At 42.5% G+C, this 119,244-nt stretch overlaps 1 protein-coding gene across 3 annotated transcripts; it reads right to left on the bottom strand.

Annotated features, from left to right (window-relative positions):
- Nucleotides 1-13,752: 13,752 nt before the first annotated feature.
- On the bottom strand, nucleotides 13,753-113,875 carry LOC110526175 (tetraspanin-4). Of its 3 annotated transcripts, XM_021606851.2 has the most exons (8): nucleotides 113,589-113,875; nucleotides 96,046-96,125; nucleotides 39,728-39,919; nucleotides 32,797-32,871; nucleotides 25,368-25,469; nucleotides 22,753-22,884; nucleotides 16,205-16,288; nucleotides 13,753-14,369 (listed from the first exon to the last, which is right to left on the bottom strand). In XM_021606851.2, exons 2-8 carry the CDS (start codon nucleotides 96,106-96,108, stop codon nucleotides 14,301-14,303), a joined length of 717 nt encoding a protein of 238 aa, XP_021462526.2. In that variant the 5' UTR covers nucleotides 96,109-96,125; nucleotides 113,589-113,875; the 3' UTR covers nucleotides 13,753-14,300. The 3 variants fall into 3 exon arrangements, with proteins under 3 accessions (XP_021462526.2, XP_021462525.2, XP_036836360.1); XM_021606850.2 differs by lacking the exon at nucleotides 113,589-113,875 and having other exon boundaries at nucleotides 96,046-97,808; XM_036980465.1 differs by lacking the exons at nucleotides 32,797-32,871; nucleotides 113,589-113,875 and having other exon boundaries at nucleotides 96,046-97,821.
- Between the last annotated feature and the right edge of the window lie 5,369 nt (nucleotides 113,876-119,244).

The following is a 119,244-nucleotide window of genomic DNA, read 5'->3' as shown; positions in this document are numbered from 1 at the left end:
TTTCTGCTCTTTTGCACACCAGTATCTCTACCTGCACATGACCATCTGATCATTTATCACTCCAGTGTTAATCTGCTAAATTGTAATTACAGTGCCTTGCGAAAGTATTCGGCCCCCTTGAACTTTGCGACCTTTTGCCACATTTCAGGCTTCAAACATAAAGATATAAAACTGTATTGTTTTGTGAAGAATCAACAACAAGTGGGACACAATCATGAAGTGGAACGACATTTATTGGATATTTCAAACTTTTTTAACAAATCAAAAACTGAAAAATTGGGCGTGCAAAATTATTCAGCCCCTTTACTTTCAGTGCAGCAAACTCTCTCCAGAAGTTCAGTGAGGATCTCTGAATGATCCAATGTTGACCTAAATGACTAATGATGATAAATACAATCCACCTGTGTGTAATCAAGTCTCCGTATAAATGCACCTGCACTGTGATAGTCTCAGAGGTCCGTCAAAAGCGCAGAGAGCATCATGAAGAACAAGGAACACACCAGGCAGGTCCGAGATACTGTTGTGAAGAAGTTTAAAGCCGGATTTGGATACAAAAAGATTTCCCAAGCTTTAAACATCCCAAGGAGCACTGTGCAAGCGATAATATTGAAATGGAAGGAGTATCAGACCACTGCAAATCTACCAAGACCTGGCCGTCCCTCTAAACTTTCAGCTCATACAAGGAGAAGACTGATCAGAGATGCAGCCAAGAGGCCCATGATCACTCTGGATGAACTGCAGAGATCTACAGCTGAGGTGGGAGACTCTGTCCATAGGACAACAATCAGTCGTATATTGCACAAATCTGGCCTTTATGGAAGAGTGGCAAGAAGAAAGCCATTTCTTAAAGATATCCATAAAAAGTGTCTTTTAAAGTTTGCCACAAGCCACCTGGGAGACACAGGTGTGGGCGACACATGTGGAAGAAGGTGCTCTGGTCAGATGAAACCAAAATTGAACTTTTTGGCAACAATGCAAAACGTTATGTTTGGCGTAAAAGCAACACAGCTCATCACCTTGAACACACCATCCCCACTGTCAAACATGGTGGTGGCAGCATCATGGTTTGGGCCTGCTTTTCTTCAGCAGGGACAGGGAAGATGGTTAAAATTGATGGGAAGATGGATGGAGCCAAATACAGGACCATTCTGGAAGAAAACCTGATGGAGTCTGCAAAAGACCTGAGACTGGGACGGAGATTTGTCTTCCAACAAGACAATGATCCAAAACATAAAGCAAAATCTACAATGGAATGGTTCAAAAATAAACATATCCAGGTGTTAGAATGGCCAAGTCAAAGTCCAGACCTGAATCCAATCGAGAATCTGTGGAAAGAACTGAAAACTGCTGTTCACAAATGCTCTCCATCCAACCTCACTGAGCTCGAGCTGTTTTGCAAGGAGGAATGGGAAAAAATGTCAGTCTCTCGATGTGCAAAACTGATAGAGACATACCCCAAGCGACTTACAGCTGTAATCGCAGCAAAAGGTGGCGCTACAAAGTATTAACTTAAGGGGGCTGAATAATTTTGCACGCCCAAGTTTTCAGTTTTTGATTTGTTAAAAAAGTTTGAAATATCCAATAAATGTCGTTCCACTTCATGATTGTGTCCCACTTGTTGTTGATTCTTCACAAAAAAATACAGTTTTATATCTTTATGTTTGAAGCCTGAAATGTGGCAAAAGGTCGCAAAGTTCAAGGGGGCCGAATACTTTCGCAAGGCACTGTATTCGCCTACCTCCTCATGCCTTTTGCACACAATGTATATAGACTATTTTTTTTTTAAATTTCTACTGTGTTATTGACTTGTTTATTGTTTACTCCATGTGTAACTCTGTGTTGTTGTCTGTTCACACTGCTATGCTTTATCCTGGCCAGGTCGCAGTTGTAAATGAGAACTTGTTCTCAACTAGCCTACCTGGTTAAATAAAGGTGAAATAATTATTTATTTATTTTAAACATAAGTGAATTTGTCCAAATACTTTGGCTTCCCTAAAATGTCCAAAAAGTTATGTAATTTCTAAAAGGTTCACCCGATATCGATGAATGTTGTAATTTTAAATACTTTTGGACCTCTGTATAATAGGCATATTTTCAGAATTTACCATGGTTTTATCAACAAACAAAACATTCAAAACATCCTCAATGACATCCATAATTCTAGTTTGATTAAGATATATCTAATCTATTTGACGTATGTAGGGTTTTTTGCGTATGTTTTTTGAACCCACCCAACATCAGACTATCCATAATGCTTTAGAGATTTGAGAGATATTATTATGGGAATTCTGGTGCAATCCCAGAAAGGCAGAGAAGGTTGGGACGTGACTGTGATACATGATGATGATCCATCTCATTTGGAGTCTGGAAGATTCCCTTGGGGCTGGTTAGAATTTTTTAAATGTTTTTTAATCTAAGAATGTTTAAGAATAATATAACGAGAGAACATGCAGCTCATATCAAAATTATCAACTTCAGCCATTACCTAGAGATAATTCACAATACAAATATGACCTTATATTGAACAATGTGAGCTGTGTTGAGGTCTTTCGTTCTAAGAAATGAACTCAATGTTAATTAAGGCTGTGTTGTATTGTTCAGCTGCCAGTAGATGTTAGTCTAACGGTTGATGTTTGCAAATGCTACACGCACTGTTCTGAGAGTTGAGTTGCACTCAGCAAATATCGAATGTGACGACAAGTCATTGTCATAATTAGCTTGGATGTTTTGTGAATATCCACATGAAATATTCAGTGATAGTGGCCTATTTTGTCATTTGCTGTAAATGTTACATTTGGTGGCATTTTTATTTTAGTTCACCTTTACTTAACCAGGTAGGCTAGTTGAGAACAAGTTCTCATTTACAACTGCGACCTGGCCAGGATAATGCATAGCAGTGTGAACAGACAACAACACAGAGTTACACATGGAGTAAACAATTAACAAGTCAATAACACAGTAGAAAAAAAGAAAAAAAGAGTCTATATACATTGTGTGCAAAAGGCATGAGGAGGTAGGTGAATAATTACAATTTAGCAGATTAACACTGGAGTGATAAATGATCAGATGGTCATGTGCAGGTAGAGATACTGGTGTGCAAAAGAGCAGAAAAGTAAATAAATAAAAACAGTATGGGGATGAGGTAGGTCAATTTGGTGGGCTATTTACCGATGGACTATGTACAGCTACAGCGATCGGTTAGCTGCTCAGATAGCAGATGTTTAAAGTTGGTGAGGGAGATAAAAGTCTCCAACTTCAGCGATTTTTGCAATTCATTCAAGTCACAGGCAGCAGAGAACTGGAAGGAAAGGCGGCCAAATGAGGTGTTGGCTTTAGGGATGATCAGTGAGATACACCTGCTGGAGCGCGTGCTACCGGTGGGTGTTGCCATCGTGACCAGTGAACTGAGATAAGGCGGAGCTTTACTTAGCATGGACTTGTAGATGACCTGGAGCCAGTGGGTCTGGCGACGAATATGTAGCGAGGACCAGCCGACTAGAGCATACAGGTCCCAGTGGTGGGTGGTATAAGGTGCTTTAGTCACAAAACGGATGGCAGTGATAAACTGCATCCAGTTTGCTGAGTAGAGTATTGGAAGCTATTTTGTAGATGACCGCCAAAGTCGAGGATCGGTAGGATAGTCAGTTTTACTAGGGTAAGTTTGGCGGTGTGAGTGAAGGAGGCTTTGTTGCGGAATAGAAAGCAGACTCTAGATTTGATTTTAGATTGGAGATGTTTGATATGAGTCTGGAAGGAGAGTTTACAATCTAGCCAGACACCTAGGTACTTATAGATATCCACATATTCTAGGTCGGAACCATCCAGGGTGGTGACGCTAGTCGGGCGTGCGGGTGCAGCAGCGAAAGGTTGAAAAGCATGCATTTGGTTTTACTAGCGTTTAAGAGCAGTTGGAGGCCATTGAAGCTCGTTTGGAGGTTAGGTAGCACAGTGTCCAAGGAAGGGCCAGAAGTATACAGAATGGAGTCGTCTGCGTAGAAGTGGATCAGGGAATCGTCCACAACAAGAGCAACATCATTATTATATACAGAGAAAAGAGCCGGCCCGAGAATTGAACCCTGTGGCACCCCCATAGAGACTGCCAGAGGACAGGACAACATGCCCTCCTATTTGACACACTGAACTCTGTCTGCAAAGTAGTTGGTGAACCAGGCAAGGCAGTCATTAGAAAAACCGAGGCTACTGAGTCTGTCGATAAGAATATGGTGATTGACAGAGTCGAAAGCCTTGGCCAGGTCGATGAAGACGGCTGCACAGTACTGTTTTTTATCGATGGCGGTTATGATATCGATTAGTACCTTGAGCGTGGCTGAGGTGCACCCGTGACCGGCTTGGAAACCAGATTGCACAGCGGAGAAGGTACGGTGGGATTTGAGATGGTCAGTGATCTGTTTGTTGACTAGGCTTTCGAAGACCTTAGATAGGCAGGGCAGGATGGATATAGGTCTGTAACAGTTTGGGTCCAGGGTGTCTCCCCCTTTGAAGAGGGGGATGACTGCAGCAGCTTTCCAATCCTTGGGGATCTCAGACGATATGAAAGAGAGGTTGAACAGGCTGGTAATAGGGGTTGTGACAATGGCGGCGGATAGTTTCAGAAATAGAGGGTCCAGATTGTCAAGACCAGCTGATTTGTACGGGTCCAGGTTTTGCAGCTCTTTCAGAACATCTGCTATCTGGATTTGGGTAAAGGAGAAGCTGGGGAGGCTTGGGTGAGTAGCTGCTGGGGGGCGGAGCTGTTGGCCGAGGTTGGAGTAGCCAGGAGGAAGGCATGGCCAGCCGTTGAGAAATGCTTGTTGAAGTTTTCAATTATCATGGATTTATCAGTGGTGACTGTGTTACCTGACCTCAGTGCAGTGGGCAGCTGGGAGGAGGTGCTCTTGTTCTCCATGGACTTCACAGTGTCCCAGAACTGTTTGGAGTTAGAGCTACAGGATGCAAATTTCTGATTGAAAAAGATGGTCTTTGCTTTCCTGACTTCCCTGAACAGTTGCATATCGCGGGGACTATTCGATGCTATTGCAGTCCACCACAGGATGTTTTTGTGCTAGTCGAGGGCAGTCAGGTCTGGAGTGAACCATATCTATATATCTATATAACAGAACTATATCTGTTCTTAGTTCTGCATTTTTTGAACGGAGCATGCTTATCTAAGATGGTGAGGAAGTTACTTTTAAAGAATGACCAGGCATCCTCAACTGACGGGATGAGGTCAATATCCTTCCAGGATACCGGGGCCAGGTCGATTAGAAAGGCCTGCTCGCAGAAGTGTTTTAGGGAGCGTTTGACAGTGATAAGGGGTGGTCGTTTGACTGCGGACCCGTAGCGGATACAGGCAATGAGGCAGTGATCGCTGAGATCCTTATTGAAGACAGCGGAGGTGTATTTGGAGGGCCAGTTGGTCAGGATAACGTCTATGAGGGTGCCCTTGATAACAGATTTAGGGTTGTACCTGGTGGGTTCCTTGATGATTTGTGTGAGATTGAGGGCATCTAGCTTAGATTGTAGGACTGCCGGGGTGTTAAGCATATCCCAGTTTAGGTCACCTAACAGAACAAACTCTGAAGCGAGATGGGGGGCGATCAATTCACAAATGGTGTCATGGGTACAGCTTGGAGCTAAGGGGGGTCGGTAGCAGGCGGCAACAGTGAGAAACTTATTTCTGGAGAGAGTAATTATTTTAATTAGTAGTTCGAACTGTTTGGGTATGGACCTGGAAAGTATGACATTACTTTGCAGGCTATCTCTGCAGTAGATTGCAACTCCGCCCCCTTTGGCAGTTCTATCTTGACGGAAAATGTTATAGTTATAGTCTCAGAATTTTTGGTGGCCTTCCTAAGCCAGGATTCAGACACGGCAAGGACATCAGGGTTGGCAGAGTGTGCTAAAGCAGTGAGTAAAACAAACTTAGGGAGGAGGCTTCTGATGTTGACATGCATGAAACCAAGGATTTTTCCATCACAGAAGTCAACAAATGAGGGTGCCTGGGGACATGCAGGGCCTGGGTTTAACCTCCACATCACCCGCGTGAGTGAGAACTACTGATGGAATAAGCTTGTCCAAATAGTCAGGTTGAGTTATATGGTCTGACAGTTATCACACATGATCATATAACAAAACGTGGATGGAAATGTAACCTTGATAACTTTGAAGCATAACTATGATAATGCTGCATAATACATGCTAATGCACTCGCTAATTACTGTTCTATGTAATACACTGAGATAGAAACACACATAAAGGGAACACTTAAACAACACAATGTAACTCCAAGTCTGTTGTGCTTACAGCCCAACACCGCGCAGGACATTTGGCATTTGCCAGAGAACACCAACATTGGCAAATTCGCCACTGGCGCCCTGTGCTCTTCACAGATGAAAGCAGGTTCACACTGACCACGTGACAGACGTGACAGAGTCTGGAGACGCCGTGGAGAACGTTCTGCTGCATGCAACATCCTCCAGCATGACCGGTTTGGCGGCGGGTCAGTCATGGTGTGGGGTGGCATTTCTTTGGGGGGCCGCACAGCCCTCCATGTGTTCACCAGAGGTAGCCTGACTGCCATTAGGTACCGAGATGAGATCCTCAGACCCCTTGTGAGACCATATGCTGGTGTGGTTGGCCCTGGGTTCCTCCTAATGCAAGACAATGCTAGACCTCATGTGGCTGGAGTGTGTCAGCAGTTCCTGCAAGAGGAAGCCATTGATGCTATGGACTGGCCCGCCCGTTCCCCAGACCTGAATCCAATTGAGCACATCTGGGACATCATGTCTCGCTCCATCCACCAACAGTCTGTGTTGCACCACAGACTGTCCAGGAGTTGGCGGATGCTTTAGTCCAGGTCTGGGAGGAGATCCCTTAGGAGACCATCCGCCACCTCATCAGGAGCATGCCCAGGTGTTGTAGGGAGGTCATACAGGCACGTGGAGGCCACACACACTACTGAGCCTCATTTTGACTTGTTTTAAGGACATTACATCAAAGTTGGATCAGGCTGTAGTGTGGTTTTCCACTTTAATTTTGAGTGTGACTCCAAATCCAGACCTCCATGGGTTGATACATTTGATTTCCATTGATAATTTGTGTGTGATGTGTGTGATTTTGTTGTCAGCACATTCAACTATGTAAAGAAAAAAGTATTGAATAAGAATATTTCATTCATTCAGATTTAGGATGTGTTATTTTAGTGTTCCCTTTATCTTTTGAGCAGTGTTTTCACGGTGGGAACCACACATGCGGAGATAATCCCTTCACCTACTATGCGTCTCACAAAGACACGGCAGTTGGAACCAAAAATCTCACATTTGGGACTCATCAGGGCAGAGGACAGATTTCCATTGCTCGTGTGTCTTGAACCAAGCAAGTTTCTTATTATTATTGGTGTCCTTTAGTAGTGGTTTCTTTGTAGCAATTCGACCATGAAGGCCTGATTCACGCAATCTCCTCTGAACAGTTGATTTTGAGATGTGTCTTTTAATTGAACTCTGTGAAGCCTTTATTTGGGCTGCAATTTCTGAGGCTGTAAGTTATCCTCTGTGGCAGAGGTAACTCTGTGTATTCCTTTCCTGTGGCGGTCCTCATGAGAGCTAGTTTCATCATAGTGCTTGATGGTTTTTGTGACTGCACTTGAAGAAACTGTAATGGGAATTTTAATGTTTGTGCTTTTCTTCTAATTAATTTCTGTCTTCTATTAATGTGCTGTTCTAATAACCAATTTCTGTGTTCATGCACAAATCCTCACTATCAGTAGCTGCAATTTGGCAGTACGCCCAGACCGCGTTTTGAGAATGAACTAAAGATATCTCAGTTTCAAGGTCTAAGTTTAGAGAGAAGGAAGCCTCGTGATGTATTGGTCTGTCACATGTTATGAACCCGTATAGGCCTGTCACATGGATGAAACAAAATGGTAATGATTAATTCATTATGCTAAATCATGCAAATACAGTGCCTTGTGAAAGTATTCCCCCCCTTGGCGTTTTTCCTATTTTGTTCCATTACAACCTGTAATTTAATACATTTTTATTTGGATACCATGGAATGGACATAAAATGGTAAAAATGAGTGAAGTGAAAAAAAGAAATACAAATATTTTAAAAAGTAATGAATCCCCAAAATAATATCTGGTGCAACCAATTACCTTCAGAAGTCACATAATTAGTTTTAAAAAGTTCAACTGTGAGCAATCTAAGTGTCACATGACCTGTCACATGATCTCAGTATATATGCACCTGTTCTGAAAGGCCCCAGAGTCAGCAAACACCACTAAGCAAGAGGCACAACCAAGCAAGCGGCACAACCAAGCAAGCGGCACTATGAAGACCAGGAGCTCTCCAAACAGGTCAGGGACAAAGTTGTGGAGAAGTACAGATCAGGGTTGGATTATAAAAACATATCCGAAACTTTGAACATCCCACAGAGCCCCATTAAATCTATTATTAAAACAGAAAGAATACGGCACCACAACAAACCTGCCAAGAGAGGGCCGCCCACCAAAACTCACAGACTAGGTAAGGAGAGCATTAATCAGAGAGGCAACAAAGAGACCAAAGATAACCCTGAAGGAGCTGCAAAGCTCCACAGCGGAGATTGGAATATCTGTCAATAGGACCACTTTAAGCCGTACACTCCACAGAACTGGGCTTTACGGAAGAGTGGCCAGAAAAAAGACACTGCTGGAAGGTGAAACACCAGTCTCAACATCAACAGTGACGAGGCGACTCCGGGATGCTGGCCTTCTGGGCAGTGTTGGAAAGAAAAAGCCTTATCTCAGAATGGCCAATAATCGGAAAAGATTTAGATGGGCAAAAGAACACAGACACTGGACAGAGGAACTCTGCCTAGAAGGCCAGCATCCTAGAGTCGCCTCGTCACTGTTGATGTTGAGACTGATGTTTTGCAGGTGCTATTTAATGAAGCTGCCAGTTGAGAACTTGTGAGGTGTCTGTTTCTCAAACTAGACATTCTAGTGTACTTGTCCTCTTGCTCAGTTGTGCACCAGGGCCGCCCATTCCTCTTTCTATTCTGGTTAGAGCCAGTTTGCGCTGTTCTGTGAAGGGAGCAGTACACAGCGTTGTACGAGATCTTCAGTTTCTTGGCAATTTCTCACATGGAATAGCCTTCATTTCTCAGAACAAGAATAGACTGATGAAAAGTGTTAACTTAAGGGGGCTGAATAATTTTGCACGCCCAATTTTTCAGTTTTTGATTTGTTAAAAAAGTTTGAAATATCCAATAAATGTCGTTCCACTTCATGATTGTGTCCCACTTGTTGTTGATTCTTCACAAAACAAAATACAGTTTTATATCTTTATGTTTGAAGCCTGAAATGTGGCAAAAGGTCGCAAAGTTCAAGGGGGCCGAATACTTTCGCAAGGCACTGTATCTCCATACTTAGCCAGTGGAGGTGGAAGAATATTGTCTAAACAAATGTATGAAATGCTAGTACCTGGTAATACAATTTAACGTTTGCTATGAATAGTCCTACGTCTTTGCCTCTTTGCAAGTTTGTTAATTTTATCTGGGCTCGCTTACCTTGCCATATTTATTTTTAGACTGCAATATGGATTTTTAGCCCAATAGCCAGAAGGGGGGAGACAATGGAAGCATTGAACTACAGAAATTCACCCGTGGTAATATATTAATTTTGACAATAAGATATTATGCCGGTTAAAGCAAGTGGGATATTTGTTGAGGTAAAATAATTCTGACGTAGGTACCATTTTCAGTCAAAACCATTTTGCCTTCAGTTGGAAATGTGGAAATGTCATCATTCTATAGCAGGGTTGCACAACTCAGGCCCTCAAGTCCACAAGGGCTGCATCACGTTCAGTTGCCAAACGTTGACGAACGTTGCAGAAAGCCATAGAGCCGACATGATTCCTTGTTCTATATAACATATTTCCATTTTCCAAAATCACGAGTCCTGCTGAACGCGCAACTGATTCTAGTTTCTACCTGGTACTTTATTGTGACTGGCTGGAGAGTGTGCACACCTGTTTCAAAGTAGAAATCAGTCCCAATAAAAAAGCTACAATGAAAATCTGCATGCAGCACTCAAGGAACAGAGCTGTGCACAATGTAGCCTTGGGCTATACCTACCTTTAGACACCTTTTTACAAATTAAGTGGTTGTAATGAACAAACACTGACATTTTATTTAATAGAAAAGATATTAGAAGACTTCAGACTTCAGGACAATACAGGGGATGTACAGTCGTGGCCAACATTTTTGAGAATGACGCAAATATTAATTTTCACAAGGTCTGCTGCCTCAGTGTCTTTAGATATGTTTGTCAGATGCTACTATGGAATATTGAAGTATAATTACAAGCATTTCATAAGTGTCAAAGGCTTTTATTGACAATTACATGAAATTGATGCAAAGAGTCAATATTTGAAGTGTTGACCCTTCTTTTTCAAGACCTCTGAATCCGCCCTGGCATGCTGTCAATTAACTTCTGGCAGCCCATTCTTGCAAAATCAATGCTTGGAGTTTGTCAGAATTTGTGGGTTTTTCTTTGTCCACCCCTCTCTTGAGGATTGACCACAAGTTCTCAATGGGATTAAGGTCTGGGGAGTTTCCTGGCCATGGACCTAAAATATCGATGTTTTGTTCCCCGAGCCACTTATCACTTTTGCCTTATGGCAAGGTGCTCCATCATGCTGGAAAAGGCTTTGTTCGTCACCAAACTGTTCCTGGATGGTTGGGAGAAGTTGCTCTCGGAGGATGTGTTGGTACTATTCTTTATTCATGGCTGTGTTCTTAGACAAAATTGTGATTGAGCCCACTCCCTTGGCTGAGAAGCAACCCCACACATGAATGGTCTCAGGATGCTTTACTGTTGGCATGACACAGGACTGATGATAGCGCTCACCTTGTCTTCTCCGGACAAGCTTTTTTCCGGATGCCCAAAACAATCGGAAAGGGGATCAGAGAAAATGACTTTACTCCAGTCCTCAGCAGTCCAATCCCTGTACCTCTTGCAGAATATCAGTCGGTCCCTGATGTTTTTCCTGGAGAGAAGTGGCTTCTTTGCTGCCCTTCTTGACACCAGGCCATCCTCCAAAAGTCTTCGCCTCACTGTACGTGCAGATGCAACCTGCCTGTTGCCATTCCTGAGCAAGCTCTGTACTGGTGGTGCCCTTCTTCACAACAGTTGAACCGCTCTCCTTGAAGTTCTTGATGATCTGATAAATGGTTGCTTTAGGTGAAATCTTACTGGCAGCAATATCCTTGCCTGTGAAGTCCTTTTTGTGCAAAGCAATGATGATAGCACGTGTTTCCTTGCAGGTAACCATGGTTGACAGAGGAAGAACAATCATTCCAAGCACCACCCACCTTTTGAAGCTTGCAGTCTGTTATTCGAACTCAATCAGCATGACAGAGTGATCTCCAGCCTTGTCCAAGTCAACACTCACACCTATGTTAACGAGAGAATCACTGACATAATGTCAGCTGGTCCTTTTGTGGCAAGGCTGAAATGCAGTGGAAATGTTTTTTGGGGATCCAGTTCATTTGCATGGCAAAGAGGGACTTTGCAATTAATTGCAATTAATCTGATCACTCTTCACAACATTCTGGAGTATATGCAAATTGCCATCATACAAACTGAGGCAGCAGACTTTGTGAAAATGTATATTTGTGTCATTCTCAAAACTTTTGGCCACGACTGTACTCCTAGGACAAGCAGACTGTGAAATATCTCCAGTTCAACCATTGTCATGTTTGCAGCTCTCCGTCAGCTCTCTGTCTTTGCTGTTTCATCAACTCAGTCAGCGGCTTCAGAGAGACGAGGGAGTGGAGAGGTGAAAGAGAGCGACCGCGAGCGCATGTTTTATTGATCAAGCGCAGGAAGGGAGAAAGCAAGCGAACATGGGAATGAAGTATGGCTCCGCTGAGTGGAGGGAGAGGCATGCAGAAAGTAGGCCTATGATGAACTCGAGGCGCAATTGCAGAGGTCTCAACAAGGTGGCGAGAGTAGGGGGGAGAAAAGCATGTGCGGACATTTGTTCAATGCTCAAAGGAAATAACATATAGCCCTTTGATATGTGAAACATTTTAGTATAACCTTTAGGGTGCCTGTAGTGACTGGGGGAGGTTTAGGCATATTGCAGTTTGGTGGTCATGCAATGGGTTTTGAGGCCCTAAAGTAAATATATACTGAACAAAATGTAAGCAAAATGTAAAGTGTTGGTATCATAAGCAATGCTAATTTCTATGCACAGAGATACCGTAACGAGATCCTGAGGCCCATTGTCGTGCCATCCAAAAATATAGTCTAACTTAAGGAAGTGAAATGTAAACACCAAAGCGTGTTTTAACCCTATACACCCTAAATGATAAGATATTTGTAAATATGTATGCATGTAGGCTATGTATTATAGGTACTTATGTTTAATAGTTTGTAGTTTAGCAGTTTTTATTCATTTTAGGCCTATTAGTAGTTGTACAAAATGTTTTTATGCTGTTAAGGTAAGTTTTTATTATTATTTCATTATTATTAACCAGTAGTTGCCATATTATTATTGTTATTAAGTATTGTTTGTTTTTTGTTTTTCTCATTTGGACACTTGAAAACAAGATGGTGCATCTCAAGAGATTTCATCCCGCAAAATGTTAAATAAATAAAGACTGTAGAAAAACGAAGAGAAAAAAGTCAAATTCATACTTAAATGCTAATAGAAAATAGGCTAAATGAATTTGTCTATTTTGCGTTTTTGGTCAATATTACATATTTGTCAATTTGGTGTATTTTCAACCAAGTATCAGTTTCAAATCATTTTTGTTTTATTACCACAAAGTCGGCTATTGAAGACTGTGTAATAGTTAACCCCACAGCCTGTTAAGTCCTAGAAACGTAGATATATATGGTGATGTAAAAAAAAAAAAGAATCTTACTTTGTTCTCCACCCTGGTCTCCTCTACCTCGGTGTGACTGCGTGTGTGTGTGTGTGTGTGTGTGTGTGTGTGTGTGTGTGTGTGTGTTGCTTGCACGCCTGTCCAGTCATAGATGTTGTGGTGTACAGGAAATACACCTGTTACCTACCACTCACTGGCTAGTGTTTAACTGTAGCATCTGAAGATGTAGGTGGTTTTCCCAGTGTTTTTGTAAGGGGGTAGATCAGCTTTAATATTGCAGATAGATTATAGCTTCCATCAATGTAATTGTCTTTATCATTTCCAATCCCCCATACAATGTTTTTTGTAAATATATATATTTTCCCAGTGTTAATTGTGTAAACAGAAATGCACAGCTGCTACCAAGACTCCACTGACACTGACAATCAAAGTACATGTCAAGCTACCAAGAGAGATTGTGAACCCACACAAACATTTCTAATCAAAGGTTGTTTTGCAGATTTTTCTGATGTTCTCATGCATTTGGTATGGGAGACTGTGTGTTCTACCTAGCTGGGACACAGGGAATGGTTATTCATGGGGTTACACAGAAGTTGGCTCAATGTGAATGAAACAATATTGATGAGAACTGTGGGAAAGAAATGCCCCTAGGCCACAGCAGGGAGACGTTGTCGAGGATCTTGACAGATTCTGTGACAGCCAGATCTCAAGAGACATTTAGTAGCCTAGGATGACTCATGTTGGTTTTGTTGATCTGTGCAACTCGAGATGGGGTCTAGGGACCATCTTCTATTTTCAGGATATTTTGTGAACATCCAGACATTCTTAGTATTGAAGTTGCCATACTGATTTATATTATTATATTATATACATAGTAAATCCCTACAGATGAACTCGTTTATTAAATAAGTATCATTATGAATTCACTGTTACAATGCACTATAATTTACAGTATTTCTTGACGTTAGAATAAAAAAAGAAACTCAAGGAAAAGTTGATTTGGATGAGCCAAACATTTACTAACACCATTATAAGAGCCATGCACTTTACTACTCATATGGCCTGTCTTAATAAATGCACTCTTGACCTGCATTCCTTAGCTCTCCTCTCCTTTCAAAAACATTTACGGTTATAGAATGATTCAAAATCATTGAAAACATATCTTTAAAAAAGGATTACTCCTATATATTACATATATATGTTGACCACAAAATGAGCGAATAACATTTAATTCAGCAAAAAAACTATCCACTGGCTCCCGATAGTACATTGTGCTTGTTTTACAGTACAGGTCGTTGTGAAGATGTTACATGAGGATTGGTCGGCGAGTCGTTGGTGAGAAAGGTCCGTCACAGAGTAGAGAGAGAGAGAGAGAGGTGTGTGCCTCACTCATTCACAGAGTCCTTTGGGGCAAAGAGGGGACGCTGCTAGGCGTAGAAGGTCTCCACTTTGACTGCTTGGCAGAACATCGTCATAGAGAAGACCAAACCCAGAATCTACACAAAGGGAACACATACACAACCAAAACCAATGTGACACAACTACATCATCAATAAAGTGGTCGTGTCTGAATACCCATACTTGTGTCCTAAATATAGTATGGGACATTTAGAAAATCAGGTATACTTTAATAGCCCGTATTTCATAGTAATGTCGGCTTTGACAACAGTTGATAATCGGATATGGGGATTTGCTACCGAAATTAACCAATAACGCGAAACAACGCAAACGTGCAAGATGCATTCTCAGTATGAGAAAATATGTTTTCTAGTACGTGATTTTTTTCAATCTAGTAGGGTTTAAATGCCAGGATGTTATACTCATTTCGGCTCTTCATCCAGTAGAATTCAATGCACACTTTTCCACAAAGTTGGGAAGAGGTGGGCTGTGAGTGATTGGCCCCAGTTCTCTTCAAGTAGCCAAACGACAAAACTAGGCTACTTAATTGGGAAGATGCCGAATAGCGAAGCTTCTGCGGTGGTGTTCAAATGTAGGCTAAGTGGTTTTTGTTCTCCTTAAAATTCGAACGAGTATTGCATTGTAAGCAACGTCTAAATTGGCCATGGATGGAGATAGTGATTTGGACTTGTGGTTTAACTTAATTATCTGTACTGGCCAATGATTATAACTGCGATTCTGATCCAACCATTAATTTATACATTGTTGTTCCCCTGGCCTGAAAGGATGAAAGTTCAATATGTAGCTAGATGTAAAAGTCTAATGTTAACTAGCTAACGTTGCCCATGAACGGACGTTAGGCTAGCAAGCACTTTAGCCAGGTAGCTGAGGACAACAAAAAATAAAAACGTGTACTGTATGACAGAGTGATAGAACGTTTTGTCAACATGAAAGAGAGGAGGATGGCATTAGTGTTTCTCTACAAGTAGGGTGGGTAAACAGGTTTTTCTACACACACACACACACACAGAAATCAGAACCATGGACAGCCACATCATATTTAGCTTACGTTGATTGGACTAAATTGTTTTTGGCATATTTTCGTTGTCACTATTAGACTAAGCGTAGGTGGTGTTGATGTTAAAATGTTGAAGTTAAAGTGGTGCTGGAACAGTGCAGGCAGATCCTGTTTTCTTTGCGACAGTTAAGTGGTCCAAAAATGTCTGAAACATGAACTTGTTTTACCATGCTGTAGGTCATGTAACTAACTGTACATGCAATATGCTTTGTGGACTTCACTGGACAGAGGTTGCTATATTTTGTGATCAAACAAAGGTGTGGTTGAATTTATTTTGATTGTTTAGCCCTGTATATCACGGTTGCAAGGCACATGAATAAACAGGTTATAGAGCAAACAACGAAATTATCACAACGCAGGTTGCAGTTGTGGCATACTGTATACTTTGTATGTGCTAAATAGTATGCAGTTTAAGCTAGAATGGGTATTTGGACAAGACCCGTGTCTCCATTGAGAATAAAAGGAACAACTTCATGAATTTGAATTGGGTTTCACTATAGTTGTTAATTGAGGCCTACTTTCAAATCATCTAATTTCTTATCAAGTATTAGGGATATTAGCCTGGTTCCAGATCTGTTCAATATGTGCTTTAACCAACTCCTCTGACTTTTGTTGTCCTGCCATTCAGTCTGACCCCTAATGCAAGCTACAGTAAATGTTCATATGCACAGATATTTAGAATGGAGTCTGTATAGCAAAGTTGGAAAAGCAGATACCGATCTACTGGTGCCAAGCTAAGATGTTATGGTTCCCTGTCAATAGACATCACTATAAAATGCTACCCACTGAAGCATAAGCATTCAAAGCACTTTCAACGTGCACTGAAGAGCACAATTGTGCCACCAGTGTCTGTACCTGTGTGAGTGCCGTACACAAGGCAAATATCCACAGGGCCACCAGATTCTGTTGTATCCAATCCTTCACCCGCTCGTAACATGGCTGTGGAGACACACAGGAATGGAAACAAAAGTTTTACAGCACATTATACAAAAAAACATCACATTAATTTATAGCATGGGGTGCCTAAGTGTAGCCTACAGCAGGGTTGGGGTACATTTCATTTTCCTTCTGTCGCTAGTCTTGGTAGACTTACAAGAGTATCGGGCCCACAGGCCCTTCTCTACACCGCCCAACACAAAGTGACACATCCTCGCATACATGCCTTTTACTCTGCAAATCATCTCCTTATCATGTTAGCTAAGTGGGTCCCATATGGTTGCCTTCATCCCTATCTATCACTAGGGGTGGAAGGTTGGGAGTAACTTGCAGATGGTACCATTGCTCTGTGCTGGGACAACATTTAGACGAGCGAACGAGCTGAATTTTTCATGGCCAACACAAGCAGGTTAGACACTTAGGCGACAACTTTTGAACATTCAAGAGACATTACGTGAAACACAGTGTCACTGAAAAGGATGACGTAATATACCACGAGACAAATACAAGTCTTCACGTATAGAATTGTGAATAGTTTATATATCCTTAAAGCAGCTAAAGGGGTTGTTGTAATAATGAAAGATAGTGGCATAGACAACGTCAGACAGCGTTGGGACTGGCACAGAGTACATGAGCCTAGCATGGTATACGGCAGAAAGAATTTATGCCTCACAGTCTTTAGCACTGCTGGTTTTCAGTCTTCCCCTATAAATCAGGGATTTAGACCTGTGACACCAGTTGAGTGGATTCTTTCACCAAACAAGGGTATTAATTAAGGAATTATATATGAATTAACTACCAGGGGCAAAAGAAAGAAAATCAGCAATGCTGCTGCAGACCTCAAGGCACAGATTTAAAAACCCCATAGAGTTGATTAACATAATTAAAAAAATCCCCATAAAAATCTGTCTAAGCTAGAGATATGTTTTTTTGTTCTGTATGGGCTCAATCCACCACATACGCCCATGTTGGCCTTCCGCGTTTGCGGTGAAAAGTGACAGGGATACAGAGCTGTTTGTCAGACCAGGAGACGAAAATGTCTGTAACACTACAGAGGTTTTCTTGAGAAGACTGATTTTTGGAAATTGTTTGGTCAACAAACTATGACCCCAGTATCGAAAGCAGAGACTCTCATGAACACCAACGGTGTTCTCCGTTTTGTTCTACGACCCTCACAAGTGTCACAGGACTCGTCTAAACGTAACCCGGTACCGGTTTTAAAAAAGTTTTGTGCCCCCAAAAAGGGGTAAAATGTGTAAAATAATATATAAACTCAGCAAAAAAAATAAACATCCTTTCACTGTCAACTACGTTTATTTTCAGCAAACTTTCAGCAAACTCGCGCACTAGCGACTTCTGTGGTGGGCCGGGCGCAGTGCACGCTGACACGGTCGCCAGGTGTATGGTGTTTCCTCTGACACATTGGTGCGGCTGGCTTCTGGGTTGGATGGGCTTCGTATCAACTTACCGTGTAAATATTTCAACAACTGAGACATAAACTGAACAAGTTCCACAGACATGTGACTAACAGAAATTGAATAATGTGTCCCTGAACAAAGGGGTTTCAAAATCAAAAGTAACAGTCAGTATCTGGTGTGGCCACCAGCTGCATTAAGTACTGCAGTGCTTCTCTTCCTCATGGACTGCACCAGATTTTCCAGTTCTTGCTGTGAGATGTTACCCCACTCTTCCACCAAGGCACCTGCAAGTTTCCGGACATTTCTGTGGGGGAATGGCCCTAGCCCTCACCCTCCGATCCAACAGGTCCCAGTCGGGCTCAGTGGGATTGAGATCCGGGCTCTTTGCTGGTGATGGCAGAACACTGTCATTCCTGTGTTGCAGGAAATCACGCACAGAACGAGCAATGGTGGTGGCATTGGTGGCAATGTCATGCTGGAGGGTCATGTCTGGATGAGCCTGAAGGAAGGGTACCACATGAGGGATGAGGATGTATTCCCTGTAACGCACAGCGTTGAGATTGCCTGCAATGACAACAAGCTCAGTCCGATGATGCTGTGACACACCGCCCCAGACCATGACAGACCATTTACCTCCAAATCGATCCCGCTTCAGAGTACAGGCTTCGGTGTAACGCTCATTCCTTCGACGATAAACGCAAATCTGACCATCACCCCTGGTGAGACAAAACCGCGACTCGTCAGTGAAGAGCACTTTTTGCCAGTCCTATCTGGTCCAGCAACGGTGGGTTTGTACCCATAGGCGACGTTGTTGCCGGTGATGTCTTGTGAGGACCTGCCTTACAACAGGCCTACAAGCCCCCAGTCCAGCCTCTCTCAGCCTATTGCGGACAGTCTGAGCACTGATGGAGGGATTGTGCGTTCCTGGTTTAACTTGGGAAGTTGTTGTTGCCATCCTGTACCTGTCCCGCAGGTGTGATGTTCGGATGTACCAATCATGTGCAGGTGTTGTTACAGGTGGTCTGCCACTGCAAGGACGATCAAATGTCCGTCCCGTCTCCCTGTAGCGCTGTCTTAGGCGTCTCACAGTACGGACATTACAATTTATTGCCCTGGCTACATCTGCAGTCCTCATACCTCCTTGCAGCATGCCTAGGGCCCATTCACGCAGATGAGCAGGGACCCTGGGCATCTTACTTTTGGTATTTTTCAGGGTCAGTAGAAAGGCCTCTTTAGTGTCCTAAGTTTTCATAACTGTGACCTTAATTGCCTACCGTCTGTAAGCTGTTAGTATCATAACGACCGTTCCACAGGTGCATGTTCATTAATTGTTTATGGTTCATAGAACAATATGGGAAACAGTGTTTAAACCCTTTACAATGAAGATATGTGAAGTTATTTGGATTTTTACGAATTATCTTTGAAAGACCTGAAAAGGGTCCTGAAAAGGGGACGTTTTTTTTTTGTTGTTGCTGAGTTTATATTATTTCATTCTGTGAGACATATATACACTGCTCAAAAAAATTAAGGGAACACTAAAATAACACATCCTAGATCTGAATGAATGAAATATTCTTATTAAATACTTTTTTCTTTACATAGTTGAATGTGCTGACAACAAAAACAACACTACAGGCTGATCCAACTTTGATGTAATGTCCTTAAAACAAGTCAAAATGAGGCTCAGTAGTGTGTGTGGCCTCCACGTGCCTGTATGACCTCCCTACAATGCCTGGGCATGCTTCTGATGAGATGGCGGATGGTCTCCTGAGGGATCTCCTCCCAGACCTGGACTAAAGCGTCCGCCAACTCCTGGAAAGTCTGTGGTGCAACGTGGTGTTGGTGGATGGAGCGAGACATGATATCCCAGATGTGCTCAATTAGATTCAGGTCTGTGGAACGGGCGGGCCAGTCCATAGCATCAATGCCTAACTCTTGCAGGAACTGCTGACACACTCCAGCCCCATGAGGTCTAGCATTGTCTTGCATTAGGAGGAACCCAGGGCCAACCGCACCAGCATATGGTCTTACAAGGGGTCTGAGGATCTCATCTCGGTACCTAATGGCAGTCAGGCTACCTCTGGCGAGCACATGGAGGGCTGTGCGGCCCCCCAAAGAAATGCCACCCCACACCATGACTGACCCACCGCCAAACCGGTCATGCTGGAGGATGTTGCAGGCAGCAGAACGTTCTCCATAGCGCCTCCAGACTCTGTCACGTCTGTCACATGTGCTCAGTGTGAACCTGCTTTCATCTGTGAAGAGCACAGGGCGCCAGTGGTGAATTTGCCAATCTTGGTGTACTCTGGCAAATGAAAAACGTCCTGCACGGTGTTGGGCTGTAAGCACAACCCCCACCTGTGGACGTCGGGCCCTCATACCACCCTCATGGAGTCTGTTTCTGACCGTTTGAGCAGACACATGCACATTTGTGGCCTGCTGGAGGTCATTTTGCAGGGCTCTGGCAGTGCGCCTCCTGCTCCTCCTTGCACAAAGGCGGAGGTAGCGGTCCTGCTGCTGGGTTGTTGCCCTCCTACGGCCTCCTCCACGTCTCCTGATGCACTGGCCTGTCTCCTGGTAGCGTCTCCATGCTCTCGACACTACGCTGACAAACAGAGCAAACCTTCTTGCCACAGCTCGCATTGATGTGCCATCCTGGATGAGCTGCACTACCTGAGCCACTTGTGTGGGTTGTAGACTCCGTCTCATGCTACCACTAGAGTGAAAGCACCGCCAGCATTCAAAAGTGACCAAAACATCAGCCAGGAAGCATAGGAACTGAGAAGTGGTCTGTGGTCCCCACCTGCAGAACCACTCCTTTATTGGGGGTGTCTTGCTAATTGCCTATAATTTCCACCTGTTGTCTATTCCATTTGCACAACAGCATGTGAAATTTATTGTCAATCAGTGTTGCTTCCTAAGTGGACAGTTTGATTTCACAGAAGTGTGATTGACTTGGAGTTACATTGTGTTGTTTAAGTGTTCCCTTTATTTTTTTGAGCAGTGTATATATATATATATATATATATATATATATATATATATATATATATATTCCTGAGCTTTCTTATATCTCCTAGATATAGGATAGATACTTAAAAACCTTATTCCTTATGATACATCTGTTTTGCCATTTAGAATGTGTTATTCACTGGGTTTCTATGGGCTATAGCCCATAGGGTTAAATACCCCTTATATTTGAATATGCCTTATACCCCAAATATAAGGCATATGAGAACAGGTAGTTATCCACAGCAGAGCAGTGTTTCCCAAATGGTGGGTTGGGTTTTAGCAAAAGCTCAGTGGACTGTGGGTGGATTGTCTGAGATTTATCACAGTATACTGTAATGTTTTGTTTACCTGGTAGGTCACAAGGAAGGTTTTTGGACCAAACAATTACAGTGCCTTGCGAAAGTATTCTGCACCCTTGAACTTTGCGACCTTTTGCCACATTTCAGGCTTCAAACATAAAGATATAAAACTGTATTTTTTTGTGAAGAATCAACAACAAGTGGGACACAATCATGAAGTGGAACGACATTTATTGGATATTTCAAACTTTTTTAACAAATCAAAAACTGAAAAATTGGGCGTGCAAAATTATTCAGCCCCCTTAAGTAAATACTTTGTAGCGCCACCTTTTGCTGCGATTACAGCTGTAAGTCGCTTGGGGTATGTCTCTATCAGTTTTGCACATCGAGAGACTGACATTTTTTCCCATTCCTCCTTGCAAAACAGCTCGAGCTCAGTGAGGTTGGATGGAGAGCATTTGTGAACAGCAGTTTTCAGTTCTTTCCACAGATTCTCGATTGGATTCAGGTCTGAACTTTGACTTGGCCATTCTAACACCTGGATATGTTTATTTTTGAACCATTCCATTGTAGATTTTGCTTTATGTTTTGGATCATTGTCTTGTTAGAAGACAAATCTCCGTCCCAGTCTTTAGCAGACTCCATCAGGTTTTCTTCCAGAATGGTCCTGTATTTGGCTCCATCCATCTTCCCATCAATTTTAACCATCTTCCCTGTCCCTGCTGAAGAAAAGCTGGTTTAAAAGTTTAAAAAGTTTAAAAAGTTCAATTTTGGTTTCATCTGACCAGAGCACCTTCTTCCACATGTTTGGTGTGTCTCCCAGGTGGCTTGTGGCAAACTTTAAACAACACTTTTTATGGATATCTTTAAGAAATGGCTTTCTTCTTGCCACTCTTCCATAAAGGCCAGATTTGTGCAATATACGACTGATTGTTGTCCTATGGACAGAGTCTCCCACCTCAGCTGTAGATCTCTGCAGTTCATCCAGAGTGATCATGGGCCTCTTGGCTGCATCTCTGATCAGTCTTCTCCTTGTATGAGCTGAAAGTTTAGAGGGACGGCCAGGTCTTGGTAGATTTGCAGTGGTCTGATACTCCTTCCATTTCAATATTATCGCTTGCACAGTGCTCCTTGGGATGTTTAAAGCTTGGGAAATCTTTTTGTATCCAAATCCGGCTTTAAACTTCTTCACAACAGTATCTCGGACCTGCCTGGTGTGTTCCTTGTTCTTCATGATGCTCTCTGCGCTTTTAACGGACCTCTGAGACTATCACAGTGCAGGTGCATTTATACGGAGACTTGATTACACACAGGTGGATTGTATTTATCATCATTAGTCATTTAGGTCAACATTGGATCATTCAGAGATCCTCACTGAACTTCTGGAGAGAGTTTGCTGCACTGAAAGTAAAGGGGCTGAATAATTTTGCACGCCCAATTTTTCAGTTTTTGATTTGTTAAAAAAGTTTGAAATATCCAATAAATGTTGTTCCACTTCATGACTGTGTCCCACTTGTTGTTGATTCTTCACAAAAAAATACAGTTTTATATCTTTATGTTTGAAGCCTGAAATGTGGCAAAAGGTCGCAAAGTTCAAGGGGGCCGAATACTTTCGCAAGGCACTGTACATTTGGGCAACAAAAACAACCGCGTGTGCGTATGTGTGTCGGAGAGAGGGAGAGTGTATGTGTGGGTACATGTGTGTTTGTTTGTGTATGTGTGATTCTGTGCATCTTACCGCGGTCCACCAGGTCCCTGGGTTCACGAGGCCACAGTTGTCGCTGTACTCCAGACAGCAGGAATCGGGCACACGGCTGGCATTGTACACCTCAAACCAGTCCGTATGGTTGGTCACGCCACAGCAGCGGAACTACACCAGACAAGGACACTGAACGTTAATGACTGAACAGAGAGGAACACCAAAAATGCTACACACTAAAACCATTCTGCATGATTCATGAACAGAGATCGTTCTCTGGCATTTCCATATGTACGGTACCAGTCAAAAGTTTGGACACACCTACTCATTCAAGGGTTTTTCTTTATTTATACTATTTTCTACATTGTAGAATAATAATGAAGACATCACAACTATGAAATAACACATATGGAATCATGTAGTAACCCAATTTGTTTTAAACAAATCTAAATATATTTTATATTCTTCAAAGTAGCCACCCTTTACCTTGATGACAGCTTTGCACACTCTTGGCATTCTCTCAACCAGCTTCACCTGGAATGCTTTTCCAACAGTCTTGAAGAAGTTCCCACATATGCTGAGCACTTGTTGGCTGCTTTGCGGCCTAACTCATCCCAAACCATCTCAATTGGGTTGAGGTCGGGTGATTGTGAAGGCCAGGTCATCTGATGCAGCACTCCATCACTCTCCTTCTTGGTCAATTAGCCCTTTCACAGCCTGGAGGTGTGTTGGGTCATTGTCCTGTTGAAAAACAAATGATAATCCCACTAAGCACAAACCAGATGCGATGGCGTATCGCTGCAGAATGCTGTGGTAGCCATGCTGGTTAAGTGTGCCTTGAATTCTAAATAAATCACAGACAGCGTTACCAGTCTCTTCTTCTTATTGGTGTCCTTTTGTAGTGGTTTCTTTGCAGCAGTCTCCTCTGAACAGTTGGTGTTGAGATGTGTCTGTTACTTGAACTCTGTGAAACATTTATGTGGACTGCAATTTCTGAGGCTGATAACTCTAATGAACTCTAGGTCTTCCTTTCCTGTGGCAGTCCTCATGAGAGCCAGTTTCATCATAGCGCTTGATGGTTTATGTGACTGCACTTGAAGAAACTTTCAAAGTTCTTGAAATTGTCTATTGACTGACCTTCATGTCTTAAAGTAATGATGGACTGTCATTTCTCTTTGCTTATTTGAGCTGTTCTTGCCATAATATGGACTTGGTATTTTACCAAATAGTGCTATCTTCTGTATGCCACCCCTACCTTGTCACAACACAACTGATTGGCTCAAACGCATTAAGGAAAGAAATTCCACAAATGTACTTTTAACATGGCACACCTGTTAATTGAAATGCATTCCAGGTGACTACCTCATGAAGCTGGTTGAGAGAATGCCAAGAATGTGAAAAGCTGCCATCAAAGCAAAGTGTGGCTACTTTGAAGAATCTGAAATAGAAAATATATATCTTGATTTGTTTAAAACTTTTTGGGTTAATACATGATTCCATAAGTGTCATTTCATAGTTTTGATGCCTTCACTATTATTCTACAATGTAGAAAATAGTAAAAATAAAGAAAAACCCTTGAATAAGTACTGTATGTTAAACATATCTCTGTCACATCTTTTACTTGGATAGTTCTCCCTCATCACTCCAAAATGGTCATTACTGAATTTAAACTAGATTAACTTTGCCTGGGTGCATTTTGCAGTGTGGTAATGTATTCAATGGGGGAGGGTGGAGAGGGTTAACTTAGTCTTATGGAATGAGAACACTTGCTGCGGTTTTGACATGTGACTCAATCTAGAATTGAATCTTGAACACATGGTCTCACTCACTCACTCACTCACTCACTCACTCACTCACTCACGATGTGCAGTCAGTCACACAACTTCACTAATGCACACTATTCACTAATGCACACTATTCACTAATGCACACTACAAACAATCAAACTGGACTTTATAATGTAAAAAAGGGTCATTCTGTGATCAAATAGCCCAAAGTTTGATATCTTGAATCTGGTATCTTTTGACATCTCTCGGCAGCTTTCACCAGCAGTGCCTGCTGCATTTTTATCGGCTCCTTTTATTCAATCTTTTCTCTACTATCTTTCCTCACCGTGTGTTTCCTACTTTTCTTTTGCCCATGATTTGAGCTGTGGATTTTAGTCATGAATAATACAAAGCCAAGCACATCAAAGTGAGTGTGGAAACAAACAGTGTTGTTCTTCGGGGAGCCGTGCGGTCCAATTTGCATTTCTCTTACTGTTTGGCAGCCTATTTAAAGAATCCAAGGCTATTCTTATTGGTTGGAATCAGGTTAGATTGCATAATCCCTTGTCCCTATGAAGTGTCCCTATGATCATGTAATTAGCCTGCAGTACTGTATTTCTAAAAACTTGGCCTCTTTTAACACTATCCTGGTCCCAGATCTGATTGTGCTGTCTTGCTAACCCCTATGGTCATTGTCATGCATTGGTATAAACAGATCTGGGACCAGGCCAATTTAAGACAAGTGTACTGTTCTACTGCTGACCACCAGGGGGCAGTCTAAGCAGGACACATTGACTTACATTTTACATTTACATTTTAGTCACTTAGCATACGCTCTTATCCAGAGCGACTTGCAAGTAGGGTTAAGTGCCTTGCGTATGGACTTACATCAGTTTGTACGATCATCCAGGCGTTGGTCAAGCCTACGTTGCCTTCGGTGCCAAAGAGCTGGAGTCCCCTCTTCAAATCCCTCTGGGCATAGTGATCAACCTGGATACAAGACACACAAAGACATCAAGGTGAAGACATGGACATCCTTACTCATGCAAAACACACACACACAAACACTCTCTGTCTCTGTGTCTCCGAAACACAACTGATTTACGCATTCAGACAGTCAACAAACAATACATCAATCTGATATATTGCCATTGATCCAGAGCCTTTGCTCTCTCAAAAACTGTGCCAGTAGGGTAATGCAGTCTTTTGGCATGTTTGTGTAGAGGGCAACAGGCTGACACCATCAGTGGTCTGTTCAACCCACTGTCAAAAGGGCTCTCCCAACTTTGCTAAAATCACATTTGTTTACAGCCGTTTCAACACAGCCGCAATGTAGCATGAATAATAGACTCTATACCTGATATTTTTCTGAGCAAAATAATATATGGGTACAATGTAGAACACAAAGGTAACACAAAGGATAAAAGAGCATGAGGGGAAGTGTTACTAAAATACAATTTCATGATTTTAGCATTTGTTCTTGTCTTGTATTCCCTTCTGAAAATAACAGGAGCAAAATTTGCTCTGCTGAAAGCACAACGGGCCTTATTCTGACTTGAGATGCACGCTTAACTCTGACTTTCGTGTCATTCATTGACGTCAATGGGAGACAAATTCGAGTTTAGTGCTATCTCAAGTCAGAATACGGCCCTTAGGAAATATTTCTCCTTGTATCTTTCCAGCAGATACTGGCTCATACTTCCAATCATAACTTTGCTGACACTGCTGTAACTTAAAAAATGCATGATCAAATCTGTCTGGAAAAGATCAATCCACTCTGATCATTTTTGGGGGGAAATGTGAGGGGGATCTTGGAGGCCTGGTGGCCTGGCGATTAGGAGCTTGGGCCGGTGGCTGATGGATCGCTGGTTCGGGTCCCCGTTTTTGACCTTGTGGGAGATCTGTCGACGTGCCCTTGAGCAGGGCGTTGACCCTGGTTGCTTCTGTGTGTCGCTCTGAATGGGAGTCCGTTAGATGACCAATGTGATGTAGTTGTTGAGCGGCTTCACTGCAAGTATATTGTATGTTTTAAATATTCAATAAAAAATAAATAATAATATACTTTTAAAAATTATTCTAATAATAATAATAATAATAATTTAAAAAAGCATATCCCGTGTATCGCCTTGGAACACACTGACTCATATTATGCCAGATCACCACAAGACAGCTAAACCTGCCATATTAGATTAGAGATTCAAAGAAGGATTTTGCATCATTTTTCAGCAAATGGCAATTGCTGCGGCCTCACAGTCTTTAAAGTCATTGCTTTGAGGGATTCTAATCAACTTGACACTGCTTAAAGAAGCTACTGTTGTTTTATACACACTGTTATGGATTAGCCTGAATCATGTTGTCATCAAATGTGCAATTTAGAAACAGTGTGAAAACTCACCAAACACTCTCTTCCCAAAGCATCTCATTATACAGCACAAGAGCTATTCAAATCTTTCTCTAGGCCTCAAGGTTTGCTTCCTCAAGGTTTGCTTCTCATTCTTCTCTGCAGATCCTCTCAAGCTCTGTCAGGTTGGATGGGGAGCTTCGCTGCACAGCTATTTTCAGGTCTCTCCGGAGATGTTCGATCGGGTTCAAGTCTGAGCTCTGGCTGGGCCACTCAAGGACATTCAGAGACTTGTCCCGAAGCCACTCCTGCGTCTTGGCTGTGTGCTTAGGGTCGTTGTCCTGTTGGAAGGTGAACCTTTGCCCCAGTCTGAGGTCCTAAGCGCTCTGGATTTTCATCAAGGATCTCTCTGTACTTTGCTCCGTTCATCTTTCCCTCGATCCTGACTAGTCTCCCAGTCCCTGCCGCGGAGAAACATCCCCACAGCATGATGCTACCACCACCATGCTTCACCGAAGGGATGCCAGGTTTCCACCAGACGTGACGCTTGGCATTCAGGCCAAAGAGTTCAATCTTGGTTTCATCAGACCAGAGAATCTTGTTTCTCATGGTTCCTTTTAGTAAACTCCAAGCAGTCTGTCATGTGCCTTTTACTGAGGGGTGGTTTCCGTCTGGCACCTCTACCATAAACGCTTGATTAGTGAAGTACAGTAGAGATAGCACTTCACTAATCAAGGCCCTTCTCCCCCAATTGCTCAGTTTGGCCGGGCGGCCAGGTCTAGAAAGAGTCTTGGTGGTTCCAAACATCTTCTATTTAAGAATGATGGAGTCCACTGTGTTCCTTGGGACCTTCAATGCTGCAGACATTTTTTGGTACCCTTCCCAAGATCTGTGCCTCGACACAATTCTGTCTTGGAGCTCTACAGACAATTCCTTCGACCTCATGGCTTGGTTTTTGCTCTGACATGCACTGTCAACTTTGGGACCTTATATAGACAGGTGTGTGTCTTTCCAAATCATGTCCAATCAATTGAATTTGTTCTACAACTCCAAGTTGTAGAAACATCTCAAGGATGATCAATGGAAACAGGATGCACTTGAGCTCAATTTTGAGTCTCATAGCAAAGGGTCTAAATACTTATGTAAATAAGGTATTTCTAAAAACCTGTTTTCGCTTCGTCATTATGGGATATTGTGGGTAGATTGATGGGGGGGGGACGGGACAATTTAATCAATTTCAGAATAAGGCTGGAATGTAACACATTTTGGAAAAATCTGTGGATCTGAATACTTTCTGTATTTTTTACATTGCACTGTGTTAAATGTTTATTGGACGAGGAATCAGGAAATGTGAAGAGAAGGCGAAGGCTCTATGCATCGTCCCATTAACTAGGCAAGTCAGTTAAGAACAAATTCTTATTTACAATGACGGCCTACCCCGGCCAAACCCTAACCCGCACAACGCTGGGCCAATTGTGCGCCACCCTATGGGATTCTCAATCACGGCCGGTTGTGATACAGCCTGGAATCGAACCAGGGTCTGTAGTGACACCTCTAGCTAGATGCAGTGCCTTAGACCACCCGCTCGGGAGCCCTAACTGGTAAAATGGCAAACTGTTTATCTATGTTGGTCTGTGATAGCTCCCAGCAAGGATAGAATACTGTCAAAATGGGGAATTTTTGTGCTTCTATTCTCTCTGTAGGTATTCCTTTTAATGTGGTATGTTTATTCAAATGCATTCATATATATTCATATTTATTCATAGGGAAACATTGACAGGAGCTGTTCACGTTTTGTTTTCCAGTCTATTTTCCTCAATGCTTCTTTGCTCCAATTCTACTTATTGTATTATTGTTTTATCTCAACCTGATTGCAATATTGAATTCTATGAAGTTTAAATCAACAGATACTTTTACCAGACGTGGGTTCAAATAGTTTAGTATTTGTACTTTGAGCGATTGGTTGAGCCTGCCTGTAACGGCTGTCCTCTTCGTCTGAGGAGGAGTAGGAAGGATCGAACCAATATGTGTCCATGTTCATATTTATTTAAACTCAGAACACTAAGACCAAAATAACAAAAATAGACCAACACAAAACAGTTCTGGCTGGTACAGATACGAAACAGAAAACAACTACCCACAACTCAAGGGCAAAACCAGGCTGCCTAAGAATGGTTCTCAATCAGAGACAACGCCTCTGATTGGGAACCATACCAGGCCAAACCCATAGAAATACAAACATAGAACAAAACATAGAATACCCACCCACATCACACCCTGACCAAACTAAAAATAGAAACAATCTACAAAAGCAATCTACGGTCAGGGCGTGACACTGCCTGAGTGCCAGTTGATCCTGCCTGGAGTGCCTAAAGTCCAGCTAAAGTGTTTGAAGCAAAACAAATACTATTTGAACCCAGGTGTTTTTTGTTTTTTTACTGTCAACACCCCTACAGGATTTCAACAATGGGTTTCTCCTTTTCACACAAAGAACAGAACATTTTATGTCTTGTAGGTAGTCCAATGAATTAGTAATTTCATGTCGCCATTAATTTAATGGGTGAATCACTATGATTAGTAGTGTGTTTTACCAATCAAACGTTTCTCTCAGCACGAAATGAAACTTCTCCATGCTTGAAATGTATTCAGGAAGTGGTTACATGACTCAATTTCAAATTGCTTCATTGAACCTCAGTCCCATGCTGCTGAGGTTGAAATGTGCACCTTGTTTATGTAAGAAATATGATCCTTACTATTATATACAACAAACTGAGTTGTGCCACACATTGGAGAAAATGTCACTGTCTTTCATTTGAGTCACATTCTAATGCTTTCATCATTGACGTTTTTACAATTATTAATGAATTAATCATATTGTAAACTAATAAATGATTTAAAAAAACACATTATATAATGTGTATACCAACTGAAAGTGACTAACACCAACTCCAGGTGACTCTGACAACTTCCATGGACATGTGAGTCTGTCCTAATATGGACAACGTACGGATCACCATTTTCCTACAGTAATTGGTTTGACCGACACGGTTTCCTAGTTGGAAAGGAACCCCCGCCTGGCTGCTGTAACTTTTTTAATGACCCTATTTGATTAGGTGGTGATGAGACTAGGTCAGCGTTTCCCAATCCTGGTCTTGGGGAACCCGAGCGGAGCACATTTTAGTTTAGCTATTGAAGTCAGTCAAAGATGGCAAGGTTGGCAGCTGTAGGCTGGCATTAGGTGCCACGCGCTGATGTGTTGAAGGAACAGATGGGAGTGTTCAAGGCCATCAGTGGAGTAGCGGTGTTGTGGGAATGAGACCCGGCAACAGAATACTGATGAAGGATCAGAAATCAGCTCTCTGGGTAAAGTTTCCTCATTATTTCGTACTTTCTCATTTATGTTGAATCAACGTGGCTGGTAGGTTGAATATTTCTGAAATAGGGCAGCAACAGACTGTACACTGTTTTTGTAACTCAGATTTCCAGCGGTAACTGATACATTTTGCGATAACGCAAGTTGACATAACCATTAACGTCATGCGCCAACTCATTTGACCACTATGACCTTGCTGAATTGTGTGTTTAGTGCAGGGCTGAAATAAATGCCAGCACACACATCTGCCTTCCAGTACCCGTAATGGAAAACAATGTTTTAAAAAAGAACATATCCTTCCCAACAATAACATTAACATGTAACTCTCTTATGTACATATGGAATGGCCCTGCGGTTGAAGAACATCGTAGAGTCCATTTAAACTAGCCGCTGGAGGACCATTCCCTTTCTTTCCTAATTTCTTTCTTAAGTCCTACAGTACATCTACAGTACGCCTGGCTTTTACAGTGCTCCGGTCTTTTACCCAGTTTCTCATTGCACTGCTTTGTGTAGAACAGTTAAGAAATTAAACTGAATCATTCAGATCCGGAATGGAGGATAGGGATTCAGACATAGGGACTAGGGTGGGGACTGACATCCATAGCGGAAGGGATATAATGGCTGAAAGCCCAGGAAGATGCTACCAATCCAGGAACTCTTCTAGAATTACACACCAAGTGAGACAAACCAAAGGATGGCTGTGGGGCAGAGGATTCAGATTTAACAGAGCCTGTATGGGTTTTATTACATAACCACAGATAAAAAGCTATACACAGTACGAGAGTGGGAAAAATCAAATACACTCAAAGGAAATAAAGAGGGAGGAGAAAAATATCAAAGGGTAGGATCATTATTTACTAAAAGGTACAGGCGGAGACTGTAGACACCAACGGCCTTGGCCCTGGCCCTCGGGTAGCGAGGATGCCACAAGTCATGCATAATGGATTAGCCGTGGCCGAGATTGGAGGGCGTACCGTTATTGGCGCACCGCTTTTTCAGCTGGATTGAAATGCTGTGAATTGTACTATTGTGTCTGTGCATGCCAGTGTACTGGTGTGTATGTAGGAGCAGGATGTATGTGTGTGTGTGTGTGTGTGTGCGAATTTTATTATTAATCCCTTCCCAAGTTGGAAATGCTCTGATGTGTAGAGATGTATTTATGTTGAAAAGCCAATGCTCCTCTACTTTTCAATCCAGTTCCACAGACATGTGACATAAATGGAATAATGTGTCCCTGAACAAAGGGATAGTCATTATCTGGTGTGGCCACCAGCTTCATTAAGAACTGCAGTGCATCTCCTCCTCATGGACTGCACCAGATTTGCCAGTTCTTGCTGTGAGATGTTACCATCTCCACCAAGGCACCTGCAAGTTCCCGGACATTTCTGGGGGGAATGGCCCTAGCCCTCACCCTCCGATCCAACAGGTCCCAGTCGTGCTCAATAGGATTGAGATCCGGGCTCTTCGCTGGCCATGGCAGAACACTGTCATTCCTGTCTTGCAGGAAATCACGCACACAGAACGAGCAGTATGGCTGGTGGCATTGTCATGCTGGAGGGTCATGTCAGGATGAGCCTGCAGGAAGGGTACCACATGAGGGATGAGGATGTATTCCCTGTAACGCACAGCGTTGAGATTGCCTGCAATGACAACAAGCTCAGTCCGATGATGCTGTGACACACCATGACAGACCCTCTACCTCCAAATCGATCCCGTTCCAGAGTAGAGGCCTCGGTGTAACGCTCATTCCTTTGATGATAAATGCGGATCCGCCCATCACCCCTGGTGAGACAAAACCGCGACTCGTCAATGAAGAGCACTTTTTGCCAGTCCTGTTCTGTCCAGCAAAGGTGGGTTTGTGCCCATAGGTGACGTTGTTGCCGGTGATGTCTGGTGAGGACCTACCTTACAACAGGCCTACAAGCCCTCAGTCCAGCCTCTCTCAGTCTATTGCGGACAGTCTGAGCACTGATGGAAGGATTGTGCATTCCTGGTGTAACTCAGGCAGTTGTTGTTGCCATCCTGTACCTGTCCCGCAGGTGTGATGTTCGGATGTACTGATCCTGTGCAGGTGTTGTTACACGTGGTCTGCCACTGCGAGGACGATCAGCTGTCCGTCCTGTCTCCCTGAAGTGCTGTCTTAGGTGTCTCACAGTACGGACATTGCAATGTATTGCCCTGGCCACATCTGCAGTCCTCATGCAGCATGCCTAAGGCACATTCACGCAGATGAGCAGGGACCCTGGGCATATTTCTTTTGGTGTTTTTCAGAGTCAGTAGAAAGGCCTCTTTAGTGTCCTAAGTTTTCATAACTGTGACCTTAATTGCCTAAGCTGTTTGTGACTTAACGACCGTTCCACAGGTGCATGTTCATTAATTGTTTATGGTTAATTGAACAAGCATGGGAAACAGTGTTTAAACCCTTTACAATGAAGATCTGTGGAGTTATTTGGGTTTTTACGAATGATCGTTTAAAGACAGGGTCCTGAAAAGGTGACTTTTCTTTTTTTGCTGAGTTTATATTATTACATTCTGTGAGACTTAAACGCTACTGGAATCAACCACAATAAAAATAAATATATAAGAGTGAGACGTCGCCTTACCTGGTCTTGGTAAACAAAGAAGAGCATGATGGACAGAATCTCCAAGAAGAAGATCAGCAGAAGGAGGATGAAGAACTGTGGAGAGAGAGAGGCGAGAGGGAGAGGAGAGAGAGGGACAGGAGAGAGAGAGAGGAGAGAGAGGGACAGGAGAGAGAGAGGGGAGAGAGAGGGAGAGGAGAGAGAGGGAGAAAGCGGGGAGAGAGAGAGAGAGAGGAGAGATTTTTACGAGTTGACCCATCAGGCCCAGGAAACGCTCGCCAGAGACATATTACATGCCTGTGTATTATGAGATTTAACTTGAGAAAGGAAGAGCAGGGAGACAGGGGAGCAGGCCAGACAAAGTGTCAGGAAGAGTGAGTTGAGGAGACATGGAAGATCGAACGCCTTTAGATCATTCTGCCTTATATATATTTAAGACTGACAAGAGAAGAAGTGGAGGAGTGGGACAGTAATACTCAGAGAGACAGGTTGGGCCGTGATACAGTGAGCTACAAAAATATTGGGACAGTGACACATGTATTTGGCTCTGTACTCCAGCACTTTGGATTTTAATTGATACAATGACTAAGAGGTTAAAGTGCAGAATGTTAGCTTTCATTTGAGGGCATTTTTATCCATTATCATTTTGAACAGTTTAGAAATTAAAGCACTTTTTGTACATAGTACCCCCATTTTAGGGGACCAAAAGTATTAGGAGGAATTCACTTATGTCTATTAAAGTACTAAAAAGTAAAGTATTTGGTCCCATATTCATAACACGCAATGATTACATCATGTGACTCTACAAATATCACACCCCCTGTTATTGTAATGGTGAGAGGTTAACATGTCTTTGGGGTATTTTTTGCATCTGAAACTTTCCCACTCATCATTATTCACGATTCATTTAGGATTATCCATAATCATGTTAGCGCCCACATTCATGTAGAAGTGGTTAGAAACATATTCTATTCTTATTTACAATTTACAATAACAGAGACTCCAAAATGACACAATACATTATTTACCATTCATTTCTATTGTGCACAAAATAATCTGAATCACAACCAAAACAAACAGCAAATGCATCCAACAAATTTGTCGAGTCACAAGCTCGACGTAGTCAGTGCGTGATTTATTTTATTTTCTCACCAGCCAAAAGGTTTCTGCCCTAGTGCACTTCATCTCTCTCTCGCTGACTCTCTCTCTCTCCCTCCCTCTCTCCTCCTGAACTCATACAAACCAAATGGAATTTGTAGCCGGCATCAGACAAAAAAGTACTCTTGCAATATACCGAAGTCGAAACCAAAAACAATTCATCAATTAAGGAAATTAGAAACAGAGAAACTGAGTTACTTCAATTAAGATGGAAGTTAGAAAACCAATTGGCTGTCAGTTAAAGAGGATGTCAGGGAGTCGGTAATTGAATGGTAATCATATCTACTGCCAGAACCTCCTTCCCTCTAAAACGTCTCAGTCTGACATGATATTGGTTGTAATGTGATAGCAGGCAATCCATCAATCAAGTTGATAGTTGACTCATTCCCATGCCACAGTTCGAATGAGAACCACATGCTGCTGAGTGAACTAACAAGCAACATTGAGCTTGGCCAATGTTAGGGCGGCAGGTAGCCTAGCGATTAAGAGCGGTGGGCCAGTAACTGAAAGGTTGCTGGTCCAAATCCCCAAGGTGGAAAAATGGGCTGTTCTGCCCTTGAGCATGGCAGTTGACCAACAACAACTGCTCCCTGGGTGTGGATAACATGGATGTCAATTAAGGCAGCCACCCGCACCTCTCTGATTCAGAGGGGTTGGGTTAAACGTGGAAGACGCATTCAGTTGTGCAACTGACTAGGTATTGCAAAGCCTTTGTCATCCACTTAATGCCTCACAACTGCTGGCGACTTTATGTGAAAACAACAAAAGTATGTGGCTGTGAGGGTAGCCCCCACTACAGTAGCCAAACCAGCCCTGTTATTTATGCCATGACTTGTTTCTCCTCTCGTCAGGCTTTGATGATATCCTAGTTTAGTGGAGATCAATGCCTTGGCAGTGAGAGCGATGAGGAGAACTATAATGAAACTGCTGGTTGACCATTGATCTCGGGCGGTTTATCGACTCTCTGTGATTCACATTCAGCATGAAAGCTACCGAGGGTCTTTGTTGATAGACGGAAGAGGGAGAAACTGAAGGCATGCCACTGTCAGACGGTGCCTCCCAAATCAATACCTTTAGGAATCCAGCTACGTCGGACCGATAACTAACTTAGGGTGGTGGGAAGGTTACAACTGTGCCAGGTCCCAAATTACTCTCGACTGGCGGCCCTTTTGCTTTGTTGTGTAGCCACTGATCTGAAAGGATGGGTTACGCGAAAGCAATGCTGTGGTGTTTTTAAAGATTGCACCAATGTCAGATTCCGGCCCACTAACTAAAACCCAACCTTCCGCTCTTCACCTTTGACCTGGGGCTAGTCTTGCACGTCTCATTTCACACCCACAGAGATTTAGTAGAGATTTAACTCCTGGACTGTGACTTAATGCAGTGAGTCTGTGGTGGAGGTAGAAGCTTCCAGAGAGGCTGTTATTAGCCGCAGACAGGGCTCTAAAGTGCAACCAATTGGTTCGTATGCGACCAGGAGTGTTATTTTGGGAGCACTGTGCGACTCTGCGAGTGCAGAGTCAATGGCGTCATGGTTGCACCATTAATACAGCGGAAACGGCTTGCTTATAGCCCAACCAGGTCAAATGACCTGACCCATATTACCAGCACCTCATTTTTATCTACCTATAGTGGATCGCAGGGACCACATTTGACATTCATAAGCCATGTCTTGGGCCATTCTAAAACTACTCACATGTCGTTAAACATTTGTTTACACCAGTGTTGTAAAGTACATAAGTAAAAAATACTTTGAAGCACTACTTAAGTCGTTTTTTGGGGGTATCTGTACTTTACTATTTTATTTTTGGCAACTTTTACTTCACTACATTCCTGAAGAAAATAATGTACTTTTTACTCCATACATTTTCCCAAGATCCCAGTTGTCTTGAAAGTAGGGCCGATTTCAAGTTTTCATAACAATTGGTCATCTGCATTTTTGGACGCCGATTATGGCCGATTACATTGCACTCCACGAGGATACTGCGTGGTAAGCTGACCACCTGTTACGCGAGTGCAGCAACGAGCAAGTTGCTAGCTAGCATTAAACATATCTTATAAAAAACAATCACTCTTAACATAATCACTAGTTAATTACACATGTTTGATGATATTACTAGTTTATCTAGCTTGTCCTGCGTTGCAAATAATCAATGCCTGTTAATTTATCATCGAATCACAGCCTACTTCGCCAAACAGGTGATGATTTAACAAGCGCATTCGCGAAAAAAGCACTGTTGTTGCACCAACGTACCTAACCATCAACATCGATGCCTTTCTTAAAATCAATACACAAGTTTAGATTCTTTTAAACCTGCATATTTAGTGAAATGTTTTTTTATTGCCTGCCATGTTAGCAGGCAATATTAACTAGGGAAATTGTGTCACTTTCTGTGCAAGCAGAGTCAGGGTATATGCAGCAGTTTGGGCAGCCTGGCTCGTTGCGAACTGTGTGAAGACCATTCCTTCCAAACAAATACATTTTCCAGAATTGTACATAATTATGACATAACATTGAAGGTTGTGCAATGTGACAGCAATATTTTGACTTAGGGATGCCACCCGTTTGATAAAATACGGAACGGTTCCGTATTTCACTGAAAGAATAAACGTTTTGTTTTCGAAATGATAGTTTCCGGATTTGACCATATGAATGACCTAAGGCTTGTATTTCTGTGTGTTTATTATATTATAATTAAGTCTATGATTTGATATTTGATAGAGCAGTCTGACTGAGCAGTGGTAGGCAGCAGCAGGCTTGTAAGCATTCATTCAAACAGCCCTTTCCTGCGTTTGCCAGCAGCTCTTCGCAATGGGGCGGCAGGGTAGCCTAGTGGTTAGAGCGTTGGACCGGAAGTCTGCAAGTTCAAACCCCCGAGCTGACAAGGTACAAATCTGTCGTTCTGCCCCTGAACAGGCAGTTAACCCACTGTTCCTAGGCCGTCATTGAGAATAAGAATTTGTTCTTAACTGACTTACCTAGTTAAATAAAGGTTTAAAAAAATAAAACCGCCGCGCCACCTTGCTGTTCAAGTGAGCACAGCACAACAAGTTGAGTACAAAAATGTATTGTACGCTGCTGCATAAATTATGTAATAATCCAGGGAGATATGTATACTGTAGCTACAGTAAGAAAGTAATACTAAGTGTATGTTGTGCAGTAAGCTGTTAGTAGCACATGTGCCTCACCCTAATAATTTGGTCCCTTTTCCCCTCCAAATTTTGCCTACAGTCCTGACTTGGTGGTGCACATGTATAGCCTGTTTTAGATAAATATAATCATTGAATATTGTAAGAGCTTTCATTGTCTGCTCATATGCCCCCTTTATTTATCCAACGGTTCTGACTCTGTGTACTATGCCATAGTTTGTATGTCTCAATTGTCAGTAGAAACCACATTTGTTTAAGCAAGTCAGCCATATCAACCCCCTTGGGTTGTGCCGTGGCGGAGATCTTTGTGGGCTATACTCGGCCTTGTCTCAGGATGGTAAGTTGGTGGTTGAAGATATCCCTCTAGTGGTGTGGGGGCTGTGCTTTGGCAAAGTGGGTGGGGTTATATCCTTCCTGTTTGGCCCTGTCCGGGGGTGCCCTCGGATGGGGCAACAGTGTCTCCTGACCCCTCCTGTCTCAGCCTCCAGTATTTATGCTGCAGTAGTTTATGTGTCGGGGGGCTAGGGTCAGTTTGTTATATCTGGAGTACTTCTCCTGTCCTATCCGGTGTCCTGTGTGAATTTAAGTATGCCCTCTCTAATTCTCTTTCTCTCTTTCTTTCTCTCTCTCGGAGGACCTGAGCCCTAGGACCATGCCTCAGGACTACCTGACATGATGACTCCTTGCTGTCCCCAGTCCACCTGGCCGTGCTGCTGCTCCACTTTCAACTGTTCTGCCTGTGATTATTATTATTTGACCATGCTGGTCATTTATGAACATTTGAACATCTTGGCCATGTTCTGTTATAATCTCCACCCGGCACAGCCAGAAGAGGACTGGCCACCCCTCATAGCCTGGTTCCTCTCTAGGTTTCTTCCTAGGTTTTGGCCTTTCTAGGGAGTTTTTCCTAGCCACCGTGCTTCTACACCTGCATTGCTTGCTGTTTGGGGTTTTAGGCTGGGTTTCTGTACAGCACTTTGAGATATCAGCTGATGTACGAAGGGCTATATAAATAAATTTGATTTGATATCAGCTATGTTTTTTTCAAAAGCAGTAAATGAGGCTGAATGTGTGAGGATCGAAGCTGGAGACGAGGGTACAGGGAGAACATTTAATAAACAATGGACATGAGACCGAACAGGAACCGAGTCTAGAAAGGGGAAAAATAACAACATCAATGCTGACACAGGGAACAAACTGAGGAGCAGACAGATATAGAGGGGGTAATCAACAAAGTAATGGAGTCCAGGTGAGTCTAATATTGCGCTGCTGCGCTTAATGGTGGTGACAGGTGTGCAAAATTAAGGGCAGCCTGGCGCCCTCAAGCGCCAGAGAAGGAGAGCGGGAGAAGGTGCGACAGAATTAACTATTTCGCTGCCAGACAAGGCTCTCCTGAAAGCCAGGTGTAGCAGTGGTAAGGTGTTGGGACTCTGCTGTTGGGACAGCTTTATGTAGGCCCTAAAAGTGTGTGGGCACCGTTTGTCACCGTTATAGTGCAATTAATGTATTGTTTAGTGTTGTGTAGTGGGTTTGCTGGCCTGCATCTATAAACATGTTGTTTTTTTGCCCCGCCAAGATTTACATGCTAAAATCGCCACTGGCAAGGCTACATGTCCATAATCACATCCTGTATCACTTAGAATGAATCAATGTAATTGGCATGCATTCTAAGTGATCTGTTAGTGTGGATATTGGAAAAAAGGTTTGTATTCTCCATTGAATCTCATGGAGATAATGGAATAAAACATGAAAACATATCCTCACTAATAGACTGACAAGACGTTCAGTACACAACTGTTGTAAAACGCCGTCCACAACAAGTTATTGCCGTCCACAACAAGTTATTGCCATGTTACAAATTACCACTCAACCGTATTACTTTTAACCACGATACATATCAGGCACGAAGCACCACAGCACTTCAACAATTACCACGGTCAAATCTTAATCCATTCCCCTCAATGATCAGTTCAGTTATCAAATCTCTAATTGCTCTTCTAATGAAAGCAGAGGGTTAGAGCTGTCTATTTCTAAATCGATGTGAAGGCTCAAGATGATTCGTCAGTCGCTGCGAAAAAGCCTTTGCGAACATCGTCTTCCTATCAAATCGACACAGCGGTCCAACCGGCTAGGCATTCTGGGAGAATGTCAAGGCTGATACTAATGAGGGGCTTTAGCGCTACGATATGTTTGATGGTCGCTCCCATGGGGCCAGTAATTGAGCCACCTGCTGCGCTGCTGTCAAACTTTATTTAATTGCTAGGTTTAAAGGCTAAGTTAACAGTCATTCCAAGTAAATCAACTATATGGTTTGTTATACGATGCGAGACTTGTTCTTAGCAACCAGAGACAATTATGACTTGAAATAGTGTTTTTAATGGAAAGATCTTCATGGTGCTTGGAGTTATGAATGCTGGTCTAAAGTTCCCGCATGGGCCACATATACTGAAACTACATAATATGTCACTGTCTGTTGATGTTGACATCTGTATGTTGCTTTGGATAAAAGCATCTGCTAAATTACAATTTACAAAATGTGAATACAACATGATGCTTACTGCAGAAATGGGAATGTGTATAAAAACGAATTATCGCGGTTCTTTTTGTCAACAAGAGTGGCAGATACTCTTTGTTAGATACTCACACTCAGCAATAGCGGACGACTTTCTTTGACAGCTCCGACACAGCCGAGGCAACCAATCACCATGATGATGGTCCCGACCGCAATGAGTAGATTGGCTGCTGAGAGGGATGGGAGGGATGAGGAGAGTGTGGCAAAGTTGCCCTGGGTCACTGACAGCCATACCCCCACGCCCAGTATTCCACAACCCCCCAACTGTCAGAGAAAGAAGGAGGAGAGAGAAAGACAAAGGAAGAAAGAAAGAAAGAAAAAATTGAGAAAGTGAGTAGCATAAACAAAAAACACAACAGGATTATTTGGTGCACACATACATCTAAACACAACACACACAATCCCAAGGCGATGCCAGGAAATGCATTGCCCGGCATGCTCAACCAAGACTAGAATACTCGATTTGCATGGCTAAATATGTGATTATTGTTTTTCTCCCGCACTTCTATTCCCAACTGTAGAACAACAGCAGATCTTTTTAATCAGCTCTTGAGCTCAAAGTAGGGCAGGTCATGAATAAAACTGCTCTGAAGCGTTGTGTGCTGCCGCTCCAATCACTTAAGACAGGTTGGTGCAAGTCATCCATCACCATCCACCATGATCAGAATACTAGAACAGCTGGGAATTAGAAGATGATTATACCGCTGTCTCTCCTCATACCCCTGAGAGAGAAGTCAGAAGGGAATCATAGTCAGAGAGAGGGAGAGCGATAGGAAAGGAGAGAGAGAGAGGAAAGAGAGAGAAAAGACCGGGAATTTGGTAGACAGATACAGACAGGGTACTGCATTAATGTACATGAAATAACAATGACAAGTTAAAACAGACATGCTCCAAGGCCCTATGTTATCGACACATACAGTAGCGCTTTACATGGTACAATGTCATACTTAAATATCACATGCTCTGTGCCTCTGTTAGTACAACATCTCCATAACATACTGCTGCTGAGAGGGCCTCATACTGACAGCCACAGTATGTGGACTGCCCTCTAACCCTGAAAATGTGATGGAGAGAGATGTACAGATCAGACCGCCTGACAGCGCTAGAGGGATGATAGGAAAATGATCTCGGGAGCCTTCACAGAACTCCCGTCTGCCCTACTTATGAGACTACACTTCCCTCTTGTCATGGTTCATGAATCCATGGTGTTCTATGTGAGACTCTGCTTGTGTCCCAAATGGCACCCTAATCCCTATATAGTGCACAACTTTTGACCAGAGCTTTATGTGACTAGGTCAAAAGTAGTGCACTACATAGGGAATAGGGTGCCATTTGGGATGTACCCTCTATGTCGTAGTCCCTTTAAGAGTTAATTTGATGAGAAAAAGAAAACTCTTAAAGGCTATTCATTGTGAGGCCAGACTGCCGTCCCTTTCAATCAAGAGTATTATTCAGTGTGTTGGTTATACTCGCGCACTTACTTTTGTTAAATTAAACTGCACCTGTACATAGCCCATCTATAATTTAGCCCAAACAACTACCTCTTCCCCTACTGTATTTATTTATTTATTTTGCTCCTTTGCACCCCATTATTTCTATCTCTACTTTGCACATTCTTCCACTGCAAATCTACCATTCCAGTGTTTTACTTGCTATATTGTATTTACTTCGCCACCGTGGCCTTTTTTTTGCCTTTACCTCGCTTATCTCACCTCATTTGCTCACATTGTATATAGACTTATTTTTTCTACTGTATTATTGACTGTATGTTTGTTTTACTCCATGTGTAACTCTGTGTCGTTGTATGTGTCGAACTGCTTTGCTTTATCTTGGCCAGGTGGCAATTGTAAATGAGAACTTGTTCTCAACTGGCCTACCTGGTTAAATAAAGGTGAAATTAAATGCTGATGGTGTTATGCTATAGATGTCCTTGTGGTAAAATGAAAACTAATAAAAGCAACAACAAAAAAGTAACTACCAAAAGTAAACAACGGCAGTTCTATAGCTATTTCCAAACCATGTCAATGTAGCCTACAATCGTATAAATTGAAAAGCACATGCTTGAGAGAAAGTATAACGACGAAACCTTCATTATGACATATCTCAGCCAGCAGATGAGCTGTGCCAACTCAAGCTTTGATAAGGGCATGGCATCATGAACATACCATAACCATATATATACCATAAACATACCATAACATACCATAACATACCAATCACTTTCAACTGGTGTTTCATTGCTTGGAATATAATCTGGCAGTCTATGTTTTTAGAGGTGTAGAAATATGGAAAGATGGCACATCTGGTCTGTCGAGAATAGACGTTACGAAACTTCTATTAGACCAAATAAGCCTCGTGTCAAAATTGCAACTGATTTTTATTCCCCGCCCCCCATACAAAAATTCCTCACTTACTAATAATCTATGATCTGCTTAAACATAGATTTTGTGCGGAATAAACCTTCTTGCTTCACCTCTTCCTCTCTGCCCTAACCCCAATCTTAAAGGGGAAATCAGCAGTTGCTACATCCATTTTGTTGACTTAGAAATTGTGACCCGTTTCAGGAAGCTAGGCGTATGTTGCACGTCACTACTTCACAAGAGAGGCATTTGAACGTAATTGCAGAATGTAGTCCATCACAACTTTTCCACACTGACCTTTATTAATAGCAATGTTGTTAAGACCAGTAGCAACACTTTTGCAGATCTCCATGGCTAACATTATATCTTTCAAAAAAGCTGCAGTAGCAAGGATTATCTGCACATACGGAGCAGCTCATGTTATAGACAGACGACTGCTACATGGAAGACCAATCCGAACTCATCTCTCGGCATGTCCAGCCCATCCATTATCTTAGCCAATCATGGCTAGCGGGAAGGTTCCTGTCTTCTTCTGTGGCTCAAACCAACTAGGCTCATAATTTAACAATTTTATTCATATTTACAGAAGGCATACAAGTTTATTATTAAGGCACATGAAAGTTCACGTTCCAGAAGGCATTTCTGACAACAACAAAAAATGTATAAAAGAAACTATGAAGTAGTGACGTCTGCACCTACAGTAGCTTCCTGAAACGGGTCACATTTTGTAGTTCTACGTCTCTACTTTTATCCAATGTAAAAAACACTATTTAGAATTTTGCAACATAAGACCAAATAGAGGTGGCCAGTCACAGTTAATGATATGTACCTACTGATTGTTTGAGAAAATAACTTATAAACATCTCATGAGCTTAGTTCAACTGTCTTACCCCATCATAACCCAAAATATAAACTAGTTTTACTCCAATGTTTGTCAACAAAGTAAATGTAAGCAAACACAATATAGCCTCAAAACATGCTTAAAACTATAATTTTGATATCCCGGATGGTCAGTCCTTGCATCCATAGCTCTGTCTATGAATTTGAGAGTGGTTACATTTCTCCAGCACCGTCCTTTTGTATTTTTACCAAAATGGGTGTGGAGTCGTTTTGTTTTTGTTTCCACTGACGATTTTCGCTTTGACCCTTAAGCCTCGATCAGACCAAAAGTGTCATTGCATCAATGATGCGTCATGAATTCTGCAGTCAAACTTTTTAAATGATAGAATCCAACATTTTACTGGATATGTGTGTAACCAACTATTTCCGTCAAGTCCAACGTATACAGAACGCACAGCAACTGCCTCTGCAATGCTGCAAGGCAAACTCGGCACACAATTGGATACAAATGTATACTGAACAAAAATATAAACGCAACATATAAAGTGTTGGCCCCATGCTTCATGGACTGAAATAAAAGATCCCAGACTTTTTCCATACGCACAAAAAGCTTATTTCTCTAAAATGTTGTGCACAAATTTGCAGTTTTGTCACACAACACACAATGCCACAGATTTCTCAAGTGTTGAGGGAGCGTACAATTGGCATGCTGACTGCAGGAATGTCCACAAGAGCTGTTGCCAGATAATTAAATATTAATTTCTCCACCAAAAGTAACGTCAAACATTGTTTGGCAGTATGTCCAGCCAGCCTCAAAACCGCAGACCACGTGTAACCACGCCAGCCCAGGACCTCCACATCCGGCTTCTTCACCTACAGGTATCGTCTGAGACCAGTCACCTCGACAGCAGGAAAAACTAATTCTGATTGGCTGGGCCTGCCATACCCAGTGGGTAGGCTTATGACCCCTCAGGGCTACCCATGGCTGCGCCCCTGCCCAGTCATGTGAAATCCATAGATTAGGGCCTGATTAATTTATTTCAATTGACCGATTTCCAGAGTTAAAAAAATATCAGCACCAACATGTCTCCTTCCTTTCCTCATGGTGTACTAAATTTCACCTTAAACTTAGGAATCTCGCTCTCTTTATCGGCAATTAACTAGATCATATCCCGGGGGAAATGTATGTAATTAAACGTCCCAATTGGCAAGACAACTTAATTCCAGACATTTGCATAAATACGGCACGTTTAAAACACTGCCCCACTTTTCTACTCACATTCACATGACAAAAACGTTTGAGGGGAGAAATACTAGTAATGGGTCGTTTGCCAGCTAATAGCTCTTTTTGAAGAACTTTGGGAAGCAAATCGCATCGTTGAAAGAGCTGTTCATGTGGCTCCCTGATTTACATACTGCTACTACTGCTTTTTGAGCTTCAAACAATGATTATCTGCAAATAAGTTACAAAATCATTATCTGAAGATGGTAAATTCTCACTGCAGAACCATAAATAGTGGGGAGAACACGTCATTCTGGTCCACGCTTATGTGTAAAAACAATTTAAAAACTTGAATAATTTGTCCAGATAAAAAGTACTTGAACGTGCATATCACGATCTGACATAATGGTAGCCTACTTTTTGGGCTTTACATGAGTGATTTTCAAGCATTTTGAATTAAGAGCCGGTTGGGAGCCTAATGATGCGTCTCTTTTACGTGAACGGAGCCAAATGATGATGCTCATTCCAAAAGAGTCGGAATGCCCATCACTAAGAAATACGGGTGTATTTTCAGTTCAATTTCAGTAGGGAGTTCTTGTTTACATGACACCACAGAGGCGTTGTGGCTAGTGGACGAGCTGCATATCAAAAGGGTCTCAGCACTGAAATGTAGCCCTATTTATGCAGGGGGTATTATGCATCATGCAGTGTTATGAATTGGATGATAGCCCGTTTTACAGCACAATGCGAGATGATTTCTAGCAGTGGTAAAAACAGAGCATTTCCCCCCCCCCAAAAAAAAAATAACATCAAGGTTTTTATTGACTATTCAATTAGGGACAGGTTGGGTCCCACATCATCAGGTTCAATCTGAATTTGATGAAAGGTTGAAGTTGTTGATCACCGCAAGTCGTTTCTTACAAGCAGCTAAGAACAATTCACCATACTTAAAGACTATAGGCTACATCTCAGCAGTTCTGTAACGTTAAGAGAAACCCAGTACATTTGTAATCAGATGTAGATGTGTATTAAAACCAATTGTTTATTCCACTTTCGGCATGGAAAATATTGCAATGGTGTTCAGTAATTATGCTTCTGCATAATTACCAGTGATTAATTGGACTAATTCATCAACTCAGTAAAGGACTCGTCCTTTTGAATCTCTCACTAGCAGCGAGTTGGTTCAACACCAAACTAAGACAAATGATTGGGCTCCCGAGTGGCGCAGCGGTCTAAGACACTACATCTCAGTGCTAAAGGTGTCACTATAATGCCAGCTTCGAATCCAGGCTGTATCACATCCGGCTCTGATTGAGAGTCCCATAGGGGCGGCGCACTATTGGCACAGCGTCGTCGGGGTTTGGCTGGAGTAGGCCGTCATTGTAAATAAGAATTTGTTCTTAAATGACTTGCCTAGTTAAATGAAGGCTAAATACAATTAGTGAGTCTAAGCAGATTGTTCATTCTTTGTTAAGTGGGTTGAAAGAGGGAGCTGAATCGCCCCTGAGGCCTTCTGGTGTCTATAGCTAAAACTGGTGCCAAACAACAGTTTTTTTTTACCCTGTTCCCATAATCTGTTTGTTTGGTCTCGCCAACTCCTATATGACAATGACCATAGGAGTTGGCAAGACGGCACAATCAGATCTGGGACCAGGCTACTGATTTGTATCTTCTTACATATCAGTATTCAGAACATCATCTCTATACTCCAGATGTTATAGATCACTATCCAGGAGTCCCCACAGTAATGCTGTATGTATTATCTGCCAAATGTGTCCCTCCGCTCTGTCACATCTCCCACAATCTGTTTGTATATGTGGGAGTTAGAATAGATAAAGGGAAAATGCTTTCGGTATGCATTTATAGTTTGTTGTGCTAGTGGGTAAATCTGTCATTTCTATCCAGGTCTCAGATATTGGAACTTAGACACTCCTATTCCCAAGCATCAAAGGAGCACATGTTTCAGGATGTGATTTGGTGTCATCATACAAAAAAGTGTGGCGGTAATTTATGACAGAAGAAAGCAGCAAAGCCAGTAATGCTTTCTCAGCGTTTGAATAGACAAAATAAATGATGACTATACAGACTCTGCAGTTGTTGCAGAGTAATATACAGTATCTCCTTCTAGAGTAGAGCCAGGGTTCATAAATAATAATACTCTTAGATGCAAACTATCAGTCATGCATTTGTATCACCCCCCCCCCCCCCAAAAAAAAAAAAAAAAATGGAGGCACACAGGAGAGCATCTGATACACAGCCTGAGGACCAGTGGAGCTCTTGCATATATCCTGGTAGTGCTAGCAAGCTACATCCTAAATCCCCCTACTACTGTCTTGAAAGGCTAAAGGGCCTTGAATATTAAGATGCTCTCGTCCCCAATACTATAATGTTTCCCCTTCATGGTGAATAGAGAGCTCCCGGCTAGCAGCTAACCTCTTCACCACCATGTTATCATCCCTAGCTTCCAAACAGACACCATTACTCCTCGTTCTCCACCGTGAAAGCCCACGTGCTGCGAGTATTCCGGCAGGTGCTACACATTGGTGGTGGATGGGGTAATTTACCTAATATACAATGGAAAGTGTTTTGAGACCATAAAATGCAATTTATCACTCTGGCGGCGGTTCATTCAAGACAGAGGTCCCAATTCAATCTAAATCGAAACGCTTGTCATTAACAAGAACGCAATCCAGGGAAAGAAGGATGCATTGCATCATCTTGAGACCATTGCATCTTGAGACCATAGCTTTTTTCAGAGTATAGCCAAGTGGCGGTTTGAAACTGATTCAGATTGTTTAATAGTCACAGGGTTGTAGGTGTGATTGCAGCGTACAGTGAAACTCTTATGCTTCGAGCTCCAACATGCAGAACTAGTGAAATAAAATAATGAAAATGGTAATACAAAAAAACTATAGAAATAGCACTATATTCATAATAACAACTGAGGCAGAGATGAATAAATAAATGTCCATTGGGGTGGAGGCAGAGTAAAGAGGTGGTGAGGGGGGTGAGGTGGAGGGGGTGAGGTGGAATGACCATAGGGGGAGCAGAAGCATGATCATTGAGTGAAATCAAACCAAAAAGTCATAATATAAATATTAACAACAGCAACAGTGATGAATGTCGTTGGGGTGGGGGCAGAGTAATGTCCGTTGGGGCGGAGAGGAGAAAGAATGTCCATAGGGGGAGTAGCAGGGGTAAGATAGGTGAGAGTTGAGGGTGTCCATAGGGGGAGGAGAGCAGGTATCTGACTAGAGGTGGCTATTCAGCAGCCTGATGGTCTGAGGGTGGAAACTATTGGCCAGTCTTTTTTTTTTTTTTGCCATGATGCTCCTGTACTGCCTGCGTCTGAGTGATTGAAGCGGGGAGAACAGGGCGTGGCTTAGGGGACTGGGGTCCCTGGTGACCTTCTTGGCCTTCATGCAACACCTGGTGTTGTAGGTGTCCTGTTGGGCAGGCACTGTGTGCCCAATGGTGCGCTCGACTGCACGTATCGCCCTGTGAAGTGCCTTGCGGTCCGCGGGAGTGGAGTTGCCGTACGGTATGCTCTTGATGGTGCTCCTGTAGAACACTGTGAGAGCCCTCGGGGGACAGGCCAAATGTCCTCAGCATCCTGAGGTTGAAGAGTCGCTGTCGTGCCTTCTTCACTACGGTGTCCGTGTGGTTAGACCATTTCAGCTTCTCGAACACAAGTATACTGCGGTGGTGCATAATGGAATGTGTCAAGCCTCTGGTGCCTTTGGAAATTCCACCGAATGCTACAGCTGCTTGCATTGACGCACATGGGAAGAGCTCCAGCAAGCATGGTTTACAGAAGGCGGAGTACGATTGTCTCTCTGAGGAGTACAGCACAGCACCAAACAAAACAACACAGCCCCTGCAAAACCATATAAATAAACTGTAGCTGTTAGAAAGAGGTAGCGAGGAAGAAAGATGGAGAGAGAGATTGGAAGACAAGGAAAGAGAGTGAGGGAGGGAAAGAAGGAAAGAGAGAGAGGGGAGGGAGAGAAAGAGAGAAGCATGCCAATGGTAATCAATAATGTTCTCTAGGGGATTCTCCCTGGTTCCTCCTCCTCGTCTTCCTACTCCTCCTCCCTTATTCCAATAGCATGTGCCACACACAAACACACATGGCTCACACCCACACACACAAAAGCATGTACTGTACACACAGCAAACACACCACGCGGCCCACACACAGGTACCCCAGGGTCTAGGCTCATTATATCGACTATGCTTGGAGAGAACAGTGATTTGTTGTGGTAGCTTCACAGTTTGTCAGACCTTGTCGACACTCCCCTGTGACAGCAATTATCTCTGTCCACAGCCATGTCACTCAGCAAGGGCCCGGGTCTGCGGGATTAATATGCTAGGTATATTTAGCTAATGTTGTGTTTAAGCTAAACCATTTGAAGTACACTGAACAAGATATAAATGCAAAATGTAACAATTTCAAAGATTTTACTGTGTTATAGCTCATATAAGGAAATCAGTCAACTGAAATACATTCATTAGGATCCTAATCTATGGATTTCACATAACTGGGAATACAAATATGCATTTGTTGGTCACAGATACCAACAACAACAAAAAAGGTAGGGCCATTTGCCTCATGCCTCACGACACATCTCCTTCGCATATACTTGATCAGGCTGTTGATTGTGGCCTGTGGAATGTTGTTCTACTCCTCTTCAATTGCTGTGTGAAGTTGCTGGATATTGGCAGAAACTGCAACACGCTGTCGTACACATGTCTGGTGAGTATGCAGGCCATGGAAGAACTGGAATATATGCGACATGAGACCGTGCATTATCATGCTGAAATATGAGGTGGTGGCGGAGGATGAATGGCACGACAATGGGCCTCAGGATCTTGTCAAGGTATCTCTGTGCATTCAAATTGCAATTGATAAATTGCAATTGTATTCGTTGTCCATAGCTTATGCCTGCCCATACCACAACACCACCGCCACCATGGGTACTGACTTAGAATATGTGGACAACTACAAATATCTAGGTGTCTGGCTAGACTGTAAACTCTCCTTCCAAACTCACACCAAGCATCTCCAATCCAAAATTACATCTAGAATCGGCATCCTATTTCGCATCAAAGCATCCTGAGTGAGTCATGCTGCCAAACATACCCTCGTAAAACTGACCATCCTACCGATCCTTGACTTCGGCGATGTCATCTATTAAATAGCCTCCAACACTCTACTCAACAAATTGGATGCAGTTTATCACAGTGCTATCCGTTTTGTCACCAAAGCCCCATATATTACCCACCACTGCGACCTGTACGCTCTCGTTGGCTGGCCATCGCTTCATACTCGTAGCCAAACCCACTGGCTCCAGGTCATCTACAAGTCTCTGCTAGGTAAAGCCCCACCTTATCTCAGCTCACTGGTCACCATAGCAGCTCCCACCCGTAGCACGCGCTCCAGCAGGTATATCTCACTGGTCACCCCCAAAGCCAATCCCTCCTTTGGCCGCGTTTCCGTTCTCGTTCTCTGCTGCCAATGACTGGAACGAACTGCAAAAATCACTGAAGCTGGAGACCCATATCTATCTCACTAGCTTTAAGCACCAGCTGTCAGGGCAGCTCACAGAGCACTGCACCTGTACATAGCCCATCCAACTACCTCATCCCCATACTGTATTTATTTATCTTGCTCCTTTGTACCCCAGTATCTCTACTTGCACATTCATCTTCTGCACATCTACCATTCCAGTGTTTAATTGCTATATTGTAATTACTTCGCCACCATGGCCTATTTATTGCCTTACCTCCCTTATCTTACCTCATTTGCACTCACTGTATATAGATCTTTCTTTTTTCTCCTGTATGTTTGTTTATTCCATGTGTAACTGTGTTGATGTATGTGTCGAACTGCTGTGCTTTATCTTGGCCAGGTCGCAGTTGTAAATGAGAACTTGTTCTCAACAAGCCTACCTGGCTAAATAAAGGTGAAATTTTAAAAAATAAAATGGGGCACTCTGTTTACAACGTTGACATCAGCAAACCGCACGCCCACCCGACGCCATGTCTGCCATCTGCCTGTGTAACGATTGTCATCGGGAGAAGGAGAAGAAGACCAAAGTGCAGCGTGGTACGTATTCATAATCATTTTAATAAAGATGAAAACTGAACAAAAACAACAAACCGACAAACAAACAGTTCTGTAAGGTGCAACAAAAACACTAAACAGAAAATAACTACCCACAACCCATAGTGGGAAAACAGGCTGCCTAAGTATGGTTCTCAATCAGAGACAATGATCGACAGCTGCCTCTGATTGGGAACCATACCAGGCCAAACACAGAAATACAAAACCTAGAATACACAACATAGAATGCCCACCCCAACTCACGCCCTGACCAAACTAAAACCGAGACATAAAAAAGGAACTAAGGTCAGGATGTGACAGCCTGGTACAGTTGAAACCGGGATTAATCTGCGAAGAGCACACGTCTCCAGCGTGCCAGTGGCCATCGAAGGATAGCATTTGCCCACTTGAAGTCGGTTATAACGCCGAACTGCAGTCAAGTCAAGACCCTGGGCAAGCAAGCAGGTGAGCTTCCCTGACACGGTTTCTGACAGTTTGAGCAGATATTCTTTGGTTGTGCAAACCCACATAATTATCAGCTGTCCGGGTGGCTTGTCTCAGACCATCCCGCAGGTGAAAAAGACGGATGTGGAGGTCCTGGGCTGGCGTGGTTACACGTGGTCTGCAGTTGTGAGGCCGGTTGGACGTACTGCCAAATTCTCTAAAACGACGTTGCTTATGGTAGAGAAATGAACATTCAATTCTCTGGCAACTGCTCTGGTAGAATTCCTGCTGTCAGCATGCCAATTGCATGCTCCCTCAAAACTTGAGACATCAGTGCTTCCCTACCAAGCAAAAAGTTAGTAACTGCTCATTTGGTCGAAAATGAGTTCATGTCATTACTGCTACATTGATACATGCTTAATCATGTGGACAAGTATCCTGCCTCTATTGTTTTGTGTTTTGGAGAAAATGTGGGTCATGTTAGCAGAAACTGCATAAAGTTACTGTGAAGCCACAGTAAATAAAATACATTTTTCTCAGTTCCACGCTATGAGCAGTTACTGCCGTTTTGCTTGATAGGGCAGTGTGGCATTGTGTTGTGTGACAAAACTCCACACATTATAGTGGCCTTTCATTGTCCCCAGCATAAGGTGCACATGTGTAATGATCATGCTGTTTAATCAACTTATTGATATACCAAACCTGTCAGGTGGATGGATTATCTTGGCAGTTGAAAAGTTGAAATGTTCACTACAGTGAAGTAAACAAATTTGTGCACAAAATTTGAGAGAAATAAGCTTTTTGTGCGTATGGAACATTTGTCGGGTCTTTTATTTCAGCTCATGAAACATGGGACCAACACTTTACATGTTGCGTTCATCATTTTGTTCAGTATACTGTACATACACGCTACATACACTACCGTTCAAAAGTTTGGGGTCACTTAGAAATGTCCTTGTTTTCCATGAAAACATACATGAAATGAGTTGCAAAATGAATAGCAAATATATGCAAGACGTTGACAAGGTTATAAATAATGATTTTTAATTGAAATAATAATTGTGTCCTCCATTTGCAGCAATTACATCCTTGCAGACCTTTGGCATTCTAGTTGTCAATTTGTTGAGGTAATCTGGAGAGATTTCACCCCATGCTTCCTGAAGCACCCCCTACTTCTTCCCTAAATAGTTATTGCATAGTTTGGAGCTGTGCTTTGGGTCATTGTCCTGTTGTAGGAGGAAATTAGATGCCGTCCACAGGGTATGACATGGCGTTGCAAAATGGAGTGGTAGCCTTCCTTCTTCAAGATCCCTTTTACCCTGTACAAATCTCCCACCTCTTTACCACCACCAAAGCATCCCCAGACCATCACATTGCCTCCACCATGCTTGACAGATGGCATCAAGCACTCCTCCAGCATCTTTTCTGCCTCTCACGAATGTTCTTCTTTGTGATCCGAACACAAGCTTAGACACAAGCTTAGACTTTTTTCCCCCAATCTTCCACTGTCCAGTGTCTGTGTTCTTTTGCCCATCTTAATCTTTTCTTTTTATTGGCCAGTCTGAGAGATGGCTTTTTCTTTGCAACTCTGCCTAAAAGGCCAGCATCCCAGAGTTGCTGATGTTGATGTTGAGACTGGTGTTTTGTGGGTACTATTTAATGAAGCTGCCAGTTGAGGACTTGTGAGGCGTCTGTTTCTCAAACTAGACACTCTAATGTACTTGTCCTCTTGCTCAGTTGTGCACCAGGGCCTCCCACTCCCTTTTCTATTCTGGTTGGAGCCAGTTTACATTGTTCTGTGAAGGGAGTAGTACACAGCGTTGTATGAGATCTTCAATTTCTTGGCAATTTCTCACATGGAATAGCTTTCATTTCTCAGAACAAGAATAGACCGACGAGTTTCAGAAAGTTTTTTGTGCCTGTAATCGAACCCACAAATGCTGATGTTCCAGATACTCAACTAGTCTAAAGAAGGACAGTTTTATTGCTTCTTTAATCAGCACAAAGGTTTTCCGCTGTGCTAACATAATAGCAAAAGGGTTTTCAAATGATCAATTAGCCTTTTAAAATTATAAACTTGGATTAGCTAACACAACGTGGCATTGGAACACAGGAGTGATGGTTGCTGATAATGGGCCTCTGTACGCCTATGTAGTTATTCCATTAAATATCAGCCGTTTCCAGCAACAATTGTAATTTACAACATTAACAATGGCTTCACTGTATTTCTGATCAATCTGATGTTATTTTAATGGACAAAAAAATTGATTTTCTTTCAAAAAGAAGGACATTTCTAAGTGACCCCAAACTTTTGAACGGTAGACTATACACAACAACTCAGCAGCCGTTACCCTTTACCCAATGTCGAACATGTTATGAAAAATATTTTTCATAGGCATGCTAGGCTAGAGCAATACGACAACTTGTCGCAGAGCTGTTATTTCATGTTTGAGTGGTGCTTAGGTATGTATCATGAATGCCTGGGAAACCGTTGGTATATAGTGTCACAGTTCACTTTACAGTAGTCTGCAATGTCAAGGTTTTAAGACGTTAAGTATTATCTTTTCCCACCAAGAATGTAAGATTGTCTACAATAGTCTACCACACAACCTTTAAAAAAAAGCATACAAAAAAGCACAATAACACTGAATAAAACAGGAAACCAAAGTAACATCAGAAGCTATTTACTGTACTTGCCAATCACATGTGTAGCACAAATGACCTTGTGAAACACTTCCTTTCCATATTTCTTTCTTCTTCTTCGATAATGGCCCTCCTCACTCAGCCTTTCTGTGCATTCAGGCAGCACTAATAGCATTGCAGAACATCCTTCCACAATAGTGCAGCTAAGGACTCCATTAAATGAAGATGGATAGGAGAGGATTGTGGTGGCCTCCACAGCTGGTTCCATATAGCCCAGACTCAGACGTACTCTCTGTGTGCTTGAGAGATAAAGGCATCATGGATGACACACATCAGTGACATGATGGGGGATGAGATTTTCTCAGGGTTGAGCCGACAATGAGAGTATGAGATCAAACAGGAGGGGAAGGGAGGGAATATAGAGGGGGGAGAGGAAGAAGGAGGCATGAAATAGAGAAGTATGGAAGGTGGGAAAGAAAGAAAGAAAGAAAGAAAGAAAGAAAGAAAGACAGAAAGAAAGAAAGAAAGAAAGAAAGGAGACAGATATTTCACTGGATGTGTAAATGTGAGTCATCCGGTTGGCGTTTCCACTCACTAGTAAATATGGTCTTGAGAGGAAGCCCAGTGTCCGGCAGTGGGAGATGATGGAACAAGATGGATTTTGGCTGACATTCTGCACATTTTCTCATCGATGGAACATTTTGATACGGTTTTCTGTTTCCAAAACTAGAATCTGTTATGAACAGAGTGCATAAAGTTTTGTAGACTTCACAGAGTAGGCGCTCCCCAGCGGTAATATGCAAATACATGCTAGAACGCGCCAATAAGCTCTTGCTAGCTTTGCTCTGCCTACCAAAATGATGAATTTACTCCCATTGGAAATGACAGGCTGTTGTCTATCTTGGGTTAGTTATACATATATTTGGTAAGTGACCACTGAGCAGTATTGGTGCGTGGGCAAAATCACTCGGAAAGCCAAACCAGGAAGAAATATCCATATTACAACCAGTGGTGCAAAAAGTATCCAATTCTCATACTTGAGTAAAAGTAAAGATACCTTAAGTGAGTGAGTCACCTAGGAAAATACTGCTTGAGTAAAAGTCTAAAAGTATTTGGTTTTAAATATACTTAAGTATCAAAAGTAAAAATATTTTCAAATTGTTTATCTTAAGCAAACAAGACGGCATAATTTTTTTTACAAATGAAGCATGTGTGTTTAATTAATCCACCAGATCAGAGGCAGAAGGCATGACCAGATATGTTACCTTGATAAGTGTGTGAATTTGACCATTTTCCTGTACCGCTCAGCATTGAAAATGTAAAGTGTACTTTTGGGTGTCAGGGAAAATGTATGGAGTAAAAAGTACATCGTTTTGGGGTGAATGTAGTGAAGTGAAAGTTAAAAAAAAGTAGTCAAAAATATAAATGGTAAAGTAAAGTACAGATACTGTCACGTTCCGACCTTGATTTCCGTTGTTTTGTATTTATTTAGTATGGTCAGGGCGTGAGTTGGGTGGGCAGTCTATGTTTGTTTTTCTATGTTTTGGGGCATTTCTATGTTTTCGGCCTAGTATGGTTCTCAATCAGAGGCAGGTGTCATTAGTTGTCTCTGATTGAGAATCATACTTAGGTAGCCTGGGTTTCACTGTGTGTTTGTGGGTGATTGTTCATGTCACTGTGTTTGTTGTCACAGGATAGGCTGTATAGGTTTTTTCACGGTCCGTTTGTTGTTTTGTAGATTTAAGTTATTTCATGTATCGTTCATTTTCCATTAAAGAACATGAGTAACCACCACGCTGCTTTTTGGCCCGCTTCTCCTTCTACAGATGAACGTCTTTACAGAATCACCCACCAGGACAGGACCAAGCGGCGTGGTAACGGGCAACGGCAAAAGCAGCAGCATGAGAAGCAACAGCGGCACAATGAGGAATGGACTTGGGACGATGTGTTGGACGGCAAGGGTTGCTACACATGGGAGGAGATCCTGTCGGGAAAGGATCGCCTTCCATGGGAACAGGTGGAGGCAGCGAGGAGAGCAGAGGCAGTCGGAGAGAGGAGCCGGCGATATGAGGGAACACGGTTGGCAAGGAAGCCCGGGAGTCAGCCCCAAAAATTTATTGGGGGGGGCTAACAGGGAGTATGGCTACGCCAGGTAGGAGACCTGAGCCAAATTCCTGTGGTTACCGGGGGGCTAGAGAGACCGGGCAGGCACCGTGTTATGCGGTGGAGCGCACGGTGTCCCCAGTGCGGGTGCACAGCCCGGTGCGGTACATTCCAGCTCCGCGTATCGGCCGGGCTAGAGTGGGCATCGAGCCAAGTGCCATGAAGCCGGCTCTACGCATCTGGTCTCCAGTGCGTCTCCTTGGGCCGGCTTACATGGCACCAGCCTTGCGCACGGTGTCCCCGGTTCGCCTGCATAGCCCAGTGCGGGCTATTCCACCTCGCCGCACTGGCAGGGCGACCGGGACCATTCAACCGGGTAAGGTTGGGCAGGCTCGGTGCTCAAGAGCTCCAGTGCGCCTGCACGGCCCGGTCTATCCGTCACCACCTCCACGCACCAGCCCTCCGGTGGCAGCCCCCCGTACCAGGCTGTCTCTCCGGCCCATCCTTACAGGGGCTTCCTCCTCTCCAGCGCTGCCGGAGTCTCCCGCCTGTTCGGCGCTACGAGAGCTACTCAGTCTGGCGCTTCCAGAGCCTTCCTCCTCTCCAGCGCCGCCAGTGCCGCCCGTCAGCCCAGTGCCGCCCGTCTGCCCAGTGCCGCCAGTGCCGCCCGTTTGCCAGGAGCCGCCAGTGCCGCCCGTCTGCCAGGGGCCGCCAGTGCCGCCCGTCTGCCAGGGGCCGCCAGTGCCGCCCGTCTGCCAGGGGCCGCCAGTGCCGCCCGTCTGCCAGGGGCCGCCAGTGCCGCCCGTCTGCCAGGGGCCGCCAGTGCCGCCAGTCAGCCAGGGGCCGCCAGTGCCGCCAGTCAGCCAGGGGCCGCCAGTGCCGCCAGTCAGCCAGGGGCCGCCAGTGCCGCCAGTCAGCCAGGGGCCGCCAGTGCCGCCAGTCAGCCAGGGGCCGCCAGTGCCGCCAGTCAGCCAGGGGCCGCCAGTCAGCCAGGGGCCGCCAGTGCCGCCAGTCAGCCAGGGGCCGCCAGTAAGCCAGGGGCCGCCAGTGCCGCCAGTCAGCCAGGGGCCGCCCGAGCAGCTGCCCCTCTGTCCAGAGCAGCTGCCGCCCCTCTGTCCCGAGCTGCTGCCACCCCTCTGTCCCGAGCTGCTGCCGCCCCTCTGTCCCGAGCTGCTGCCGCCCCTCTGTCCCGAGCAGCTGCCGCCCCTCTGTCCCGAGCAGTTGTCCCTCTGTCCCGAGCAGCTGCTTCACCTCTGTCCCGAGCTGCCCCTCTGTCCCAAGCAGCCCCTCTGTCCTGTGGGGTCATAGAGAGGGGTGGCCATGGTGAGAAAGCCACGGAGGCGGACAATAAGGCGGACTAAGACAATGATGAAGTGGAGTCCGCGTCCCGCGCCAGAGCCGCCACCGCGGACAGACGCCCACCCAGACCCTCCCCTATAGGTCAAGGTTTTGAGGCCGGGGTCCGCACCTTGGGGGGGGGGTACTGTCACGTTCTGACCTTGATTTCCGTTGTTTTGTATTTATTTAGTATGGTCAGGGCGTGAGTTGGGTGGGCAGTCTGTTTGTTTTTCTATGTTTTGGGGCATTTCTATGTTTTCGGCCTAGTATGGTTCTCAATCAGAGGCAGGTGTCATTAGTTGTCTCTGATTGAGAATCATACTTAGGTAGCCTGGGTTTCACTGTGTGTTGGTGGGTGATTGTTCCTGTCACTGTGTTTGTTGTCACAGGATAGGCTGTATAGGTTTTTTCACGGTCCGTTTGTTTTGTAGATTTAAGTTGTTTCATGTATCGTTCATTTTCCATTAAAGAACATGAGTAACCACCACGCTGCTTTTTGGTCCGCTTCTCCTTCTACAGACGAACGTCGTTACAGATACCATAAAAAACTACTTAAGTACTTTACACCACTAATTACAACCTACAGTTGAGGTCTGAAGTTTACATACACTTAGTTTGGAGTCAATAAAACTCATTTTTCAACCACTCCACAAATTTCTTGTTAACAAACTATAGTTTTGGCGAGTCGGTTAGGACATCTACTTTGTGCATGACACAAGTAATATTTCCAACAATTGTTTACAGACAGATTATTTCACTTATAATTCACTGTCACAATTCCAGTGGGTCCGAAGTTTACGTACACTAAGTTGACTGTGCAGTTAAACAGCATGGAAAATTCCAGAAAATTATGTCATGGTTTTAGAAGCTTCCGATAGGCTCATTGACATAATTTGAGCCAATTGGAGGTGTACCTGTGGATGTATTTCAAGGCCTACCTTCAAACTCAGAGCCTCTTTGCTTGACATCATGGGAAAATCAAAAGAAATCAGCCAAGACCTCCAAAAACAAAATTGTAGACCTCCACAAGTCTGGTTCAACCTTGGGAGCAATTTCCAAACGCCTGAAGGTACCACGTTTATCTGTACAAACAATAGTACACAAGTATAAACACCATGGAACCACACAGCTGTCATACCGCTCAGGAAGGAGAAGCGTTCTGTCGCCTAGAGATGAACGTAATTTGGTGCGAAAATTGCAAATCAATCCCAGAACAACAGCAAAGGACCTTGTGAAGATGCTGGAGGAAACAGGTACAAAAGTATTTATATCCACGGTTAAACGAGTCCTATTTGACATATTCTGAAAGGCCGTTCAGCAAGGAAGAAGTCACTGCTCCAAAACCGCCATAAAAATCCAGACAACGGTTTGCAACTGCACATGGGGACAAAGATTGTACTTTTTGAAGAAATGTCCTCTGGTCTGATGAAACAAAAAGAAAACTTTTTGGCCATAATGAAGGAAAAAGGGTGAGGCTTGCAAGCCAAAGAACACCATCCCAACTGTGAAGCACAGGGGTTGGCAGCATCATGTTTTGGGGGTGCTTTTCTGCAGGAGGGACTGGTGCACTTCACAAAATAGATGGTAACATGAGAAAGGAAAATTACATGGATAAATTGAAGCAACATCTCAAGACATCAGTCAGGAAGTTAAAGCTTGGTTGCAAATGAGTCTTCCAAATGGACAATGACCCCAAGCATACTTCCAAAGTTGTGGCAAAATGGCTTAAGGACAACAAAAGTCAAGGTATTGGAGTGGCCATCACCAAGCCCTGACCTCAATCCTATAGAACATTTGTGGGCAGAACTGAACAAGCGTGTGCGAGCTAGGAGGCCTACAAACTTGACTCAGTTACACCAGCACTGTCAGGAGGAATGGGCCAAAAAGCTTGTGGAAGGCTACGCGAAACATTTGACCCAAGTTAAAAAATGTAAAGTCAGTGCTACCAAATACTAATTGAATGTATGTAAACTTCTGACCCACTGGGAATGTGAAGAAAGAAAGAAAAGTTGAAATAAATCATTCTCTCTACTAATATTCTGACATTTCGCATTCTTAAAATAAAGTGGTGATCCTAACTGACCTAAGTCAGATAATTTTTACTAAGATTAAATGTCAGGAATTGTGAAAAACGAAGTGTAAATGTATTTGGCTAAGGTGTACGTAAACTTCCAACTTCAACTGTATGTGTTTTGATAATTGTTTTCCCTATTACCTGTTAGTTCATATGCCTTGTCATCATGATATATACTGTAGGCAGGGGTGAAAGTAAGGCGGTGAGCCTATCACAATAATTAAAACAAAATTTTAATTAAACTATAGGCTATTGTACCACTTTTTATCATGTCAGCAGCATGAAAAATTTGCGAATGAACTTCAAAACGTGTGGTATAGGCTACGCTTCAAAATGTGATGTGGTTCGACGGGTTCACCTAGGAGTCACGAAAAGGGTTGTACTAAAATGTTTGATGTATTAGAATAATTGATTATGCTTATGTTTCATTAATAAAAGGGGAGGGGTTATAAGACCCCGACGGATTAACAATATATACAGTGCCTTGCGAAAGTATTCGGCCCCCTTGAACTTTGCGACCTTTTGCCACGTCAGGCTTCAAACATAAAGATATAAAACTGTATTTTTTTGTGAAGAATCAACAACAAGTGGGACACAATCATGAAGTGGAACGACATTTATTGGATATTTCAAACTTTTTTAACAAATGAAAAATTAGGCGTGCAAAATTATTCAGCCCCCGGTTAATATACGGTTAATACTTTGTAGCGCCACCTTTTGCTGCGATTACAGCTGTAAGTCGCTTGGGGTATGTCTCTATCAGTTTTGCACATCGAGAGACTGCAATTTTTTCCCATTCCTACTTGCAAAACAGCTCGAGCTCAGTGAGGTTGGATGGAGAGCATTTGTGAACAGCAGTTTTCAGTTCTTTCCACAGATTCTCAATTGGATTCAGGTCTGGACTTTGACTTGGCCATTCTAACACCTGGATATGTTTATTTTTGAACCATTCCATTGTAGATTTTGCTTTATATTTTGGATCATTGTCTTGTTGGAAGACAAATCTCCGTCCCAGTCTCAGGTCTTTTGCAGACTCCATCAGGTTTTCTTCCAGAATGGTCCTGTATTTGGCTCCATCCATCTTCCCATCAATTTTAACCATCTTCCCTGTCCCTGCTGAAGAAAAGCAGGCCCAAACCATGATGCTGCCACCACCATGTTTGACAGTGGGGATGGTGTGTTCAGGGTGATGAGCTGTGTTGCTTTTACGCCAAACATAACGTTTTGCATTGTTGCCAAAAAGTTCAATTTTGGTTTCATCTGACCAGAGCACCTTCTTCCACATGTATATGTTTGGTGTGTCTCCCAGGTGGCTTGTGACAAACTTTAAACGACACTTTTTATGGATATCTTTAAGAAATGGCTTTCTTCTTGCCACTCTTCCATAAAGGCCAGATTTGTGCAATATACGAATGATTGTTGTCCTATGGACAGTCTCCCACCTCAGCTGTAGATCTCTGCAGTTCATCCAGAGTGATCATGGGCCTCTTGGCTGCATCTCTGATCAGTCTTCTCCTTGTATGAGCTGAAAGTTTAGAGGGACGGCCAGGTCTTGGTAGATTTGCAGTGGTCTGATACTCCTTCCATTTCAATATTATCGCTTGCACAGTGCTCCTTGGGATGTTTAAAGCTTGGGAAATCTTTTTGTATCCAAATCCGGCTTTAAACTTCTTCACAACAGTATCTCGGACCTGCCTGGTGTGTTCCTTGTTCTTCATGATGCTCTCTGCGCTTTTAACAGACCTCTGAGACTATCACAGTGCAGGTGCATTTATATGGAGACTTGATTACACACAGGTGGATTGTATTTATCATCATTAGTCATTTAGGTCAACATTGGATCATTCAGAGATCATCACTGAACTTCTGGAGAGAGTTTGCTGCACTGAAAGTAAAGGGGCTGAATAATTTTGCACGCCCAATTTTTCAGTTTTTGATTTGTTAAAAAAGTTTGAAATATCCAATAAATGTCGTTCCACTTCATGCTTGTGTCCCACTTGTTGTTGATTCTTCACAAAAAAATACAGTTTTATATCTTTATGTTTGAAGCCTGAAATGTGGCAAAAGGTCGCAAAGTTCAAGGGGGCCGAATACTTTTGCAAGGCACTGTATATTCATTGTAGAAGTTTAGTATTGTTCTACAGTTGTATTTTAGTTGTCTCTTTCTCTCTCTCTGCCTCATTGTAAAGAGGCCCCTCTTAGAAATGTGTGACTTAGACAGACCTCTGCGGGGGAGTGAAGGAGATAAGACTAGGCTAACATTACACAACGAATCAACTTTGGGGGAGGGGACATTTACTGCTAAGTGTTTAGCTAACAATAAAGGCCCTGTTAATACAGCTTTGTAGGCATGGTTTTGCTCCCAGGAGTAGAGGATGATGACGTAGGCAGTGACATCACCAGGGCGCGACCTAGGGTTGAATAAAACATCTGGAGACCTTTTGTTTGATGCAGAACTTACTCAGCAACATTCGTGCTATGTTCCTGTTTGTCAACTTCTGTCTGCAATTGCATTAATAAAGGTTTTTGAATGATTTAATTAAAGATGTTGTCATAATGCTAATTTCACCAATGAGTAACTGATTGATAAGGAAACGAACCCTAACAAGTGGCTGACACCGAGACGTGCACAGACAACAGTGAACGCATCAATTCTGGCCTAATGACTACACTTTTTTGGTGTTTTGTGTAACAGATGTATCTTCACCACTGTTTGGAGACTGGAAATATGTTGCGAGTGGATGAACGTGCACAGGCAGCCTAGTAAAGGATCCCTTTGAAGTGATTGTTTGACAATCAGATGAAAACATCATGACTGTTTGTTTTTATGGCACAATAAAAGGTCATACATTTTAAAAGTTGAATAACAAATCTGTACAACCAGGCCTACAGAAATCCTATTGAATTAATAGGGATTCTATATTCAATTATATGATTGGCCCATAAACATTTTGGGGAGGTCCCACACCGGGAAGAAATGTATTCTATTTTCACCCCTGCATATAGGCCTAAGGCCAAGACTATAAGAATAAATTCAACCACACCTTTGTTTCATTATAAAACCGGAGAGCAACATCTGTCCGTTGAAGTCCACAAAGCATAGTGCATGTAACAAACAGTAGTATGACCTACAGCATGGTCAAGCAAGTTCATCTTGCCAACATTTTCAGACTACTAAACAACTATTGATTTAGAAGCACGGAGTTAGCATACCGCAAGTCGCAAAGAAAACAGGAGCTGCCTCCACTATTCCAGCATCATGTAAACGTCAAGATTTCAACATTATCAAATGACCTATGCTTAGTCTAATACAGTGACAACTAAAAGATACCAAAAACGATTTAGTCCAATCAACGTAAGCTAAATATGATGCGGCTGTCCATGGTAGCCTACATCTAGCTATATATTGAACTTACATCCTCTCAGGCCGGGGGCCCAATGTATGAATTTATGGTTGTATCAGAATCGCCGTTATAATCCTTGGCTAGTATGGAGAATTAAGTAAATCCACAGGTCCAAATCTCTATCTCCATTGATGGCTAATTTAGGAAAGGGCCAATTTGAGAAGTGTGCTGCAGAATGGCAGTAGCATAACAAATGAATAATGGAGGGAGGAAGAAGAGAGCGAGAGAGAGAAAAAGAGACATAGAAGCAAACGGTGACCCAGGAGAACTATACAACAGACTGGCTTTAGCAGCATAACAAATCTGTGAGAGGAACGGAAGGAGGGAGGAAGAAGATGAAGAGAGAGCAGGTGCAACAGAATGAACGGGGACAAAAAAATAGGTTATAAGAGGAAGCTAGAGAGCGAGTAGGAGGAAAAATGGACTCAGTGAATCTGAAGAGCACACATTGAGTTTCATTAGGCTGGTGACTATCCCAAAATGGGTCAATTTCCCTACATTTACAGTTAACGGATGCACTCCCCCAAGGGCCCCTACCATGGAGGCACTAAATCTCTGCGCCTAATAAAATCCTATATCAAAATGTGTTCCAACTCATAACCTAGCGAACAAAACACCCCCACCGCTACGCCTGTGTGTGTGTGTCCGTTTCTGTGGGTGCAAACAGCTAATATTCCATCAATCTCGGAGCGTGTGTGTTAACGCTCAATTTGAGTGAGAACGGCCATAATTCCCTTGTCCCTCGCTCCTTCTGTTCCGCTCTCTCTATTTTTCTCCATTCCTCCCTCTCTTTCCCTCCCGCTCGCTCTCTCCCTCCGTCCCTACCTTCATTCCTTTCCCTCTTCCACCCTACGGTAGTCCATCTTTCCCACTGCCAGCCTTAATCAACTCATGTTCACACATCTTTTTTTTCAAATGACAAATCTGCCTTGGGTGAATAGCTAATAAAGTAGCAGGGGCCGCTCAACCAGCCAATGCTGCTCTGAAGAAAGTGGCATGGGAAGAGTAAATTTGAGGATTACTATAGAAAGGGCTTCAGGCTAGTTGGAGGTTAGTTAGTGTTGAATATTTCAATAGGGTTCAGCATCAAACGGAATGAGGTGGGAGCAAAATGGCAAGGGAGGGGTTGTATCCATTGTAACAAACAACTTTGTATCTGCTATGGAACAAAACCAGTGCATTGGAAGATGTGACTTGATCAAACCCACTCCACTCCTCTCTGTCAGTGAATATACACACAAGCAGTATATGGCTCTTGGTGGATCTGAGTAAGACACTGCAGCTATAGATTGTGCTGCAACACCACTGTATTACGTGTTTATTTGATGTGGCGTCTTCTAGGCCTAGGTTGAACTGTAATGACTGAATTTGACTGAATGAGCTTAGCATAAATTATGAGCTGATCTAAACAGCACGAAACAATCAACATTGCCACAATCACAGCTAAAGGATGTCACAATGACACATTATTGGCTACCCCGTGGATGAGTAGAGACTGCATAGGGAACATGCGCTGCTGGAGTCTGACTTACAATAGCTTCGTGCCATAGACTGCTTACTTTGCTAAGCATTTAGAAAAGCCATACATAATTAACAGTCCTATCACCAGCTGCTGCATCTAGCTAGCTAGCCGCAGGGGAGCCCAGTTCATTTGACTGGCAGTCCAGGCTGAGGGAATCTACTTGGCAGTATCCTCTCTGCTAGTGTATGTCATTGACTCGCAAGCCAAACAGCATTAGCCATGTCACTGCTAGCAAATATTTTGAAGAGAGAAAGGGAAGCCACTAGTGAGTACTCTACATTGGTAGATGGTGTGGCCTTTCAACATTGAACTATCCTGTATTTATTCCCTATTTAAAAACACACAAAAACAAGGCCTAGGCTAGAGGTTAGATATATGAACCAGATTCGGAGGGTTGCCAGTTGAATCTCAGGCCTGGCAACAGTGGGAATGAGACATGAACTGGCAAGCTGAGGGTTGCTGGCATTGAGTACACCACATCAGTCGCTGGCTTCATCAATAAGTGCATCGATGATGTCCCCACAGTGACTGTGCGTACATACCCCAACCAGAAGCCATGGATTACATGACACATCCGCACTGAGCTAAAGGGTAGAGCCGCCGCTTTCAAGGAGTGGGTCTCTAACCTGGAAGCTTATAAGAAATCCTGCTATGCCCTCCGACGAACCATCAAACAGGCAAAGTGACAATACAGGACTAAGATTGAATCGTACTACACCGGCTCCGATGCTCGTTGGATGTGGCATGGCTTGCAATCTATTACAGACTACAAAGGGAAGCATAGCCGCGAGCTGCAAAGTGACACGAGCCTACCAGATGAGCTAAATTACTTCTATGCCCGCTTTGAGGCAAGTAACACTGAAATATGCATGAGCGCATCAGCTGTTCCAGACAACTGCTTGATCATGCTCTCCGTAGCCTATGTGAGTAAGACCTTTAAACAGGTCAACATTCACAAGGCCAGAGGGATTACCAGGACGTGTACTCCAAGCATGCACTGATCAACTGGCAAGTGTCTTCACTGACATTTTCAACATGTGACTGACTCTGTAATACCAACATGTTTTATGTAGACCACCATAGTCCCTGTGCCCAAGAACACTAAGGTTAGCTTCCTAAATGACTACCAACCCGTAGTACTCGCATCTGTAGCCATGAAATGCTTTGAAAGGCTGGTCATGGTTCACATCAACACCATTGTCCCAGAAACCCTAGACCCACTCCAATTTGCATACCGCCTCAACAGATCCACAGATGATGCAATATCTATTGCATTCCACACTGCCCCCCCCCCCCCCCCCCCCCCCCCCCACCTGGACAAAAGGAACACCTACGTGAGAATGCTATTCATTGACTACAGCTTAGCGTTCAACACCATAGTGCCCTCAAAGCTCATCACTAAGCTAAGGACCCTGGGACAAAACTCCTCCCTCTGCAACTGGATCCTGGACTTCCTGACGGGCCGCACCCAGGTGGTACGGGTAGGTAACAACACATCCACCACGCTGATCCTCAACACGGGGGCCCCTCCTGTACCCCCTGTTCACTCATGACCACACGGCTAGGCACGACTCCAAAGTCAGTATTCTTCTAAAATAACTTGAGAAATCTGTCATTCAGTTTTACGTTTTGGCCGAGGAGATTTTTGTTGCGCAATTGTACACCCAACTAAAATGTTTGGTGAATAATCCCTACTGTTGACCAATCACTGACGAATGGGCATGGACTTGGGCTGCCGAATTCAGCTTGCCTCGAGAAAACAGCTGGAAAACCCTTGCCAAAGACCAAAACAGTCATAAAATGTATTCATAATATATGCACAAACTATTCAGGATTGGAAGTATGCAGATGCCTTAAACCACAGGCAGAAGTTTACTGAATTGATTACTAGATCATTAGGTGGAAATTAAAGTTTCAGCTTTGATACAGGTGTTGTATTAGTCTATAAATAAATCTCTGCCAAAATGTGTTATCTCTCCCATTTCCTATTCGACTAGAAGTTGTTCTGAAATGTTAATTGCTTGCCTACATTTTACTCCCTCCTGACTAGTGACAAAATTAAGGATATTAGAAGCTGAAAATCTCCCCTCCCTTCTATCTTGGGACTGCAAGGCCTGGCACACTTCAGAATCATTTTTGGTAGCTCAAACTCAGGTTGACCAGTAGTGTGTGTCACAGAAAATATTTGACTCTAGCCACAAATTAAGGAAATTAGAAGGGGGAGGAGAATTTCAGAACCCCCCCCCCCCATCTAAGTTCCTTAATTTTGTCACTAGAGTCAAATACTTTCTATGGCACATGTCAGAGTCAAATACTTTCAATAGAACAAACTCAATGTCAGGATAGGCAACAGAAATCAATAATGAATGTATGTGTGTTATATTTAACATAGAGGAAGGAGTAAAATGTCGGCAAGCAATAAACATTTCAGAACAACTACTAGTCAATAAGATATGGGAGAGATGACGAATTTTGGCAAAGAGATTTATTTATAGACCAATACACTTAATAACTCTACCTACAGTCAATAATACAGTAGAAAAAAGAAAACGAAAAAGTACATATTACCTCAATTACTTTGACTAACCGGTGCACCCACACATTGACTCTGTACGGGTACCCCCTGTACATAGCCTCGCTGTTGTTATTTTACCGCTGCTCTTTAATTACTTGAACATTTTATTTTTACTTATCTATTTTTTTACTTAACACTTATTTTTCTTAAAACTTCATTGTTGGTTAAGGGCTTGTAAGTAAGCATTTCACTCATTTTATTTATTTTATTTATTTCACCTTTATTTAACCAGGTAGGCTAGTTGAGAACAAGTTCTGGCCAAGATAAAGCATAGCAATTCAACACATACGACAACACAGAGTTACACATGGAATAAACAAAACATACAGTCAATAATACAGTAGAAAAAATAAAATGAAAAAGTCTATATACAGTGAGTGCAAATGAGGTAAGATAAGGGAGTTACGGCAATAAATAGGCCATGGTGGCGAAATAATTACAATATAGCAATTAAACACTGGAATGGTAGATGTGCAGAAGATGAATGTGCAAGTAGAGATACTGGGGTGCAAAGGTAAATAAATGTAAATAAATAAATAAATATAGTACGAGGATGAGGGAGATAGATGGGCTGTTTACAGATGGGCTTTGTACAGGTGCAGTGATCTGTGAGCTGCTCTGACAGCTGGTGCTTAAAGCTAGTGAGGGAGATATGAGTCTCCAGCTTCAGTGATTTTTGCACTTCGTTCCAGTCATTGGCAGCAGAGAACTGGAAGAAAAGGTGACCAAAGGAGGAATTGGCTTTTCACAGAGGTCAGATGTTTCTTGTAGTTGGCCACCAGGTTTGCACACATTTCAGGAGGGATTTTGTCCCACTCCTCTTTGCAGATCTTCTCCAAGTCATTAAGGTTTCGAGGCTGACGTTTGGCAACTCAAACCTTCAGCTCCCTCCACAGATATTCTATGGGATTAAGGTCTGGAGACTGGCTAGGCCACTCCAGGACCTTAATGTGCTTCTTCTTGAGCCACTCCTTTGTTGCCTTGACCGTGTGTTTTGGGTCATTGTCATGCTGGAATACCCATCCACGACCCATTTTCAATGCCCTGGCATTGAAGGAGGTTCTCACCCAAGATTGACGGTTTGACGGTACATGGCCCCGTCCATCGTCCCTTTGATGCGGTGAAGTTGTCCTGTCTCCTTAGCAGAAAAACACCCCCAAAGCATAATGTTTCCACCTCCATGTTTGAGGGTGGTGATGTTGTTCTTGGGGTCATAGGCAGCATTCCTCCTCCTCCAAACACTGTGAGTTGAGTTGATGCCAAAGAGCTCCATTTTGGTCTCATCTGACCACAACACTTTCACCCAGTTGTCCTCTGAATCATTCAGATGTTCATTGGCAAACTTCAGACGGGCATATATATGTGCTTTCTTGTGCAGGGGGACCTTGCGGGCGCTGCAGGATTTCAGTCCTTCACGGCGTAGTGTGTTACCAATTGTTTTCTTGGTGACTATGGTCCCAGCTGCCTTGAGATCATTGACAAGATCCTCCCGTTCATGGCTGATTCCTCACCGTTCTCATGATCATTGCAACTCCACGAGGTGAGATCTTGCATGGAGCCCCAGGCCGAGGGAGATTGACAGTTCTTTTGTGTTTCTTTCATTTGCAAATAATCGTACCAACTGTTGTCACCTTCTTACCAAGCTGCTTGGCGATGGTCTTGTAGCCCATTCCAGCCTTGTGTAGGTCTACAATCTTGTCCCTGACATCCTTGGAGAGCTCTTTGGTCTTGGCCATGGTGGAGAGTTTGGAATATGATTGATTGCCTCTGTGGACAGGTGTCTTTTATACAGGTAACACGCTGAGATTAGGAACACTCCCTTTATTAAGAGTGTGCTCCTAATCTCAGCTCGTTACCTGTATAAAAGAAACCTGGGAGCCAGAAATCTTTCTGATTGAGAGGGGGTCAAATACTTATTTCCCTCATTAAAATGCAAATCAATTTATAACATTTTTTACATGCTTTTTTCTGGGTTCTTTTGTTGTCGTTCTGTCTCTCACTGTTCAAATAAACCTACCATTAAAATTATATACTGATCATTTCTTTGTCAGTGGGCAAACGTACAAAATCAGCAGGGGATCAAATACTTTCCCCCTCACTACATACAAGGGACACGACAGGACAAAGACATCTGACTGCTACGCCATCTTGGATTTTTTATTCTAAGGTCTACCCCAGTTGTATTCGGCACATGTGACAAATAAAATTGGATTTGATACCATGTACATCTGTTGCCCCTTAGGCAAGGCAATTAACACCTAAATGGGGTTCAGCACTAATACATGGTATCAACTAATACATAGGTGTTTTTCTAGCCCGGACTGGGGTTGGGAAAAAGCAAAAGACTACAACTATCAGAATAAGAATCTTAGAAAGCCTACTGTCTACAGCCATGTTGCCATTTGGCACTTAACACCTAAACGACTTAGGCTAACACCTACATTGCTCCAAAGCTGCTGCACCGTGGCTGCCCCTGTAATTACCTCTCGCTTGTGCAGACTCTTGGAAAATGAGCAGTAATATTCTTCTTTATGTTCCTCAACAAAAATATGACTGTGATAACCACAAAGGAGGTGTATTTTGAGTTATGTGACTGAAGCATCCTGAAAGCATTATAGGACCTCAAAAGAAAATGTATTATTAAATCGACCAGTCTCCTTGAAAAATGTGTTTCTTTATCTCCTGCTTTGAAGCACATTATTGGAAGGCCAGACAGAGCCCCGTCATTGTAAGCAGAATCAGACAGATTGAGAGAAAGGGAGGCTTCCCGATGAGTAGGAGGTGACTATTAAATATTAGAAACCTTCCCTGTCTGGCAGCCAACAAGGTCATGATAAGTGTTTACCACATGCTGTTATGCGTGTATAACCCCAAAAAGTATAATTGCATCAATATATCATGGGTTTTTAATAAATAATAAATCTGACCAAAATGCTTGTTTAACTATTATTTCATACCCACTAATGCGCTACTACATATACTGATCAATAGATGTCACTCCCTGATCTGTTTCACCTGTCCTTGTGATTGTCTCCACACCCTCCAGGTGTCGCTTATTATCCCCGATGCATATATCCCTGTGTTTCCTGTCTCTGTGCCAATTCGTCTTGTTTGCCAAGTCAACCAGCGTTTTTTTTTCTTGCTCCGATTTTTTTCCCCAGTCTCTGTTTGTTTTGAGTCCTCCTGGTTTCGACCCTTGCCTGTCCTGACTCCGTACACGACTGCCTGACCACTCTGCCTGTTCTGACTACCAGCCTGCCAATCCCCTTGTACTGTTTTGGACTCGGATCTGGTTTCTGACCCCTGCCTGGCCTGATCTCGTGACTACCTATCGTCTGGTACTGTTTGGACTCTGACCTGGTTTATGAACTCTTGCCTGTCCCCGACCTGCCTTTGCCTACTCCCTTTGTTATAATAAATATCGGAGCTCTACCATCTGCCTCCTGTGTCTGCATTTGGGTCTCGCCTTGTGCCCTTATAATAGATGCATCAACTGATTATGAATAATACTGCCCTTCGGCTATTAGGATGGGCTTGTGCGAACTCTTACAAAAATCAAAACCATGTCTGTTTCCATATTAAGTCTGCTTCCATTTATTACAGCATGGAGCTCATTTTCAATGAACAATCTCCTTCCGGTCCTTACATGATCATCAAGGTGGTTTATGAATCAGTTGGCCTGGCCCTTTCCATAATTTTCCCCTCCCTCTACGCCGCCTGCTGTTGCTCCACCTGTTCCCTCAACCTCCCAATATGCATACCTGCATCCTTCTCTCATCCCTCTCGCCTCAGTCTTCTTTCCCTTCTTCCTGAGGCAGCCGGTGCCGAATTCCGCTCACAGGTCCCGCAGTGTTAACAGATTTGTTCTTTCTATATCGATGCCATTCGGACTCCCTGCTGCGCCTAACACATTATCATTATATAACTAGGGTCGTCCTAATTCATTTTTAAGCAAATGTGTGCTTAGTGTTTGTCATTCTAATACGAGTCCCCTTTCTTCGCTGGTCGTCTCAGTGTTCACTGCTCAAGCAGTAAGGCACGGCAGCTTTCTGTTGAATTCTGCTCTGCAGAACCAGGCTGGCTCAATTACTGAACAACGGTAATAGGGATGAAAACCAGGCTTCGTCTCTCTCTCGGGAGGAGAATCAGAGCTTAAAGCCCACTCCAGGCCGAGCCACTTCCCTGATCCCCTGCTCTTTTTTTCATAATTTTCCCCCTGCTTGGGTTAATACTTTAATGCCTACTTGCTTCCCGTCTCCTTCCACCAGCTTCCTCACACTGATTTCCCCTCTCCCTCCTCCTCTTATTTCTTTCCAGCAACACTCTCAATCTAAAACCCCTCCCACCCTCCTCAATTTCCCTTGTCGATAAGAAGATGGAATGTTAATCTGTGTTAATAAACCCTCTATTTTTATAGCCTGGCAGGGGAGTAGGGGCCATGTCTTCTGCCAGTGTGTTTGTGTGTGTGTGTATGTATATGTGTGTGAGAAAGACTGTGTGTGCGTGCGTGTGTGTGTGTGCACGCGAGTTTTGAGAAAGCGAGAGACAAAAAAAAGCAAGAGGGGAAAAGGAAGGCACGATACACAATTATCTATGTTCCAAAGTTCAGCAGTCAATCCTACTCCCTGTTTTATTAAAAGCCTGATTCTTCACTACGCTCGGACAACTCTAAGATACCAAACCAAGTACTGTACCTCTAGCAGTCTTTGCCTCATGCTCAACATGTCATCATCACCTGGTTGACATCTGTTAAACCCAGTTAGGTAATCAATCGTGTTCGAGAGGGTATGCTTGAGCAAGGCACTTGGCAGACTAGCTGATCTACAAACCACATTGCACTCCAAATGGCTACCCATTAAGTTAGCGTTTTATCACTCAGGCCCCCCTTCCAGCATTGGAGAACATCCCGCACCACATCTATTTCTATGGGCACAAGACTGTTCATGACACAAACTGTTCACACCCCTCTTGTTTGCGGAGAGAACTTTTTTGCACGTTTCTTCCAATTTTACACATTTTGTCATGGGTCGCAGAGAAAATGTTGCAGTTTAAAGCTAATTGTCTTGCAATTTTATACATTTTACCATGTTTAATGTGATATTTGAGTGACTCAAACATTAAAACAAAATCTATGGGCTAAAAAATAGCTCTCTAAGGAATGCAATGACTGGCGTGACAAGAGGGAAACTGACGATCCCTACCCAATTTCTACTGTTACAACTTCCAAAAGTAAGTTGAAAACGAGACTGAGTTCCTTTAAAAAATATGACGTTTTTTGGGGGGGGTTAATCATTCTTGATGGGTAATCGTTATATAAAAAATGTTCTCTCTATAGGGCCTTAAAAAGGTACAATTATTTTCCACCATAATTTGCAAATAAATTCATTAAAAATCCTACAATGTGATTTTCTGGATTTTTTTTCTCATTTTGTCTGTCATAGTTGAAGTGTACCTATGATGAAAATTACAGAACTTGCACAATTGGTGGCTGACTAAACACTTTTTTGCCCCACTGTATGTTCTTGACAACGGTGAAGGTTTGTCAGAAACTGCCGGTGACAAAGAACCTTTCTCAGGTTGTAAATGTGTGATTAGCATTAGCAAACCATAGTACTTATTCAGCAGAGTGGAACGTTATAGAAAGTTCAGATAGTGCTGTATTGTGTAGACCAGCCATGATTCTCTGTTGTGTAGTATGGAGATTTGTATCCACTCTATCCATTTACCTTTCTGTGTGAAACATTGAAACCTTCTAAATGTCTCAGTCCCACTGAATAAGCCATAAAACACCACTTCCAGAGTCCAGATGTATTTAGAATGGGAGACTGACTAAGGTCTGTGCATGGTAGGTCTGTGCATGGTAGGTCTGTGCATGGTAGGTCTGTATATGTACTATGAATATACCGTATTATTGATAATCATGTGATTATGTGTTGGACATGCGCTGACAATCCAATTGTTATTTATTCTGCCTTATGCTTGAACATATAATAGAACAATTGATCTCCCCCCTAAAAAGGAATGGGAGACTCAATTTCTCTACAGCAGTAATGGCAACCGACAAGGGGCGAGAAATGTCAATATAAAATGTCTGTCTTTACACGTCCAGAGATGAACGAGTGTGTTGAAACAGCCGTCCCATTTATCAAAGAGAATCCATGTATCTTCAAATTGACATTGCTTTTACTCCATGGCTTGTTCGTTTGGACATCCAGAGATTTGTACGGTGCAGTACAATCAGTCACCCTTCCATCTACATCTCTCTCTTTTTACTCGCACGTTCGCTCTTGCTCTTGTTTAGTATAGTGTGTTCTATATAAACAAATCCTTTACGTTTCTTTTGAATTGTTCCAGAAAAACAACAATGCTTCCCCATGGTGCCTCTGTGACTGCTTTGCCCAGCCCTGAGAGCCTACCTCTACACTAATTAATGTTGATTATTTTCTTATTTGCCGCAAGAAACCAGGCACTTTCACAGGCTTTGATTCCCTCCAGAGCGTATCCCACGGTGAACCAGGAGATCCACTCAGCTTGGATCAATGTCATTCGCCGGCTTATTCATTCCGAGTGGGACTCCATTGCTCCCTAAACTCGGTTCCTTTGGCGACAAGGTATTGTCAATTAGGTTGTATCGAGCTCTTTTTCGTCTGAGCGTCAGGGAGGGGAAGGAAGGAGTGCAGGGGAGTGAGTGTTCTCACTCCCTCCATCCATCTGTTCCCTCAAATGATAGAGAGATTTGTCGGGTCAAGGGTCCCCCATCTTACTGTAAACCCTGGTGATGTTTCGTTCTTCGGCTTGGAGAACACTTTTTGGTTCCAGGTAGAACACTCTGTGGAAAGGGTTTTAAATGGAACCCCAAATAGTTCTAATTGGAACCAAATGTTTTTGTTCAAAGGGTTCTCCTATGGGGACAGCCGAAGAACCCTTTTAGGTTATAGATAACAACTTCTTTCTAAGAGTGTAGAGTGTGCCGGATTTCAACTGCGACAACTCCGATATGATTTTGTTTTTTTCTCAAAGTTGCCGGGATGTCACATGCATCACACTTACATTGAGTATACAAAACATTAAGAACATCTGCTCTTTCCATGACATAGACTGACCAGGTGAATGCTATGATCCCTTATTGATGTCACTTAATAAATTAACTTCAAATCAGTGTAGATAAAGGGGAGGAGATAGGTTAAAGGATTTTTAAGCCTTGATACAATTGAGGCATGGATTGTGCGTGTGTGCCATTCTGGGGGTTAATGGAAAAGACAAAAAAATGTAAGTGCCAGGTGCACTTTGTGTCAAGAACTGCAACACTGCTGGGTTTTTCATGCTCAACAGTTTCCTGTGTGTATCAAGAATGGTCCACCACCCAAAGGACATCGGAGTCAACATGGGCCAGCATCCCTGTGTAATGCTTTCGACGCCTTGTAGAGTCCATGCCCTGACAAATTTAGGCTGTTCTGAGGGCAAAGGAAGGGGGGTGTCCCTAATATACAATATTAGGAAGGTGTTCTGTAATGTATCAATACACCCGTAACAACCTAATAATGAATAAACTTCTATTAGATCAAATAATCCTCAATAATCCGCGATACATTTTTATCTTGAATAAATTCGACACACTCCTTGCTCCCCATTGAAAAACGCCTCACTTGCTTAATAATGAATGATCTGCTTAAAATGGACAGATTTGGGGTGGAGTAAACCCTCTCGCTCACCAAGAGTGGTAGGTCTGTCCATGGTAAATCTCTGCGTGAACTATGAATATTCCGCATGATTGATTATGATGTGATTATGCGTTGGACGTTCGCTGACAAGCCAATTGATATTTGTCCAATTATGTTTATTCTGCCTATTGCTTGAACATATAAACCAATTGATCTAAAAAAAAAGAAAAAAAGAATGGGACACACAAATTTCTCTACAGCAGTAATGGATAGCGGCAAGGGGTGAGAAATGTCAATATAAAGCGAGTCTGCCTTTACGCGTCCAAAGATGAACGAGTGTGCTGGAACAGCTGCCTCATTTCTCTTCAAATTGACATAGCGTTTACTCCATGGCTTGTTCGTTTGGACATCCAGAGATTTGTACGGTGCGTGGAGTGGGCCAAAATTCCTCCACCGCGATGTGAAAGACTTATTGCCAGTTATCGCAAACACTTGATTGCTGTTGTTGCTGCTGCTGAGGGTGGCACAACCAGTTATTAGGTTTAGGGGGCAATTACTTTTTCACATAGGGCCATGAAGGTTCGGATAGCTTTTTCCCTTAATAAATAAAATAATCACTTAAAAACGGCATTTTGTGTTTACTTGGGTTATCTTTGTGTAATATTAAAATTGGTTTGATCTGAAACATTTTAAGTGTGACAAATGTGCAAAAAAATAAGAAATCAGGAGGCAAATACTTTTTCACAGCACTGTACATATCCCATCTGATTCCAATCTATACTGAACAAAAATATAAACGCAACATGTAAAGTGTCGGTCCCATGTTTCATGAGCTGAAATAAAAGACCCCAGAAATGTTCCATACACACAAAAAGCTTATTTCTCTCAAATGTTGTGCACAAATGTGTTTACATCCCTGTTAGTGAGCATTTCTCATTTGCCAAGATAATCCATCCACCTGACAGGTGTGGTATTTCAAGAAGCTGATTAAACAGCATGATCATTATACATGTGCACCTTGTGCTGGGGACAATAAAAGTCCACTCTAAAATGTGGAGTTCTGTCACACAACACAATGCCACAGATGTCTCAAGTTGAGGGAGCATGCAATTGGCACGCTGACTGCAGGAATGTCCACCAGAGATGTTGCCAGAGAATTTAATGTTCATTTCTCTACCATAAGCCGCCCCCCAAAAAACATTTTAGAGAATTTGGCAGTACGTCCAACCGGCCTCACAACCGCAGACCACGTGTAACCATACCAGTCCAGGACCTCCATATCCGGCTTCTTCACCTGCGGGATCGTCTATACGACCAGCCACCCGGACAGCTGATGAAACTGTGGGTTTGTACAACCGAAGAATTTCTGCAAAAACTGTCACAAACTGTCTCAAGGAAGCTCACCTGCGTGCTCGTTATCCTCACCAGGGTCTTGACATGACTGCAGGTCAGTGTCTTAAACCGACTTCAGTGGGCAAATGCTCACCTTCGATGAGCATTTGATGGCAATTGATGGCAATTTTAATGCACAGAGATACCTTGACGAGATCCTGAGGCCAGTTGTCGTGCTATTTATCCACCGCTATCATCTCATGTTTCAGCATGATAATGCACGGCCCCATGTCGCCAGGATCTTTACACAATTCATGGAAGCTGAAAATGTCCCAGTTATTCCATGGCCTGCATACTCACTAAACATATCACCCAATGAGCATGTTTGGGATGCTCTGGATTGGCATTGTACGACAGCGAGTTCCAGTTCTCGCCAATATCCTGCAACTTCGCACAGCCATTGAATAGGAGTGGGACAATCAACAACCTGATCAACTCTATGCGAAGGAGATGTGATGCGCTGCATGAGGCAAATGGTGGTCACACCAGATACTGACTGGTTTTCTGATCCATGCCCCTCCTTTTTTTTAAGGCGTGACCAACAGACTCATATCTGTATTCCCAGTCATGTGAAATCCATATATTAGGGCCTCATATATTTATTTTGACTGATTTCCTTATATGAACTGTAATTCAGTTCAGTAAAATCTTAGAAATTGTTGCATGTTATGTTTATTTTTTTCTGTGTAGTAACATTTGGTACTCTGATCTGTGCAGAAACCAGATGAATCCTGGTCCGAATTAATTCTGGCACTTGATATTGGTAGTCCAGTATCCAAGACCATAGTATCAACTGTATTGGTGCACGAGTCAAATACATTATTTTCTGCTGTAAACAATCTAGCATTTAATATCATGTAGAATGTGCATATACCCTGTTATTTACAGTTCTCATGCACTAGGGAACCACACCTGGTAAACCATGTGAATGTGAATGTTCAACCATGTTGAACAATCAGAACTCCAGGAATTGGGAGCCTATAGATCCTGTAGACTGCTGGGTTCTGACCTACATAACACAGGCAAAAAAAAAAAAACTTTTGAGGACTAGCAACTTCAATCCCTCTCTCTTTCTCCTTTTCCCTCTTTCCCTCTCTCCCTTCTCCATTTCTCTTTCTGTTTTTATCTCCGTATGTGTCTCACCCGCGGGTCCCCGCAGTGTGAGTACACCAAGTCAGTACTAACGAGATTAACTACATAGGGCGCTAATTAAGTGACTTATTGGGGACTTTGCTGCTACTGTACTGTGTGTTTGTGTGTGTGGAGCCCTTTGCGGCTCAAGTGGGAGCTGAGGCTGCTGAAAGCTATATGTTTAGCACCGTGCATCCTGGCGTATTTTGGGAGGCCCACTGTTATATTAATTCTTCTGTGAAGTAATTTTGGCAACATTTAGGGGCTTGTCGCTGTATGCCCTGTAATTTCTGTCTTTTCTACAGTTTGTCTGGGAAGGACTGATATGCCCCTTGCACCTCGCTGCCGTTCAGCAGACAATAATACTCCAGGGTAGAGTGAGAATGTATTAAGCTATTTCACTCAGTTAAGGTAATGGAGAAAATGAACATTAGGATAACTGAATTTAGCCCCGGAATAAGTGAATGCTTATTGGATTTCAATTTGAATTAAGTGAGTGTCTTAGTACCAGAAAGGCCACACACACAAAGTCTCTCTTATACACTTCCTCTTTGACACACACCTGACACAATAAGCTTTTCAACATGCATTCAACATCAAAAGGACTAAAAGCTTTGCTGCAAGGTTATTAAAGTAAAATAAAACTGAAAATAAAACGAAAACTAATCCTGAAAAAACGAAAAATAATTAACAATCCTGTTTGAAACTATACTAAAACTATTTTTTACTCCAAAACTAACTAAAAATAAATAAAAACAATGAATTATGTTCAGTTTTAGTTTTGCGAGGGACAAAAATCTAACAGGGGGTAATGGGGTTTTCAAGCTTCTGAATCTGGTGGGTCACATTGAGATTGGGCACGTTCATGCAGATTACTTTCGTCAAATTGGTGACCGCCTTTCAAAGTGTGTTGCATGATGGGGATACAAATTATCCAACTTGCACCTCATGTCGACTGCATGAACAAAACTAATTTAATCAAAGGTCATGAAGTTTTGACTCGATCCCTGTCAAGAGAGGAGCAGATCTTTTTGTATATGACAGTAAAACATTCTTATGACTATAACATTTGTTGGCAAATTCATTCCTTGCACATTTTCTCATAAAAAGTATATTTCAGTGCTCTGTCTGCTCAGGCAAATGTGTAGAATTGCAAAAAGTGGACCCAATCAGAACTCCTGTACATACCCCTCGTGATGAAGGCAGCCAATGGCCTGCTTCTATCTAAGATGTAAACACAGCCTCACATGAAAACTTGAGCTGTTATCTGATGGTGATGAAGACTGAAATAAGATAAATATCCATTTTTGAGTGCACTTGAAAAATACAGCATTCAATGTGAATTGTCTTGATCGTATCCAGAGGTAACTCTGTTGACCACATAGCCAATTTATTGAAAGCTAGACAATGTAATAGTATATCTAGCCTGCCAGCTACTGTAAATGTAAAATAGCCTGCTAAGGAAGCTAGTGTTTCATTAACGATCTCTGTCAGTGAATTAAATCGTTTTATTATGTTTTGACATGGTAATACAGTGCCTTCACACCCCTTGACTTTTTCCATATTGTGTTGTGTTACAGCCTGCATTTAAAATGGATTACATTTAGATGTTTTAATCACTGGCCTAAACACAATAACCCATCATGTCATAGTGTAATTATGTTTATCAAAATGTCTGGCCCTGCGGCCTTGTGAATGTTGACCTGTTTAAAAGGTCTTACTGACATCGGCTACGGAGAGCATGTTCACACAGTCGTCCGGAACAGCTGATGCTCTCATGCATGCTTCAGTGTTGCTTGCCTCGAAGCGAGCATAGAAGTAATTTAGCTCGTCTGGTAGGCTTGTGTCACTGAGCAGCTCGCGGCTGTGCTTCCCTTTGTAGTCCGTAATAGTTTGCAAGCCCTGCCACATCCGACGAGCGTCGGAGCCGGTGTAGTACAATTCAATCTTAGTCCTGTATTGACGCTTTGCCTGTTTGATAGTTCGTCAGAGGGCATAGCGGGATTTCTTATTAGCATCCTTATAGTAACTGTAAGGTCCATCAGTCAAGCAGTGAATTTCAAGCACAGATTCAACCACAAAGACCAGGGAGGCACTAAAGTAATACTGCAAAAAATGTGGCAAAGCAATTCACTTTTTGTCCTGAATACAAAGTGTTGTGTATTGGGTTTGCCCCAAACATATTAAGGTGTACCACTCTCCATATTTTCAAGAATAGTGGTGGCTGCATCATGTTATGGGCATGCTTGTAATCATTAAGAACTGGGGAGTTTTTCAGGATAAAAAATACATGTAAATGGTGCTAAGCACAGGCAAACTCCTAGAGAAAAACCTGGATCAGTCTGCTTTCCACCAGATACTGGGAGATGAATTCATCTTTCAGCAGGACAATAAGCTAAAACACAAGGCCAACTCTACACTGGAGTTGCTTACCAAGAAGACTGAGTCGCCGAGTTAGTTTTGACTTAAATCTACTTGAACATCTATGGCAAGACCTGGAAATGGATGTCTAGCAATGATTAACAACCAATTTGACAGAGAATCTTGAGAAGAATAATGGGAAAATGTCGCACAATCCAGCTGTGGAAAACACTTAGAAAGACTCATAGCCGTAATTGCTATCCACACTGACTGGTGAAGTAATTTAATGAGCTTAATGTAAAAAACTTAATTTCACAGATTAAAAAAGCAATAGAAAGGAACGATATAAACCGGTACTTTTCTTTAATTCAAACTGGTTCCAAACTTTATTTTGCTGGTTGGAACAGTGGAATGAAAAAATAAATAGTGGTTCTGTTCAGAACGAAACGATTGGATTCCAACCCCTGCTACTATGACTGAGTGAGGCATGTTTTCCATAATGTACGTTTCATGCATATACATTAGAACAAAGAATAACATCACATTTAGTGATGTGGAGAGAAATAGCAAAGGTGCCTTATGCAGTATTTGAAGTACCTAAATATAGTGTAACCTACCAATCAATGTTGAGAGAGAAGTGCCGTGGGGGGCACAATCTTACAATGTTGCTGTGCAGAAATTAAAGCTTTACCATGTACGACAAAAGGCTGAGCCTCTGATGGAGACCGTAGAACTGTCATCAACGCATGTTTCAGTATTCCTTCCCGCTTCTCTCTAGGAGCATTAATGTGCCAAGGCCCTATAGGTGTATCAAAAGGACCCCACCATGGTCACCAATGTAGCCAACCGATATAGAGAGTGCCTTAGCCGAATGCAATCTTAAAATCATGTAGTCCAAAGATGAAAACTCTACCATCTATGGCAAACGTCTGGGCTCCTGACGGGGTCAATAGAATTTTCAGTACTACAAGTTACAATAGTAAAACAATGTCAAACTGATTCTATATTGAATATAGTCTTTGAGAAGCTCTGACAAGCATGTGTCCAGTGCCTTGCAAAAGTATTCACCCCCTTGGCGTTTTTTCCTACGTTGTTGCATTACAACCTGTAAATTAAATGGATTTTCATTTGGATTTCATGATTTCATCTAATGGACATACACAAAATAGTCCAAATTGGTGAAGTGAAATGAAAAAAATAACTTGTTTAAAAAAACTTTTTTTTTTTTTTTAAACGGTAAAGTGGTGAGTGCATATGTATTCATCCCCTTTGCTATGAAACCCCTAATTAAGATATGGTGCAACCCAATTACCTTCAGAAGTCACATAACTAAATAAAGTAACCCTGTGTGCAATCTAAGTGTCACATGATCTGTCACATGATCTCAGTATATATACACCTGTTCTGAAAGGCCCCAGAGTCTGCAACACCACTCAGCAAGGGGCACCACCAAGCAAGCGGCAGCATGAAGACCAAGGAGCTCTCCAAACAGGTCAGGGACAAAGTTGTGGAGAATTACAGATTAAAGATACAGGATTGAGTTATAAAAAAATATCAGAAACTTTGAACATCCCACGGAGCACCATCAAATTCATTATTAAAAAATTGAAAGAATATGGCACTACAACAAACCTGCTAAGAGGGCCGCCCACCAAAACTCACGGACCAAGCAAGGAGGGTATTAATCAGAGAGGCAGCAAGAGACCAATGATAACCCTGAAGGAGCTACAAAGCTCCTTAGCGGAGATTGGAGTATCTGTCCATAGGACCACTTTAAGCCGTACACTCCACAGAGCTAGGCTTTACGGAAAAGTGGACAGAAAAAATACATTTCTTAAAGAAAAAAAACAAGCAAACAAGTTTGGTGTTTGCCTAAATGCATGTGGGAGACTCCTCAAACATATGAAAGAAGGTACTCTGGTCAGATGAGATTAAAATGTAGCTTTTTGGCAATCAAGGAAAACTCTATGTCTGGCACAAACCCAACACCTCATCACCCCAAGAATCCCATCCCCACAGTGAAGCATGGTGGTGGCAGCATCATGCTGTGGGCATGTTTTTCCATCGGCAGGGACTGGGAAACTGGTCTGAACTAAAGGAATGATGGATGGCACTAGATACAGGGACATTCTTGAGGGAAACCTGTTTCAGTCTTCCAGAAATGTAAGACTGGGACGGAGGTTCACCTTCCAGCAGGACAATGACCCTAAGCATAATGCTAAAGCAACACTCAAGTGGTTTAAGGTGTAACATTTACATGTCTTAGAATGGCCTAGTAAAATCCCAGACCTCAATCCAATTGAGAATCTGTGGAATGATTTAAAGATTGCTGTACACCAGCGGAACCCATCCAACTTGAAGGAGCTGGAGCAGTTTTGCCTTGAATAATGAGCAAAAATCCCAGTGGTTAGATGTGCCAAGCTTATAGAGACATACCCCAAGAGACTTGCAGCTGTAATTACAAAAGGTGGCTCTACAATGTATTTCTTAACTCAGCAAAAAAAGAAACGTCCCTTTTTCAGGACCCTGTCTTTAAAAGATAATTCATAAAAATCCAAATAACTTCACAGATCTTCATTGTAAAGGCTTTAAATACTGTGTCCCATGTTTGTTCAATGAACCATAAACAATGAACATTGGTCGTTAAGACACTAACAGCTTACAGACGGTACGCAATTAAGGTCACAGTTATGAAAACTTAGGACACTAAAGAGGCCTTTCTACTGACTCTGAAAAACACCAAAAGAAAGATAAACAGGGTCCCTGTTAATTTGAACATGCCTAAATAGCTAAATATTGGCTAGATATTAGGCCATTCATTAGCAAAATATTAGGGCTATTAGATAATTATTTACCTGTCAAAGTAAAAGAGTTCAAGTTTATGAAATGGCAGATCTGTAGTGCATTATACCTGGGCTACAACATCACAATGCAATAAGGAATGTATTATTGTTATACTGTGAGTACACAATTATTGTAAATAAGCTGTAAACTGCAGTGATGTAGACTGATTTGAATAACCGTTCGAACGTTTTGTTTCATGTCAAAATAACTGGCCTAGGCTGATTATGCAACCATTTGGATCCGTTTGGGTCTATTCTCGACAGCTTAGAAGGTCCAGAAAGGTACATTAGCAGATCAGTCATCTTGTCAGGATGTATATAGCCCAGTGTTAAGATTGGCTTACAAAAAAAACAAATATGGGCTCCTCCAATCCAACTTCCAACTCATTCTTAATGCTGTAGCCTATTTTACATTCAGCAAGCAAGCGTGCGTCTCTCGTCCAGTAGGCTAAAGAAAATAAGTACTCTCAGCAAAAAAAGAAACGTACTCTCACTGTCAACTGCGTTTATTTTCAGCAAACGTAACGTGTAAATATTTGTATGAACATAAGATTCAACAACAGACATAAACTGAACAAGTTCCACAGACATGTGAATAACAGAAATTGAATAATGTATCCCTGCACAAAGGGGGGTCAAAATCAAAAGTAACAGTCAGTACCTGGTGTGGCCACCAGCTGCATTAAGTACATCAGTGCATCTCCTTCTCATGGACTGCGCCAGATTTTCCAGTTCTTGCTGTGAAATGTTACCCCACTCTTCCACCAAGGCACCTGCATGTTCCCGGACATTTCTGAGGGGAATGGCCCTAGCTCTCACCCTCCAATCCAAACGGGGCCCAGACGTGCTCAATAGGACTGAGATCTGGGCTCTTCGCTGGCCATGGAAGAACACTGATTCGCATTTAGGAAATCTGGCACAGAACGAGCAGTATGGCTGGTGGCATTGTCATGCTGGAGGGTCATGTCTGGATGAGCCTGCAGGAAGGGAGGAGGATGTCTTCCCTGTAACGCACAGCGTTGAGATTGCCTGCAATGACAAATAGCTCAGTCCGATGATCCACCTCTAAATCGATACCGGCTCCAGAGTACAGGCCTCGGTGTAATGCTCACTCCTTCGATGATAAACGCGAATCCGACCATCACCCCTGGTGAGACAAAACCGCGACTCGTCAGTGAAGAGCTCTTTGGGCCAGTCCTGTCTGGTACAGCGACGGTGGGTTTGTGCCCATAGGCAACGTTGTTGCCATTGATGTCTGGTGAGGACCTGCCTTACAACAGGCCTACAAGCCCTCAGTCCAGCCTCTCTCAGTCTATTGCAGACAAACTGAGCACTGATGGAGGGATTGTGCGTTCCTGGTGTAACTCGGGCAGTTGTTGTTGCCATCCTGTACCTGTTTCGCAGGTATGATGCTCGGATGTACCGATCCTGTGTAGATGTTGTTACGGTCTTAACGACCGTTCCACAGGTGCATGTTCATTAATTGTTTATGGTTCATTGAACAAGCATGGGAAACAGTGTTTAAACCCTTTATAATGAAGATCTGTGAAGTTATTTGGATTTGTACAAATTATATTTGAAAGACAGTGTCCTGAAAAAGTTTATAACTGGCATGTTCATGTGTCTCATACCATGATCAACTGACCATGACCTCACCACTTGGGTGGTCTTTACCAATCATAGCACAGTTTGATATGGCAGTAAAATGCATCGAATTACAATTCAGTATGTTTACACATATGAATATTACCTCCCCCTTCTTTAAAAAAATGTTTTATACATATTCTAAGCATTTCTTTTGAATACATGAGCTGTCGTTTGAACTCCAGGTGTGTAACCATTTATACTGCACCAACTGAATCAACATAAGACTCAAACAATGATTCAGCATACTGTTACTTTTAGAACAAAGGATTCCCAGCAACTCAGCTTTCACTGTAGCAATGACATCTCCACATTTCAAACAAATACAATACCAAAGCAATTCAAATAAACTTTTCAATAGCAAGTTTACAGTCTGGAACTCTTTTAGGGCAGCGATCTACCTACACCCTTTTACATTTCACAGGTCTAGGACAGCTCTGGGCTTGACCTCTCTTCTTGACCTTGTGTGATATGATGCTGAGCATGCTTCTGTGTCAGTCAACAGTTATTGTGGTGTTGCAGGTAAGTATGGTGGATGTTGTGCTGTGTGTGTGTGTGTGTGTGTGTTTTTTTAGTCCATCACATTCTCTTTCAGGGGAACGATTCATCTCATCAGTGTTTTGTTCTTTTGTGTTCAGTAGGCGACGACGATTGAGTTTATTTTATTTTTACAGGGACAGGGCACATTAATCAACGTTTTAGTAAAAGTGTCGGTTTTAGCCAGCCGGCTAATTTTCAAAGGCAGTCCCTGGGCAGGTTATTAAAAACAATTACAATATAGACAATAGCAACATAGGACAAGCAAGACATAGCATACAGACAGAGCAACATAGGACAAGCAAGACGTAGCATACAGACAGAGCAACATTGAACAAAAAGCAGCAAGACAAAATTCATAAAAGCAACAGCATTTCCACACCTCACAAGTTACAGACAACAGACATGGAAAGCGGCAACACACAGCTAGGGACAATGTTCACAAATCTGATTGACCTTTAGCCATGTCTTCAAGCATTTTGTGAAAGTGTGATATGTGGTGCAGTTATGTGTGTCTGATGGCAGTGTAGTCCAGACATGGGAAGCTCTCACAGAGAAAACGGATTTACTAAAGGTGCTTTTCCTTAAGGGAACTATACAGTCACCTCTCATGGCAGACCGTGTGGATCTGCTGCCATATGTTTGGGTTTTCTGTTTAACAAAAATACTGAGTGGAGGGGGAGCCAGGCCATTTAGGATCTGGAATACAAGACATGCATCGGTGTATTGCACAAGATTTTCCCAACTCAGAGCTCATGCTTTCTGAGGATGTAACAGTGATGATGGCTATTGGGCTTCCTATCAAGCACTTTGAGAGCCTGTTTGTAGACAGACTGAATAGGTCTTAATGTTGTACAGCAAGCTTGGGCCCAACTAGTCAAGCAGTATGCTAAGTGGGGGAGTATAATAGACTTGAAGTACAGTTTTGCTACCTCTGTAGTCAAACAATTTCGTATAAATCGGAAATCAGCTAGATTGAATTTGGTTATTTGAATTACCTTTTTCACATGCTTTTTAAAAGAGAGGTTGGAATCAAGTATGATGTCAAGGTACTTAAAATCAGATACCACCTGGAGCTTCTCTCTTGACACATAGACATCTGGCTCAGTAGAATCTGTTGCCCTCTTTGCGAAGAACATGCAAACAGTTTTTTTGACATTGAGATGCAAACACGAGTCACTGAGACACTTTGTAACCTGGACCATTACAGTAGTGAGTTCTTGTGCAGCTTGTTGTTTGCTCTTTCCATGCACATATATCACTGTATCATCTGCATACATTTTAACTTCAGACCCAGTACAGACAGAAGGAAGATCATTAATGTACAGGCTGAACAGGAGGGGCCCCAGTATTGACCCTTGGGGCAAGCCCACATCATAGCTAAGAGTGGGCGACAGCTCATTGCTCACTCTGATACACTGAGTTCTGCCTTCAAGGTATGATTTCATCCATCTCAAGGAATCAGGGGAAAAGTTGAACTTGGACAATTTTGTGATGAGAATCTCATGGTTAACAGTATCAAAAGCCTTCTTTAGGTCCAGAAACACAGCCCCAACAACGCCCCCTTTGTCAATCTTGGACTTCACATTTTCCAGAAGAAAGCAGTTGGCCGTTTCTGTGGAGTGTTTCGCTCTGAAGCCAAACTGCATGGAGTGTAATGTGACCAGTGGAGAGGTTCTGTGTCAGTACTCTGACCGAGTCAATAAAGTAGGTATTGAAGGCTATTGAAGGCTATTGCTATTTCGACTGCATCCTGTGTTAGATTGTTATTCACCATGATTTCTAGTCTTTTTGCAGTGTTACTATGGTCTTTCCCTGTTAACTTTTTTAGATTCTCCCAGATCAGTTTAGAATTTCCCTTTGCTTCAACAATTATGTTAATAAAAAAGTTTGCCCTGGCCTGTCCGATTTCTTTCGTCACCTTATTTCTCAACATGGCAAACCTACGTCTGTCATGCTCTAATTTGGATCTTAGGGCTATTTTTAGAGCATCATCTCGTTCTTTCGTCAATTTCCAGATTTCTCCATTTAGCCAAGGAATAGTGCTTTTTTGGCCAGGTTTGGATTTGATTTTCTTTAGGAAACCATTTATTGTAGTCTGGATTGTGGATAGAAAAACCTGACTATCAGCTTCCACGTCTGTATAGGACAAGAGATCATTCCAGTTAATTCCCTTAATTGCATTTTCAAAATAGCTTAATTCACTCTTAGGTATTCTTAGTTGATCCAGCTTTCTAACAGTAGAGAGGTTAAACCTGCTCTCAGACAGCTTTCTGGCTATAAATGTCAGATTATGATCAGATAGCCCAGTAACCATATTGAATGATTTAGTCACTCTCTCTCTGGTTTATTACTGAACACCAAATCAATCTGTGTTTTAGAGCAACAAGTCACCCTGGTTGGCCCTTTAACTAGCTGTGTAAGGTCAAAAGTATTAGTGATCCGTTTGAGGGTTTTCCTACAAAACTTGTCTTCATAATTAATGTGAAAATCTCCCATTAAGATTACCTCTTTCCCAAAGTCACATTCCCTAAGCATGTTATTAAACTGATAAAAAAAACACACTTTTGGTGGAAGGTGGCCTATACATTCCAATAAGGGTAAAAGACATTTGGGGAGACAGTGTAACGTTCAGGCCAATACATTCTAGTTCATTATCACATGACCACTCAATTTGTTTACATCGGATATGTTCTTTAATGTAAATCATCACACCCCCTCTTCCTTCCATCCGGTCTCTCCTGAAAACATTGTAGCCAAGCACAATCAAAGCAGCATATGGATTGCGGTGGTACACCGCTCCTTCAGCAGTGCGGACGTGATATGGAGCAGCGTATGTTGAGTTCCGCATAATTTTAATTAATAAAGTGAAACTTAGCAAAGACAAAAACAAATACCAACATAGAATATATAAACTAGACTAAACCCCTAGGTACGCCCTGACCTACTCTACCATAGAAAATAAAGGCTGTCTTTGGTCAGGACGTGACACCTAGGAGGTATATGCTGGTGATTTGGACAACTTTGACTATTTTGTGTATGTCCATTACATGAAATCCAAATAAAAATTTATTTAAATTACAGGTTGTAATGCAACAAAATGGGATAAACGGAAAGGGTGTGAATACTTTTGCAAGAAACTGTATCTTGGCTTTCTTGGCTTAATGGATTTCGCCTTTGAGTTGTATCGCTGAAAATGTCTTACTCTTTCAAATGACTGCTCGACTTGTTGACTGCTCGATCCACACAGCCCACACAATGTCTGCTATATTAGGGATGCTGTGTTGCACGTGTAGCGCAAAATTTTACGTGGCGTTACTACGTCATAACTGTAGGTACAGTTGAAGTCTGAAGTTTACATACACCTTAGCCAATTCACAATTCCTGACATTTAATCTTAGTAAAAATTCAGTTCTGCCCCAGCTTTTTCAGTTCTGCCCAAAAATGTTCTATAGGATTGAGGTCAGGGCTTTGTGATGGCCACTCCAGTACCTTGACTTTGTTGTCCTTAAGCAATTTTGCCACAACTTTTGAAGTATGTCATTGTCCATTTGAAAGACCCATTTAACTTCCTGCTTTAACATCCTGAATGATGTCTTGAGATGTTGCTTAAATATATCCACCTAATTTTCCTGCCATCTATTTTGTGAAGTGCACCAGTCCCTCCTGCCGCAAAGCACCCTCACAACATGGTGCTGCCACCCCCGTGCTTCACAGTTAGGATGGTGTTCTTCGGCTTGCAAACCTCCCCCTTTTTCCTCCAAACATAATGATGATCATTTTGGGCAAACAGTTCTATTTTTGTTTCCTCAGACGAGAGGACATTTCTCCAAAAAGTACAATCTTTGTCCCCATGTACAGTTGCAAACGGTAGTCTGGCTTTTTTAATGGCGGTTTTGGAGCGGTGGCTTCTTCTTTGCTGAGCAGACTTTCAGGTTATGTCGATTTCGGACTTGTTTTACTGTGGATTTAGTTACTTTTGTACCGGTTTCCTCCAGCATCTTCACAAGGTCCTTTGCCATTATTCTGGGATTGATTTGGACTTCGCACCAAAGTACGTTCATCTCTAGGAGACAGAATGTGTCTCCTTCCTCAGCGGTATGATGGCTGCGTGGTCCCATGGTGTTTATGCTTGCGTACTATTGTTTGTACAGATGAACGTGGCACCTTCAGCCGCTTGGAAATTGCTCCCAAGGATGAACCAAACCTGTGGAGGTCTACAATTTTTTGCTGAGGTCTTGGCTAATTTCATTTGATTTTCCCAGGAGGTCAAGTGGAGGCACTGAGTTTGAAGGTAGGCCTTGAAATACATCTACAGGTACACCTCCAATTGACTTAAATGATGTCAATTAGCCTATCAGAAGCTTCTAAAGCCATGACATAATTTTCTGGAATTTTCCAAGCTGTTTAAAGGCAGTCAACTTAGTGTATGTAAACTTCTGACCCACTGGAATTGTGATACAGTTAATTATAAGTGAAATAATCTGTCTGTAAACAATTGTTGGAAAACTTACTTGTGTCACACACAAAGTAGATGTCCTAACCGACTTGCCAAAACTATAGATTTTTAACAAGAAATTTGTGGAGTGGTTGAAAAACGAGTTTTAATGACTCCAACCTAAGTGTATGTAAACTTCCGACTTCAACTGTATGCAGGGTACCTTTGACATCGGTTTTTAACATCGGCGTTAAACTAGACATCGGGCCGATACCGATGTTGCCATTTTTAGCTATTATGGTCCGATTCCGATATGTTCACCAATATATTGTGCATCCCTAATATAGACAGGTGTGTAGCTTTCCAAATCATGTCCAATCAATTGAATTTACCACAGGTGGACTCCAATCAAGTTGTAGATACATCTAATGGAGGATCAATGGAAACAGGATGCACCTGAGCTCAATTTTGAGTCTCATAGCGAACAGTTGAATAACTATGTAAATAAGGTATTTATATTTTTAATAGTTCCAAAAAATTCAAAAAACCTGTTATTGCTTTGTCATTATGGGGTATTGTGTGTAGATTGATGAGGGAAAAACAATTAACAAAATGTGGAAAAAGTCAAGGGTTCTGAATACTTTCCGAATGCACTCTAACAGCATTCATGAGCTCTGTAAATTTTATTCTGTGAATATTGATTCCTTTCTTTGCAAGGACTTCAACAATACATCCCAGGTGATCTTCAGTTGCAAAGTTGGTTATTCCCTCTTGCAAATGTAGTGCCTGTGTCAAAAAATGCTCTCGCATTAGAAAATGGAGCAGCATTTCTCGTGTTACTCCGTTTGTGCATGACAAATAAGATATGTGAGCCCACCACCCCTTTCTGATTTGCAATACCTAGATTAAGCTTATCTGTCATCTCCTGGGATTGTCTGAATCCATTCCATTATACCCCATTCTCTTTCAGTCTTTGCATTATTTTTACCCATATTCTGCCCATTTACCTGGCATTCTGACAGTAGAATCGTGTCTAGACAGTAAGCTAGCATATCAAATCAGTTCCTCTGTCCTCACAGCTGAATTTAAACAATATCACATCAAGCTAAAGGCTAAAGCTACCGCTTTTTCAAGGAGCAGGACACTAATCCGGACGCTTATAAGAAATCCCACAATGCCCTCAGATGAACCATCAAACAAGCAAAGCCTCAATACACGATTAAGATTGAATCTTACTACTCCGGCTCGGACACTCGTCAGATGTGGCAGGGCTTGAAAACTATTACAGACTACAAAAGGAAACCCAGCCGCTAGCTGCCCAGTGACGCAAGCTTACCAGACGATCTAATCGCTTCGAGGCAAACAACACTGAAGCATGCATGAGAACACCAGCTGTTCTGGACGACTGTGTGATAACGCTCTCGGTAGCCGATGTGAGCAAGACCTTTAAACAGGTCAACATTCACAAAGCTGCGGGGCCAGACGGATTAGCAGGACGTGTACTCAAAGAATGCGCGGACCAACTGGCAAGTGTCTTCACTGACATTTTCAACCTGTCCCTGACCGAGTCTGTAATACCTACATGTTTCAAGAAGACCAGCATAGTCTGTGTGCCCAAGGAAGCGAAGGAAACCTGCCTAAATGATTACCGCCCCGTAGCTACATCTGTAGTATAGGTAGACCGATTAATCGGAATGGCCAATTTATTAGGGCCGATTTCAAGTTTTCATAACAATCGGAAGTCTGTATTTTTGGACACTGATTTGGCCGATTTAGATGTATTATTATTTTTACACCTTTATTTAACTAGGCACATCAGTTAAGAACTTATTTGCAATGACGGTGTAAAGAGTGTCGTCGTAGGATGAGGAATAATCGGACAAAAGCACAGCGTGGTAAGTGTTCATACTTTTTATTAAACTGAACACTATAACAAAATAACAAAAGAGAATTAACGAAACCGAAACAGTCCCATCAGGTGCAGAAAACACTAAACAGAAAATAACTACCCACAAAAACCATGTGGGAAAAAGCTACCTAAGTATGGTTCCAAATCAGAGACAACGATAGACAGCTGTCCCTGATTGAGAAACATACAAAGAAATACAAAAACATAGAAAAAGCCAAATCACACCCTGACCTAACAAATATAGAGACATAAAAAGGTCAGGGCGTGACAGACGGCCTAGGAACGGTGGGTTAACTGCCTTGTTCAGGGGCAGAATGACAGATTTTTACCTTGTCAGCTCGGGGATTCGTTTTTGCAACGTTCCGGTTACTAGTCCAACACTCTAACCACCTGCCTTACATTGCACTCCACAAGGAGCCTGCGTGGCAGGCTGACTACATGTTACGCGAGGGCAGCAAGAAGCCAAGGTAAGTTGCTAGCTAGCATTAAACTGTACTGTACTGCACCCTTAACCACTGCGCCACCCGGGAGGCCCCGATAATGTGAAGATTGATTTTTTTATTTATTTTTTAAAGAGACTCTGGGTTGGCGCCCAGGCTGTCGTAACCGGCCGCAACCGGGAGTTCCGTGGGGCGACGCACAATTGGCCTAGCATCGTCCGGGTTAGGGAGGGCTTGGCCGGTAGGGATATCCTTGTCTCATCGCGCACCAGCGACTCCTGTGGCGGGCCAGGCGCAGTGCACGCTAACCAAAGTTGCCAGGTGCACGGGGTTTCCTACGACACATTAGTGCGGCTGGCTTCCGGGTTGGATGCGTGCAGTGTTAAGAATCCCCAGCTACAATGAATGCAGCCTCAGGATATGTGGTTTCCAGTTTACATAGAGTCAAATAAAGTTTGTTCAGGGCCATCGAGGTGTCTGCTTGGGGGGGGAATATATGCGGCTGTGATTTATAATCGAAGAGAATTCTCTTGGTAGATAAAGCAGTCGACATTTGATTGTGAGGAAGTCTAAGTCAGGTGAACAGAAGGACTTGAGTTCCTGTATGTTGTTATGATCACACCACGTCTCGCTAATTAATCATAAGGCATACCCCACCCCTCTTCTTACCAGAAAGATGCTTGTTTCTGTCGGCGCGATTTGTGAAGAAACCAGTTGACTGTACCGACACCGATAGCATGTCTCGAGTGAGCCATGTTTCAGTGAAGCAAAGAACGTTACAGTCTCTGATGTCTCTCCGGAATCCTAACCTTGCTCGGATTTCATCAACCTTGTTGTCAAGAGACTGGACATTGGCGAGTAGTATGCTCAGGAGCGGTGCGCGATGTGCCCGTCTCCGGAGCCTGATCAGAAGACCACTTCGTCTGCCCCTTTTCATGTTGTGGGGGCACTTTGCTGCAGGAGGGACTGGTGCACTTCACAAAATGGATGGCATCAATAGGAAGCAAAATTATGTGGACATATTGAAGACATCTCAAGACATCAGTCAGGAAGTATAAACTTGGTCTGGGGTAAATGGACCTAGCCCTCACCCTCCGATCCAACTGGTCCCAGAACAATTTAAAGGCAATGCTACCAAATACTAATTGAGTGTATATATATATAAACTTCTGACCCACTGGGAATGTGATGAAAGAAAGAAATGCTGAAATAAATCACTACTATTACTCTCCCATTTCACATTCTTAAAATGAAGTGGTGATCCTAACTGACCTTAGACAGGGAATTTTTACTATGATTAAATGTCAGGAATTGTGAAAAACTGAGTTTAAATGTATTTGGCTAAGGTGTATGTAAACGTCCGACTTCAACTGTATATGCCTTAATTACCTCAAACCCCTGCACATCGACTCGATACTGGTACCCCTTGTACATAGGCAAGTTATCGTCACTCATTGTGTATTTATTATTATGTGTTATTACTTTTCTATTATTTCTCTATTTTCTTTCTCTGCATTTTTGGGAAGAGCCTGTAAGTAAGCATTTTACTGTTAGTCTCCACCTGTTGTTTACAAAGCATGTGACAAATCAAATTTAATGACAACACCAAGCAGCCATTGCAAATGTGCCCATGAGTTGACCAGTCAATTTGCCAGAGTTAGAGGTTCCAAGCCTGTTTTATACATTCTGGTTTCTATGCCTATGAGATACCGGAATGAATACACCTGTGAAGTGGAGAATGGTGGTGTTCCAGGTGGTCTACATAGCAGTCACACTGCATGCAGTCACCAATTGCATGACATGTTACTGATGGCATTCCACAACATCACACTGCCATCATTCGGCTAGCTAAAGTTAGTTGCAAAGTTAGGCTGAAAGGTTTTGCCACCAGCTCCTCCTTGGTTGGTTTTTCAACCGGGGCGATGTTGGGAGGTAGGTCTGGTGTGTCAACTTTGAAGTCTGGGTCTTTGTATATGATCCGTTTATCTTCCCGCCGCTTGACAGCCTGTTGGACCAATCAGGTTCTAAAGTTGAATGCCTTCTGTTCAGACACTCTTCTCCACCCAGTCCTTGGCGTTATGTTATCCTATCCTACTGCCTATCCTGTCAATCTGCCTATGGTAGCAGAAAGACGAGGAGGGCATTTTCTGAGCTAAACTGACCAAAATGCACCTCCAACAACACATAAAAACCACACATAATTTTGCCCTAAAACAATGATAATTTCCCTCAACCAGTGGCATATTGACTTTTTAGGTGAGCACTGATGCTGCCCTGTGATAAGCAGTGCCTACTTTGTCAAAGTTAGGGGTTCAAAATACTTAGCATATCCATTCCTAGCGCGCCTCCAAGGTGCTGATGGAGAGATGAATTGCTGCGGCGCTCCACCAACGTTCCGCCCAAAAAATATATCTAAACTCAGCAAAAAAAGAAACTTCCCTTTTTCAGGACCCTGTCTTTCAAAGATAATTCGTAAAAATCCAAATAGCTTCACAGATCTTCATTGTAAAGGGTTTAAACTCTGTTTCCCATGCTTGTTCAATGAACCATAAGCAATTCATGAATATGTACCTGTGGAACGGTAGTTAAGACCCTAACAGCTTACAGACGGTAGGCAATTAAGGTCACAGTTATGAAAATGTAGGACACTAAAGAGGCCTTTCTATTGACTATAAAAAAAACACACAAAAAAAGATGCCCAGGGTCCCTGCTCATCTGTGTGAACGTGTCTTAGGCATGCTGCAAGGAGGCATGAGGACTGCAGATGTGGCCAGGGCAATAAATTGCAATGTCCGTACTGTGAGACCCCTAAGACAGTGCTACAGGACGGACAGCTGCAGTGGCAGACCACATGTAACAACACCTGCACAGGATCGGTACACCCGAACATCACACCTGCGGGACAGGTACAGGATGGCAACAACAACTGCCCGAGTTACACCAGGAACGCACAATCCCTCCATCAGTGCTCAGACTGTCTGCAATAGGCTGAGAGAGACTGGACTGAGGGCTTGTAGGCCTGTTGTAAGGCAGGTCCTCACCAGACATCAACGGCAACAACGTCGTCTATGGGCACAAACCCACCATCGCTGGACCAGACAGAACTGTCAAAAAGTGCTCTTCACTGACGAGTCGCGGTTATGTCTCACCACGGGTGAAGGTCGGATTCGCGTTTATTGACAAAGGAATGAGCGTTACACCGAGGCCTGTACTCTGGAGCGGGATCGATTTGGAGGTGGAGGGTCCGTCATGGTCTGGGGCGGTGTGTCACAGCATCATCGGACTGAGCTTGTTGTCAATGCAGGTAATCTCAACGCTGTGCGTTACAGGGAAGACATTCTCCTCCATCATGTGGTACTCTTCCTGCAGGCTCATCCTGACATGACCCTCGAGCATGACAATGCCACCAGCCATACTGCTCGTTCTGTGCCAGATTTCCTGCAAGACAGGAATGTCAGTGTTCTGCCATGGCCAGCGAAGAGCCCGGATCTCAATCCCATTGAGCACATCTGGGACCTGTTGGATTGGAGGGTGAGGGCTAGGGCCATTCCCCCCCAGAAATGTCTGGGAATTTTCAGGTGCCTTGGTGGAAGAGTGGGGTAACAACTTACAGCAAGAACTGGCAAATCTGGTGCAATCCATGAGGAGGAGATGCACTGCAGCACTTAATGCAGCTGGTGGCCACACCAGATACTGACTGTTACTTTTGATTTTGACCTCCCCTTTATTCAGGGACACATTATTCCATTTGTTAGTCACATGTCTGTGGAACTTGTTCAGTTTATGTTTGTTGTTGAATCTTATGTTCATACAAATATTTACGCATATTAAGTTTGCTAAAAATAAACGCAGTTGACAGTGAGAGGACATTCAATGTTTTGCTGAGTTTATAATAAATCATGTAGCAGATATAAGATAGGTGAGTTTTCTGTAGCCTACAGGCTGGACATAAAATGTATGACAATGTAAGATGGACACTTTTTACATCATGCAGGTTTTTCTGATCAAATAGCCGAACCTAAATGACATCCAATCAAATAAAACCTGCGCCGTCATGTTAGCAAACAACATATCCTAAAAACAGGACAGATCAAAGTAAAATGGTCAATAGTTTCAAGTTTGTGGTTTCAAGTTTGTATCCGTACATTTTTGACAAACTGATCATAGCTTAAATAGCCAAATTGATTAGTTACAGGAATCCGGACTAAAAAAATCCAAATGTAACGGTCTGTTTAACAAAATGGTGGGCCTACCACATGGATAGGCATCTGTGAAGGCTCCTCAGAGGAGGAAGGGGAGGACCATCCTCTTCAGTGAATTTCAGAAAATAAATGGGCCTAGGCCTATACAACATAAAATATTGCAGGCTGATTAGCTGTATTGATGATGGCACAATATGTTTACATTTAGGTAATTTAGCAGACGTTATTATGCAGGGCGACTAACAGGAGCAGATAAAATTAAGTGCACCAAACATTCCTGTCATTTAGCTCCAGACTTTTAAACGGGCAACTATTTCCAATTGAAGAGCTCTGCCTGTTTAATCTTATAAGAAGCATAAATATCTTAACGCTGTCTGAAGAGCTAAAAAGCATACCCCATAACAAGTGATCCTTTTGTTTGCCAGCATGTATTACCCATGACATCCCCCCCCCCTCCACACACACAGACACAGCTGCTAATCACAAATACATTGACCCCTTTCTGGCAGCAGGTTATAGCTGATTTTTTTTTAAAGGGTCTGGAGGTCACTGGCTCCCAGGAAGGAGTGGGCCTTGGCAGTGATTGCTTTCCAATGTACAAGACCTAATTTTATTACAAAAGAGGACAGGCGCGTTCAATTGGTCAAAGGGGACCATAGAATCAGGATGCTATAGAGACCCCAATTCCCAGAGCATGCAGAGAAAAGGATAAAGGAAGGTCATGAAGGGCGAGTATAGATAAAATGCCAAAGAAGAGATAGAAATCTGTGAATTTGAAGCTTAACGGTCACATTTGACAAGCCGTGCAGGTGTCAAAAGAGTGGTGAGGGGACGGATGCTATCGCCGTGAGACAGACACAATCAAACAGACACAGTCAAGAGCCCACAAGTGTAAAAAGAGTAAGAGATAACCACTTTTGCAAAAGAGTATGATAGAAGTGATAATGAATTAGAGTGCGACTATTTCAATAAAGTGATACCCGCGATACAAACAGGTTTGCGCATGCATAGGCTGAACACAAACAGGCAGAAATATACCCACATAGAAATACAGAAACTGAACTTCATGAAGCACACCCACACAATCACTCATATAACACACAGACAGACCGAGACAGACAGACCTCACCAAGACTTGCCACATCTCAAAAAATCCCCACCACACACACACACACTCCAAATGCCAAAAGGCTGGACTCACCCAGAAGAGGAGGTTGAAGAAGACCATACCGTAGCGCAGGCTCCTCATGCAGCCCTCAGCCATCCTGCAGCGCCGCAGCTCTAGGAGGAAGATGAAGGAGAGGTCCAGGTAAAACACCACATACTTCTTCCCCTGCGAGGTGGTGTAGCGGCCTTTAGCCGCCTGCGGACCCGGCGCCGTGTGGAAGCCGAATGCAAAGGGCGGACGTTTATACTCGTACTCGCCACTGTAGCTGTGGAAACCCGAGTTGAAGGGTGGCGTCTCGGGCTTGCTGTCCAGTGAGGGACTGCGCCGGTACGGCGTCTCGTCCGTGCTCGAGCGCCTCATGGACCAACCAGAGGTGAGACGCTAGCAACAGCCAAAGTTTTATTTCAACCCCCTCAAGAGCTTCAAGAGGTCTTTGAGAGCCCACACAAAAAAAAGTCACTTAAGACCTATACAGAGACACAAAGTACAAATAGCGTGTCCTCAGGGGACAAATGTGCATAGTTGTGGTGCCAGTAATGTGGAATAGCACCTGTTCCCAATAGTTTCTAAGCAAACCAGCCTACAGTGTTTTCACCACAGAAACTGAAGCGTGATTAGGCATGCAGTCCAACTGTGCCCCTGCAGTGATAGACCAGCTAAGATTAAAACACATCACCTCAAATTCGTCTGTGGACGATGTCTTGTCATCTGTGGTTATCCAGAGTGCCTTCATTCGTAATCCTACACCTGTATATTCCCGTTTTAACGTTGCTTAATCCTACAACACCTGTTCATTATATGTTCCTTTCCTGAATCCCACAACTACACTTGTCTATCACAAAGAAGCTCTAGTTTTTCCAATTCCTGCTAATCTCAGGTGAATCGGACACACATAATTGCAAGAGCGCTTGGCACTTCCAGAACTGCTCTCATCTGATCGGTTGGCTGAGTGATACGTCACACCTGGTGCCATTAGAAATTCCGGAGCAGGTGCGCTCTGGCAGAGAAAACAGTCACTCTTGACAACAACAACAGGGTTTTAGCCAATCAGTCTCTTTTACACCAGAACCACTTCTCCATTAAGACCGCACGCTAGTACTACATCCAGTTGGAATTGATTCTGAATGTTCCCCAGTGTCCATTGTCTTGGCTCCACTTTCCCTCACATGCAGAAAAGTTAAAAGGAGAGAAGATGTGCAGACCAGGAGACAACACTGAGGTGAATGCGTGGGGATGAGTGAAAGGAAAAGATACGTGAGAAAAGGATAGGTAACTGAAATGAGGAGAGAATTCATTGGTTTCCTTTAGGTGAGCGCTCTACCACTTTCCTTGCCTGGTTTTCCTGTTCGTCCTGGTTCGTTCTCTCTTTCTCTTCTCTAACTCCCCCTTTCTGCTTTTCCTCTGTTCCCCTTCCCGCAGCTGCTGTTTCGCAGGTCTACCTGCTACTTGCCTCACTCCCTCGCTCCTTCTTCACCTCTGTCTCCCTCCCTTTCTGTATATCAGTTTCACAGTCCAGCCAGTAGAGCATTGCATTCAGGTTCCCTCTCCTCTTCTCTCCCTCCCTTCTGTGCACCCCTTTTGTTTGTTTTCTCCTCTTCCTCTCTAGGTGGGTAACTAGAGTGAAGTATCTGCCAGGGTCATTTCCAGAAGAAGAGAGAGAGACACCTTCCTTGGATGAGGGAAGAAGAAAAAAAGACTGCAGTGTTATAGCAACCGTCCAGCTCCCTCTCGCTCTCCCTCTCCCTTCCACCCTCCCTCCCTCTCTTTCTCTCGCTTACTGTCTCTCATTCACTCACACTATTTCAGCACTCCCCCCTCTACTCCTTGGTAACTGTCCTCAAATCCTGACAGTGAGATGGGTTGGAGCAGTCATTCACAGCCTATAGCCACACCCTACTACAGAGCTGAGCCAATCCGCTTCCTGCGTCCCATCCTCCCTCGCACCACACACTGTTCCTCCCTCTCCCTCTCTCTCTGACATACACAAACACGTGAGCATCAACCCCACACAAAAGAGGACCTGCTCCTTGGTTAACATACCAGAAAGATGCTAGTTCTCCATCTCCCTTTCTCTCTCCCTCCCTCTCTCTCTCTCGCCATCTCATTCCACATTCTAAGGTTGTTCTCTCACTCGAACCTACGCTCTATAGATGCTTGACTACAGTCATGTTTTCTACCTCTATCCCCCCGACAGGAACACACATACCCACACATTGCAGCTAAAATCCCATGCTGCAAGCAACTCTCCCTAGATATACATATGCTATAAACAAAATAACACGCTCCGCAACTCTGTGACCATCTGGTTCACAACAATGAATGGTGACGAAGATTTCAACAACAAGGCTTGAACAACAAAAAAGGTCACCTATGATTGAACTTGTATTTTTCCCCTCGCCAAGATGCCAGTAGCAGAATATTGAACTCTCAGTTTGTTCTTAGATGCATGTACATGTTAGGCTTATGGGTAACTCAATGCCTTGCAGTCTATCATTGTTTTATTGCTTGCTAATGATGTTTGGTAATTGTGTGGATCATCTAAAAACAGCATTTGTATTGATATTCAATTAAATCCTATACTGTATAATATACCTATTCAAAATCATTTCCCCATATACCTCACATATTGCTGAACATACAAAATAAGGAATGTAGCACAGTTCCCTGTAGATATGCGTATCAGTCCATCAGGCTTACAGCATAATCTCTCTTCTACAGGCTTAGAGAACCATGCCTGGTAGCCCCATTTTAAAGAAAAAAAACAAGCAATGATAACACTACATTATGACAATTTAACGATTCATTAAAATAGCAGTGGTGGCTGGTCCAGGTAGGAAGGAGGAAACGGACCTCTTGTGAATTTGGGAAAAATACATCAAACATATTCAGACAACAATATGGATCATTTAGTGTAAATACTATACACAAATAGACACAATGTCCTACTTCCCATAAGAATAAATCATTCACGGTCTCTATAACCTTGTTGTTGTATACTTGCCTTTATTTCAGACCCACAGAGAATGAATGAGTACCAGCCTATTATACATGTGGCTTAAAATCGGTCCGTTGGCCCTTTTACAGTTTACAGAGAAACCCTGAGGCTTAGCAGGTTGTGAAATGCACTATACGTACGAAGCCACCTTCAATAAACAAACAAAGTGACCAAGAAATACAATAGTATTAAAGTAGGGGAGAATACTGTGAGGCTACATTCTAATGTAGTCATCATGGGCTAGCAGACCCCCTACGTCCAAGACAAGGACTCTTAATAGAGGAGGAGGAGTCCATACCACTGGGACGTGACATTCATATTTTGTCAAGTGAACTAATGATAATGGTTGTGGAGTGACATCAATACTTTCATGCCGAGAACAAGTCAATGGCATGCTAGATCAATGTCAATGATCAACGTTTGAATATAGAGAGCAGGACTGTCTCAATAGGATGTAGATCAGTGGTTCCAAACTGTGGGTCGGAGACCCAGTGTTGGATCATGAATGGAGTACAGGTTGGTTGTAGGATTTTTAAAAAAGTATATATATATATATATATATATATATATATATATATATATATATATATATATATATATATATATATATATATATATATATATATATATATATATATGACTAATGTAGTTAATTCCTTCAAATGGGCCAAAATATTCCTTAAATGTCAACATTTTCAAGCAAAGATTCATTTATTTTACTACATTTTCTATTTCCATTGCCTGCTGCACAAAAAAAATTGAAAACATGTATTGTGTTTTATTTTGGAAGGAGGCAGGGGAAAATGTGGACTTTCCACACAGAGGGGATCAGTACACTTACCAGATATCAAACACTGTGCACTCCCAGTAAAAGAAACCAAGAGAAAAACAACGGTGTGCCCCTCTGAAGAGCAACGGTAGATTACCTCTCTTAGTGTGAAACGACAAAGAAAATGGAACTTTAATAATTCATCAAATCTACCGCAAAGCCTCCACACACACAGCCTCCATATAATTCATTTTTATTTGATTTGCAGTCATACCGGGCAGTGTGTATCTAAACACAGTTCCACACTTATATCCACACTGGGCGGCATTCAATCAAACTCACACTGCTGGAAAACCCTGTACTGCCCTAAATGGATTTTACAAACGTGGATCCAGCACCCAACTTTCTTTAAAGAGTCATTTTTAAGTGAGCACATTGTCTATGATCTCATCTTAATTACAGCTGTAGTGATACGAACATCAAAACGTAACATCGGTCTCAGCCCTAAATAAACTATAGTGATATGTGAGAAGGCCCCTGCCGTCCATCCATTACAATTCTCACCCCGGGGACAGTGTCGATAGATGCCAGCCTGATGCTGAACTCGTCACACCTAACAGCCCCTGTGAAAACCTATTCACCCGCCATAATCACGATGTACGCATATCTATCAGATCTCTCAGTGATGTTATGAGCATAATCCATCTTCACTAACATATCAGATTTCTCCTGTTATAGGATAATAATATTCTCCACTCAATATATATGCAGAGTCGAGGAATGCTTTCTTTCTGCATCAGCACATGCAGATTACAAACATGATTGAGAATTAGTGCGTTTGTAATGAATGGGTGTTGAGACAGAGAAAAAGGTGTATGTGAGACTGACACAGACACAAAACTGGGGTTAGGGGAGTTCTTGGCTCATCGCAAGTCTAATCCCGCAGCCATTGTCTCCCGGGGATTTAGATGAGATTGGTGGGGAAAATCCCCTTAGAGGACAGGGTGTAAGGATTGCAGGACATAATCCATCTATCGCACATACACTCATTCATAGACCCCCCCCCCCACACACACACACACACACACACACACTCACACACACACACACACACACACACACACACACACGCGATTTAAGAAAAAACTGAAAATGTCTGTATGACCCCCTACCAAACAGGCCCATTTTTACCACATTAATTCCTGTGACAAGTGGTAGTAGTGGTGTTCAGATTTGGTGTGTGATTTTGTGTGTTTATTTTAATAAAACCATTGAATATACATAAAAAATTAATATCTATTTAATTTGTTTTGGCAAGTCCTAAGAAACACTATAAGACTAATAAAAATGTATTTTTAAAACTACACATATATGTTGTAGTAAGAATAAAACATTAATCATATTTTTCTTGTGTCACGGGAAGGTGATAAAGTGATATTTTTGAAACAGAGCCCAAGCCCATGCTTTTTTTTTATCCATGTTTCATCTCTTTCTTACCCACTTTGTTAGGGTGCAGACGTAGGGTCTTACGTTGAGCGTATCTTCATCAAGATACTGATAGAAAATAATAGCAATCCTATTTTAGCAATCCTATTTTCAAAAGCATGCAAGTCTCGTGTTAATATTTCACAACCTCTGCGTAGGAAGCTTGTGTAGTTGCATACATGTGATTGAGCAAAATAAAAGGCCTACATTTGATTTGGGCAACATTATTGCATGCTGAATGTTTCTGATCAGTGATAGATGGGCAAACGAATAAATGAGCTATACAACCCCCACTTATTTCCGCATCCAGAAACCAATTAACCAAATCGCCGATACAGACAGAGATTCAGTGAAACAAAATCACATTGATTGAAACAAGTCAATGACATCTCAGGCTTTTGGGCAAACGTAGACCTAGGCTACTAAGCGACTGCAAGTGAAGAGCAACATAATCCACTTGTTAAACTACATAACATGCTGGCAAAATGTTCAAATAGATGACCCAACTAGACAAGATGATCATGAGCAGCACTCACCTCAATTTAGATAACATTTCCCCAGCCTATTTGTTGCCTAACCAATACGAAAACGGAGATTCAGTGAAAAACAAAATCTGACATTGATTTATCAAGAGGAGTCAATCAAAACTGTGCTGAAATTATCATCTAGTTGACCACACGCAGGTATGGCTTCAAATGTATTACAATGATTGGATGACAATGATTGGACGAGTTTCAATAAATGCCTTCAACTGAAATAGCCTACTTTATTCCAATATGTTCTTCATTCAGTGATATCTATTCCCACAGTAATTCTTTATGGATCCATCCAGTTGTGGTTAAGAAAACATTGCATGCTTAGTGGTAGGGTATGCGAAGAAGAGTGACATTACTTGCAAAGTTTAGAACTGGCAGGAGGATGGTATATTGTGCTGCCTAGCAACCATCAAGAGTTTCATTAAGAGCGTAGTGCGTGCCAATGCAACCTCAGCATTAAACTAAGTTTCATACTAAAGGTGTCAGCATGCCTTGATTCGGCTGGCCCCTAGCCTAACGAGTGTGCTCGCATACTCCCTTTAAAAGACCTTTGCTTGAAAAACGAGGGAAAAAAAGCAGCAATAGTTCTGTTTGTCTGTCTATCTTGAGACACCGTAGCCAAAATAGTCAGTATTCATTTAAAATAACACAAGAAATCTGTCATTCATTTTTAAGTTTTGGCCGAGGAGATTTTTGTTGCGCAATTGTACACCCAACTAAAACGTTTGGTGAATAATCGCTACTGTTGACCAATCACTGACGAATGGGCATAGACTTGGGCTATCGAATTCAGCTTGCCTCGAGAAAACATTGTGTGTGCACGAACAGCCGGAAAACCCTTGCCGAAGACCAAAACAGTCATAAAATGTATTCATAATATATGCACAAACTATTCCGGATGGGAAGTATGCAGATGCCTTAAACCACAGGCAGAAGTTTACTGAATTGATTACTAGATCATTAGGTGGAAATTAAAGTTTCGGCTTTGATACAGGTGTTGTATTAGTCTATAAATAAATCTCTGCCAAAATGTGTCATCTCTCCCATTTCCTATTCGACTAGTAGTTGTTCTGAAATGTTTATTGCTTGCCTACATTTTACTCCCTCCTCTATGTTAAATATAACACACATACATTCATTTTGGTTGCCTACGTGAAGTTTGTTCTATAGAAAGTATTTAACTCTGATGTGTGCCACAGAAAGTATTTGACTAGGGACAAATTAAGGAAATTAGAGGGGGGGTTCGGCAAGGACATTTTCTTGCCTGCCGAAAATCTCCCTCCCTTCTATCTTGGGACTGCAAGGCCTGGCACACTTCAGAATCATTTTTGGTAGCTCAAACTCAGGTTGACCAGTAGTGTGTGTCACAGAAAATCTTTGACTCTAGCATCAAAATTAAGGAAATTAGAAGGGGGAGGAGAATTTCAGAACCCCCACCCCTTCTAATTTCCTTAATTTTGTCACTAGAGTCAAATGCTTTCTATGGCACATGTCAGAGTCAAATACTTTCAATAGAACAAACTCAATGTCAGGACAGGCAACAGAAATTAATAATGAATGTATGTGTGTTATATTAAACATAGAGGAGGGAGTAAAATGTAGGCAAGCGATAAACATTTCAGAACAACTACTAGTCAATAAGATATGGGAGAGATGATGAATTTTTGCAAAGAGATTTATTTATAGACTAGACTAATACACTTAAAACAAATAGCCAAACTGAAAACTGCAGACATTACTAGTGGCTGCCCCGCGATCAAAGGACACAAATAAAAAATGCTTTCTGCGACTAAAATTACAATGTATGCTAAACTGACAACGGAGTGAAGAGCAGAAATCTCAACCAACAAACAAGTTGTAGCAATGAAGAATTGAGTGCGTGCGCGTTCACGCGAAGGGGAGATTTTCGGTACAACACCTGCAATACATTTCAGTTATAAGGAAAAATCGGGGAAAAAAAGTTTGCGGTATGGTAAAGTTGGCGAAAATATGTCGTAGTATGAAAGGGATATTACACACATGCAGCAAGCAAAAAAAAATCACAACGTACCTAGCACACATCTAAGCATGCACACAGCCCCACACAAGCCACTGGGCTCACTTACTGTATGTACATCATGGCGTTAACACAGTATAGCGGGTGAATAACGGTGAAGGGATTGCATTCGCAGTATGAGTAATCTCGTCACTAGATTTCTCAGACAGGTGGCTGGCTGTGCGTTGGCGAGCTCCAGGAAATTTGATTAAGAGGGAAAGTGACAGAGCGGTAAAAGAGAGCGGTAAATGCGGATAAATACGGAGAGTATTGGGGGCACACGTCGGGTCAGGTCAGCGGACCGGTGTGTGTGTGTTCACCGTGCATTTCAGGCACGTGCCCGGCTTCGTCTTTGATTAGAACCAAAGCAGTTTATTTTTCCAAGGATCACTCATTACCCTCCCCACGTTAGATTGTAGTAGATAGTTCAGCAGACGCAACACTGTCTCATATTTCTCTCGAATTCACTGGTAATGGTTTCCCAGTCCCCGAGGGCATCGATTCATCCACTTAACCTGGCACCATAAAGAATGAGAACCAATATGCTGTTGTTTGATTACGGTAGCTACTAGCTTAGAGCAAGCCTTTCCTGTAGCACACAGTGTTGCTTCTGAGCTAAGGCCAAACAATAGGACCAATGGCATAGGTCTACACTCTTAGAATATACAATATTTTTGGGGGGTTATCTTGGTTCCTCTGTGGAAAGGGTTCTACTATACATGAAACCCAAAAGGGTTCTACCTGGAACCTAAAAGGGTTCTTCTATGGGAACCGCCAAATAACTATTTTAGGTTGTAGCCCCAATCAAACTCACTGCAGGTGAAGCTCAACTGTGGTAAAGCTGGCCTCATCATAGCCAGTGCAAGCTTAGAGACATTGCACATACACAGTTGAAACGGTTAAGTGAGAAATGCAGAGTTCCTCTGAGATTCTCACCATATAGAATTAATAATCATACAAATATAATTAGTAATTCTATTTCTATGGTTCACATCCTGTGGGAACATAAGAGTTCTGGTGCCATAACCGGGAAATCGTGTTTACTAGTTGAAACACACCGACACTGGTAAGTAATTCATGTTTGAAAATAAATAAATGATATGATAGTCCACTGCATATGCTCCCCCACACTTCCTAACAGACTGACTGGTCGAAAACACACGTTTGTTTCGCAGTAGGGGTCTGATAGAAACCAGACCTAATTATGTTCACTTCAGTTAGCGAGTGATGTTAAATCAATGTGGAAACCCGATTGGATTTGAAAAAAGGGAATTTCACATTTTTTTCACCCAACTTTTTACCTAAATCCAATGACATAGTGAAATGTTTTGTTGATTTCACATTGAATTCACATTAGTTGATAACTCATGTCACGCGGGACTAGGTGGGTGAGGAAGGAATCAGGCGCAGAGAGTTCCACTGGGAAAAGGTGCACTTTAATGAGGCACAACACAACAAGCCCAAAACACAAGGCACGGACAGTAATGTGGACCACCCAAAACACACGGTGCCAGGTCCAGAAACAAGAACACCTCTACCTAACGCACACACGTAACATAAATACAATCCCGCACAAAACAAGGGGGGGTACACGTACTTTAAGTAAGGAAGCCCATTAAGCACATACAACAGGACACAGGTGAAACTAATGAGACAAAACAAACAGACAACGAAAAAGGGATTGGTGGCGGCTAGTAGGCCGGTGACGACCACCGGCGAGCACCACCCGAACAGGCAGGAGAGCCAACTTCGGCGGAAGCCGTGACAACTCTGTAAATCAAAACTAGACGTTGAACTGACGTCTGTGCCCAGTGGGTTGAATGTTTATTTAATGTACTAAAATGTTCAGTAAACCAACACCAAAGTTGTTTGCTAAGTAGCAAAGAAATTGAAACTGGTTAACTGTGGCGGTATATTCTTAAGAATTACATAAGTCTGTGAACACCTAATTACCCAAATCCTAATTACTGTTGAGGACTGTTTGCATGGAGAGAGAGGATGCTAATTAGTAGACCTACACAGAACCATAGGATAAATACTAAAATAATAAAAGTAAAATAGACCAAAGATGTTAAACAGTAGTCATATGCAACAGTGGTGGCTGGGAGAGGTGGGGAGGCTGGCACCTTATTTAAATCGGTAGGACATTTGCTACAACAGAATGTTGATAGTCATATGTAAGAATGATGAGAAACCTACAGAGGGCATTTTTACTGTATGCTGGATTTAGGTTTCCCAATTGCCTTATTTGTCTCAGGTTTTTTTCAATCTGACTTGCTAATGTTCTGGTGACTGGTGAACAGAAATAGCAGGAAAGAAAACTGGAGCAAAAATGAAAGTAGGTGAGAAAAGGGGAGTGTTAAGTAGAACACCTATTTATGATTGGGGAATGAGATAAGAGGGTAATTGGGGGATGAGGGAACCAACTCTAGTAGTAATGATAAAATGGTAAAACACTAAATAACTACCAAACACACACACACAATCCCTCAGTCTAGTCCATTCACACACGCTACCATGTTTCTTTCCAATATTTGGACGAGTTGAGACACTTTCGTTTGACTATCTTACCCAATGGTGGTCAATTTAAACACTGCATGTTCACAGAAATGTTACACTATATCCCAACAGTGTCAAACCTGCTGATGCAGTAAGTCCTTTGTGGCCTCAATCAGCTTTTAAATCAAATAGTCATAACCCCACTGTCACCCAGGAAGTAGACAATGTCAGCGTGAACACCAAATATGTGTCTGTTTCATAAATAAACGTCCCCTGCCTCCCTCTCACAGCATAGGAACGCTTGACAGCCGGCAATGCATTATCCCTAACTGCATCTTCACTCTCTCCAAAGACATCAGGAAGTGTAATTCAACTGCACAAAAACAATGAGTCAGCCCACTACTGCAGGTTAACAATATTGAATCAGGCTAAGGTATTAAATGTTCGGAAAACAATTGGGAACACAGAATGTATAACACATAGCAGAGAGAGAGACAGGTAGACAGAGGTAGAGAGAGCGAAAGGTAGACAGAGAGAGTCAGAGTAGGAGAGAGAACAGGGAGGAATGAGAGATGTTCCCTGGGACTTCACTTCAGCTTTGATCAGGCTCACTCTTTTTTCAAAAACAGAGGGAATACTTGATCTAGGAAAATCTATGACTGTGTGAACTGTGTCGCAAACTTCCCCAGAATGTATTTTTGAAATAAAGCAGAGATAGGGGAGGCTTCAAGATTGGACAACACATTCTTCCCGATTTCTGACAGATTTGTTGCCATGGCAACTAAACCCGGCCGAGCAAGTAAAACAGTACCTTGTGAACTTCTCAATGAGAGAGCGAGTCACTGTGGACTGTGGCGTGGCAGACCATGCATGCTAATGATATAATGGAGGACCTTGTTAGGGGTGAAGCTAATAGAAGCAAATACATTTACATAAGTTTCCATTTGGTTGATTGATTTGCTACGTTAGTGTGCTAATTTGTTCAACCATGGATCTCTATTTACCTCTCTGAAGACAAGCAAATCACCATCTAGCAACTTCACAAGACAAAACCCCAATCCATGACGGGTGATCTGCATGTAGCCTACATGGAGTCATGTGTGGCTCATTTGGAAAAGCATGGCACTTGCTGAGTTATGATTGTGGGTTTGATTCCCACTGGGGCCCCCCATATGAAAATGTACTGTAGACACACACTGCTATAAGTAATTTGGATAAAAGTGTCTGGTAATTGGCATATATTTCTGTATTTCATTTTCAATGCATTTGCAAAAATGTCTAAAAACATGTTTTCACTTTGTCATTATGGGGTTTTGTGTAAATAGATGAGAAAAACATATATTTAATCAATTGTGAATTCAGGCTGTAACAACAAAATATTGAATAAGTCAAGGGGTATGAATACTTTCTGAAGGCACTGTATACCTTACATGCAACCCATGATAAGACTATGTAATGTGCATGTTAACAAAGTCCATTAAACTGAATAGCAGACTCCATTTAACATTCTAGAAAAAACGCGTGCAATCAAGTATTATGCGTTTAGCTGACTAAGATCAAGGAATGGTCATGAGAAATGAATATCAAAGCAAGTATTATTTAACACCTTTGTAAAATGAATGGATTCACATACAAGGCATAAATTGTAAGCTACATACAATACTGACATTAACAAAACATAATTCTAGGCATTTACAGTGCATTTTGGATAGTATTCAGACCCCTTGATTATTACACATTTTGCTACACTACAGCCTTATTCTAAAATTGATTAAATCGTTTTTTCCCCTCATCAATCTACACACAATACCTCATAATGACAAAGTGAAAACAGCTTTGTAGAAAATTGTTGAAAAAAATTAATTACATTTCCATCAGTATTCAGACCCTTTACTCAGTACTTGGTTGAAGCACCTTTGGCAGCGATTACTGCCTCGAGTCTTCTTGGGTATGACGCTACAAGCTTGGCACACCTGTATTTGGGGAGTTTCTCCCATTCTTCTCTGCAGATCATCTCAAGCTCTGTTAGGTTGGATGGGGAGCATGGCTCCCCACTTAATTTAACAGAGCTTCAGAAAATCTGCAAGGAAAAATGTAAGAAAATCCCCAAATCCAGATGTGCAAAGCTGATACAGACATACCCAAAATGACTCAAAGCTGTAATCGCCTAAACGGTGCTTCTACAAAAAACCGAATTGGCTGCGCCCCTGCCCAGTCATGTGAAATCCATAGATTAGGGCCTAATTTATTTATTTAAAATTGTCTGGTTTCCCTCTATGAACTGTAACTCAGCAAAATCTTTGAAATTGTTGCATGTCGCGTTTATATTTTTGTTCAGTGTAATATGCTTATACGCTAACTAAGTGTGACAGACACTGGGAACTAATTGAGGATGTGATTACATAAGACACCCTGAACTGAAATGGTTATTTGTTCAATGACGAAGTGTCATATTAGCTGCACTGTGACATTTCGGCGGCATTTATAATATTTGCGAACTGGAGGAGAGCAGCGGGGAGGATGAGGTGAACAGCAGAGTGGAAAATGAGTCTTTAAAAAGGACTGATTTACATGAAATAAATAGATAATGCAGCAGCCATGTCTAAAATACAGCACTATGCGGCCGGCTGACTATCAAGAGCAAGCTCTTCAACAAAGTGGTTGTGGATTGTGCTGACATGCATGAGGTCCCTGGTTCAAGTCCAGCTCCTGGCTCTATCCCCCAAATTCACAACAGCGTGTTAGGCTTTTTCAGTGTTATAATACTTAATGTCATATACTAAAGCACCTTTTCTGCACTAAAGACCTATACAACATAGCATAAGACCATTATCATAGTATACACAATAACACCATGTCAAACCGATCAGATATACAAGAAAGCTCCTCAGTCAGCTAGTTACATGTTCATGTGTGACAGAGTTTTACCACAGGAGTATTGAGTTGTGGACTGAATGAAGCCTCCATCTTTACAAGCACTCAATCTCACTACTATGCCAGATTACAGGATATCAAGATTAGCTCTTGATACCCGGTCACTCTCCAGAGGTCGAAATAGCCCCATGTAAACCATCAAAATTTGAGTGGGCCTTCTATTGCAGTGTACTTATCTTTAGGGAACTCCCCACAGAATGATTGGCAAGCAATCATTCATTCATGACAGTCTGGACAACAGAGTTTGAAATGCAGTAAAGAGTAAATCAATGTAGTCTCACTGAAATACAAAATAAATATAAATGGGGAGAGAAAAAATGAAAACGAGAGAGAGACAGAGAAGAGAGAGAGAGAGAGTTAAAGGAGAGAGAGAGACAGAGAAGAGAGAGAGAGAGTGAAAGAAGAGAGACTGAACAAGAGACAGATGTTATTGTTGCCCAAATGTTAATTGTTGTGTAAAGGGTGTGTGGTGAGACTGAGAGGGAGGAAGAGTGTGGTTGAGGCATTTGGTTTTTCACTCCATTTACTTAACTTCAGCACTCCCACACAATAGTAAACAAACAAAAGACACTTCAAAATAGATCCAACATGACCTTGTTCACATCTGCATCTGATCTTACAACCAACCTGACAAGAGGCACAATGGTACATGTTGTGAAGTGTGTGTATACAGTATAGCCTGTCTAGTGCTAGTTGTACATTTCCCTCTCCCTTTATATTTTAGAAGGCCCTTTAGAAGGCAGCACCTGTATGAACAAATCTTTCCTCCCACTTATGCCTAAAAGGGCTTCTCTGTGCATTGTCCAGGGATACACACACATACTCATTACACATGCTTTTACCACACAAACAAACACTCTACAATCTTTAGCCTAGTGGTTAGAGCGTTGGGCCAGTAACTGAAAGGTTGCTAGTTCAAATCCCCAAGGTGAAACATCTGTCATTCTACCCTTGAGCAAGGCAGTTAAACCCCCCCCACAACAACAGCCCCCCGGGCACCCAATGTGGAACCCCCCAGCATCTCTCCAATTCAGAGAGGTTGGGTTAAAAGCAGAAGTCAAGTTTTGGTTGGACCTTGTGTGCAACTGACGATAAAAATAAATGTATTATTTATTATGACCCATTTCTCTTTCTCCCTCTTCTACACACACACACACACACCTACTATACAGAGCTGGTTTGGCATGTCCACTCTCAGTGGAGCCAGTGTTTGTGATAATTATCCCGACCCGAATGTTGCCACACCTAGAGGGAGCCACAAGTCGCCCACAAAACTCTCAGGGAAAAAAACACCAGCTGCAGGAGTAAAACCAAAACACTCCCTCTGCCTTCTCCATCCCCCCCTTTTTATCGTTCCTGTTTAAACTGTTTCTCAAATACCTTTTAAAACCTTGTCCTTGTTAGTGAACACAACAGAAAAAACATGGCCAAATATCAAAGCCCAAACATGGGGTATGCCTGTTCCATTTTCTCTCAGCTTGTGCAAGTCAATGTAAACAGTAGGCAACTGAGAAGTTAGAGTTCATCAGTTCATCCACATTGGACTGTTGAGGTGTGGGCGAGCATATGGAGGAGGCTGTGTCTGTGCTCTCGCTATGTTTACTAAGCTCTGCATTGGCATAACACCAACACGTTCACGTACTGTAAGCATATTGCTGCAATGTACAACAACAAGAAATATATCGATATGAATGATAAGTCACTTTGATGGTCCTCAGTTGGTTGTCATGACATACAATGCATTTGGAAAGTATTCAGACCACTTGACTTTTCGGGGTGGCAGGTAGCCCAGTGGTTAGAAGGTTGGGCCAGTAACCGAAAGGTTGCTGGCTCAAATCCCCGAGCTGACAAGGTAAAAATCTGTCGTTCTACCCCTGAACAAGGCAGAACAATGAACCCACTGTTCCCCAGTAGGCCATCATTGTAAATAAGAATTTGTTCTTAACTGACTTGCCTAGTTAAATAAAGGTTATTGAAAAATGTTTTTAATTGTTTTTTCCCCTCAATCTACACACAATGTCAAAGTAAAAAAACATGATTTATTTATTTTTTAAAACATTTTTGTACTTTGTTGAAGCACCTTTGGCAGCGATTACAGCCTGGAGTCTTCTTGGGTATGACGCTACAAGCTTGGCACACCTGTATTTGGGGAGTTTCTCCCATTCTTCTCTGCAGATCCTCTCAAGCTCTGTCAGGTTGGATGGGGAGCTTTGCTGCACAGCTATTTTCAGGTCTCTCCAGAGATGTTCGATCGGGTTCAAGTCCTGGCTGGGCCACTCAAGGACATTGTTGCGAAGCCACTCCTGTGTTGTGTTGTCTTGACCGTGTACTTAGGGTCGTTGTCCTGTTGGAAGGTGAAACTTTGCCCCAGTCTGAGGTCCTGAGCACTCTGGAGCAGGTTTTCATCAAGGATCTCTCTGTACTTTGCTCCATTCATCTTTCCCTCAATTCTGCCTAGTCTCCCAATCACTGCCGCTGAAAAACATCCCCACAGCATGATGCTGCCACCTCTATTCTTCACCGTCGGAATGGTGCCAGGTTTCCTCCAGACGTGACGCTTGGCCAAAGAGTTCTATCTATCAGGCCAAAGAGTTATATCTTGGTTTCATCAGACTGGAGAATCTTGTTTCTCATGGTCTGAGTCTTTAGGTGCCTGCGGGCTGTCATGTGCCTTTTACTGAGGAGTGGCTTCCGTCTGGCCACTCTACCATAAAGGCCTGATTGGTGTAGTGCTGCAAAGTTGGTTGTCCTTCTGGAAGGTTTTCCCATATCCACAGAGGAACTCTGGAGCTCTGTCAGAGTGCCCATCAGGTTATTGGTAACCTCCCTGACCAAGGCCCTTCACCCCCGATTTTTCAATTTGGCCGGACGGCCAGCTCTAGGACAACGTTGAATGATGGAGGCCACTGTTCTTCGGGGTCGTCAATGCTGCAGAAATTATTTTGGTACTCATCCCCAGATCTATGCCGACACAAATCCTGTCTCGGAGCTCCACGGACAATTCCTTCGACGTCATGTCTTGGTTTTTGCTCTGACATGCACTGTTAACTGTGAGACCTTATATAGACAGGTGTGTGCCTTTACAAATCATGTCCAATCAATTGAATTTACCACAGGTGGAATCCAATCAAGTTGTAGAAACATGTCAATGATGATCAATGGAAACAGAATGCACCTGAGCTCAATTTTGAGTTTCATAGCAAAGGGTCTGAATACTTACATAAATAAGGTATTTTTTTATTTATTTTTTTAATACATTTGCTAAAATGTCTTAAAAATTGTGTTCACTTTATCATTACGGGGTATTGTGTCTAGATTGAGGGGGAAAAAACAACATTGAATCAGTTTTAGAATAAGGCTGTAACGTAACAAAATGTGGAAAAAGTCAAGGGGTCTGAATACTTTCCGAATTCACTGTAGAGATGGAAGTTAACACATTTGTAATAGAAAACATCCTACATTCCTATACCAGCCTATAAGACCACATAAAGTATTCTTGTCCTATGATGAAATTGTACTGTAGGGCTGATCAGCCTGCCTTTATCTGTGGGTATGAGTTGGGCAGTCAGTGGGGCTCAATGTTCCTCTTCCAAAAGAAGGAAAGTCAATACATGGGAGGGAACAGCTCCAGGAATGCTTGGAATTCTGAAATGTTCTTCTCTAGGGAAAGTTTATTTCTGTCTTTTATCTGGAACCAGGGGAAAGTTCCTCTGACACCCTTTCTCGTTCCTCACTCCACAGGTACCCCCTGTATATAGCCTCAATTTCGTTATTTTATTGTGTTACTTTTATTATTTTTTACTTTAGTTTCATAAAACGGCATTGTTCGTTAGGGCTTGTAAGTAAGCAGTTCACGGTAAGGTCTACACTTGTTGTACTCAGTGTATGTGACAAATAAAATTAGATTTTGATTTGAAAAAAACAAAACATGAGGAGAGACATTTGAATCATCACGTGGTTGCTACGGAATTGGATAAATATTGAATTAGTAAATTAGTAAACCTAAGTAGCCTATGTGAAGGAAAGACAGCACTATAATACTAACTCTCCTAAGGGACGTTGGTGTGACTTTGAAGATGTTGTCATGATGATAAGAAATTGCTTGTTTCCATGACCATGTATTCAAAACTCTTCCCAAAAGGTATTACAAGTTGCAGTCATAATGATAAATGGTTATTCTGTGTGTGTGTCAGAAAATAGTTCTGGAAATATACAATTAAAATAGTTTGCACAGCACATTAGCATCAGTTAGTATGTTAGCTAGGTCTGTAATCTATAAATTGGCTGAAAATAGCAATATTGCCAGGGGAAATGTAGGCTTACCTCTATTTATATTTTCTCGTCAATAATGGACCTCGCCGTAGAATACTTGGTGAGTAGGCCAACTTTGAAAGTTCACTCTTTCTCGCTCTCTCTATTTGTCTCTCTCGTCCCTGATGTTCCCGTTGTAAAACTAGAACCGCTTTCAAATATATCAGTAACCTTACTGTAGTAGCCTACACATTTGAATTCCCGTCGGGCGAACACGTTTATGGAGCTCCGCAATGGTGATGATAGGCACGTTTCAATCAGTTTACATGCGCTCCTTCTCTAGTACAGAAGGTGGCGGTAACACCATTTCTGTTTCCCTGTTTTATTCTTGTTCCCAAATACTTTATACATAAACAAAAATTCCAAAATACTATACAAAAATTACACTGATTTTTGATTGAATTTAACTATCTTATTAAAACATTAACCCTAGTGAATAACAGCAAGAATAACATTTTCCTGAATCATTATAATAATATTTTTTCAGAGTGATTACAATTGCACTAGAATAGTTTATTTTTGTATTATTTAATTGATATTTTTTTGTATGTTTTTGTATTTTATTGTTAATACCTGCATTCTGTTTTGAATGATGTAACAATGTAAATTGTTGACCTGGTATTTTAAATAAAAAAATATATAAACAAAACATTTACTTCCGGTTTTTGGATTTAACCTCTAAAATAAAAGTCCGCTGTAAAAGCTATGTTTATGATACAGCATCTCATTGGTTCCTGCATTAACGCCCCACATCGAGCACCCATTGGTTCCTGCATGAACGTACCAGTGTCCTCACGCTTCGAACACACCGACAGTGTTTTGCATTTTGGTACGCCAGAATTACATTCATTTCCAATGAAACGCTGCATTTTCCTTGCAGCATTCCGTTGCAGAAGCAGTTGCAGTGCGTTCCGGTGTGGTGCATAAATTGGATTGATCGAACGTATGCGTCAAACTGTATGCGTAGACGGCTTGACAGAAATGGTAGCAGAAGGTGAATGTTGAGCAAATTAAATTAAATACCATTTTATTGGTCACATACACATGGTTAGCAGATGTTATTGCAAGTGTAGCGAAATTTCCGACAGTGCAGCAATATCTAACAACTAATATCTAATGATTACACAAATACCTAATATACACAAATCTAAGTAAGGAATGGAATAATAATATATACATTTATGGATGAGCAATGTCAGAGTGGCAAAGGCTAATACCCTGACTACACCACTCGCATGTGCGACCGTTGCAAAATAAATTTAGAAATCTATATTATTCAATTATTGCACCAACACTGCTCGCATGCGTCAACGAGCGTCTGCGTTGCCAAGGCCTAAAATAGAAGTCAGTTCTATTTGTGACGCAGATCCCACTACAAGTCCTGCCTCTCCCATCTGCTCATTGGTTTATAGAAGCAGATATCCACGTGCCATCTCCTCATTGGTTATACACCCGTGGGTGATTGAAAGATGAACTGTGTTGTCGGTCGTCGTGGTAATTAACCATATAAGTTCAAAGAAGAAAAAGCCTGGAAGGGGGATAGATGACTAGAAATGATTGGGTTGACCGGTTTATGTGTGGATTCATTGTCGGAGTAGAGGACCTTGTGCATTTCAGGTAAAATAACAACTCAATGTTTATATCCCAGGACAAATTAGCCAGAAACAGCAACCTTGCTAAATAGGACAAATTAGCTAGCAAGTGCAAGCTAGCTAGCTAAATTGCCATAAATGTTTAATGCTTTTCGACCTGTCCCCAAATGAATGTAATTGGTTTAGAGTTTGTTTTGATATTTTATTTCTGCTTGTCGTGATCGCGTTTGGTTTGGGGGGACAAAATAAATGTATGTACGATGGCGCATGATGGAGCACGTGCACAGCCGGTTTGGGTTCCGTGTAAGATGCAATAGATAGAATACAGTATATACGTATGAGATGAGTAATGCAAGATATGTAAACATTATTAAAGTGGCATTATTAAAGTGACTAGTGTTCAATTTATTGAAGTGGCCCAATGGTTACAAGTCTGTATGTAGGCAGCAGCCTCTCTGTGCTAGTGATGGCTGTTTAACAGTCTGATGGCCTTGAGATAGAAGCTGTTTTTCAATCTCTCGGTCCCAACTTTGATGCACCTGTACTGACCTTGCCTTCTGGATGGTAGCGGGATAAACAGGCAGTGGCTTGGGTGGTTGTTGTCCTTGATCATCTTTTTGGCATTCCTGTGACATCGGGTGCTGTAATGATTCCTGTGACATCGGGTGCTGTAAGTGTCCTGGAGGGCAGAAGGTTTGCCCCCGGTGGTGATGCGTTGTACAGACCGCACCACCCTCTGGAGAGCCCTGCAGTTGTGGGCGGTGCAGTTGCCGTACCAGGCGGGATACAGCCCAACAGGATGCTCTCAATTGTGCATCTGTAAAAGTTTGTGAGGGTTTTAGTTGACAAGCCAAATTTCTTCAGCCTCCTGAGGTTGCACCTTCTTCACCACACTGTCTGTGTGGGTGGACCATTTCAGTTTGTCAGTGATGTGTACGCCGAGGAACTTTCCACCTTCTCCACTGCTGTCCATCGATGTGTATAGGGGGGTGATGAATGTTGACTAGTCTCTCAAAGCACTTCATGATGACAGAAGTGAGTGCTACTGGGCGATAGTCATTTAGTTCAGTTACTTTTGCATTCTTGGGTACAGGAACAATGGTGGCCATCTTGGAGCATGTGGGGAGAGCAGACTGGGATAGGGAGAGATTGAATATGTCCGTAAACACATCAGCCAGCTGGTCTGCGCATGCTCTGAGGGATGCCGTCTGGGCCGAACACTAACACTGACGTCTTGCTTCCAGATAAACTAAACACCTTCTTTGCCCACTTTGAGGATCCTACGGTGCACACCGACGCGGCCCGCTACCAAGGACTGTGGGCACTCCTTCTCCGTGGCCGACATGAGTCCGACATTTAAACGTGTCTGGTTTTCCTTTTGTAGTCCTGATTATCTGTAGACCCTGCCACATACGTCTCGTGTCTGAGCCATTGAATTGCGACTTCACTTTGTCTCTAACCACTAGGCTACAGGTTAAAAATCAGTTAACCCACTGTTCCTAGGCCATCATAGAAAATAAGAATTTGTTCTTAACTCACTTGCCTAGTTAAATAACGGAAAAATATATACTGACATTTTGCTTGTGGAGGGAATAACTACTCTGTTTGTATTCTGCCATATTCCCAGTCGCCTTGCCATGGTTAAAAGCGGTGGTACGCGCTTTCAGTTTTGTGCGAATGCTGCCATCTATCCACGGTTAGGGTAGGTTTTAATGGCCACAGTGGGTACAACATCTCCTATACACTTCCTTATAAAACTCACTCAGTGAATCAGCGTATACGCCGATATTATAGAACATATCCCCGTCCGCGTGATCAAAACAATCTTGAAGTGTGGATTCCAATTGGTCAGACCAGCGTTGAATAGTCCTTAGCACGGGTACTTCCTGTTTGAGTTTCTGCCTAGAAGAAGGGAGGAGCAAAATGGAGTCATGGTCAGATTTGCCGAATGGGGACAGGGGAGGGCCTTGTATGCATCACGGAAGTCAGTGTAATGATGGTCCAGTGTTTTTCCAGCGCTACAGTCAAATGCTGATAGAATTTAGGTTGCCTTCTCCTCAAATGTGCTTTGTTAAAATCCCCAGCTTCAATAAATGCAGCCTCAGCATATATGGTTTCCAGTTTGCATAAAGTCCAGTGAAGTTTCTTAAGGGCCACCATTGTATTGGCTTGAGGCGGAGATATACACAGCTGTGATAATAACCAAAGAAAATTATCTTGGGAGATAATGATAATTTGATTGTGAGGAATTCTAGGTCAGGTGAACAAAAGGACTTGAGTTCCTGTATGTTGTTACAATTACACCATGAGTCATTAATCATGAAACATACACCCCCGCCCTTCTTCCCGGAGAGATGTTTATTCCTGTCAACGTGATGCACTGAGCATATCACTAGAGAGCCATGTTTCCGTGAAACAGAGTATGTTACAATCCCTGATGTCTCTCTGGAAAGCAAACCTTCCCCTGATTTCGTCCAATTTGTTATCTAGGGACTGGACATTAGCAAGTAATATACTCTGACTCCCTTTCCACCGGCGGTGTTGTTTTGGGTTTGCCTCTGGAATCAGTTCAAATGCCCTGGGTGGTGCGGACAAACGATCCGCTTTGGGAAAGTCGTATTCCTGGTCATAGTGCTGGGAAGTTAACATCGCTCTGATATCCAATAGTTATTCCCGGCTGTATGTAATAACACTTAAGGTTTTCTGGGCTAACAATGTAAGAAATAATACATAAAAAATGAAATACTGCAAAGTTTCCTAAGGACTAGAAGCGAGGCATCCCTCTATGTCGACACTTTTCTGTAGCAGAAGGTGAATGTTGAACTTTTGTTGCACACATATCCAGATTTGCTTTGTACTATTTTGTGCTATAACACTATCGGTGTGGACAAGGCGTTACCCCTCAATCACACCGACAGCCTCATTGCATTTGGTACTCCAGAATTACATGAATTCCCAATGGAACGCTGCGTTTGCCACAGTGTGTTCTGTGTGGTGCATACCTTGGATTTATCGAACTTATGCGTCAAAGTATGAGTAGACGGCTTGACAGAAATGGTATCAGAAGTTAAATGTTGAACTTTTGTTGCACACATATCCAGATGCTGCGTTCCATTTTGCACAATAATGCTCTAGGTGTGATCAAGGCATAATAAAAGCCTTTGTAGAATCTATATATGGTTTCACTTCATGGGGCTCTGAATAATACAGTGTGTTGCTGGCCTTTTACTATGCCCATTACATTGGCCACAATGCAAATCACTTTAGTGGCGGTCGGTGCCGTTTAAAATGAGGGAGGATGATACTTTTTTTTATGAGCTTGGGCTTATTTCTATTACAGCATATTGGATTACTGTCATTCATTTGCCCAGCACAATGTAACATCGATAGGTTTAGGCTACAACATTTTCCATGTACCCGTCATGAGGTTGCTACAACCTAATTTTTCATTCAGCCCATGAATGAAGGTTTACAACGTAGGTACACAGACCGAGAGAATTTTGAGTAATCAAGGTGACAGACAGTGACACATTCAATACCGCCTTGCACACTCTTGCCTGCATCCAGCTGATCTAGGATGTAATCATTAGTCCAACAGTTGCAAATGAGAGTTCCTATTGGTCTTGGCGTTGCATGGGTAAAATCACTGGGTAAGTCAAGCCACCCCCCACATTACAGCCTATGCGTTGTGACAATTTTGTTGTTTGCTCTATAACCTGTTCATTGATGTGCCTTGGGACCGTGATATTTAGTCAGGTCCATAACTATTTGGACACAATTTGCATAATTTGGGCTCTGTACGCCACCACAATGGATTTGAAAGTCAACAATCAAGATGTGCTTTAAATGTAGACTTTCATCTTTAATTTAAGGGTTTTGTCAAAATTATTGTATGAACCGTGTAGGAACTACAACCATTTTTATACATAGCCCCCCAATTTTAGGGCCTCAAAAGTAATTGAACAAACTAACATAATCATAAATTAAATTGTGAGTTTTAATACTTGGTTGCAAGTCCTTTGCAGTCAATGACTGCCTTAAGTCTGTAATCCATAGACATCACCAGATGCTGGGTT

This window comes from Oncorhynchus mykiss, chromosome 6 (genome assembly GCF_013265735.2).
Source record: "Oncorhynchus mykiss isolate Arlee chromosome 6, USDA_OmykA_1.1, whole genome shotgun sequence".
NCBI lineage: Eukaryota > Metazoa > Chordata > Actinopteri > Salmoniformes > Salmonidae > Oncorhynchus > Oncorhynchus mykiss.
Note: the sequence above shows the minus strand (reverse complement) of the source record. Positions and strands in the feature narration are given on the sequence as shown.

What these genes read in the sequence shown, in the direction of transcription:
- LOC110526175 (XM_021606850.2), bottom strand. Translation starts at nt 96,372, where the DNA reads ATGAGGCGCTCGAGCACGGACGAGACGCCGTACCGGCGCAGTCCCTCA. An exon ending in TCTTTGTTTACCAAGACCAG is followed by an intron (nt 25,470 to 32,796) that starts GTAAGGCGACGT and finishes TCTTGTATCCAG; the next exon opens with GTTGATCACTATGCCCAGAG. An exon ending in GGATGATCGTACAAACTGAT is followed by an intron (nt 22,885 to 25,367) that starts GTAAGTCCATAC and finishes TGTCTGGTGTAG; the next exon opens with TTCCGCTGCTGTGGCGTGAC.